Genomic DNA, 144179 nt, shown 5'->3' with positions numbered 1-144179 from the left:
CACAGTGTTATGTCTGGCAAAGAGTGGGCCGGTCTTTGCGTCAAGAAGATGCCAGATAAAGATGCCTTGATAAAGAAACCTGTGTTGGAAATTTTCAGAATTCCCAGCTCCCACGTGCCATTGTCAGGACGGCAGCAACAGTAATCCAGCATCCGCCACCCATCCAACCGCCACTGCAGGTCTGGTTTTCGATGAATTCCAAGATCCACCTGGAAGCTCTAGTTGACTTGGGGGCCTCGGACAACTTTCATGAACTGGGACTTTACTATCCTGTGCGAGAACTCTCTGGATCTAGTGGAAACTATTGGTGGTTTGCTCCTGTCCTTAGGCCTGGTAACCCACCAGACCATTCCCCTGACAGTTGTTTCTCTCCGGGGACATCAGGAAACCCATCAGTTTGGGTTAATTTTGTTCCCCCATTCTGTGGTTATCAGGTCTGCCCTGACTCGCTGCACATGACCCCCACATCCGCTGGTGGAAAGTGACAATAATTTTCTGCTCCAGTATCGCCAGCAAGCCGGCCTCCTAGAAGACAGCAAGAGGACTGGTACTCTCTGCAGCTCGTGTCACAATCCAGGAAATCCCTGCCCTAAGGAAATGAGTTCACAGCACTTGAGCCTGCGTGCCACAATCCTGTCTGCCACTGTCAAGACACCGCTCAAATATCACCGCCTTGCTGATGAATTCAACAAAGAAAACGCAGACGCCCTGCCCACGCACCAGACAAATGATTGTCCTACCAACCTCCAGTCCGGAGCTGAGCTTCCCTTTACCTATATTTTCCCCTCTCTGAACCAGAGATGCAGGCTCTTCACACATATCTTCAAGAGAACTTCAGTGCCTTATTTTCCCATCCGTCAATGGGGGCTAATCATACAAATATCTCCTATCAACATCCTACCCACTCACCCAGACGCACTGTCCTCGACAGGCACCAGGACGCACCTGGCCAGGTACAAGTGTTAGTTCCACAAACCGCTCAGAGTATTTGTTATCACAGGCCAAATGACCAAAGTCAGTCTCCAGGTGGGGGCACCTTAAAGAGCAGGGAGCAGTAAGGGTTAAAAAAGATGTGCATGGTGAGATCCTGAAAACCTGACAGACTGTGTGTTTGGTGATTCCATTCTTCCTAACTCAGTATGTGACCCTCTGTAGCATGTATTACCGTGGCAATGGAACTGGTAGATGTACTGGCTGATTCCAATACCAGGTCATGGCTAGGACTTTTCATACAAAGTGATCAACACAGTGAAGACAAGGCAGAAAATAGTTGAGTCTAAGTCCCCTGATCACAATGCCATTAATATTGAATCTGGAGATTTGAACTGTCACCTCTGTGATGTCCTGAACGTACCAGATTCACAGAGTCTGAACACGGAGGGAAGGGATTGTGGAGAAATGGGAGTCGGCTCCCAATTAAATGACCCCAGTCTGAAAGAGGCAGACCACTGTAAATCAGAAACATGGGTATTAAAAAAACTATATGCCCAGCTTGACTAAATGACAGCTAAGGAGGGGCAAGGAAGAACAAGATAATTTAGACTGATTGACAGGAGCCTTCCTAACTCTAAGATTTCTGCACTCGTTGACCAGTCTGTGGCTGAAGCCCCATCCCTTGAGACAATGAAGAAGGGACTGGGCAATGTCTCGGGAAGTAGGAGCACCCCAGCTGACTGGGGGGTGGCTGGGCTAGGATCTTCTCCATCTGTGATGTTTCCTTTCTGGGATCCTCTAAGTGCTGGACTCATACAAGGCCGGGGGAAGGAAGGAGAAGTGTCTTTAGTCAACGCTTTGTGTTCAGATGCTTTTATGGGTCATTCCTCTCTCCTTGTCAGATAATCAAGATGGGGTAACAGTAAGAGAAGGCTGAGAAGACGTGGGGCCCGATTTCCCATTGCCTCATGCCTTGGGTCGCTAATCACCATATGCAAAGTGAGGGTAAAATGTTACCTGGTCAGAGCATTAGCATTTTACCTTCCTCTTGCACAGGTGTCAAGCAGTGAAGAATCAAGTTTTGGGGGCAGGGCCTGTCTTTTTGTTCTGTGTTTGTACAGCACCTAGCACCATGAGGTCCTAGTCTGTGGCTGGGGCTCCAAGGTGCTATAATAATACAAATAATCATTGATAATAATAAAGGAAAGAAGCTCGGCAGCTGCAAGCACCATGAAATAATGGGCGTAGAAGGAGAAGCCTTGAAACAGGCAGGGAGAGGCCACACACAGTTGCAGAATGTTTTGTTAGCACTTGGAAGTGAGACCTCAAGTGAAGGAAGAAGCTGGAGAGATAAGAGAGATTTCTAGAGGCAAGGGTAGTTGGACGGTGCTACAATGTGCTGTCTGGCCGTGCAAGCTGCCTGCCAACTTGAGGAGCAATGAAGCAAGATTGGAAAGTGGAAGGAGCCAGTGCATCTAAGTTCAGAGAGGTCCAGGATCACTGATCGCTCACATGTTCCTCATGGACTCCTGGTCCTTGGATCTTCCCATGATCTAGTTTTGTCAACAGACCTGTAGCCTCCTCTGACCAGTGACAGAAAAGCAGGCGAAAGTTTTCCCTTTCCAAGCCCATATTGGTTATTGCTGCAGACAATAGGGTTACGGGCCTTCTCGCACTTAATCTCACGTCATTTCAATGGCACTGTGCAGTGCACAGGGCAAATGAGCCGTGGCTTCCTGGAACAGAATCCTGCCTGCCCAGAACAGCGCTATTAAGCTCTTGTGCTTGCTGCTGCCTGGAGAGCCATGCGAATATAATAGATTCCTCACACTCTCCCTCAGCCTGCAACATCTTGGGCAAGAGTCCAGTGTCAACCACGTGAGTCGCTAAGAACTGGCTCAGAATGGGAGCCACCAGGACCTCTGGCCTTACTTCCCCACCCTACCTGCATTGTTATTCTTTATAGTTCTTTACATAGTCCCCCAGAGCATGGGAGGTGCCTCATAAAAACACCTCTGTGATCTGAATTCACCTCCACCCTCCATATGTTCATCCTGAACCTGTGGTCTCCAATCAACCTCCTTCCCCAGGCTATCTACCTGCAAATCTTTCTTCTGGTGAGGAACTTAGTTTGAATCTCCCCTTGAAACCTTTTGCCTTTGCCACTATCTGTCTAGAGCCCCCATCACATCACAGCACCCTCATGAGGAGGGCAGTGCAATTATTCCCATTTTACAGATGGGGATCTGAGACAGAAAGAGGCTAAGAAACTGGCCCAAGAGCACCCAGAAAATCAGTGGTAGAGTAGAGATTTGAACCCCCATCTCCTAAAGCCAAGGTTAGTACTCAAACCACTGGTCCATCCTTCCTGCTGCTCAGGGAGGTGCTTTGTGACTATGTGTTAAGGATGCTGATTATATGATATGCTCATGGGAGGGGGGGGGATGCCACCCCTGCTCCAAGGAGGGGAGGGATGAAGGGGGAGCAGAAAGAGCCCTGCAGCTCAGAGGGGCTCCACTTCTCCTTCCCCCCTCTTCTCCTGTGAGCACGGCTAGCTCCTTCGTTCCCCACCTTCCTCCACGTAACACTCACTTGGGAAGGGGCAGGGGGGTGAAGAACCCCTGGACCTGCCCCCCACAGCCCTGCCTTAAGGGGAAGGGCATTCTGCAGCAGCCCCCTAATGGGGGCTGGGGAGCTGAATTGAGGGGACTGGGCAGATGGGGGGGGCTACAAGTCAGAATTGATGGGGGCTGGGGAGCTGAATTGAGGGGAGCTGGGCAGATGGGGGGGCTGGAGGTCTGAACTGATGGGGGCTGGGGAGCTGAATTGTTGGGGGCTGGGCAGATGAGGGTCTAGAGGGCAGAACTGAGTGGGGTGGAGGCTGGGCAGATGCGGGGCTAGAGGTCAGAACTCATGGGGTTTGGGAGGCTGAATTGAAGGCGGCTGGGCAGATGCACTTCAGTTTATTTCCCCTCACTTTTCTGTTGTGCCATGTATTGAAACTTTTCATTTACATTTAAACACGTTGGAGCTAGACTGCGTTGGTACATTTTGGCTTACAGTGGCACTCTTTTAATTAGGCACATAGACGGACATTCATGCACTACAGACGAGAAGCTGGATATGAGTCAGCAGGGCGCCCTTGTTGCCAAGAAGGCCAATGGCATATTGGGCTGTATTAGTAGAAGCGTTGCAAGCAGGTCGAGGGAAGTGATTATTCCCCTTTATTCAAGACTGGTGAGACCACGTCTGGAGTATTGTGTCCAGTTTGGTCCCCCCGCTAGAGAAGGGATGTGGACAAATTGGAGAGAGTCCAGCGGAGGGTGATGAAAACGATTAGGGGGCTGGGGCACATGATTTATAAGGAGAGGCTGAGGGAACAGGGGTTATTTAGCCTGCAGAAGAGAAAGGTGAGGGGGGATTTGATAGCAGCCTTCAACTACCTGAAGTGGGGTTCCAAAGAGGATGGAGTTGGGCTGTTCTCAGTGGTGGCAGATGATGGTACAAGAAGCAATGGTCTCAAGTTGCAGTGAGGGAGGTTTAGGTTGGATATTAGGAAAAACTTTTTCACTAGGAGGGTGGGGAAGCCCTGGAATGGGTTACCTAGGGAGGTGGTGGAATCTCCTTCCTTAGATAATGACAGGTTTCAGAGTAGCAGCCGTGTTAAACTGTATTCGCAAAAAATCCGATGAAGTGGGCTGTAGCTCACGAAAGCTTATGCTCAAATAAATTTGTTAGTCTCAAAGGTACCACAAGTCCTCCTTTTCTTTCTCCATCCTTAAAGGTTTTTAAGGTCAGGCTTGACAAAGCCCTGGATGGGATGATTTAGTTGGGGGTTGGTCCTGCTTGGAGCAGGGGCTGGGACTAGAACCTCCTGCGGTCTCTTCCAACCCCGATGTTCTATGATTCTATAAAGCGATCAGGAAGGGACGTGCTTTCATTAGTTAATATGATTGCATGTTGCACAGTACTTTTCCGGGGGGAAAAGACGGTGCGAGCGAATGTCAGAATTACAGGCACCAAGAAAGGGAAATGAGATGTCTATTAACCTCTGTGAGATTAACCTCTCATTTTAAGTTCATCATTTTAATAGAAGTGATATTAACATGCTGTTTTAATAGCATTACAGTGTATTTGTATAATTATTCGTTTGCAAGATTTGGTTGGAATAGTGTCTACTGGCACACCTAATCTTGTATTTTGAAATTATTAAATACAATCCAGCACTTCAGCCTTGGAAGGCTGTGATCACTGGCTGGTAGCAGGTTCACTAGAGAGCAAACACCTGAAGAGCCTTTTGGCTCTAGAGAGTGCCCTTTGAGCCACTGAAATTTGGGCATTGCCTTATCCGGACACCAGCAAATATAATTGAATTCCACTGCTGTAGGTAATGCAGTAATTAAAGCCATAGCATCACTATGTGTATTACTCTGTTATGTGCTGAGAGTTTGTTTTATCTTTCATTCGGCTTTATAACTGGTATATCACATTTAAAAACCAGAACTGAAATAATCAAGATAATTAAAAAATACTATTGGACATAGGTGGTAGTAAAACAGTAAAGGGAAGGAATTGAATAAGCAAAGAGGGGCCCCCATCAAACTTAATCCAGCCCTGCATAGGAGGTAGGAAGGGAATGGCTTTTTAGAGACAGAAGATCTAGGGTGTGAGCTGAGCAGGCCTGAAGAAGGAACTCTAGGAACAGTTCAGCCTGGGGAGAAGGTTTGAGCTGAACTTTGTGATCCTACTGATGATTTCTTAGTTAATAAACCAAACTCCAGGAAGGAGAAGTTTGGTCTCTACTCTGTATGGTCACCACCATTTGCAGTGTAGGTTGTGGAAAGTGCTTGCTCACAAAACATCACATGGAAATCTCAGTTTTTATGATTGCACTTAGGTGTCTGAATTACACTAACTGCATCAGAAATGTCTTGCACCTGCAAAACTGTGAATATAAAGATAAAGACATAGATCAAGGCCTGGATGCAAGTTCGTCCCCAGAGCCCTCTGGAGAAAGCAACTGTAAAATCCAACAAATCCAAGAACTGAGAAGTGTAAAAATGGGTATAGAAGCCTCTGAACTCACCCAGTCTCCAGTGTCCTGAACAACTCAGGTTCCCTTCTCTACCTTCAATGAAAATCGAGGCCTTGGTAGGGAGCAGGGCAGGCCCCTATGGAGGATGCAAGAGCGAAATTGTCACTGTATGAAAATTTGAACGCAAAACATCCACATGGTCCGAGAAAAGAAAAGGCAAGGGAGTGTGAGGTCAACAGTTGCCCATGGGCAAATTCCAGCCAAGCCAGAGAGATGATATTGGAAGCAATAAAAAGAGAGGAAGAAAGAGGAAGAGACATCCGGAAGAGTGACACCTTGTGTCCTCTAAACAATGGAGTCTTCTCTGGCTGGTAATAATCTGCTCTAGTTGGGCTTGGCAGCAAAAAAGCCAAAACAATCGTGTGTGTATTGTGTTTGGGAGGTGAGGTTACTTTTCCCTTTGAAACATGAAAGGCAGCTGGAAGGGTCTCAGCAGTAATGGAAAGTAGATGGGCGCAGGTCAGACTAAATTAGAGTCTCCATCTGAAATGAAAACCAGCTTGGCTGAAAAGACTTCCATTCTCCAGCTCTCTCCCACTCAAGTCCCTAATGAAGAGGACAGGCAATTTATCCTTTGGAAAATGAAAGTGTTAAGAAAGTGCAGTCTGCTGTGATTTTCTGCTTTCATTCCTAAGGCAAAGGGTAAATCTGCATAGAAGCAGCTCTCTCTTGGCTGGCTGCTTCATGCCATTTCAGCTTCTGCTCTCTGTTCAGGGATACTCTGTATTGGAACACATAGTGATCTGGCTGGATCCTAGGGAAAGAAAAACCAATGCCACAACAGAGTCCAGAGGGGATCTAAGGAGCAATCCACCCCATTTCACTACCATAAATTAGACTGTTTGGGGCAGGGGCTATCTCTTATTCTCCGTCTGTGTTGGGCCCAGACAGTGGGGCCATGATCCCAATTGTGGCCTCTGAGCACCACTGCAAAGGAAATAAATAAACTCAGGATAATAATAGAGCCCTGTGGTTATTGGTAATGTGTGTGTGGAGTATGTGTCCCAAGAGTGGTGTCTTCCCATGGCCAGTTCCAGCCCTAGTCCAGGAGGGGCCGAGGTATACACAATTTGAAGTTTACCATCCTTTAAAGCATGACTTTACGCATCAAAAAGTATTGGGGCTAGAACCATAGAATTCCAGCCCTATTGACTCTGACCTTGGCCTGGGGCAGGGCTGGTGTCTTGGCCAGCAGGGCAACCTTTCTAAAAGTGCTAAATGCCCTCGGAGCCTGAGTCCCTAGGAAAGCCCATGGGATTCAGGCTCCTAAATTGCTTGAATGCTTTTGAAAATTTTACCCACAAATCCCAGGGTGGAAATCAGGACACCCGGGTTCTTTTCTGAGCTCTGCTGTTGACTTGGATCATCCTTAGCAGAGCACATCACCTCCCCCTGCCTCAGCTTCCCCATCGGTGAAACTGGGACAATAAAGCTCATCTGTCATGCTGGGCGGGCGGGGTGAGGCTTTGTTACCATTTGTGAAATAGATTTGAGATCCGTGGGTGAAAGACACCACAAGCGTACTGTTTATTCATTGATCACTGATTATTATCTAGTCTGTTTCTTCCATCCTTGGCCTGTAGCTGGACTAATCTCCAGTGGATTGTCTAAACAGCTCTTTGCTCTCACTCTGTCATTCCTGGCCCTGCCCTGCACTGATCACAGTGTGGGAGAGACCTCTGTGTTCCATTAGGGGAAGGAGCTAATTGAGAGTGCTTCTGCCATCCCCTTGCCTGCCTGATTTATGGCTGCTGCGTGGATCAGGGCTAGCAGCCCGTAAATCTTCTTGTTGGCCTGCGGCCTTTCTCAACACCTTCCCCCAGAGAGCAGCGCTACTTTCAGGCATGCACCTGGCTCTGATTTGGGGTCTCAGCTGGGAGCCTTCTGCTCACGGAACTGAAGGGCAAAGTGCTTCATGGATGAGAGAAACAGAATCGCGCAATGTCCAGATTGTACGAAAGGTTGATACAGAGAAAATAGCCCATCTGGCTGCCAGCCGTGACGTTCTCCCCGCGCTCTGGAGTTCCTGGCCAAATGTTACATCTGAGGTGAATGGTGATTAGTGTACAGGTTCACTCTGCCTCTTTCCCTTCTAGGCAATCACGAGCTCAGATAGTTTCTAATCCAAGTGACACACTCCAGGTGCTTGCTCCCCAGAACTGATGTGTCCTATTAACTTTGTGTCACTCTGCTGCTAGTCAGGACAAAATTCTCCCCTCTGACCCACGGTCCTCATTGCTGTTGTGTACTCTGAAGGCCTGATTTTGCTCTCACACCATTTGTGAGTCCACTGCAATCCCTTCTGATTGACACCACATCAGAACTAGGCTCTCCATTCATCCCCTGGGCAGAATCCAGCTGACGTCCAGGTGAATTGTTTGCGTGGAACGCACAATGGAAATCTGCAGCTCTGAGCAGAGGCATGTAGCTCACCTGGCAAGATGTGAAGCGGTTTAAAGGACAGAATTCTCAGGAGAGCACCCTGCTCCTTAGCTGGGATACCTCTCTCATCAAAGTTACCTTAACAGAGAAACTTTGCCCTTTCAGTGTTATTCAGCCCTCTGCAAGTGGGCCCAGCTCTGCTGAAATCAGTGGGGCAAATTCTGCATTGTGGAACTCCCCTAACTTCAATAGCGCTGGGTACAACTCAGTGCAGAATTTGGGCTCGCAGAGTTGCAACCTCTTCCACCAGGGCTGGATTTGGACAGCAGTGGATCTCAGTTTGAGTAGAGGATGTGTCTATCTGATGGGTGTTAACAGCTTGTCTCTCTATATAGTGGTATTTGGGCTTCCAGACCTGGAGACTTGTGTCCATTTCTTCTAACTGCATGCCTGGAACGGAGTCCGGGTGTGTCATTCTGCAGCACTGTTTTACTATAGAATCAAACCTCCTGATGTAAACAGCAAAAAGTCCCATCCCTTTGCCATGTTGCGCCAGCATCTGAGCAAGTGAGGCTCAATCTGACAGGAGCCGGTTGCCCAAAGCTACCAGCAACTTGGCAACAAAATGTGGGGGTTTGTGGATCATAGTCTTCCTGTCTCAATGAGGCTGTTTATTAAATCACCACCAAACAAAGCGACCAGTCTTACTCTGGAGTCCAATTTAGCCATTTGCATCTTTGTAAAAAGGATTAGAAGCAGCCCTGTTGTTTGGGTGTCATTTTGTGCCTTTGAAACCCTATGACTTCATCCACTTTCATGGCCCTGCTCCCTTCCAGTAATTAGATTTACTTCTGATTTGTTACTACCGCCTTGGGTTGTTGGAGGGGGTGAGACGCATTCCTCGGAGTGAACATTATTTAAACAAATATGGCAAAGTCTCACTTTCTTCCCTCCTCCCACCCCTCCTCATCCCCACCCCCAGATGGTTTACAGCATCTTTAATTAACTAAATCTGCCAGAATTTACACAAGCTTCCATTTTTCATGACTTACCAAAAATAACCCCCATGCTAAAAATAGGTCACAAAATCAGGTGAGCTACAAGAGTGCAAACAAAGGTCCTGCTCTCGCTTAAACTGGTGTAAATGAACAGGATTTCCATTCAGGTCCCTACAGTTACACCAGTGTAACATCAGTGTAGGCGAGAGGTAAATCAAGCCCTTGTCACATCAACAGCAGGTTACTGTTTGGGGTTTCTGCAAGTAACTGGGTGGTACTCGGTGTGTGCACTCCTCAGCAAAGGAAAGGGCCAGATTCTGCTCTCTGGTACAGCAGTACAAACTCAGAGTAACCCTTCTGAAGTCATGGGAGTTACTTGGATTCCCACTGGTGTAACAGAGATCAGAGTCTGGCATCCCACACTCAGCAGTTAGGCTTAACAAAAGGCAGCAGCCAGAAGCTGAAGTCAGACAAATTGAGGCTAGAAATAAGGCACAATTTTTTAGCCGTGAAGGTAATTAACCATTGGAACAACTTGCCTAGGGAGGGGGTAAATTCGGCATCACCTGAAGCTTTTATATCACAACTGTTTCAGAGAGTTTGGCTCTAGCTCAACCAGAAGTTATGGGCTGATGCACTGGATGGGATTCTCTGGCCTGTGCTCTCCAGGGGCCAGAGCAGATGAATTTCTATTTGGGGAAGATGAGAGTGTCCAGGTGCCTTCTCTCTTTGATCCCCTTTCTGACTAGAGTTAGCGCCGTCAAATATCTCTCAGCAACCTAGATCTCCTCACCCCTAGCCCTGTGCTGTGCACACAAGACTATCCTCTCTTCTCCCTACACAGCAGACAAGACCTTCGTTCATAAGGTCCCCTCTGAATGATCCCACCTGGTAATTGCATGGGACTTAGCCACCTGCCTCAGACCAAGGAAAGGCTGAATGACCCTGCTGCAATTCAGACCTATCGTTCTAGGCCATCTAGGTATTTCCCACTGGTGCTCGTTGCACTAAGCTGCCCCTAGCTGCTTGTCCCCCCTTTCCAGGTCTCTGTAATCCCGCACGCTACTGCCCTATTCACCAGCTGGCCCTCCATGCGGAAGCTGCTGCTAACCAGCGGAGTCAAAGCTCCGAGATCCTCGTTTCAAAGGGGCTGCCTTGTGCGGTGGAGCACAGCTGGAGGGAGACAAAAGCGGAGCACTTGAGGCGTTCCAAAAGCCCCTGGTGCCAGGCCAGCTCCCGCTGGCCTGAGCTACCCCTGCACTCCCAGAGCTGCGGAGTGTGCTTTCCCTCTTCCTGCTGGCTGGCATCTGACGCCGGCATTGTTCCTGGTGTCACCTCGCTGATAAAACATGAGCACTTTGCTGTTCGGGCTGGCAGTGAGAGAGCCAGGCAAGACAAGCAAAGAAAAGGGGATATTTAAAGGGCCTTTCAAGGATGTTTCTGAACTCTCTTTATAAATTGCTCCATGCTCAGTCCATCAGCTTCCCCCCAGGTGGGAGCCTACCTTCACATTGCTTTCTCGCAACACACAATCTCTGAATTGTGATTGGCTGGGTGACGTCAGGCAGGACATAGTTAAGGGACATGTCCCAGCAGGGCATTGGATGGGTCTCAGGTGTGATGGGGTGAGATGGAGCTTTGCCTCTTGACTTCAGCCCAACTCCGCAGCAAAGAGAAGCTCTGATTAGATGTTTTGCCATGAGGTCACCCTGCCAGCCCTGTTCCCTCTACGCTGTGTGCGTGTGTGCACGCACACAGATCCTAAACCCCATGCACATGGCGAAACGCCGCACGCCCAAAAATTTGCACAGAAGCACAACAATTTGCACAGAAGAAATTTTTTGCACCCACGGTCTGTCAAAAATTAGAGGGAACATGGCCCGCCAGTCACAATTCATCCGTTACTTATTTTCATGGATGGGTGCATGGATTACACTGAACTGAGCCTCGGAAAGGCAGCCGGTTCCCACTGGACAGCTGGATCTAATGCTCAGTATTTCTGTGGATCTCAGGTATAGCACAGATCCTCGGAGTGGAGCAGCAATCTAAGCTCCCACCCCACTAGGGAGTTCTGGCCAGGCAGCCGTGCCACCTTGGGCTATGAATTCACTCAGCTAAACAGAGGCAAGGCTGATTAGTAGTTGGCAGAGAGAGCTCCACAGAAAATCATGGTGGTGCTGCTCTGTAATCTGTATCAGCGCTGCTAGAAGATCATAGAATCATAGAATATGACCCCAGAAGGTCATCTAGTCCAACCCCCTAAAGATGCAGCTCTGCTTTGGGATAAGCAGAGTTCCTGTGGGCTTGACGTATCCCATAGAAGTTTTACAAGATTCTGGGCTCCATTACATCCTGCCCAATTAAACTCCCCCTGTGCTTCCCCTGGAATCAGTTATTCTTCACTTCGCACCCTCAGCTAGTGCAGTGTGATGAGGCTGCAGACCTCAGAGATGGCTGCATTTCAGGGATGGGTGAATAATTCCTGCTTTGTAAATAACATTGAGTATTTTATTTTGAAATGTCACTTATTAAGTTTTACTTCCTGGCTCCCTTTTTGCTGGTTCTCAGTGGACCTCCAGTCAAGCGTGCAAGGTGGGAATAGTAAAGCTTATGACCTTTTGAAGGGCTCTTAGGTGAACAGTACGCTGCAGCCTTAGTTGTTCTGCCCTTTTAAAGTGACGGAGGAACAAGCTAGCAGCAGCTATATGCAAACAAAAGGAAAGGCTTTCATTGAAACACAGGGCAGGGCCTTGTCCATTGCTAAAGTTTGAACAGGTCTCCATATGTTTGCAAAGAATGGGGAATGGACTTCATCTGTCACATCCTTATCTCCTGCTAGCGGCTCAAATGTTGCTCTTTGGTTTGCCCTGAGTTATAGCACTGCCATGGCAGGTGAAGTCAAGCGGGAATGCTGGTTCTCACCTTGCACGTCAGATTCTAATCGTAGCTGCAGCAAGCACTTTGGGCATAACTGGGATTAAAATCTGGCCTGTTTACTGTCTATGTTTAGTGTCAGGACACGTGGCCAAATCCCCCCATCATCCATGCTGGTGAGACCCTACTGACCACACTGCAGTAGCTGAGAGGAGAATTTGGCTTCATCTTCAGACGGGCTGACCCATGTGCTAACCCAAATTCAGCCACTGCACTTTGGCATGTGCATGCTGCTTCAAAGCCCCGCGTTCTCTTCATTAGAAAACAAGTGCCCCTCTGGCAGTGAACTATCTCCCATGGAAATTGCCTTTGCTGAGACACACAGAGACAAGCTGTCTGTCATTCCCTCTGATGCATGAAGTACTTTGTCTTCCTTATGTTAATTTAGTTAGATTCCAGCTAAAGGGCGTAGCTTGTATTAATGCCAGTGCCTAATGAGCAACTCATTTGAATCCATGCAAAGTACTAGGGAGCATGGAGGCATGCTAATTAAAGTGACTGCTGTTCTTTAATTAAGCAGTAATTCCCCCCAAAGAGGGCATTATCATGCAAATAATGCCCACTTAGGTGAAGTAAGGGCTTTAGGCAACAGCTGAGCCTCTCTAATAGGCTTGGAGAGTGGGGGGCATTAATCCAGAATGCATTTACTGGTGTTATAAACCAGGGGGAGAAAGTGATTCTCTGCTCACTTATTGAAATCTTTGCCTCTCAGAACTTTGATATGGGACAATGGGGCCAAATGAGTGGGCGCTGCTCGCGTTCATAACTTATGGATGAGCCCAAGCCATGAAGTTCAGAGCTGATTTAGGGCCATCCTAAATGTACTGTGATGGACATGTGAGTGAGAGAATGGATTGGGAGCCCTGATTTAGTGTGTGTTAGGGAGCAGTGGAGTGTGGGTGTTTTCTGGGAGCTGTGTGATGGGTGCATGTGTTTTAGGAAGCAGTTCATTCACTGTGTATATCAGAGGGAGAAGTGTGGGAATCACACATTAAGTGTCTTCAGCCATTCCCTCTCCAGGCAACATCTCAAGAGGGTGATAAGGCTCACCAGATGGCATGCAGACATCCTTTCTAAAGAATCTTATCAAAATCCTCCATCAGCTCTGGCCCAGTGGATGCAGACAGAATAGTAGAAAAGATGGGAGAATATAATAGTGCTTAGAAACACATATGAGATGAGATCCCAAACTCTGGACTAGCCTTCTAGTCGATGTTCCACAGCCTTCACCGTGCTGTCAGTGGGATTCCAAATGACCATTTCTTTTTCTGCTGCCACTGGGTGATGTTGTAATAGAATATTGTCACCCTATTTTCCAGGGTCTTATTATCACAAATGAAATCAATGTCCCCACAAGCTGAGGACAGTACAACCAGCCTCATTTTTCCATCTGCCACGCTGGTACTGTCATCAGATAAAATTAACCTATGTTCTTATCTATCAGATTTCCTTGCCCATTCCTGCTGGTTTCCTAGCATCCTGCATTTTAAGTGTGGAGATCCCAGACCTAGCTATTGTGCTGGGACAGTCATTTGAATACTAAGGTTGATATCCCTAATGATGAGAACATGATGCCCCATGGATGGCTGGAAGTCATAAATCATTTACCTTGGAAGCTGTGACATTAACCTCCTTTATCAGAGAAGCTATCACACCTCACGCTATGTCACATTCTGTGCCAATAGGAGTAGGCATTGAAGTGGCCTAAGAAACCGGTGTATTGGAAACCCTAGAAGTCAATGTCCCGAGTGAGATCTATGGCAAAACTCCTATTGAGTTTAGTGGGACCAGGATTTTACCCCCAATGTTCAAAAATAATACAGGAGCAAGCAAATCATCCGGGCTCTTTAGAAATAACAACATTATTAGAGTGAATGTTATAGCTGGTGAAAGACATTAGGTTAAGAGCCCTGGAATCCTCTGTCCTCAGAACAGCTCCCCTTCTGCCCCACCTTGTTGCCTCAGCTCTGCCCTGTGGGACCCCCTCTAGCTTTAGATGGGAGCCTAGTCTCTGTGGATTGTTCACTCGCTGGCATCCCTGAGAGATGGTCAACACAGGTGGCCTCGAGGCTTTGTTGCGCTGATGGTTTTGTGATTTAAAACCTGCCTGCTGGGAAGGGCACTGAGACCATCAGCTTGTTTCTCTCACAGCAAACAGCCAGCGAATGGCTAGCCAACAGTCTGGGCTACCAGCCACTGCTAATGTACACACACAACAGTGCAGGTGAATGGAGAGGCCTGGATACGATTGGGCTGACAATCAGACCCTTGTGGGATGCAAGTGAGAGGCCACCTGCCAGATGCATCCTTTCATATGGTTACTTCCTGCCCCATATGTAACCGAACTGGTATTTGCATAGGTCTTACCAAAATGTTTTCATCAAAAGATTTCACAGTCTGGGGCATCAGTAGGAATATGGCAGATGGAATGATTGAATAGCATGAAGTACACCTCTGCCTAAACCTCCTCTCTAACAGTGACAACACAGGAAACTGATCACACCAGGGACAATACAGACTGGAGGTTTGACTGTGTGCATTGACCCTGTCACCAGAGGGAGCTACGACTGGCACATAGATAAACCATGGACATGCTCACTTGGATAAGCAGGAGTCAGTAGGTGCATAGCTGTTGCATTTTGCTGTTTTGTAGACATTATTATTGCTATTGTTTTTAGGTATAGCTGTATAATATGCTCTCTCATGCACAAGACATAGATCGAGTCCCAGCCCCAAAGTGCTTACAATCGACCGTAGATGGATGCAGAGAAGAGAGGACAAGCTGCATTGGAGGCAGAATGGATGAAGGTTTGAAGAGTGGGGTGGGAGAAGGAAATGGATGAGATAGTGAGGCCAATGTTGGTAGAATGAAGGGAGTTCAATCTTTATTACACTAGCTGCCTTCCTTTACATGGAGTACAGGACAGGATGATAAAAAAAGATCTGAGATGTAGGCCAGGGTATAGGCATGCAGGGCCCTCAAGTGAAGACAAGAAGTTCCATCTCACTATAGTGGGCAAGGGGGAGCCAGTGGATGGGGTGCAAAGTGGGGAGAGATATAGTCTGATTGACTGGTGAGGAACATAATTTAAGCATTTGTATTTTGGATGGGCTGGAGCGGAGCAGTGTAGGAACCAGGGAGGTCAGAAAGGAGGAGGTTGCAGTCATCAAGGAAGGAAATGATTAGGCCATGGACATGAATTTTAATCATCGGGACAGAAAACATTAAAACACTTACTTGCATTGCTGAGAACGGAATTGTGATTCTGTCACATAGTGTAGCCTGAAGCCACAGACCACCTGGGATCCTAGCTGTCAGCTAAGCAGGGTCAGGACAAGATACCGTTTGGTGGGAGAGCTTTAAAGGACACACCTCAGGAAATGTAACTGGCAATTCAGTACTGGTCAACTTGTGTCTCTTTTTCCTCTGAGTCACTGCTGATCTCATGGGTCTATGGGGCTGCTGTTCTGTGTTAGGTGCTGTCAAATGAGATGTAAAACTGAAGTCCTGACTACTTGTCATCATTACAGATCATGGGCCCTTTTGGCAAGAGAGCTGTTAACCCAGATGTCCTGGCCAAATTCTCACTCAGGCACTGCATTGTCTGTTCTTAAATTCCCACTGCATTGTCAACTGGAAATGGGATTCTTCTTCACTTTCTCCCCCAAATTGTACGTAGTGTTGCTGTGTTTCCTTGCAGAGGTGAGAGCATTGCAGTGGTGGGTGAAGCGTGCCCTGTGTGTCATGTGCATGTTGGTTTGTAAATTGCCTCCAAATGAGAAGCAGGATGGTATGTAACAGTCAAAAAAAAAAAACAAAAAAAACTTTGGATGGAGCCATGTCCCCATCATCCAACCCAGTGACAGCATCTGTTCCAGGGAATCGTGGTTTGGTAGTTTCCATGGCGATACAGAATCTTTGAGGGTACTAGTGTGCACCAAAAGATGGCAAATATTTCAACTTTTGCCCATTTTCCCGGCAGAACTCAGCCTGAGACACATTCATTTGGGCTCTGCTGTCTATCACCTTGTCTGTATTAGAAAGCTGTCTGGCTTTAGCTATGCCAATCTAGTGAAAGCAGTACAGCCCCCTTAGTGCAGACACAGTTACATTGAGATAAAGGTGCTTTATCCTGGTGCAGCCGTTCCTGTCGAGGAAGGGGAATAAGCTATATTGCTGGAAGGCAGCTTTGTACCATTATAAGTCTAGTTTTACTAGGGCTTGTCCCAGGATAACGATACTGTATCGGTAAAATATCACGTCCCTAACCAAAACAGTTATCCTGGTACAACTTTTACATATAGACCAGGCCTATGGCCCTCTCCAAACTACAAAAATCACTATCTTTAAAGATGTCTGTGGCCAAATCATAGTCTATTTTTGCCCATGTGGAAAGGAAAGGGCATTGTGTGCGAGGGAAGGCGTCTACACATGGTTCTCTAACCATGCTCATCACAAGCGTCTTCCACCCACACATGAAAAAAAAAGACCTATTAGGGCACAGAACCTATTCCTGCAACCCCTCAATGAACCCTGCAATCCCATTGCAGTCTATGGGATCACTCCCGTGAATAAGAACTACTCACCCGAAAAGCTGAAGACTCAGGCCGAAGGGTTGGCCACATCCATGTTTCACAATCATAGATTCATCGATTCCAAGGCCAGACGGGACCACTGTGATCATCTCGTCTGACCTGTTGCACAGTACAGGCCAGAGAAGGTCCCTGAAAAAATCTCTACAGCAGATCTGTTTAACCACGAGTTATTTCGGTAGACTAGCCCTTTGTTTTGCTGTTATTTTTTCCCCCATGGAGAATCATTATTCCCATTGGGTGGTTAGCATTTATTAGATGGATGCTTTTTAAAATCCTTAAGCGAGTCAAGCATGACCAAATGCATCTGTTTTTTATAAGAGTTGAAAATGCTTTCTAATAATCCAAACGCTGAATAGAATAACGGGCAGTAGGAATCTGGAGTAGTCCCAGAAGGCAAGAGAACCCAAGCACTGTCTAAAGGAGAAAATAAAACCATGAGGCCTGAAGCCATGGCTGTGTTTATTTTATTCTTGGCCCATGGAATCCTTTCACAGGAAAAAATTTAAACCAGCAGTAGCTATTTATATAGCCACGCGCAGAGTAAACACACATGGATGGGGTTGTCTCCATTCACAACACGGCAGCCATTTTCTTGGGATTCCTGCCACTTCCGGTTTCCATGGAAACATTGTTTACCCTCTTTCCCTCTTATCGGTGTCTAGACCCGAAAGAATTCTAGTTCGGTGAACTTTGCTGAATAATAAAAGAAACATGAGTTGAAAATCAGACAAAGCTGGAGGAGGCTTCTCCCCCCCCCCCCTCATACTGTATGAAGTCACGGAGTTGTACTGGGAAGCTCAAAATGCCAGCAGTCTTATCTTGACTGGAGAGCCGTGTTTGCTTTAGAACGGGAGCCCCTATGGCTGCTGGGAAACGCACGGCACCAGGCACTTGGTAAACATGTGAATCTGTGGTATGTGTAATACTGTGCAGAGCTCCATGGCTGACAAGTGGTGACAAAGTGGGAATTTTTTGTAATTTTTATGATGGCTACGTATGCCTCAGTTTCCCCTGTAGTTTGCTTGGCTACCCATGGGCGGGGGGGAAGGACTGCATTTGCTCTTGGGACCAGCTAAGAGACCCAGGTGTGTATGTGCGTCACCTAGCTGTCCAAGTGGACTGAATGGATCATTAATAATGATTGGCCATGGCCGACCCATCTCAGTGGAAGATCTAAGAATGGAAAGTGCACTCACCAGGACATTGACATCTAGCAAGCAATGGCCCATATGGAGAAGGATTTCCCCACCTCTGAGCAGGAAAACTGAGCACAAATCCCAGCTTGAGAACAAAGGTGGGGGTATGAGGTGGGGGAATAAGGGTTGGCTTCTGGAAGAGGCTGGGGGATCTCTCACCTGGAACTGACTAAGAAAGGAAGTCAGAGGGCGAGACAAAGAGTCTGAAAACGGAGCTCACCACATCTTTACTGGTGAATTGCTCTAGGCTGACCAGAATGGACTACGCTTTAATCTTCGTTTCTTTCTGCTAACCTAAGCACTTCCTATGCCATGTTCCATTTGACTAACAAACCCGACTATTTTGAAACACTGCTTGATTGTCAGTGCAAATACTGGGTGCAGTGCATTCGTCCCTGAAGAGCGGATAAGTCTCTGCCAGGAGCCTTGCCGGACTCGCTGAGCAGAGCTCACAGTGTGAAGCAGGAGTGCTGAAGCCCTAGAGGTTCAGACTCATGAGGCGGTGATGCTGCGTGACCCACCCCAAAGGAAGAGTGAGATCCCTTGGGGGTCTGGTGCAGCAAAGGGGTTCCTACAAGAGACTGTTCCGAAGTTGGGGGTGTAGCACCAAGCCTGTGAATCCATGACACAAGTACATGAATCATAGAATCCTAGAATATCAGGGTTGGAAGGGACCTCAGGAGGTCATATAGTCCCACCCCCCTGCTCAAAGCAGGACCAACACCAACTAAATCATCCCAGCCAGGGCTTTGTCAAGCCGGACCTTAAAAATATCTAAGGAAGGAGATTCCACCACCTCCCTAGGTAACGCATTCCAGTGTTTCACCACCCTCCTCGTGAAAAAGTTTTTCCTTATATCCAACCTAAACCTCCCCCACGACAACTTGAGACCATTACTCCTCGTTCTGTCATCTGCTACCACTGAGAACAGTCTAGATCCATCCTCTTTGGAACCCCCTTTCAGGTAGTTGAAAGCAGCTATTAAATCCCCCCTTATTCTTCTCTTCCACAGATTAAACAATCCCAGTTCCCTCAGCCCCTCCTCGTAAGTCATGTGTTCCAGTCCCCTAATCATTTTTGTTGCCCTCTGCCGGATGTTTTCCAATTTTTCCACATCCTTCTTGTAGTGTGGGGCCCAAAACTGGACACAGTACTCCAGATGAGGCCTCACCAATGTCGAATAGAGGGGAACGATCACGTCCCTCGATCTGCTGGCAATGCCCCTACTTATACATCCCAAAATGCCATTGGCCTTCTTGGCAACAAGGGCACACTGTTGACTCATATCCAGCTTCTCCCCTAGGAGAACCCTTAGGTCCTTTTCTGCAGAAGTGCTGCCTAGCCATTCGGTCCTTAGTCTGTAGCGGTGCATGGGATTCTTCCGTCCTAAGTGCAGGACTCTGCACTTGTCTTTGTTGAACCTCATCAGATTTCTTTTGGCCCAATCCTCTAATTTGTCTAGGTCCCTCTGTATCCTATCCCTACCCTCCAGTGTATCTACCTCTCCTCCCAGTTCAGTGTCATGGTTGAGTAGAAGCTCCTCTTGATTTGCTGGCTCAGAGGTTCTTTAAGCTAATTCATCCATCTCTCTTCTTTTCTTTTAACTCTGCTGACAGCAGCTCCCACCTTGAAGAAACTTGATGTCTTAAAGTCCCTGTTTACCTCCTATCATTTTTCAAACATGTATAATCAGAGCCCGGCTGGAGTCAGTAACCCAATCTGCTAGTGCTTTTGAAGGGCACCGCTATCCTTGTGCAGATAGTACATATAGATGTTGACTTGCCACATAGCTTTGTTTTGTTTTTCAACATAGAAGGCAAATGAAATGGGACGGCACTCAACCGCCAGGGGCAATTGCTGTGCCAAGATTATTGATTGTAAATATTATGCCTTGAGATTCTAGGCTATTCAAGTTAACCATCATCCTCCCTGTAGAGTTATCCTTGGAATTTGAGCTGCTAAAAAAAGGGCTGAGGACGTTAAGGATGAACGCACAGGCTGCTGCAGGCAGAGCTCATTTTTAACTCCACAGAACAGGCAGTGTCATTCCTAGAGCCATAAACCGTTTGCAGGCTGGATTTCTTTGGAGAGTCAAAGGGGAATCCACAGGGTCCTTCATGGAACTCATGCAAATGGGCCTGAACCAGGTCCCCGATGCAAATACCCCCAGACTGTGATGCCATTTGGCCGTGGATCTAAATGGTGTGGCCTGGTCCCATCTCTGCTGAAAATAAACACTTTGATTGATCCTGTTGTTGCCTGATTTGCACAAAGTGGAGGAGATTTCAGCAGCCACATCTTTTCAAATGGAGACAACACCTGCAGAGGCTGGAGACTACAGGTCTAAGCTGGTCAGATAACGATGGAGCATTATGTGATGTGATGTATAATCTTAAAGAGCCAAAGCTCAGTATTGAAGATGAAGGTCGTGCAATGATGTGGGCTGCAGTTGGCTGTATTTTGACTACCTTTGTCCAAAGGAAAGAATTTTCAACTTTTGAGGCACCTAAATCCATATTTTAGGCACCTTAATAAAAGTAGCTATTACCAGCAGGAGAGTGGGGTGTGGGGGGAAAGAAAACCTTTTGTAGTGGTAAACACCCATTTTTTCATGGTTTGTGTGTATAAAAAGATCTTCTATACTTTCCACAGTATGCATCCAATGAAGTGAGCTGTAGCTCATGAAAGCTTATGCTCAGATAAATTGGTTAGTCTTTAAGGTGCCACAAGTACTCCTTTTCTTTTTGCGAATAGAGACTAACACAGCTGTTATTCTGAAACCCATATATTTAGGCACCTAACTTTAAGGCAACCAAGTCTGATCATTGGGAGTGGGGTTTTCTAAAGCATGCAAGTGGTTTAGGAGCACCAGATCTACTGAAAGTGCTCCTAAGTTAGTGAGGCACTTCTGACAGCCCCATCCTTTTTCATAAACCATTTGTAACCATCGCAGCTTAGCTGCAAGAAACAAAAATGCTCATTGTGTTAGCCCATTAAACAATCCCTTTCTTAAAACACAATAATAGCAAGATGTGGGTGATACTTTTATATTGGAAGAGCTTTTATAGCCTCAGGAAGGGAAAGTAACATGATTCTGCAATACCTTGCAATAGGCCCTTTATTTCTCTAGCTGGCAGCCAGAGAGAGACTCTTATTGTTTTATGGATGATGGATAAGCTTCTTTTACCCTCTGGACATTTCTTTTCACCTTTCCTGCTCCTCTTTATGAAATGTCTCTCTAATGGTAAATTACCAGGTAGGTTTTTGAAAGCCCCAATGGTGAATATGAAAAATCAACATCCTGGATGTTTGGACCTTTTTGTTTAGTTCGATAATCAATCTTGAAAGAGAAAATTAAATCAACCAACAAAAAATCCAGAGCCCAGACCTATGAGAAATCATGGACACCTAACAATATCATCTTCACCTGCTGCAGAATAAATGTCTTGGGTGACAGCAGGTACAAGATGCCATCTCCATAAGTCCTGCCAGTTTTGTATTCACTGTGCCAATCCACAGTCTGTAATTGGCACGGGGAGCAGACCAAAGAAAAATATCACCAGGTTTGGTTAGCAAATCATTTTCATCTGTCACAGGACTACCGCGGTTGGAAGTGCCTAAAGACATCAAACAAACCCAGTGACTTATTCTGTACATACTTTTACCTTGTTTGATTTTTCCGATGTATTCTATAACTTGTACTGTTCCAGTAAAATAAAGCCTGTCATAATGTTCTGGAGATTTTTTTGAATTCCTACATGAGGTTTTGTTAGCAGTTGAGAAAACTTTCCCTTGGTTGTGTTTCAAAATGAAAACAATGTTCTTTGGATTGACTAAAACCAAAGATGGAAATCAAATTTTGGTACGGGAGATATGTCAAGGCAACAGCCATGTAGACTTTATTACTTCTCTGGGTTTCTCATCAGTAGCAGAACATCTGGGACTCAGAATACACTTGGTCTCTTTATCCCATGCAGCCATATCACCTCAAGCCATGCTCTTGTTAGCTAGGTGGGATTGGGCTTGATCTACTTAAACTAATCTATCTAGGTATTTGTAAAAAGAAAAGGAGTACTTGTGGCACCTTAGAGACTAACCAATTTATTTGAGCATGAGCTCAAATTTGTAGTGTACTCCAACCATAGTATATGAGCAACTGGCTTGAGTCAACACCTGGCATGGGAGATTCTCCCTAGGAAAGCACAAGGTGGTACAGGAAGATACATTGGTATTTCAGGTTTCAGAGTAGCAGCCGTGTTAGTCTGTATCCGCAAAAAGAACAGGAGGACTTGTGGCACCTTAGAGACTAACACATTTATTTGAGCATAAGCTTTCGTAAGCTACAGCTCACTTCATCTGTAGCTCACGAAAGCTCATGCTCAAATAAATTGGTTAGTCTCTAAGGTGCCACAAGTCCTCCTGTTCTTTTTATTGGTATTTCAGTAGGTGCTGTTAATCTGCTTTGAATCAATGCCCCAGCAGGGTGTTAAGGGCTCACTGGGGAGCTGGAGATTCTAGAGCTCACCCTAACTGATCACTCTCGTTATAGTGTGTATGATAACACCCATTGTTTCATGTTCTCTGTGTATATATATATATATCTTCCTACTGTATTTTCCACTGCATGCATCCGATGAAGCGGGTTTTAGCCAATGAAAGCTTATGCTCAAATAAATTTGTTAGTCTCTAAGGTGCCACAAGTCCTCCTGTTCTTTTTATGAAACAGAGAGCCTGTGTTGAAGATCTGATGGCATAGTTTACGAGTTAGCCTTGGTCAAATCTGAGCTTGGATAATTCTGTTCTGCTGACCTACCCCTCTGCTCCTCACCTCCACCACCCCTTGAGATTCTTCTCTGTAGCTCCTGGAATGCGTTCGGGATTCCTGTGATGCCAGTGGATCCAGGGCTTTTTCAGTGAGAGCGTCTACTCTGGTTGCATTTGTCCTGATTTAAACCCAGAAGCACCCTTCAATGACTGGACTTATTTACCTCAGAATGTGGTGAATGGCTGGAAGCCCTGCTGAAGCACCAAGGCGTGGCTGCACACTCCTCAGGCCAGCTAGACAAGAGCATGCTGGGGATGAACCTCTCAAGGGTCATGGCAAATTCCGAGTTGCTGCTGCATATCTCTAAGAGATAAGGACAGGGCCCTTACTGACGTTGTCATGTCAGCAGCCTACAGCCGCTGCAATCATAGGACGCTGAGAAGGGTGATATTTATTAGTAGATATTTAGAAATCATTTGCCGGGTGACGTGTAGTAAGCTGTTAGCAGCTGGTGGTGACTAATTTTTGACATCAGTTTATTCCAGGAGAATTGCTTTAACCATTAGAAAATATATTTGATCATTGTGCAACAATCATCTGTTTCATCAGATGTGTGGTGCATTTTTTTTTTTATTTTCCTGTAAATTGTGGTCCTATGCTAATATTTATAAATTGTAAAACATTGTCCTAAGTAGGGTGGCTCACTGCTGAATGAATAATAGATTTTACAGTTGGAAAAGTCTATTTAGCCTATCCCTTGGGGACCAGCACATGATTCTTCCCTAAGGGAGATTCTCCAGTACTTTGTCCAGTCTAGTTTTAATGTGTTCATTTGAACCCAAAGCATGCACAGTATTGCAGCCCCCACTACTAACACCAATTTCCTGTTCTTGCAATCTGCCCTTCTACCAGATGGTAGCAGATGTCCAGGGCCTGGCTGGTCAGCTTCCCAGTGGAGGAGAAATCAGTGACATGGAATCTCGATATAGTCTACTTGTAACTTGTTTTATTGACATGGATACACCAGCCCTGGAACAGAGGTGGTTGAACAGGACATAGGACAATCCCTTCTTCCACGAATTTCTGCCCAGTACCAATGCCCAGCTCTCGGAGAGCTACTCTGCCTCAAAAACTGACTCCAGTCAGTCCAAGGCAGAGAGCAAACTCTCCTGCTACTCACACAGCTCCCCCTCCAAGAACCAGTGTTTCTGTACAGAAACTAACAATAGAGCACGTCTTCCAAAACTGAACATTTGCTCATACTTTGTGAAAAAGAAGTTGGAAGACTATGTGTAACAGCACCACTTGATGTTGCCTGCCATAGCAATATGTTCTCTTTATATGGTACCTATTGTCCTTATGAAGAGAGCAAGTAGACCATGGGGCTCCTGGAAACAGAGGTTTTCCTTTTATAAGGAGTCACGGACAACAAAATGCATATATATTAAAGAACTTTTTTTTTCATTACATCAGCTACTTCAATTTCTGTCTCTCTCCCTCAAAGCCATTCCCTGAGATAGGCATCACTATATAATGGACCCTAAAAATCATAATAAAATTTACCACATTAGGGGTTTGGCTATGTTACAAGGAATCTGTTCATCTGACACTTGAACCCTTGCATCTGGAAGCAGCTGTTCTAGCACTTGAGAAAATGAAAATTTCCATTGGCTGTCACTAAAAACAGCACTTCTGTCCTCCACCTGCTAGGAGGTGAGACCATTAGTGTCACGGTACACATCTGATGAAGTGAGCTGTGGCTCACGAAAGCTCATGCTCAAATAAATTGGTTAGTCTCTAAGGTGCCACAAGTACTCCTTTTCTTCCTGTCTCTGTAACCAGTGTCTGTGGGTGCAATACAGACCATGACATATTGGCTACCCTGATGTCCCCAAGCCCCACATTTAGTAGTTTTCATAAAGCCAATTCCTATCCCAGGTGTCTCAGTGAAGGCTTATGAGTTAGCATGGAAATCGTAGCTATTCTCAGTGTCTATTTACCCTAACTAGGAGCTGAGTCTGATCTTGCTTACCCTAGGTTTATGGCACAGTCACACATCACGCTCCACTTCTGATGCCTATAGTGGGAGTGGGACTGGACCTGCACACAGGTGGAACACCATTGACTTCAATGGACTTCTTACCACTGATTTACACTGATCAGAATCAGGCCCTACATAGAATCATAGAATCATAGAATCATAGAATATAAGGGTTGGAAGGGACCCCAGAAGGTCATCTAGTCCAACCCCCTGCTCAAAGCAGGACCAATTCCCAGTTAAATCATCCCAGCCAGGGCTTTGTCAAGCCTGACCTTAAAAACCTCTAAGGAAGGAGATTCTACCACCTCCCTAGGTAACGCATTCCAGTGTTTCACCACCCTCTTAGTGAAAAAGTTTTTCCTAATATCCAATCTAAACCTCCCCCACTGCAGCTTGAGACCATTACTCCTCGTTCTGTCATCTGCTACCATTGAGAACAGTCTAGAGCCATCCTCTTTGGAACCCCCTTTCAGGTAGTTGAAAGCAGCTATCAAATCCCCCCTCATTCTTCTCTTCTGCAGGCTAAACAATCCCAGCTCCCTCAGCCTCTCCTCATAACTCATGTGTTCCAGACCCCTAATCATTTTCGTTGCCCTTCGCTGGACTCTCTCCAATTTATCCACATCCTTCTTGAAGTGTGGGGCCCAAAACTGGACACAGTACTCCAGATGAGGCCTCACCAATGTCGAATAGAGGGGAACGATCACGTCCCTCGATCTGCTCGCTATGCCCCTACTTATACATCCCAAAATGCCATTGGCCTTCTTGGCAACAAGGGCACACTGCTGACTCATATCCAGCTTCTCGTCCACTGTCACCCCTAGGTCCTTTTCCGCAGAACTGCTGCCTAGCCATTCGGTCCCTAGTCTGTAGCTGTGCATTGGGTTCTTCCGTCCTAAGTGCAGGACCCTGCACTTATCCTTATTGAGCCTCATCAGATTTCTTTTGGCCCAATCCTCCAATTTGTCTAGGTCCTTCTGTATCCTATCCCTCCCCTCCAGCGTATCTACCACTCCTCCCAGTTTAGTATCATCCGCAAATTTGCTGAGAGTGCAATCCACACCATCCTCCAGATCATTTATGAAGATATTGAACAAAACCGGCCCCAGGACCGACCCTTGGGGCACTCCACTTGATACCGGCTGCCAACTAGACATGGAGCCATTGATAACTACCCGTTGAGCCCGACAATCTAGCCAGCTTTCTACCCACCTTGTAGTGCATTCATCCAGCCCATACTTCCTTAACTTGCTGACAAGAATACTGTGGGAGACCGTGTCAAAAGCTTTGCTAAAGTCAAGAAACAATACATCCACTGCTTTCCCTTCATCCACAGAACCAGTAATCTCATCATAGAAGGCGATTAGATTAGTCAGGCATGACCTTCCCTTGGTGAATCCATGCTGGCTGTTCCTGATCACTTTCCTCTCATGCAAGTGCTTCAGGATTGATTCTTTGAGGACCTGCTCCATGATTTTTCCAGGGACTGAAGTGAGGCTGACTGGCCTGTAGTTCCCAGGATCCTCCTTCTTCCCTTTTTTAAAGATTGGCACTACATTAGCCTTTTTCCAGTCATCCGGGACTTCCCCGGTTCGCCACGAGTTTTCAAAGATAATGGCCAATGGCTCTGCAATCACAGCCGCCAGTTCCTTCAGCACTCTCGGATGCAACTCGTCCGGCCCCATGGACTTGTGCACGTCCAGCTTTTCTAAATATGACGGAGCTGCTTACACAAATCCTTCTTGTTTGTAAATTTCAGGAAACACTGCAAACTGTGCCATGTTCTCAGGTATATACCTTCTAAATAACAGCCTGAACTCCACTCATGTGGTTTCGTTTTCTACAACAGGCAGAAAACATATGATAATACTAAGCACTCTGTTTTCTTTAAAAAGAAAAGGAGTACTTGTGGCACCTTAGAGACTAACCAATTTATTTGAGCATGAGCTTTCGTGAGCTACAGCTCACTTCATCAGATGCATACCGTGGAAACTGCAGCAGACTTTATATACACACAGAGAATATGAAACAATACCTCCTCCCACCCCACTGTCCTGCTGGTAATAGCTTATCTAAAGTGATCAACAGGTGGGCCATTTCCAGCACAAATCCAGGTTTTCTCACCCTCCACCCCCCCACACAAATTTCTTTTTGCGAATACAGACTAACACGGCTGTTCCTCTGAAACCTGTTTTCTTTAAAGATGTTCATTAACATCCCAGTCCAACTGGCATGGAAGGCAATGGGAATCTTTTCATCACTGGCAATGACATGTGGTCTTGTAATTAAAGTAGCAGGTTCAGGACTCCTGGATTCTCTTTATTCAGCCTCTGACTCTGTCACCCTGGGTGCCTCAGTTTACCCTTCCATAATAACATTTATCTGCTGCACAAGGGTGCTGTGCAGCATAATTAATTATTGACTGTGAAGTGCTTATTAAAATCTTCAGCTGAAAGATGCAACTAGAAGAAAAGGATGCATAAGCTGGCAAGAGAGCCCCATATTAAACGTTTCCGAATGCTAAGAGAAAGCCTGCATTTTTTTTATTTTTAAACTCCCCAAATAAAAATCTGTTTTGTTTAGTGCTCTATGAAATGTAGAAAAGCAGAAAAGAAATGGCAATAAAGAGCAGTGAGGAGGCAGCCCCTTCTATCAAGTTTACTCTCTTCATATTGAGTGTGGAAAGGCTGAGAATCCACACCCTGGGGGCTGCTATCTTGGCGGAGCGGAGCTGTATTGACAGAACTGAGCGTTTCACCCTAAATAAAAACAGAGCAAAAAAGAAACAGATCTTTCAAGACCTGGATCTTGGAGGGAAACTCTATTAATCCTGCTTCCTTTCTCATAACAATAAGATGGGGTTAAGTGATTTAACTTTAGAAGTGAGTTAAAACGGCTTTCATTTTGTTCTTGTTTTTCTTCTTTTCTTTTTTTTAGGATTAAAAACCAAAAAAAACCCCAAAGTGTTTTTTCTCCCCCTTCTGGCTTAATTCCTCAAGAATGCCGAGGAACGCATTGAGCATGGCTGTCCTCAGGCACCTAACTTTAATCACATTGTAAATCTTTTGTGAAGGTACTGTAGAAAGGATAGGCCAGATAGGGTGCTAATTAGCTCTGAGTTAAGCTTCTGAGAAATCCAATTGAAATTAATACTGGGCGGGAGAGGGGGACACATCCAGGAATGCAGGTAGCAGAATGAGAATGGAGGTGAATGAATAGCCTTTGCTGCTTGTATACCCTCACCACGGTGCTAGCCAGACAGGTACCGGGATAAGGAAAGTTTAATCTGAGACCATAGAAAATTGCATTGTGGCCTGTCTTTAGGGCCCCAGCCTGGGTTTTAGCTGCTGCTGTCAGCAGGACTATCTTTCCTTTAGGGAACAGAAGGAGAGACAGAGAAACACCATGCTGGGATATAGAGTCCATCCTGGTAGGGGAGTGGATTAGGATCATTCTCCTGGCTTTGCTACTCTCTACAGGCCAGAGCAAAAAATAAACAAAAAAAAAAAAAAATACCAAACCTGGGGACGGGAAAAAAAGCTAAAGCCAGACAGGAAGAACATGCTAGCCTCATCTATTTGATTTCTTATGATTAGCTTGCCAGTTTGTTATTTCCAGGAGTACTTTTGTAGCTGTTTTGGTTGCAGAGATTTTGGATACAATGTTTATTTTACACCCCTCCCAGCTCTGTTCTAACCTGGGAAATATGCCATATGTTGTTTTTTTAAATAATGGCTGCTTTGGGGATCTGAAAATTAACATGATGTTTTACAATTCACCAGAGCTGTTTCCAGCCACTTAGCAAGAGGGTTTCTTTTTAGCTGTGTCACAGAGTTGGCTAGTAGCAATAAGCAGATAACACCCAGAAAACATCTAGATTTTTATCAGAAAAACATAACAGCAAAAAAGAAAACAAAAGGAATTTTCAAAAACAAGGTTCTAGCTCTGAAAACCTCACATTGACTTCTCCACAGGCCCTAGGCCCAGATCCTCAAAGGTATATAGGCATCAGAAGTTAGGTGTCGAAATATTGTTGAGGATCTGGGCCCTAGGCCCTCAGTCAGCTGGGAATTCAACCTCGTCTCTAGGAGAGACTTCTTCTTGATGACCATTGAACTTTCTACTGTGGTTTTATAACAGAATGAATCATCCTGTCTCTAACTGATATATTAGGCCAAATTCTGAGCTGCCTGTGGCCCATTCTGTCAGATAGCCTGGTAATGTTTTTATTACTGATATGTTATGTCTTGGGTTTTTTCCTTAGTGATGCTTTAAAGTTTTCCCAAATAAATCTGATTTTCAACCATGGAAGTTGCTAGTAGTTGACAAGGATAGACGTAACCCTGCTCCCAATTCTCTGCCTCTTATTATAAATTAGAATAGATTTGCTTGCTTGGAACAGGATCCACCTCATCAAGCATGAGACAGGGACTTTTTGTGCTGTGTTTGTCCAGCACCTAGCACTTCATGCTCCCATGTGCTACTAAAATACAATAATAGACAATTGCACTGATTCCTGTGACACCTCCGTCAACGCATCTGAACACAAAAAATTCTGGGCAACATCTGAAGCAAACAGGTTGCAAGTGTTTGAATGGAATATAGAGCCATGGAAGGAAAAGAAGGTCGAGAACCCCTGAAAGTGAAGATGACATTGATACCAATTTATTATGAAAAGTGGTTTTCTGTTGAATAGCAACACAAAGGACTGCCATCTCAGAGATGCTACAGTCCTGGTTTGGTGTGGTGCTGGTATGCTCTCGCTCCTTTTTATTTTGTTCAGAAACATGCTAGGACTTTTTTTATTCTCCCACTACTGCAGTGGCTGCATATTTATAGATTTCAGAGGAGCAGCTGTGTTAGTCTGTATCTGCAAAAAGAACAGGAGGACTCGTGGCACCTTAGAGACTAACCAATTTATTTGACTATCAGCTTTCGTGAGCTATGTTAGTCTCTAAGGTGCCGCAAGTCCTCCTGTTCTTTTTGCATATTTATAGAGACTGCTGAACTGGAGAATTGTCCATAAAGTGCTTAAGAATCTTCCTTTGCGGTCAGTAGCATGTAAACAGGTGCTAACCATCATCTTTATGCTTCCTTAAAGAAATGGGTAAAAATACAGTTAACATTTCATAATGACTCAAGCCAAGAAAACAAACAGCTTGTCAGGAGAGATCATCCTTTGATTGTTACCCTTGTGGACTGAAGTCTGAGTCGGCATCCTACATTCTTGGATCATTTGGTTAGCATGCAACACATTATTGGAGTGATGTAGAATGCAGGCATTTATTTCCCCAAGTCTAGGCATGCACAGCTTGGCTAAGAACTGGACCTGCTGTCAGAACAAAGGTTGTCTGCCCATTGATCGCTGACAGGTGCTAAGTTCCAGCTGCTGCACTGATCTGTATCTGAATAGAGGTGTTTCTTTAAAAAATGGGTGGATGGTAGGTTAAGTCTGGTCCACACTAGAAAATTAGATCAGTTTAACTACATTGGTCCGGGGTGTGAAAAATCCACACCCTTCAGCGGCAGAGATGACCTAAGTCCCTGTGTAGACAGCGGTAGGTCGGTAGAAAAACGCTACCACCTCCCGGGGAGGTGGATCACCGATGCAGCTGGGAGAATTCCTCTCTTTGGTGTAGGCAGTGTCTCTACCTTGAAGCGCTACAGTGGCCAGCTCTGCTGTTGTAGCTTTTTAAATAGAGACAAGCCCCCAACTCCTTATGTTATTTCCATTTGTATTTTATGGGTTACAACCCAAGATCTCAAAGTTTCGCTTGTTTCATTTAGGGTTGGGCTTCACTGCAAACGCTTCAATGGTACAGCTGCCCTGCTGCAGTGCTTCAGTGAAGATGCTACCAATGCCAGTGGGAGGGGTTCTCCTGTCGGCACAGGTAACCTGCTTCCTGGAGAGGCAGTAGCTAGGTCGATGGGAGAATTTTAAAAACCCGTAGACTTTTGCTTGTGGGTCTTTGTAAATCATGGTGAGAGGACATCATTCTGGACAGCCCTGGAGACTCATGTCTTCTGTTTACCCATGGGACTAGAGGAAGAATCCCATGCTATCCTCAGCCATTTCACCCTGACCTGGAGGGATCACCTCCAGCAAGAAGAGAGGACCCCAACCTCCAGGACCTATTCAATCCTTGGTTCCTCTGCTGACTCTAACAAGGGTGGCAACTGTGGTGATGCGTTTATGATCTGGCCATCTGCTATTGGGAGCTGGACTGAGATTAGCAACTTGTTTCACGTAAGGCACCAAAACCTGCTGTAGCCCAATCTACAGATTGTGAATTAATTGTATTGATTACTTAAGAATTCTCAGTTATGACTTGGAGGGTTGACAAGTTCTTGTCCCAAGATCAGGCCCAGAATTATTAAAGTTACTGTTCAGTGGGAAACCCGGTTGTGCACAATTGCAACACTCACACTTCAGGAATCCTTCTGCAGTTGTAATAGTTTATAAATATGTGGGCAAAGTCACAAACACGCTAACCCATCAAGGTGGATAGAGATAATACAGAATGTCCATATTCACATCCATATGTGCACACCATCCCTTGCAGAACAACCTGAAATGTTATCTTCCTCATCACTATCACCTTCCTCATTATTGCCACTGGCCATCATCCTGGCACCTCACAAGGGCTACATCGCTCTCTCCTCCTGCACACCAGCTGGGATACAACTTTTGTATGTTACGCTGATGCCACTATGCCTAATGCCTATTCAGTAGGGGTTTCTCCCCTCTTCCTTATTTGTATTTTCTCACCCTACTAATGCTGTGGTGCCCTTCTCCTATAGGTTAGTATATTAATGATCTCAATTTATCAATTAGTTGCCATGGCACTCTTATGGTGAGACATCTGCAGATGTTCCTATTCTAAAATATCCAAAAGCTGGTGTTAGCTCATGTTCCTGTAGCTGGCTGGTGTCATCATGGACAAACTGCCCTAAAGCACTCTATTCCCAGTTCCCCAAAATGACCATTAGGTCATTTATCTGTGCCAAAGTCATAGGCCTCAAGCCTAATGCTAACTGCTGAAGCCAATGTCGCAGAAGATATAGCCCTATAGGTTCTTTGGGTTACTGCTACATAAACTAAATGCTAAAGCTAGCTCTATGGGGTCCACTGCACTGGAGTCAAACTGGTGATTTGGAATGAATGGCACTGTAAATCATTAATGATCCCATGACCCCCTCTCTTTTCATTGAGGGCAGGCCTTACCTGAAGTGCACTGTGGTGCTATAATATCTGATGAACTATGAGAGTAATCTGAATATAAACAACTCTTCTGTTGAAAAGGTGACTGGGTAAAACTTCGGTGGTATGGGTTTCCATTTTCACTGGAAATCTTCAGTGAAGTCTATTTGCAAGGAAACCTCTTCCATCCTGGTTACCAGACAATTTCTGCAATGCTGGTGTGTCAAAGGAGACACCTGAAATAATCCATAAAGAAACTTGTAGACTGAGTGTGCTCCCCTACAATCCACTTAGCTCCTGTGGCCCAGAGACAGTAGCTTAGGCAGTGGACTAGGATTCTGACCTGGGTTCTATTCCAGCAGTGTCGTGGACCTGCTGTATAACCTTGGGCAAGTCATTTGAGCTCTGTGTGTCTCTGATTTCACTCCCACTCTTTGTCTTGTCTGTTTAGACTGAAAACTTTTATAGGTAGGGACTGACTCTTATCCTGTGTTTGTTCAGTGTCCTGTACAAAGCCTTGATCTTGGTCAGAGTCTCTTGGTGCGAATTTAATACAAATAATAAAGGTGGTAGCCCGTTACAATAACATCAGATTGCCAAACTGTCTAGTACTGTGGAACCTCAGTTACTTGAAGGTCTCAGGGAACACGAAACCTCCAGAGGTTTGGATACCTGGGGAAGTGATCTTTATATATGTAAATATATGCATCTAAGAAGACGTTTGCAGCTTCAAATGACAGTTTGAGTTGGGTGGTGATTAGACTTGCAAGATTCTGCTGTATATGCTGCTTTATTAAAGTCAAACTTTCTTGTTTAGATGAAAAAAAGTATCCCAAAAGCATAGCCTTCATTCTGATCTCACACCAGTGAGATGCAACCCAGTTGACATCAGTGGAATTACTCCTGATTTACACCAGTGTGAGATCTGAATGAGGCTCACTGTATTCAAGGCTTTGGGACTCCCTGGGGGCAGGAAGTCTAGTTATATAACTCCCCTTCATTTACAAGAGTATAGTTTATACTTTGGAATTTATCATGTACTCCATCACCATGGCCTCTGGGAACATCACACTTGAAACCAAGCCACAAACGACATACCACATAGTTGGTGGTACCTATATTAACTACAATTGTATTATTAACGTGTTTCTATTACAAGTTTACTTCTTCCAGTCATACTTGATTAACCTGCCTTAATAAAAAAAAAAAGACTTTAGAATCTGCACCTTTAAAGTTGACAACCTTTATAAGTCATTTTTGCCTTTCTTTCCCTGAAGTATCTTCCTTTTCGTTTGCCACTTATATTTGTGCTGTTTTGCCAGAGCACAAAAGCCATCTTCTTACTAATCACAGGACTGGTCGCCTCTTCCCATGAGGCCATATCATTTTCCATCATGCAAATGAAATGTGTAAAATAGTTTTCTTTTAATCTGTTCTACTGGTAAATTAATCCAGCATTACAAACTCAGCAATAGAGTTAGATGATCTGTATATAATAGGTTTAGTCAATTGAATCAGTAAAGCCTAGCCTGTTCACCATATAAAAGGCTATAGAAATCTATGAAATCCACTTGCATATGTTTCCATAAGTAAACAATGCTGCAACTTCCTCTGGTTCCTTTTTGAAAACCAAAAATTATTATATGAGGCAAATGACATTTAATTTCATTACCTTGATGTTTTTGCTGCATGATTGTCAGGGCTATGAAGAATAATAAGAGTTTTGGGACAAAGCAGGAGATAGTTAAGTGTTGTAATGCAATCATTCAACATGTAATTCCAAAGATTATGTCTAATGCTCTGCAATTTAACAGGTTGTCGATATTGAATTTCATCGCATATGAGCAGAACTTCACAAATATTTAGTGTGATCTTTTGTGGTTAAATCTGGACACAATCCAAGTTCAACCCAACCCATTTTTGTTGTTTAGTACTGTCTTTCCAACTTTGGGTTTTTTAAAATGCTATCTGGTAAATTTTCATAAAATGGCCAACAGGCATGAATAAAGCAGAACCCAGCTTCTCAGCATGGGGGTTGTGAACAGGTGTAAGAGGGTTGTGACCACCCTATTTTTGCCACATTGCTACATGGAGGTGGGGGGCCAGCAAGGCGGGAGGGGAATTTGGGGGGATGGATTGAGACCCACAGAAGCAGAGGAATATGAGAAGCAGCAGAAGCAGTTGCTGGACCCTTGGGTGATTGCATATGCAATGCGCCATTGCAGTTGGCCTAGTCTGCTCATGGTGGGGTTGGATCAGCTACTCCAGATGCCAAGGTGGAAGCCCCTGCAACCCTGCGAAACACTCTGGGAGCCATAAAGCTCCCTCCTCCCCTCCCAGGGTCAGTGCCTTGACTGGCTCCACCCTTCTGTGGGCCTTGATGTTGCCTCCATCCAGACTACTCTGCGGTGTGGCCAGGGTGTCCTGTGAGACAAGGTTATTACCTGTACTGCCACCCAGCCAGGGGAGCACTGTGGAGGGGGAGATGGGCCTGCAAGCTGAGCTCTGGGGGCAGAGCCTCCAAACACCTCCTGGTCACAGGCCCATCCCAGCAGAGGGGCATCCCCAGCGGAGAGTCATGTGAGGTAGCGGGGCACGGGGACTATGTCAGGCAGGGCTTCGGCAGTGGCATTGGAACAATTTCTATCGTGGGGTTGCTGAAAACCGTTGAACAAAACTGTAAACCACTCAAGCCAGGAGATGCTGCCGAACCTCCAGCATCTTTGGGAGAGAAAAAGGGTGCCCTGTGGAGAGCCCAGAGGCCCTGTCTTTGTGTGCGGAGGGGACTGTGAGCTGTAGGGCAGGGGGGCCCTGTGCTGGGGGGTTGTGCCAAGCACGGCTCTGGGAGGGCAGGGGCTGTGCCAGGCAGGCTGCAGGGGGGCGCTGTGCGGGGGGGCTGTACTAGGCAGGCTGAGGGAGGGGCCCTGTGTGTGTGGGGGGGAGCTGTGCCAGGCAGGCTGTGGGAGGGCAGGGTGGGGCTGTGCCAGGCAGGATGCGGGAGGGCGGGGGGGGCGCTGTGCGGGGGGGCTGTACTAGGCAGGCTGCGGGGGGGCGGGGGAAACCCTGTGCGGGGGGGGCTGTACCAGGCAGGCTGCGGGGGGCGCTGTGCGGGGGGGCTGTACCAGGCAGGCTGCGGGGGGGCCCTGTGCGGGGGGGAGGGGCTGTACTAGGCAGGCTGAGGGAGGGGCCCTGTGTGTGGGGGGGGAGCTGTGCCAGGCAGGCTGTGGGAGGGCAGGGTGGGGCTGTGCCAGGCAGGATGCGGGAGGGCGGGGGGGGCCCTGTGCGGGGGGGCTGTACCAGGCAGGCTGCGGGGGGGCCCTGTGCGGGGGGGGCTGTACTAGGCAGGCTGCGGGGGGGCAGGAGGGGGCCGGGGGGGCGCTATACCAGGCAGGCTGCGGGGGGGCGGGGGGAACCCTGTGCGGGGGGGGCTGTACCAGGCAGGCTGCGGGGGGCCCTGTGCGGGGGGGCTGTACTAGGCAGGCTGCGGGGGGGCAGGAGGGGGCCGGGGGGGCGCTATACCAGGCAGGCTGCGGGGGGGCGGGGGGAACCCTGTGTGGGGGGGCTGTACCAGGCAGGCTGCGAGGGGCGCTGTGCGGGGGGGGGCTGTACCAGGCAGGCTGCGGGGGGGCCCTGTGCGGGGGGGCTGTACTAGGCAGGCTGCGGGGGGGCAGGAGGGGGCCGGGGGGGCGCTATACCAGGCAGGCTGCGGGGGGGCGGGGGGAACCCTGTGTGGGGGGGCTGTACCAGGCAGGCTGCGAGGGGCGCTGTGCGGGGGGGCTGTACTAGGCAGGCTGCGGGGGGGCCCTGTGCGGGGGGGCCCTGTGCGGGGGGGCTGTACTAGGCAGGCTGCGGGGGGGCAGGAGGGGGCCGGGGGGGCGCTATACCAGGCAGGCTGCGGGGGGGCGGGGGGAACCCTGTGCGGGGGGGCTGTACCAGGCAGGCTGCGGGGGGGGGAACCCTGTGCGGGGGGGCTGTACCAGGCAGGCTGCGGGGGGGGGGAACCCTGTGCGGGGGGGCTGTACTAGGCAGGCTGCGGGGGGGCGGGGGGGCCCTGTGCGGGGGGGCTGTGCCAGGCAGGCTGCGGGGGGGCGGGGGGGGCCCTGTGCGGGGGGGCTGTACCAGGCAGGCTGCGGGGGGCGCTGTGCGGGGGGGCTGTACCAGGCAGGCTGCGGGGGGGGGGAACCCTGTGCGGGGGGGCTGTACTAGGCAGGCTGCGGGGGGGCGGGGGGGGCCCTGTGCGGGGGGGCTGTGCCAGGCAGGCTGCGGCGGGGCGGGGGGGGCCCTGTGCGGGGGGGCTGTACCAGGCAGGCTGCGGGGGGCGCTGTGCGGGGGGGCTGTACCAGGCAGGCTGCGGGGGGGCCCTGTGCGGGGGGGGGGGGTAGCCCGGGCGGTGCGGGGCGATAGTGCCGCGGCAGCCCGCGGGCGGCGGGGGACGGGAGCCCCACGGGGCGGCCGGGCTGGGGGCAGCGCTCTCGGGGCCGGCCGTGGGGCCGCACCGCCGTCCCGCCACAGCGCCGGCAGCCCCGCGTCCCGCCGGGCGGGCCCTCCCGCGCCTCCGGCCCGTCCCCAGGGCGGGGAGTGAGGGGAGGCGCGCGCGGGTCGGGCCACCGGCTTCCACCCCGGCCCCCCCCCCCCCATCCGCAATGTTGGTACGATCCGAGCGGAGCGGAGCGGGCGGGGGCGAGCGGCAGTTGGCTGAGAACGGGCGGAGTGGAGGGAGGGGGGCGTGGCCTGCGCGCGCCCTCCGGCGCTGGGCGGTGGGGGCGGGGTCCGCGCGCGCCCGGGGGAGGGGCCGCCCGGGGCCCCGCCGCCGAGTGCGGCCAGTGTGCGCGAGGCGGCGGCCGGGGCGGGCGGCGGTGGATGGAGGGTCCGGTCCGGATCGCCCGCGCGCTCTGGAATGTGCTGGGGGCGGCTGCCGAGCGGGGGCGGGGGCTCTCGGGGCACGGCCAGCCCGGCTGCTGAGAGGTACCGGGCGGGGCTGCGGGCGCCGGCTGGGCTGGGCTGGCCTGGCCGGGGGGAGCGCGGGGCGGGGCGGGGCAGGTTACCTGGCGGGGCGCCGGGCGCCAGGCTGGGGGAGCGGACTCAGGGGTGCTGGGTGCCAGGCGGGGGGGGGGAGGAATCGGGGGTGCGGGGTGCTAGGCGGGGGGAGCGTACTCAGGGGTGCTGGGTGCCAGGCGGGGGGGAGGAATAGGGGGTGCTGGGTGCCAGGCGGGGGGAGCGGACTCAGGGGTGCTGGGTACTAGGTGCTGAGTGCCAGGCGGTGGGGGGAATCGGGGGTGTTGGGTGCCAGGCGGGGGGAGCGGACTCAGGGGTGCTGGGTGCCAGGCGGGGGGGGGGAGGAATCGGGGGTGCTGGGTGCCAGGCGGGGGGGGGGAGGAATAGGGGGTGCTGGGTGCCAGGCGGGGGGAGCGGACTCAGGGGTGCTGGGTGCCAGGCGGGGGGGGGGGGAGGAATAGGGGGTGCGGGGTGCTAGGCGGGGGGAGCGTACTCAGGGGTGCTGGGTGCCAGGCGGGGGGGAGGAATAGGGGGTGCTGGGTGCCAGGCGCCAGGCGGGGGGGAGGAATAGGGGGTGCTGGGTGCCAGGCGGGGGGAGCGGACTCAGGGGTGCTGGGTACTAGGTGCTGAGTGCCAGGCGGTGGGGGGAATCGGGGGTGTTGGGTGCCAGGCGGGGGGAGCGGACTCAGGGGTGCTGGGTGCCAGGCGGGGGGGGGGAGGAATCGGGGGTGCTGGGTGCCAGGCGGGGGGGGGGAGGAATAGGGGGTGCTGGGTGCCAGGCGGGGGGAGCGGACTCAGGGGTGCTGGGTACTAGGTGCTGAGTGCCAGGCGGTGGGGGGAATCGGGGGTGTTGGGTGCCAGGCGGGGGGAGCGGACTCAGGGGTGCTGGGTACTAGGTGGGGGGGGAATGCTGGGTGCCAGGCAGGGGGAGCGGACTCAGGGGTGCTGGGTACTAGGTGCTGAGTGCCAGGCGGTGGGGGGAATCGGGGGTGCTGGCTAGTAGTGCCTGTTGGGGGTGCTAATGGGGGGTGCTGGGTGTCAGGCAGCGGGGTCAGGGATGCCGGCTGCTAGGCGGGAAGTGTTGGGTTCTGGTTCAGGGGATCTGGGGTTCTGGGTGCCAGGCAGTCGGATTGGGGAGTGCTGGGTGCTAGGTGGAGGGTGCTGGGTGCCAGGTGGCAGGAGCGAGGTCGGGGATGCTGGCTGCTAGGCAGGGGGTGCTGGGTGCCAGGTGGAAGGATCGGGGTTGGGGGGTGCTGGATGGTGGATCAGGGTTGGAGAGTGGATGGCAGAGCTAAGCTCTTGCCTTCTCCAATACTCCCAACTCATGAGTGAGCGAGTGGCAGTAGGGGGCAATCCCTGGGTGCTGTGGAGCCAGGTCCCCAGCCAGGACTCCAGGGAAGTTGCCTTCAGGGACCGTGCATAGGGCTGTGATGCAGTAGGTAGGGCCAGCCAGTTTGATCCCCCCTCTGTAGGTTCCAGGAAAGGTGCTAAGCTGTCCCTGGCTGGTGTTAGCATTGAAGGGTGTTATATTGGGCTATTTACCTTCCTGTGATGCTTAAAGACCTTGGTGTGACTTCCCACCCCATATGTACCATAGCATTTCCTGGCAATGTAGGCAGGTGGGGGGTTGCGAGGAAGGGTCATTTCTGGAGACAAGAGATCACCAGATACCAGCTGCTCCACCTTGGGACTATTGTGGGCTTGTTTTTGATAAACACCACCTCACATCCTCCAGTTGAAGCCTAGGAGGAGACATAGGAGTGATTGCCTTCCTGAGTTGCCTGGATTAGGTATGAGAGGAGAGGGCTACTCTGGAAGCAACTCTGACATTGCCTCTTTAAAATTTGATGTTGATAGCTTAATGCTGCAAACGTTCCCTGAGCAAAACCAAGGGCAGCAGACTACCTGGCCTTCAGTCTTTCTGCTGCTAAGTACAATAATAATACTCAGATACCTCGTAGACAAAAAGGTATACTCAGCAGAACTAAAGGCAGTGCCTGGCATGTGGTTGGGAAATGTGATGGAGAGAGACAGCTGTCAACTTCAGATTGTCAAATTAACATTCAACACAGCTCCTTTTAAACATTAAATTGCAAGTTGCTTCTTGTTTTTTCTTAAGACTATTTGTAGCAGCCGATGTTGGGAAGTTATCTTCATTTGGGACAGGATGAAAGATCAGAATTTGTTTGGAAATTTTAAATTAGCTGTTTGTTTTCTAGCTGAGTAGCAGTTAATCATTCTTACTGTCGAGGAGCAGCACAGACTGCCACTATCTGTTAAGCACATGTTGAAATTGTACAGTGCACAAATGAGCAGCTTGGAAAATCAGAGAAACACTGTCAAATGGGAAACCTTTGCACTTCCTTGAAGTTGAATTCAGCCAGTGTTTTGACTATTTGGCATCCGAAATGTACTTCGTTGTTTTTAATGTTGTGTAACTGCATTCAGAATCTTGGTTAATTGATAGTCTTGAGAGGAAGATATAATTTCATGAGCAAAGCGTAGATTCCCAAGATCATTATTTATGAGAGGTGACGATTCATGTGCAACTCATTTTTGTCTAATAAAACTCTTCTTGGGTTGTTCAAACTCTTGAGTATGAAATGCTTGAGCACATCTCAAGCTTCAAGATCAAAAAGTACAAAGGATCATAGAGTTGGACCTCATTGATCCAGCCTGTGTAGGTTTGCATCAGTCCTTGCCTGCTGTTGCAGGTGGCTTGACTTTGAAGTGAGCTAATTAAATTGATGTTGTTTAGATGGACTGCTTTATGCAGGTCAGCAAGGCAGAGTTAAATGAGATTTGTGTACTGGAGTGGGGGCTCTTGTCGCTAAAAGTGAAAGGTAAACCTAATTTAATTGTTCTTCTATTGTCTCATCAGACATGGTTTGTTTGCAGTTTGACAAAACATTTTCATGACTTTCTTCACTCATATTAAGTTAGGTAATCTGGGCTCTTTATTTAACTTAAAGTGTAAATGGAGCAAAAAAATCTTATTCACTAGAAATGTTTTCCCTCAAACTGTATATATAAACTGAAATATGAATATATATTTGTGGATTCCATTTGTTTGTTTTTAAACAGAACTTTGAGGGGAAAACCCCAAAATTATTTACTATATTGATATAATAGGAATAAAGTGGGATATATATTTTTTATTTTCTCTAAATTCCCCCAGTGCATCCTATCATCCGTCTCTTTATTGGAATCTCTTTGAGGCAGGGATTTTTTTTCGTATCTTTCTGTCTTGTAACAGACATTGTACTTTGGGATGTAAACAAAATTACAATTAAAGGAGAAAGTTATTTTGTAATTGTGGTAATGTAATGCCTGGAGAATGTAAAAGACTCATAAAATTATAATATTTAATGGCCCTTTTTGTGGCATTTATTCTAAAATAAGGAGATGAGTTGGTACCTGTTTGAATATAAATGCTAACTTGTATTAAAGTGGACTCAGTAAAGGAGATAACCTTGTTTTTTTGTTAATAGTAAGGAATCCTGCCATATGGAATGTCACTTTCAAAATCTTAACTTACAGGAAAATAAACCACTTTTCTATGATTCTTTTTTCATTTCCTACAGTATCACTGGCGTGATCTGAATAATAGTACTGAGGTGATATTATTAATGTGGCTTTTTAAAATCAAACTAATTATATTTGCCTGAAAGAGCCACATTAGTGTGATTCTAGCTCCCTGGTGCCTTTTTGGAGCCCTGGAGACAGCCTAGTGAATAGGGCTGAAAATTCATTCTGTATTTGATTAAATGGAACAGACTCGTTGCTCCTTACCCCAGCAGGGGCTATGAGATCTCTTGATCCTCGAAGCGGCTCAGAGACCCTGGGAATTCCATTAGTGAGCACCTGAGGAATTTCTGCCCTGCAGTGCCTTTTTTTTTGGTGGTAGTGGGGGGAGAGAGCGAGTAGTATGGCAGTGTTGATGGTGGGCGGAGGAGGCGGCATTAGAAGAATTCATATGTTGGCAGATCTAAAATCAAGGCATGACTTAACAGCTTATCTTGTAAGAGAAAAGCCCAACCCAAAGGCATACTATTAGCCAAGACTTCTTATATTTAAAGTGGAACTGTGGTGTGTATTGGGCACTGAGATGAACTCGTCCACACAATTTATTGAACCCGTCTGACTCTTTAGTTCTCAAACTGTAGACACAAATTGGAGGAAAACAAATATAAAAACACACTTGCAAGCCTGGTGAGTTTCTCCAAACAGTTTACAGTATGTCAGCTGTTTTGCCTTGATGCTAATTGTTAATGATTTGGGGTTTTATTGCAGTTTTCCAAAGAAAGTAAATCTGTATGATTGACTTCTGTGATGACAAGTTAAAAGAAAACAATTAAAATAATTATATAGATATAGATATTTTTTGTCCCAGGTCATTGTAGATATAAAATTATAATGCTAGAAGAACCTGAACTCACTTTTAATACCCTCTTTATTGTCTTAAAACTTTAAAATCGATACCTCATTATTATTTTTGCCTAATATGTTACTTTCTCTGAAGTTAGTCTGGAGGAAAAAAGTATAGTTCTTAAAGAACCCTCTTCTGAACATTTTAAAACGACTTGAGATTTCAAATAACTTGTATTATTTTTCAGATTTTCTTGATGCAATTATGTGTATTTTTATTAAAATAAAATCTTAGTAACTGGTCTTGAATTTGAAATTAAAGTTAGTTAATTGGTTGTTTTAGTTTTCTTGTGAGTGAGGTTATATGGCTAATGACTTAATGGAAGAACTTTCAGCCAGCCTTGAGCTAATACAGGATGTTGTAGTATATTTGAGAGTTTATTTTTTTGTCATTTTGATTAAGAGTAGAAATCCGAATTTAAGTGCAGACTTACAGTGCTTCCTGTAATTATCTCACTAAGTACATTTACATTATCACTAAAGAAATTTGTAAAGAGTTGTTTTAACTTAACAAAAAAATTTATTGACATAAATTAAAACAAATACTTTTTTTTTCCATATTCTGTTACATTGTCTTAACTTGAAAGGATTGGGAAGTTGTTAAATCTGACCACATGTAGGACGCCTTGTATTTCAGTTACCTACTTGAATTGTTCTGTGCCAGCAATCATATAGCTACTTCATTACATTTTATATACTGGCAGGTTTCAGAGGAGCTGCCGTGTTAGTCTGTATCCGCAAAAAGAACAGGAGAACTTGTGGCCCTTGAGAGACTAACCCATTTATTTGAGCATAAGCTTTCATGAGCTACAGCTCACTTCGTCGGATGCATCTTATGCATCTTATATGAAAGCTTATGCTCAAATAAATGGGTTAGTCTCTAAGGTGCCCCGAGTTCTCCTTTTCATTTTACATAATGAAGTTCCTAGAAACTAGTTGTACAAGAGTATGCATTCAGTATGTTAGTCTTAAGATATCAGTTTGGTTAGAATTTTGACTAGGTGTCTAATTTTGTAAACGCACAATTCTGATATGTATACAGGTTAAAGACTGCAAAACTCACTATTATATGTAAAGATTTTATTTGCTTTAAAGCCATCTGTAATTAGGATTACCTGGTAGCTAGATGCACTTTTTTTTCCACATTTGGTGGTTTATTCACAGATGTTTTCATTTCATGATCTTGAACAAAATAGGTCATTCTGTGACATCTATACCTCTTAAAATAAAGTTGCACTTTGGAGAGCTTAGCTGACAGTTTGACAGAGTCATTTTGTGTGAAGTAAACTGAACAACAAAGTGGTGCCATGTTGTCTATTAAAAAAAGAGAAAAGTCTTTAGGAAGAGGGTGTGCTTTTGTATTAGACAACTTAGTTGCTGATGGCAACAATCCTTTTCTTAACATTGCTGTAGTATTCTAAAGATGTTCAGATCTTGAATATCATTATTTAAACATTTCATGGCATGAATTTATTTCAGGTTGCTAAACTTAATATTACATGTCATAACTGTGAAAAGGGTGTTTTTGTTGTACCAAGCTAAAATTGTGCTACAGTTTGACTGCATACGTACTCTTCGGTAATCTAATGACTTAAAATCCAGTTTTAGTGGGTTTTTAGTTATAAGAATTAGCTGTAGTTACCACCTGGACAGGTTCAAGACAAGAACACACCCACAAACTTTCACATCACTAGAAGTCTGCTTTTCCACATGGGAGAGGAAATGAAAAAGGAGATTGCCACCTGGTTGAGTCCATAGCATTTCAGTAACCCCCTCCCCCCCCCTTAAAATTGTGAAGTGACATAACTAACAGAAGTTTGTGTCATTAATGTTTAAAATTGTTTGTTTAGTAATTTAAAGCTGGAGTTGGAAGTGGCAATACCAAGATAAGGCTCATTGGCTTAAACAGTAGAGGAATAAAAATAAGAAATGGTAGAGTAAAATTGAAATGGGTTTTCAAAAGGGGAACAGTCTCAGAAAATAAGAAACTGTAGGTCTAGCTAAGATAAATACCGTTTTAGATATTTGGATTACCATATGATCTGAATTTTTATAAGCACATATTTAACCACTTATTTACTATTAAATGTGCCGGCACTAGAGGCAAAATACATGTTGTGCATTGTTGCTGAACCAGGTACATCATATTGAAATGCTGATGCTGGAATTTCCCGTGTTGGCGGGGGGGACAACAGCAGAACTCAGTTTTTTAACATCTTACAGATGCTGAAAAGTAACTAATAGTTTGCAGTTCTTACTTTTGTTGGGAGTTCCCCCTGGAAAGCAGGAAAATAAAACTTGCTTTCTCATATTTTTGTTCTCATTTTGCAGACATTGGCTTTTTTGCCATTTCTCCTTTTATGTTTCTTGTAGAAGCTAAGATGCCTCGATTTTGTTTACTATTTTGTTTGCGTACCAGCAGTTTTGATGCTTATCATGCAGTTCTGGGAACAGTGTAATAGCTGCTGTGTACTCCCTCTGCTGGCCAGCTGTCAAGCTCTGCACAGTGCTGAATGAAGTATGATGGAGGATGCTATAGAAACAGTAGCTGCTGGTTTATATTTCTTTATACATTTTTGTCTAGGTCTGGTTATTAAAAAACAAACAAAACACCACTGGATTTTCTGGAATGAAAATGATTGTAAAGGTCTCATCTTGGGCCTAAACTGTTTGCCATTATCTCAAGGTTTGTTTTACAACAAGACATAATTGCCATACAAGTTCAAGTAATGTCATCGTCCAAAGATTTTAGCTGTTGAGCCTCAAAACACCCCTACACATGATGATCCCCATTTCACAGACAAGGAAAAAGGCAGGGCAAAAAGATTGTGATTCATCTGCATTAATGCAGCAAGAGTAGCAGGACTTGGAGTAGAACTCACCAAGTCTGGCTCTTAAACCCTGCTCTGTCTAGATACCTCTAACTATTAGACTAGAACTCCCTTGTCTAATATGATCATTTGTTCTACTAAGACCCATGAAATGACTGGAACAGCCACTTGAGAGTTTCTGAATTTTCTTTTGAATCTTTTCTGACCTGTAATATGGTTCTAGCAGTCCGTTTTTTAATGGTAGCATCTAAAAGTACGGAAAAAAGCTAACTGGGAAGTGTAGAGAATTAGTGTAATCCGTGAATAGAACTGTCCTCTCCTAAGGTAACAGCTGATGCAAGTAAAGTCTGTGAGTTCAAGAAAAGTCATGTGACCCTGGTTAAACTAATTGAAAATGAATTGTTAAAATCTCTTCTCTCATTGCTCAATTATATTTTTAGATCCTCTAAAGAGAACCAGTAGTTGTTAGTCTGTAGATATATTCACAATCATATCAGCACTTGCTGCTTTTATACTCTCCAATGTTCCATTCTTTTTACTGGAAAGCTACTTTAAATGGCCAGTATGGAGAGCAACGAATCAAAACAGGCACTGACATTTCTAAATGATGAGTTTCTGGATATGATTGATATATATATATATATATCTCAATATCAATCACACATACATAAATGTGTATATTCTTTCAGGCAAGTTCACTGGTTCTGACCGTGGTTTTCTGGCCTACACTGCTGCAAGACACATTTGTTGGTCCCAGATGCAAGCTCAGCATTTCCCACTGAAGAGCCCATCAGTTCTGTCTGCCTCCAAGTCATCAAGGAGCTACAGAAACTGGTTCTGAAGAGCACAGGACTTAATTTAAAAATAAAAATTGAAAAAGGCCTTTCAATTGATCTGTCTAAATTATTGGAGGATGCACTCCAAAAAAAAATCCTATTTGAGACAAGGCAGGTTTTCTGCAGTGGGCTTCCCATCATGCATGGTTATACCCCATTTTGTTGTTATAGACCTAATGCCCAAGAAGCCCAGGAGGAAAACATGTTCCTATGCTATAACCAGCAGAGGGGGAACTATGCCTGTCCCATTACTAATAGCTGGGTTCCATAGTGGAGAATAAAACATCTGTTCAAGTGTGCACCCTCACCCTGGTCAATCAGTCAACAAAGGACAGGTGAGCAGCAGTCTGTCTCTCTTGAAAAGTGAAAACATGGCATCCAGCTGCCTGTAGGCAGGCTGAATGTAGCCCTAGCCAAAGCTCCCCAAATGGCTTGGCAGCTGCAGGAGTTATTCATCAAAGGCCATTTACATCCTCCTGAATTAGCCCAGACAACTAGAGCCTTTGCTGGCTCTTTCGATAGGAGATCTTGCAGACAAGTCTCAGACAGGGCCTCCAGCCTCAGTTCTCTGATACTCAGTGCTAGGACTGGCAGTGGGAAAAGTTTGCAATATTTCATCTGTATAGAGTCAGAGAAGCTGTAAGAGAGGAGGAACAGGACTCATGTCTATATGCTCTGCTACTTTGGTTCCAGATAGGTCCAGAGGGTAACCAGAAGTTTCTTCAATTTTGAAAAGGTTTGGGTTCAACAGGGAGACCCTACAATCTACTGTGGTTACAACAGTGCCTGGCTGCACAAACTCATCATGCCTGTTCAACTTCTCCTATGGCACGTGACACAGCCAATACTGGTTCTGATCTTCTCTGTCTTTCAACAGCAGTTATGGTGTTCACAAAAACATTAGAAGTACTGGTAGTAAGCTTTAAGCCTTTAGGTAAAGAGGAATCCAAACACATCCATTTCTTGCCAACCTCCTAATCTGAATCCCAGCCTTCACAAATCAGAAACACATGACTGGAACACTAAATTTTATATAGCAACATAGTTTATTAATCAAGAGAAGTCAAGATGATGTCCTCTCCAAAGGTGATTTACTTATGGGTATGGGTATACACTGAGTTTCACAAGGAATTCACCTCAGGAATGGCAGTAGCAGATTTTCAGCCATTAAGGAAGTGAACAATTCAAACACAGTCAGGATATGTAGTTTAAGCTTCCTAGGCATTACTGTGGCATGCATAGATATTTTAACTTGAGAAGGATTAATCTTGAGGCCTTATTCAGAGATTTATGGTATACCTCCCTAATGACACTCTTTCATTCCTTATTAAACAGAAATGTTCCCCTGTAGTTATCAGATCTCTGCAGTGGTTGTGAATGAGGGACAGAGTCACAGCATGACAGAACCAAATAGAACAATGGTTCTTCAAGGTGGTTTCTCCCTCCCCCTCTACCCCCCCTTGTGGATTGCAGGTCTTCAATGCTGCTGTACTTCGGGAACCTTTTAGAATAGGGAGTACCCAGTGAACTGCTAGAAAGTTCCCTCACGCAACAAACATTTGGCAGGAATAAAGGTAAAAGGAAGTGGAGTTCAGAGGGGCGTTGTACCTGAGAACTCAGTGCTATCACAGAGGAGGAGGAAGAAACACCACTAAAAATTAATCAAATGTGCGCAGATTTGGATGTCTGTCCTAATTTCTTGATTTTGTTAGGCTTTTTTGGCCCTCTGGGAATGGTTTGGATGAAAGGAAATGCAGAGAAAGGAGGGGACACCAAGACAGAAAAGGGAGAGGTACAGAGAGACGGGAGTATGAAGAAGGAAGAGAAACAGGGAGCAAAAATAGTAGTGGCCCTTAGGATGAGCAACTTTTCTATTAAACAGTGCTGAATGCACAACCTAGTACACAGATAATAAATACCATTCTGTGCTTAATCTTTGTGCAAGACTCCTGTTGACATCAGTAGGGTGTCACTGTAGATGGAGGGTAATACATAGTCCTAAATGTTACACTCTGGCTCACATTTTAAAATGGAAATAAGCTCATTCTCTGAAGAATCCAGCACCCCTGGCATAGATAAGGGTGAGAAAGGTCATCATCTCATTTTTAAACTCAATCTCTCTTCCTAGTCTAGACATAACCGGGGAGACTTTTTTTTTCTTATAAGAGCAGAACAATAATTTTAGTGCAAAACCAATATCTAGGCAGACTGGCTGCCATGTTTTAGACCAGTGAAGTGGCATGTACACCTCTTAAGTAACAGAATGATGAGTGCAACTCATGGTAGAACATTACCCCCCCCCCCCTTTACAAAAGAACATCGGGGCAAAGGTAGGAGATGTTCTCTCCCAACGATGCCCTGAACAGCTGTTACTACACATTTTCCACCATTACTGACGTTATCGTGGGCCATCCAAAAAACAGAGGGAAGACCCAGTTATTTTCATTGCTCCCTGATGACCAAGAAACTCAGAGTTCTCATTCTCTGATCTTCTAGCATTGCCAGAAAAAGACACATTCATGTGGTCCAGAATAGTTTGTTTATATAATTGTTTTGTTTATTAAATTAAGTTAGTAAAATGCATTGTAACTAATCGTTAGATCTCAATCTGTGCACTTTTTAAAAGGAAGTCACTTACTGAAGGTGAATGGGCATGGTATAGAAACTTAGAAATATAGCATTTTTATTAATATCACTGAGCAATATATATAAATACTCTGCTTTTATATCTTTGTGGTAAGTTGTAGCTAAACAAGTGAATTTTTAATATGCTTTAAGAATATGCAGTTTATTGTTTCTGGTAATGCCCTCCTACTGGCTCTCTTATTAGCATGTCCCCACATAAAGATCACAGAGCTGCCAGGGAAAGAAAACAGTGGCATTATCCATATGATGCTGTAATTGAACAGAATCGCTACTTGACTGGAATATTATCTGCTGCCACACCAGAGATGATGTTGACATGAGCAAGCCACCTTATTACCAAAGTTTTGCTGTGACTATAGAATGATGCTGTAATTGAATAAGGCACTTTCTTGAAACAATCTTAGATTTCAGATCTTATATGCGTTTGCATCTGATCTTGAAGTTATCTATTCTGCTAGAAATGACTGTTTTTTTCTTTGCATGTATGCTAATTTATTTTTATAGCATCTACAAGTGTATTGGGCATTTTAAAGTAGAAATAGGAAAGTGATCCCTGCACAGAAGAGCTTAAGGTCTTATTTTAGACATGGTTCAAGGGGTGTAGTTAGACTGAGTGTGGATGAGAGATAGCAATAAGATCATGTGACTGTTCATTTATGGTTTATGCACATCTTGATGGTTCAATTAAAAGTAATTTAGAAATTAACTCTTATGGGCATCACAGAAGGAGGGGTTTGAATGAAGAGAGGGAACTGTCTTGGTCAGTGGTTCTCAAAGCCGGTCTGCTGCTTGTTCAGGGAAAGCTCCTGACGGGCCGGACCGGTTTGTTTACCTGCCGTGTCCGCAGGTTCGGCCGATCGCGGCTCCCACTGGCCACAGTTCGCCGCTCCAGGCCAGTGGGGCTGCGGGAAGGGCAGCCAGCATGTCCCTTGGCCCGCGTCGCTTCCTGCAGCCCCCATTGGCCTGGAGCCGCGATCCGCTGAATCTGTGGATGCGGCAGGTAAACAAACCAGTCCGGCCCGTCAGGGGCTTTCCCTGAACAAGCGGCGGACCGGCTTTGAGAACCACTGGTCTAGGTGGACTGGAACTGGAAGGGCATTCCAGATGTAGCAAGTTGTGGGAGAAGTGGTATGGTCAGATTTCCATTAATGTTGGAATTCAACAATACAAGGTTTTATTTATCATGTATCAGATTTTCCAGGAGACACCTTCATGGTTTCTTCTATGCCTTCCCTTTTACATAGAAGCACGTCCCCACACAAATCTACAAAGGTAGCTCATTGTTCTCCTTCGGATTCCTTCTTAGTCATCTTTGCCATGACACTTATACAAATCTTTACAAATGGTTGTGCAGCTGGTGTGCTGTGTGTCACTGCTATTTATCGTTCCAGTTGTAATATTGTTGCCTTCTGCTTCTCCTCCCCGGTCTCTGGTATCCACCTATTTCAGATCTTACATTTTAGGTTGCAAGCCCTCTTCGGGGCATAACCATCTTTTGGTTATGTCGGTACAATGTTTAGCATAATGGATATAGGGCCTGTAGGTTTTACTGCAGTAAAATCAGTTGCATCCAGGCTGATATTGCTGCAATGGGGAGGCAATGCAACAAGAGACCTGGTACTACATATTGGCAGGAAAAGTTTTGTGTAGAGCCTTGAAAGTGAGCTTGAGAAGAATAAACTTTGTGCTGAGAAGAAGGAGACAAGACAGTGGGAGATTTTTAAAGGTGGGATGGTCAGTAGGACATATTAGATTAGGAAAATGGTTTTTACTCACTGGATTGCGGATGGACTAGAATAGCGATTTGGATACCAAGTAGGCCGGATCTGTCCATCCAGCCCCCTGATACTTAGATCCCTTCCACACAGTGACTGTTTGTTTGTCATCACAGCACATGTAGTGTTCTTCATCAATACGATGCAGAGTAGGATATATTCAGTTTCGAGCTGTAGCTCATGAAAGCTTATGCTCAAATAAATTGGTTAGTCTCTAAGGTGCCACAAGTACTCCTTTTTTCTTTTTGCGAATACAGACTAACACGGCTGCTACTCTGAGTTCTACAATGGAATTAATATAGCTAATTTTACTGTCCTATACTGAAGTTAACTGTTTGGGGCACTCTTAAAGCGGCGTGATTTTTTGTGACATCCCTCAGTGCAACAAGGATGGGGACTCTTGATTCTCCAAACAAGGACTGCAGCATTTTACAATCCTAGGCCCTCAGCTGTGTGCCCAGTCGACTCAACACACTAAGCGTGTCTACACTTCAGCTAAAAACCCATAGGTGACCCATGCCAAGAGGCTTGGGCAAAGGGGCTGTTTAATTGCGGCATAGATGCTTGGGCTGGAGCCGGGCTCTAGGACCCAGTGAGGTGAGAGGGTCCCCAATCATGAAAGTCTGCACCACAGTTAAACAGCCCCTTAGCGGGAACCCAAGTCAGCTGGCATGAGCCAGCCATGCGTGTCTAATTGCTGTGTAGAAATACCCTAACTTTGTTGTGATATGCTAGCTGGCAAGAACACATACAAGAGTACTGACTTCTCAATCCCCCTTGAAGAGCAGGGAGTTTTGTCAGTTTTAATTTCTCCAGGCTCATAAGAATCTGCGTTTTTAACTGAGCCACTTAGGTGAGCAGCTAAAATGTTAAGTGTTAATTACAAGTTTTGTTTTGGAGGATATTACCCTCTTTCCCCCAAGTGACAAATATGAGACCTTTTAAACACACAGTGCTCATTTCTGGGTGAGAAGGTCATATTTTGGTCCTATAGGGACAAAGTAGGTGAGGTAATATCTTTGATTGGACCATCTTCTGTTGGTGAGAGAGAGAAGCTTTTGAGCTTTCTTCAGGCCTGACAAAGAACTCTGTGTAAGATCAGAAGCTTATCTCTCTCACCAACAGAAGTTAGTCCAAAGATATTACCTCGCTCACCTTGTCTCTTTAATGTTCTGGAACCAGCATGGCTACAACAACCCTGTGTACGGTATTTTGGTCCTGTCAAATGTGTGTAATCCCTCAATTGTGTGTTTATGGAACTTTTTTTTTTTTAATGGTACACAGCACTGCAGATTAAGTTTAATTACCTAATCACACCATTGTAGCCAAACTAAGATAAATTGCTTTTTTTCCTCTCCTGAAGATGCACATCTCAGAGGCTTCCGATACTCTTTCATTTTGCATAGGATAATATTGCTGTATGTTTACAATGTAAAATATAAGCCCAACTTCTCATAAGGTTTGTTAGAGGCTATTACTGCTATATGATTATTTTACTATTGCTGTAGCTTCAGGGAACCTGTTTCTCAATAACCTCTTCAAAATATCGTTATAGCACTTTAGATATTTGCTGCCAAAAAGTTCTAAAATGATAGTGTATCACAGCTTGATTAGATCTGAGTTGCCTCTAATAAAATGCAAGCTAAGAGAGAGAGAAACAACAACCACCAAAACTTTCTTGGAACAAAAGATGTTTTCTGTTCTTGCTAGTAATCTGTGTTGCAGAATAAAATAGGAATGTATACTTTAAATCTTTGTAATGATGTGTAAGGAGCCTGGTAATGAATGGAGTGAAACTCTAAAACTCACTATTAATATATTGCAGTTTTATGCTTAATTAAATCTTTCTAAATTTGGATTTACAAAGTGATGCAATCTGAGGCTAACATTGTGTTGCACTTTCTATTTGCTATACATTCAAAATTAATAAGAGAGGATTTTTGGGACCATCTGATGGTAGAGTTTACTTGACTCGGCTGTGTCTAGTGCCCAGAGTTAAGTGTCTTTGAACTTCTTTAGCATTATAAACCAGTGATATTCAGACCTCAGTGGTTCAGGAGCAAATTAGGGACCAGCATTACCCAAAAGAGCCACAGTAGTGGGAATTCATTCTCTCTCTCTCATCTCAGAACAAAATAATTGACCAAGTATTCTGCAATTGGTTAATAATATAGTAAAAGCATCCTGATTGGTGGTTAACTTAGATTGGTTAATAATTAAATCACACTGTTTTAATATCTTGCTTCAAAGAGCCGCAGGAGACACATTAAAGAGCCACTTTTGGCTCCCAAGCCACAGTCTGAGTATCACTGTTATAAAGACAAACTTGGATTGAAGGAGCTGAATCAATGAATTTTGCAAGTACTGGAAGGTTTTGATATTAACTTTCTAAATTCAGGACATCTGATTTGTATTTTTAAAAAAAGCGAACAGGTTTTGGATTTATTTTCTGTTCTTTGAAGTTACCTTGTATCCGATCTTGTACATTTATCATTACAGTTTAAGCTGGGTGTGTCAGAAGGAAATAGTGTGAAATAAGTTTATTTAATAAACATAAACAATGTATCTGCATTTGAAATTCCAAACTAAAAGTAATTTGTCATTGTTTATATTAAAAGCATACACAATAGTACAAAATCCTAAAATTGCTATGGAAACAATTCTAATAAGCGAAATAAGTTCAGCTTTTTGAAAGTTTTCAGGTTTATACTTTGCTTAAAAAGTCTGAGATAGGGAACTAATGTGTAAATGCACAATTTAGGGCCCCTACTACTCAACAAGATGGGTTGCAGAAAACTATAACAGGCAGAGTTCTTCTCCCAGACAGAGGTATTTTTACTCTAGAGTTCATTTTTACTCTAGAGATGTATACATTGCAGAAGGACAGGTTTCAGAGTAGCAGCCGTGATAGTCTGTATTCGCAAAAAGAAAAGGACTTGTGGCACCTTAGAGACTAACAAATTTATTTGAGCATAAGCTTTCGTGAGCTACAGCTCACTTCGTCGGATCCGAAAGCTTATGCTCAAATAAATTTTTTAGTCTCTAAGGTGCCACAAGTACTCCTTTTCACATTGCAGAAAGCAAATATTGCTTATCTGGGTTTGGGGAAGTGTTCAATTAGGGTGGACAACACTAATATCAGGTCAGGCACCTCTGTGTGACTGACTGAGTCTTGTCTGTAAGCTTTCTTTAAAAGTGAAAATAAACACTAACAAAAGTGAACATTCACTGTCTTTGATTGGCAAGTTTAAACACAGACCAGAATAGTGATGCTACTTAATCTTGTTATTCACAGTAGCTGATTGATATGCATGTAGGATGGAATTCACCCCCAGTAGAGGGCCTGTGTAAGGCCCTCTGTGCCATTTGAGCCCTGTATTAAATGATTAAGTGGAGCTTAAATGATGTGAAGGGTCTTTGGACCCTTTACCCTATTGTGTGATCATGTTCTGACAATATTTAAAGAGCTCTCTTGCAACAAAATGTAACCTTCAACTGAGGACTCTTTTAACACATTTCAATGGTTTGTGTAAGCATTTCTAAAGCATAGCATTGTAGGAGAAGACCTGTGCATAAATCATAGAAACAGTGAGAAGTGTGTGGAGGGACAGTTAATATATCTTGCTCTTGATTTCATTCTGCCTTTAGTATGTTACTAAATTTTCTTCTGCTCTGGTACTTCGGGCAACGCAGTGGCAAATAAGTAAGTGTGTAGTGCAACCTGAAGATGGTGCAGATGAGATTTATCCCAGTCTGCTTTGGGAAAGGGTCTTTCAGCCCCATGGGCCTGCTGTTCTTGTTTTGGTTCTCTCTAGTTCTATACCTGGACTCTGTTAAACATTGTCCATGTCTGTATGGATAAAAGAGGTGCACTTTTCAATCAGGTAGCTTGGTCATGTTGTGGTTGTGTTTGAACTTGTTTTGTAGGTCGTGACAAGTTTCATGGCTCATGTGAGTCATTGAAGGAAATTTAGTCTGAGAGATAGTGCATCTATTCTATTGAGGGCTTTACGGATCAGTTCTGCACTCTTGGCTGGGTGGCTGTTATGAATTACCTTTATTTTTCTTATGACTCTTATCTAGGCCCTAGTAGAGTGAGTTTAATATTTCTGTCACAGTCAGGATTGGGGCCCATTGAATTAGGTGTTGTACAAGGAAATAGTCCCTTCACCAAAATGCTTAGAATCTGATTTTGAAACCAGGCACAGGAGGGAATGGGAAGAATGAGAGTAACGAGAACAAAATCACAGTTACCTGTTGTACAGCTTGATGGTAATCATTGGAACGTTATAAAAGTCAGTAAAATCTGCTGTTCCCAACTGCCACTCCTCCTGGCCATCATTGGTTAGCTGACTTCTTGCCAATATGACAGCAGAAGTAGGTCTTGAGGATGGATTTGCAGAAGGACAATATATTGGCCTTACAGATTACAATAGATGAGCAAGGAGACCAGCGTGTGGACTGCTGTGACCAGGTGATTGTCTGAGAGGGCAGACAATGGAAGATGGCACTTTTGGTGACCAGTGCTATTAAGTTTTCTAGGACCAGAAAGAGCCCAGCAAAATCTCTAACTACGTGCTATCTTAACTGCCTTTGGGATTTAATCTTAGTTTTCTAAGTGTTCATCTTTAATAATTTTCTAGTTAATGCATTACAAAGAGAACATATGCTTTTGTACAAAGGTATGGCTCCATCTGGAACACGGTGTTCAGTTTTGGTTGCCTCATCTAGAATTAGGTTGAAAATGTTAAAGGCACACCAAGACTCAGTGCATGTGCCAAGAAATTAAAAAAAGGAAGATTGTTTAGCCCGCTAAGGAGAGTTGATTGACGTGTTCAGAATTATGAAGGGAGTCGTCAAAACTGATCAGATGTTCCTTTTTTGATATAGCATTTAGTCAGCTTGTGGAATCCACTGCTATTGTATGTAAACTGAAATCCTATATAGACTACAGCACACAAGCTTTGCTCTCTGGTTCAAGGGAGCCTCCCATACCCTGCAGCCATGAGTTTACATGTTCCTAATTGCCCACGATGTAAGACAGCAATAGATTGGGTTGCTGTAAATTCTGGCTGCAGGTATAGATTTAATAGACTAGTTGTACTTCCCTTTAAGGGATCACAGATAGAATGGATCACTACAAGTTGCAACAGAATGAATCAGACTTGATGATAAACTGGTTTAAAACACCTTTTGCCTACATTTTACAGAACTGCAGGAGTTGTTGGAGGATGCCAGTGGAAGTGTGGGATTACTTTCTGAAGTTGTTGCGAATTAACTGAATTTCTTTCTTTAATAGCTCTTTTGTAGCGGGTTCAGCCACAGAGGGGTGTATTTTTTTTCATTAAATTCAAACTTGAGGTAGATGGCTTCCAAGTGCAGAAAGTGAAACTGGTGGAGCCAGATCCTCAGCTAATATAAGTTAGCATAGCTCCATTGGCTGAGGGTCTATTCTTAACATTTTTCCTGATACTTACAGCAAACGGATCATTCAAATCTTTTTCCTTACTTCATTAGTCCAGGTAAGTGATCTGCCAAGGTATAAACAAGTGTGAACCATCTTGGTGTGTTAAATAGGTACGTTGCATTGAAAACACTATACTTACAGGTAGGTTTGAAAAGTTTACCATACAGTGTGTGTATTTAGTCTGCATAGTTAAGTTTGTGTGTGTTAGCTACTTTGGAGTATCTAGCTGAGCTGTGAAAATAAGTATTATTGCTCTTGTCTGGATCTTCTTGTGTCAATTGAGAACTTTGTGTGTTACTAGCATGAAATTAAACTAAGTTCACCTCAAAATTGCAATAGTTTGGGGCGCTTGGGAGACTATGTATTATTAAATACGTCCTCATAAATGTACGATGCTTTGCAGATGGATATGACCCCAGCTCCAAAGAGGTGCCAATGTAAGGGTCTGGTCAGTAGCCCAAGAATGGGAAGGGGAGGAGATTGCTGATGTGGAAACGAAAGCATTCCTAGAAATAATATTTGAAGGAGTGATTAAGAGAAGGGGTGGCAGGCAAGAAGTCTGCCCCAAGCCTAGGGCCAGCATTATAGGTACAAAAGCAAGAATGGAGAACCCTTAAGGTTATATTAACGGACAGGCACGTGAGATCAACATTATGTAAGAGTCTGAAGAAGGGAAAGCAAAGAGCTAGAACTTTGAATTTACTCACTCTACAATTATTCTGATGGAGCCATTAGTCTGTAGTCTGCTTAGTCTGATGGCTTCATCAGAACCATTGTGGTCTGAATAAGTCATTTTTTTTGCACATTTCTGTTTTATAAACCACATTTAAATAAATAGGCTTAGTTCAGGGATTTAAGAAATACTTGCAACCCAGAAATACTGTACGTTAACACTAGTGGTTAATCCCCAACTTTCTCTTGAGGCTGGAAAGTTGGGAAATCTGAGATCAGTTCATGATGCTGTGAACCACATATGCTGCTTTAGCAGGGCACAAGGGGACTTGGTGTTACAGTTGCAATCAAAACTAGCCTAAGTTGTGCATATTGCATGTTACTTATGAAAAATCCTGTGGTGCTCTTGTAATTTCTTGGATTTTATACTTTCCATATATAATGCTGATATTCTAGAGTAGCTACTTGAATGTAGAAATCTAGTGTGAATGCTTCTAGGCAGGAGGGCATATGCATGGGTCAGTAGAGGAATATATTCTTTCAGTTACAGGCTCAGAGATAACTTATCTAACTTTGGATAATGTAGAATTCTTCAGAGTGGTAAGATTAATATGTTAGTAAGAGTCCAGAGGAAATTCCAGCAGCGTGGGTCTCACAACTTAATTCTGCCTGTTATGTGAGTGAATGGCAGTTGAGTCTTTGATTACCCAACATGTAATGCTGCACAGATGCACCTGAAATACAAAAATCTGTGGTCTCCTTAATGTGTTACATGACGGTGTTGTTCTGCTCTGTGGCGTTTACTGAGTGATAGAAAGGTCTCTCTAGGTGTAAGCTCAGACCTTGCCCCATTGTAACGTCATTAAGTTTGACTGAACTATGAGCCCATATTGGTGTGTGTTCACATCAGGAAGAAGGAAAGCAATATCCTGCACATGCACAGTGCACAGACTGTTAAATGTTCATAACTCTGTTTCAGAACCAGTTTCTGCAGACAAGGCCAAGCATGCATTTTTCAATCAAGACCATATGTGTGCCAAATTTGAAGTTGAAACAAAGATGTTTTTGAGTTATCAGAGTGCAAAATAAACATCTGAATAACTTTAACAGCTGAAAAAATCCTGCTGCCCTCCAACGATATAACTCAAACAGATGAATGGCTTTGATTCAGGCTTTATAACCGAACTCACCTATGAGCTGACACTCAGCGTGAGAAGCTTCATGCCTAAATGTGAAATTTAAGGGATGTCTGATAAGCAATTGGAAATGAGTGTCCTGGGGAAAGATACGGTCTCAGGGAACCAGGCCCCAAAACATTAATTTCATCAGACAAAAGAGCACCTCTTTGTAACTCTAGATTTCTTGACATTGATTAAATGCTCATACAACATTGTACGGTATAAGAAAATTGCCCAGTCAGTTTTCGCCTCATAACAAATTCTGTCCATAAACATTAATACAATAAACCGACTAAACAGATGACTCTTGCAGTGTGCTCTGAAGGCCAAGAGATTCAGGCTCTATTGGAGTAAGTTGAGGAGCGAATTCTGAAGTTGAGCAGCCCTTTGGAAGCTCTCTCCGGCTTAAACCAAGTTTAAGTGCTGCCATGGTCAGCAATGGTATGGGGTTTCTCATGTTACGTAGCTCTTCTTTGGTCAAAAACGCCACCTTAAGTTCTAATCAAGCCAACTGGTAGCCAATGCTGGCAGTATGCAACTTCACTTAAGTGCACAGTCACATTTTGTGCCAACTTCAGTTTCTAGTGGTTTCATGTCTAGCCCCATGTAGAGTTTAAGTAATCCGAGTCTAACGTGACAAGCGGTGAGTCAGTGTGGCATAGTCTGAATTGGATAAAAAAGGCTGCATCCTTTTCATGAGAGGTGAAGATAATCCAAAAAGTTTTTTGTAACATAACAAATACAAATTTAGCTGTGGTGGGAGTTTATCCACTGGTAAAAGCATAAGAAAGTGTGGTGGAGGATATTTATTTTCTCTTTACTAATCTTAGAGTAGCAGAGAGTCTCATATTCCAGGGTGCAATCAATACATGATGTGACAGTTGTGTATTCTAAATGTCAAGTGCTATTTCTGTTTCTAAATTGTTAGTTTGAGTATTCATCCCTTTCCACCTCCTTAGCACCACTGTAAAAGTTATCCTCTGCTTATAATTGCAAAAATTAAATCCTGCATCCTCTTGTCAAATGGAAATTGAATGAAGGAACAACTTGCTGCCATCTGTGGTTTTACTAAAGAAACGTTAGCTTTAATCAAGTGTTCTCTGGGCAAATGCCATTCCCTGCAGAATCAAGCTCAAGTACCACCCCCCCACTGCTGTGGTAGCCTCTTCCACTTCCTCTTGTTAGAGTAGCTGTGTTTGGGGGATACAGGGGCCCCCGGAAGAGGGTTCTGGTTTTAGACACTCTCCTGCCATCCCAGCAGAGTCCTCTGTGTATGAGTTAGTATAAGCTGATTTTGGTGGGAGTATTGTCCAATATTAACTTATTGTGGTGGGGTATTGGCCTATAGTTGATTTTGATGAGTGTGACAGGGCAACATAAATTGATATATTTGTTGTTGGTGGCAGCATTGGTGGGGGGTGGGAGGGGGATGCATAGTTCAGCCAGAAGTAGATAAGTCTTTGGACCCAAGCACTGGTCCACAAACAGCACCACCTGTCAGAAGGCAGTATGCTTGGGGATGAGAGGGGATGGGAAAGAGAAAGGAGGTGTGCCTTGTGGCCTGTTGCATTTCATCCCGTTGAGTAGACTATCCTTATGCTTCCAGATGTTCAGTAATGATTTTTGTAAACGAAGAAATGTAAAAATCTTTGTCATTTGGATTTTTCAAATCTTTCATATGGAAATGAAACTTTTTTTTTTAACATCTACACCTTAATCTTCAATAGAGAGGACTTTCACTGGACAGCTAGATTAATAACAAAACTGTGAGGGAACTTTTAAATTTTAATAGAAGCTTTCTTCATTACAGCTTCACTTTCTAGGAAATGCATTAATTTGGTTTCTCATTAGTTCCCACAAAAATTATCAGAGTCTCAGAGATTCAACATTATCATTTCTCAGAGCAGGACTAAATGGGAGTTGTTGTTTTTTTCAAAAGATATGCTGTAGTTCAAAAGGAGTTATTTAGGGGAATTCTCTGGTCTGTGTTACACAGGAAGTTAGACTAGATGATCACTATGGTCTCTTCTGGTTTTGGAATCTGAGTCTAGGAGTTGTTTAATTAGGGTTACAGCTTTAGTAACAAATATGATGGGCTTTATTGACAAACATGACAAGCACAAGATGATCTATTTGAAGGTGTGCCCAAAGAAGAACATTACTTTTTGTATTACATTACGGCCTAGAGGCCACAACAGAGATCAGGGCACCATTTTGCTAGTGACTGTACAAGCATAGTGGGAGGTAGTCCTGCCCCAAAGGGTAGGGGAAAGTAACATGCAAATATTGCGAACTATGTGCTGGTTTGCAAATGTCCTGTTCCACAACTTTTTGTGGGTTTTTTAGGGTGGGAGGGAGGTTTTGTAAGGAGGGGATATTTAAGGGAAGAAGGTAAAGATTATAGGGGAGGGAGAAGAGATGTAGGGAAGAAGCCAAAAATCGTGACCTGAAGTATTTTTGAGGAAATAAAAATTGTTCTCAGTTTATTGCAGACACTTTATTATTTAATCTGAAATAGAGTATAATCATCAGCCCATAGCATGTATGTGAATTCAATAGAAGAGGTGAGAGAGAACTGAATTGGCATTTATGCCATTGATTTTTTTGAAGCTGCCGTCAGTAAACATTCTAACTTAATGTTCGCAGTTTAAAGTCCGAAACGCAGTCCTTAGAACTGATATACTGATTACTAGATGGAAATGGTAGAATTATCAATGATACAAAAAAGACAGAAGTGTTCAATAAATATTTCTGTTTGGGGGGGAAAAAAACATGATGTAGTAATATATAACACTCTTTCCATTCCACTAACCTCTCTAGAGGATGTTAAACAGCAGATATTTTTAAATCAGCTGGTCCAGATAACTTGCATCTAAGAGTTTTAAAAGAGCTGGCGGAGGAGGTTGCTGGACCAATAATGTTGCTTTTCAGTATGAGTTGGAACATTGGGGAAGCTCCAGAAGACTGGAAGAAAGCTGATGATGTGACAATATTTAAAAAGAGTAAATGGGGTGTGTGAGGTAAACCGGGGCTCCAGGGGAGCCAACTGAGGTCACTCAATTAGGGTGAACTGCAAAGAATGGGGCAGACAATCTGCAAAACTGGTAGATATTGTAATACTTAGATTTATCAAACCAGCATAAAACAGCTTCTATAATACCTTACTGGTTACCCAGAAACCAACAACACAGTTCCTTAAAGCAACCCAGCCTTCGGCCTCCACCCAGATACTCAAGTTAAATATGATGAGGATTACTGAAAATCTTATTCATCATATAAAAAAGTTATAACAATCCCAAAGGATTGGACATATTACCTCCCAGGTTAATGAATATTCCAGATCTTACCCAAATACATGCTTACAGCCAATCCTTATTAACTAAACTAAAAATTTATTTAAAAAGAAAAGAAAGAATTGGTTAAAAGATCAGTATACATACAGACGTGAGTATAATTATCGAGATTCAGATTCATAGCAGAGATGGTGAGCTTTGTAGTTGCAAAGAGTTCTTTCAGAATTAGTTTATAGGTTATAGTCGAATGTTTATATTTGGGGTGATTCCAGATTGGGACTGGAGATCTCCGCCTTTTGGCTTAAGCTTCCCCTGCATGAAGCATCAAGCAGATTTGAGATAAAAAGGATCAGGACCCACGGGTCTTTTAAACAGTACCAGGCCTTCTTTGACAGGTCGGAGTCCTTAGGGGAACAATAGGCAATCAGGGTGACTTTGAAGTAGGTCTGTTTCCTAAGCATTGCTGGTAATTAGCTGCACAAATTAACATAAGGCAATTTACCCATTAGGCAGTCTATCACAAACTTTAAAGAGATACATAGACAATGACATTATTTCACCCAAGATTCATCTATCTGTTAATATTCCCTTTTGACCTTTGAATCAACAGCTATAGTGACAGACAGGAACTGTCTGTTTGTATAGCTAACATTTAACAAGATATGAGTACACACTATAAGTTTGCATTTTGAAGTTCTAGCCTATCTACCATTGAATGATCCTAATTACCATTATATACTTTTCTAACATGTCTCTAATGGTTGACTCTGGTCATTTATCCTGCAGGATGCTTAACCCCTTTTGGCCATGCATCACACTTTGTATAAGATTTGTTGCAATTATAGAACAGTGGTAGCAACAATGATTTTGCATCGTCATACTCTAATCAGATAACGTCACAGGGTGACCTGGGTAATTATAGACCTGTCACTCTGACATCAATTTCAGGCAAGATAATGGAGCAGTTCCTGTGGGATTGCTCAATAAAGAATTAAAGGAGGGTAATATAATTAATGCAAATCAAATATGTTTTTGGAAAACAGGTGTCAAACTAACCTGATATTTTTTTTTAAATGAGATTAAATTTGGTTGATAAAGGTACTAGATATGAAAGGTGGTAATATGCATCCAGTGAAGTGGGCTGTAGCCCATGAAAGCTTATGCTCTAATAAATTTGTTGGTCTCTAAGGTGCCACAAGTACTCCTGTTCTTTTTGCAGATACAGACGAACGCAGCTGCTACTCTGAAAGATAATAGTGTTGATGTAATATACTTAAACTTCTGTAAGGCATTTGACTTGGTACCCGCATGACATTTTGATTAGAAAACTAAAGAGAGATAAACTTAACATGGCACACATCAAGTGGATTAAAAGCTGGCTAACAGATAGGTCTCAAAATGTAACTATCAAGAGTCGTTCATCCCACATATATAACTTATTTGGCTTTCTCAACTTCATCTACCATGTGCAGTCATTATATCTACTCTTTTGTCCTGAGCAAATATACGATTGTAACCAATTTGTGTATATCTATATCTGTCTATATAAATGAACCAATACAAACACTGGAGAGTTTTGTTCTACACAAAAATTGCTACCAAATTTAGAACAATCACTAGCAACATGTTGCCCGTTCACAAGAATCTTCCTAAACTTTCCAGAAAAATGTATCTGGCTGCCACCGTTTGCAAACTGACGTTATCCCTCACTTATACACACCAATACAAAACCATGTGCAGACCTACATACAATGTTTATGAAAGTCAGATCATCCCTATATTAATAATGAAAACACAAACCTAATAAAAAAACCTGGTTTGAGTTATGGCTCAGTATTTTTTTGGATAAGGGAATAGTTGGGGGGAAGGGAATTAGTTAAGGTCAAGAAGGAGAACTTGGGATGTCTTAGGGATTTAATGCCTTAACTGCTTGCTGCTTTTATTCCCCCCCCCCTTTTTGTTTTGTTTTGTTTAGAAAAGTGTTGGAATATATATATTAGTTTCAAATATAAACACATTCTTTCAGAATGAAATGACTTATAAATTGAAATAATTTTTCACTTATCTGTGTTATAGTGAGGTTGTCTACCAGGCAAGATTACTGAAAAAACTATTTTCAGTTGATTCTCAGGTCTGTTTACTGCTTTCATTCTTGGTTGGGAGGGTTACATGTGATCTTTCATAAAGCCACCCTTGAAAATCTAACTAGAACAAATGTTGGATCTGCAAGACTGTTGGGCTGAGTTTGACTTCCAAAACAAACAAAAATACACACACACGGACAAAATAAAAATCCAGACCCTTGACGTGGTTTTATTATGCGTAATCTCAAAATCCTGTTTTTCAGAACTGCATAATTCTAATACAAATGTTTATATTTCTTTAAAACACATACACAAAGCCCTCGCTCCACATGTATGTAGATGCATGATTTCTCACCTACTCCGTCTGGTTTCTTGTAATCTAACCTCACACAGAAATGGTAGTTGTGGTGCCTGTTTTGAAGGGAGTAGAACAGAAGCCCTTTAATTTTTTATGCAAGTTGTGACTTCAGCAAAACTTCTCCTTTGAGCTCAAGCCCCTCTTCTGAGTGTAATTAGGAACACATTGATTCTTATTGCAGCTGGCAGCCACACTATTGCCTTTTTCTGCTTGTGACCCCCATGGTCCTGATGACCTTTCCTGGGGTTAGTCGTGGGCCCTTTTCATTGTGATGGGCTAGAAGTGGCTCATGTGGAGTTGATTATTTCCTTGCTCGTCTGGCCTTTTTGGTGCCATAACTCCAAGTCACTTCCATTTTCTTCCTCTGCTTTTGGCTGACCACAGTGAAAGGAAATGCTTTTGCTGGCGACAGGATCAGTTTGCATGCATGGCTGACTCGATTGAGACCCTGAAGGACGAAGGGGGGGAGGGTTATGAACACTGTAGGTGCTACGTTGTCTTGTTAGAAGTTGGTGTGAATTTTTGAACGATTAAGCATTCATAAATATGTTGCTTAAATAAGATTACATTTCCCTTTAAACAATCTCAGCCCTTTCTATCGGCGCTATACCTATCAACTGTGTTCTTAATGCACAGCAGTGCTGTTTTTACAGATGTATACTGTATGCTTCCGTAGTGAAGGTATGAGTTATGTGGTATGTGTGAGACTGCATCAGTGTCAATTGCACATGACTGCTTCAAGAGATTTCATAACTACCAAAAGAACCAAGAATAAACACCAGGGCCCAGTAGTTAAAACTGATGGGCAGTATGCCAGTTGCTACTGGGCTTTTCAGTGCTCCCTCCCAAGAAACAAACCAAAACTAGCAAAGTATATGTGCCCGCTGCTATGCGCATTTTTGCCAGATCCCAGGAGGACTGCATGAAGACAGTCAATGATCAAAGGCTTTGGTGATGACTGAGGAGTCAAAAGTTAAAGGAATGTCTGATTACTTTCTTTTGGAAAACTATAGGCTTCGGTACCTTTCTTTTTTTTTTTTAAAGGTGTCTTGGTGTGAACTTTAATGATCCAACTTAGCTAGTGTTCCCTTTTACCATGGTATGTTAGTTAATTCTGGAGATTTTATTTGCCTTATTTTAAGATCTTAAATTCAGTTTCTCTTTGAAATCTTCAGTTTACTGCATTGCTACAGTGAAGACTGTAGAGAACAAATTAAAATTAAAAAGTCTTTAAAAAATACTGAAACTTATGTGTGGTCTAGGAAAAACACAGTACTTGACATGCTTCGGTGTCAGAGCATATAAAATATTTATGATATGGTAACATACTGAACTAAACATTTTTCAGAATGTGAAATGCCTTTGTTGGCAAAGATGTGAAATCCCTGGAATCTCAAAGCCAATGTATTCATAGAGAAAATAGTTTCTGCTGTCATTTTTTCTCCCTTTAGCACAGCTGAGTAATGTCCCCAAAGATCAAGGCTTTCCTTTGGCCATAGGACAACACAGGGCACCGTTATCTTTACAGAAAAGGCTATTTGTCAATTTTTAGAGATGGGATGAATAATCAGGAGAGTTTTAACTTCTTAACTCTCAGAGGGGAAGTGAAGTGATGTAACCCTATACTGTGGGTGTCCCTAAATGTCTGACCGTGAGAAGATGGGGCTGGATGACAGGGGATGGATCACTTGATAAACTGCCCTATTCTGTTCACTCCCTCTGAAGCATCTGGCACTGGCCACTGTCAGAAGAGAATATACTGGGCAAGATGGACCCTTGATAACTTTGGAGAAGAAAATAGGAACTTCTTCATAGTGAATATACTTTCCTTTTTCCTGCTCTCTCAGCACAGCTGGAAGGGTAGGTACAAAGCAGCACTTAAATGGGGAAGTACTTGTGTATACAATGGCTAAGCAGCGGAAGCTGTCTATTATTTAATGTTTATATTAATTTAAAGCCTCAATGGTTTTGGACTTTGTGCTAGTTACAGTACAAATGACAGTCCCTGCCCCAAAGAGCTTTACAGTCTGAAAGACAAGACGTAAGAGTGGATGAGGCCAACAAGGACAGGGAGAAGAGGATAAAAAAAAAAGATGTTTTAGAACAGCAGGCTGTTACCATCAGGTACACTGTTATGCTGTTTAGAAGTAGGATAATAAGGCCTTAACTACCTAATGGGGGGGAAAGATGTTTAATCCTATCTGAAGGAATGTTTGTTACCCTTGGAAAGCTTGAAAGATTCCCATGGGACTCATGAAATACCTCATAACTACTTATATGCACTTAAAAGAGCCTAAATCCTGTCTTCTGAGGCTGCACACCAGTGCTGAGAATTCATCACCATTGCTGGGTTAAACTTTTCTCACTGGCCAAGACTAGAAAACAGCTTTGGCTTCCATTTCAAAGTTAAATTACTATCTGAAATAATTCACGTAGAGGAGCAAGACAGAAAGACAGCAGGCCGGTCAGCAGAATTTACAACAAAAATTTGCCCAAAATTACTTGACGTGTCATTTGTGCCGCAAAAGTGACTTTTTTCTCTTCTTGGCTCAAAAGGCAATAAAACGTGGAAGAAATTCCACATTAGCCTCAAGCCCATTCAGATCCTATTATAAGATACTTCTTTGCAATGAAGAGGAATATTCACTGTCTTAGGCCTGGGCTGTGCTCGGGGGGAGGGGAGGGTTTTGAACTAAGATACTCAACTTCAGCTACACTATTCGCGTAGCTGAAGCCAAAGTATCTTAGTTTGACTTACCTGGCCGTCCTCACAGCGGCGAGTCGACCGCAGCAGCTCCCCCGTCGACTCCGCTTACTCCTCCTGCTGAGGTGGAGCACAGGTGTTGATTTGGGGATTGATTTATCATGTCTAAATGAGACGCGATAAATCGATCCCTGATAGATCGATCACTACCCGCTGATCCGGCGAGTAGTGAAGATGTACCCTAAGTTCACTTCTGGTTTTCTTGTTGGATACTCTTTAAATTCAGGTGAAATAGTAAAATACTTGTAAGCGTGACGTTTGTAGCAAGGTAGGTGGATTAGAGCAGCTGCCAGCACTAACCTGTTTTTATGCAGCTAATATCAATGGTGCTTCATTTAGTGGGTGTTCCTTTGGTACCATGAATAGCAGTATTGGACCATGAGAAGTGGTACAGCAGCTGTTAGGTCAGGCCAAATAAGCTGCTTGGGCTTTTTACCCTTGTGTTCGGATCTGCATTTGTTCCGATTCTAGTCTCGATCCCACTTCTTGAGCCTGGGCAGTCTCTGCATTGCACTATACCAGTCTTAGGCATTCCATTCCTTTGCCAGCAGATGGCACCACGTAGATAATGCTTCCAAAACTCTGATATGATTGGCATTGAACCTCCTGGAATTCTCCTTGGCACGGTGTCTCTTTAGAACGGTGAGGGAGCTCCTCAGGATGTTCATACCTTCAACTCATGACAAGTGAGGCTGTGTAACTGGAATGATCTCTTTGTTCAGTATTATGAATTCGATTAAATATCAGAGTGCTTCTCATTAGTATATCTCAAAGCTTTATACTGTATCTTACTCAGCTGCAAAACTTTAAGCACAGTTCAGTAAACTCCTGTTATTCAGACCAATACCAGTGTTTCAACACTGAACAGAATTAACAAAGTTCTTTCTGACGCTACTCATTACCAAGAAATTCTCCATTTTCCTTCATTGATGTACCAGTAGTACAGCCACTTTAGAGCTGGGAAGGTCAGATGCTGGACTGAAAACACTGGAAAACAAACTCTTCCATCCAGAGAAGAGGTGTTTCATAGACTGTGGAAGTCTAGGCCTCCCCAATACCACCTCTTTCTAGTACACCTCACCCCTGTCCTGGAGGGAGCACCACTAAGGGTGAAAAGGAAGTTCATTCTCTCTGCTCATTAAATCCTTGACCATCTCTTCTGAGACTTTCAGCAAATCTGCCAGTTGTAAATTGGACACCTGTCTGTGACAGACTGACAATATCCACTAATTAGAGAGACAAATTTGGGGGAGGTAATATATTTTATAGGACCAACTTCTGTTGGTGAAAGACAAGCTCTTGAGCTATACAGAGTCCATCTTCAGGTCTGGAAAATGTACTCAGAGTGTTACAGCTAAATACAGAGTGGAAGAGATTGTTTCGCATAAGCAGTTAACACACATTCTAAGGGACCATTCAAGGTGCAGTAGCCTGTCATAAGACATACGGGGGGTGGGGGGGTGTTAGTGGGTTACAGATTGTTGTAGTCAGCCATAAATCCAGTATTTTTATTAAGACCATGGTTTTTACTGTCGAGCAAAGTTATGAGTTTAAGCTCTGGGCTCATCTTTGGAAGCTGTTGTGCAGGTGTCCTTTGAGGACGAGAACTGAGAGGTCAGATGTGGCATGATCACTTTGTGAAAAGTGTTTGCTCATGGGTGATATAGTATTTTTGTATTTTATCACTTTTTCTGGGTGAGTTCATTTGTGACCATTTGGGTCCAACACAGGCTACAATACCACTGCAAATATCCTGAGCAGACTTTATGGAGTGAAGATAAACTTTACTGAATTAAGTTATGCCTTATAATTTACGGTTCATACCTTTTGGGGTGCATCACATTAAAAATGCAGTTGTGTACATGTTGTTGTGGCATTGTTTGTATCTTCTGAAGTAGTACTTCCTCCGTTATCAGACCCCTGGAAAGGTCTGATTACTGGAATCTCCAGGAGCCCACATACAAAGAAAGGACATTTGGGTAAATAGCCTGGTTTTAAACTAGCTCAGGGTCTTCTTCCTGATCCAGTGGGCAGACAGGACCCCTGGTCCACAGAGGGCCCCAGTCTTTAGAGCAGGGTTGGAAGGACTGGGCTTTTTCTGAGGCCTCATAAGCCTGGGTACTTGTTCAGGGCTGAAGCTGTGGTGAGTTTAATCCCCTTGGGTGGGGATTTGAAGGACTGCTTCTGCCACAGCCCGTGTTAGGATTGGGGTGAGCCCTGGTAAGCTTATTAGCACGTCCTCTCCATGGATCACCTCCACCACTACAAGGTGAGGCTTGGGTGTCTCAGTGACCCCAAGAGGGATGGTACCTGGAGTCACGTACTCCCTTAGGGTCACCCATGTCAGAATGGTCAAGGGCAGTGGATTTCCAGACAAAGTGTGATCCAAGAAGTCCCTAACGGCAGAGCTGATGGAGGATAACTGCACAATGGAGGTGAAACTGTTGTGTGGACGGGTGCAGGGTTAAATCGATCTAACGCTGCTAAATTCGACCTAAACTCATAGTGTAGACCAGGGCTAAGAGAGGTGACGGATTGGGGAGTGGGAAGTCTGAAAGTGGGTGCCCTTGCATGGCCACTGAGGGCAAATACATGTGCTGCTGCCCTGACCATTTCATGTAGGCCAGGGGTTCTCCACCTTTTTCTTTCTGAGCTCCCCTGCTCCCCCCACAGGCTATAAAAACTCCATGGCCCATCTGTGCCAGAACAACTAGTTTTCTGCATATAAGAGCCAGGACTGGCGATAAAGGGTAGCAAGCAGGGCAAATCTGTGGGGCCGCATGCCACAGGGGGCCCCGCAAAACTAAGCTGCTCAGGCTCCACTTTCAGCCCCAGGTGGCAAGGCTCAGGGCCCTGGGCTTCAGCCCCATGAGGTGGGGCTTTGGCTTTCTACCCTGGGCTCCAGCAAGTCTTGGCCCTGCTTGGCGGCCCCCCTGAAACCTGCTCGCAGGCCCCCAGGAAGCCCCGGACTCCTGGTTGAGAACCACTGATGTAGGCCATTGATAGGTCATCAGCTGGAAAGTAATTAACCTAATACATTATTAAATCATTTTTCTTTGTTGATATTTATGAGACATAAGTACAGTAAAAGGAAAGCTTTAATATATGGTACTGCAGCCTTTATTCTCCAGACATTGTTCAGCTTAAATGTTCCACTTACTTAGGTGCTCCTTGATAACAAAGTATAAAAATGACAAAAGGGCTGAGCAGATGCCAATATTTAGATACCAATTTTTGCAACATCAGTGTCTTGTCTTAAAATTGAATTTGAAACAAGTGCCTAAACACTAATATTGCTTTTACAGCTGATTACTTCAGATTCGTTAAAGTTTTTTATATCACACTTGTGGTATTTTTCCGTCGCAGGATACTTAGGCACATGCATGAATTCTTGTGCAGTTTTTTCTGTATACATAATACACTGTAATTGGTTGCACTGTCATTCAAGCCTACTAAAAGATCAAAAGAGCAGAATAGCTGTTGACACTGGCAATAAGGAACATGTAAAAAAGATAAACAGAAGGAAATCAGAGAATGGATAAAGGAGAGATTTCATATGATAAGGTTTAGTTGAAGATAATGAGCTTTGCCTTGGTTAAAGACAGCTGCAGTGTAACCCAGTAGCCTCGTGCACTGGGGTTAAAGTTGACCTAGAATTTACGTTTCATTGCTTTTTATAAATAAATAGTTGAGGAAAGATTTGGCAAAAAGAAACACCACCCCCCACCCTTTTCGGAAAAGTGGTTCGTGTTAACAAGTTCTCTGAATGTTTACTTTGTCCTGTGTGCTTGCTAGTGGGGTAGCTATCCTGCCCTTGAACCAAGTGAATATTCAAATAAACCAAGCACTTTCTACACAGCTAGTTTTTTCTGCCATCTGTGTTACCAAAAATATCCTTGAGTGCTCGCTAAAGGAATTAGCAATTGTTGGACTCTTTAAGAGTGAGGCACCTAGAACTACTGAACGGTCTCGCAGGCCGATCAAACCTTAATTTGGTGCATTTCCTAACTTAATTTAGTAGGATCCCCTTGAACCATTTTTTAAATTTAAATGTAATATGCATGAAAAAACAGCAATAAGTAAGTAGCCTCTAGGAAACATGAAGTGTTCTTGTACTCCTGTTAAGATCTAATACTTTTTTGCATTTTTATCATGCTACTTTGAGCTTCAAGCTTTGAGAATGTGAAAGTTACAGTACTGCTTTCCATTTTTCAAATTGAAACATTTGTATCCTGTACCACATTTTGGCTCTCATCCTTTTCTGAGCAGTGTACATTAGACCAGCAGAGCCCATGATCCAACCTGTACATCAGATGTATGTTTTCATAGAAATTGCTGACATGAAGCACTTAAAGAATGCAGTGAATGTTATCAACAGATACTTCCTTGTATAGCCTAGGTTAATAAATGCGGTAACTGTGAAGCAGTGTATTTAAATATCAGGGGAGGCATTTAGATGAATGTTTACAGATTTTTTCTCCTTTTTTGAATTTGTGTAAATACCATATGCAGATATTAGGGGTTTTGGAAAGGAACATGAACTTGTCTCCATTAATGGGTGGGACACAAGTGTCAGAAATGTACGATCTGAGAGTTCGGTGTATATAACAGCTGACAGCAGGATAGGTTGATTGTTTCATGGTGTGGTTGATATTATGAAATGCAAAATTGAGATCTGGTGTGGACTATTTTGTGGATAAATCATTTGGCTTTCTGTACAACTTTTCTGGTTATGGTTCCATTGTGAGCTTCTTCAATATTTAGTGACAGTATTTAAAGTCCTTCTGTGGAATTAAATTGCACTCTGTGTGTGTGTGTTTTAAAATTCTTGGAAAAGAGGTGCTGAGGTTTTTTTAATCTACATAGTGTAACTGAATGCATAATTATCTATCTGGAGAAATACAAAAGATGTAGCTTATAAGCCTGTGTAATTAATGTCCAATAATCTATGATTTGAGGGATGAGAGGGTAGAAGAAGACCACATGTGTGATGAAGAAAATAATTTGAGATAGATATTGGTAATTTTTGACAATTAAATATTTAAATTGCTATTTGACTTTTATAAAAGTCAGCAGATACATACTCTGCATGATGTTCCAGTGAAGCAATAACAAAAGAATGAAAACCACTTGTGTATTTCAGTAGGTCGGCTAAGTTTATTTCTCTGTTATGAACAATGGCTGAGTTACATAATAATTACTATGTCAAACATAGCCAACTTTGGGTCACATTCCTGGCGACTGTTGATCAGATTTTTTACAAACAATATTTTTCTGGCTAGATTTCAGTATTTTGGGGTATACGCTCTGAAGATCGTTGCCTAGTAACCGGATTAGCAAGCTTAAGTTGGAAAATGTAAAGTATTTTAACTAAATTGTCAAGACTCACGGTAAACGGTACATGTCACATACACCGGTACCATGCGTGGATCCCAGATCCCGTGTTCTAGTGAGGTTCCAGTGTACTTCCTTCTTAAGGAAAGTTTTATATTAGAAATAGCCTAAACCAGTGGTCCCCAAACTTTTGAGGGTCATGCCCCCCATTACCCCTGTCTGTGCCCCTCCTGCTCCCACCCACCCCCCCGAGGCCAGGAGCGGGACTGCAGCTTGGGGGAGGTGCAGGGGAAGGAAGAGGACATGGACAGGGGTAAGGGGGGCAAGGCTGGGGCTGGGGCCACAGGCATCCAGGATTGCAACCAGGCGCGGCTCCACTTCTGGGCTTGCCAGTGGCCTAGGCTGGGGACAGAAGCCGGGGATGCTGCTAGGGTGGGAGCAGAGCAGAACTGGGGGTGGGTAGAGGCTGGGTGACGCTCCCTCCCCGTCCCCATGAGGGATGGACTGGGCCCTGCCGGGCACCCGAATGGTCCTCCATGCTGGGCCCCACACTTTGGGGACCTCTGGCCTAAACTCTAGCCTAAAATATATAGGGAGACATAGAAGTTGAATCTTTAATTTATTTTGGAACGAGGGGTTTCCTCAGACGGTTTCTGCTTTGTGAAGGATATTGGTTGCTTTGAGAGTGCCTCTTCTTTCCAAGGTGAAGGCTTCAATAATGAGCTTTGGTTTTGACATTCTGGGTTGGAAGGAAAAGTTTAAGATGGTCAATTCTGATTTTTAATCAAATTCCACTCAAAGCTCTTTGAGATGTACTCTGAAAAACGCTATATAAGAGCTAACCATTATTATTTTTTAAAATCCTTTCAGTGCCAGTAAGGTCTGAAATATTAATCCTCCCCCACCCCCATTTATTTAGAATGGAGTTTTACAGAGCACAAAGGGACACAAAATATTTGGTAAATTAGGACTCTTCTTATGTGCACTTGATAAATTCAAAAAATCTGAAATTCCAGAATCTGAGCACTTTGAGGTTTAGATCAGTGAATGTAAAATTGAGGTAAGTAGTGGGTAAATAATGGCTGGTGCTCGATAAACACAGGCCCATAATCTGCAAGTTGCTCCATCCAGGGAGACCTTTTATGTCTGAGCAGAATCCCATTAAAGTCAAATCCAGATTGGATTTCTATGCATAATACATATTTTGTATCTGTATCTAGTATTCTAGTATGTCAGAATTCATAAGTGCTCTCACATATCTGTGATAAAATAACAATGCTGGCTGATTGATAAATCAGTACAAGAACCATGATTTTTTCCTCTGGATCTATAATTTCTCAATCTTTGGCAGATACAATTTTTAAAACATCTACAAACTTCTGATTTGTCTCTACTTCATCTGGAGTATTGTCATGTGCTTATATAACCCACAGACCACTGGCGAATTAACCCAAGATGTAGCCACTCATGTTCTTAGCTCTGAGGGTCTATGATTCAGTCTCTGGTGTGTTGGCCAAGAGGGAAGTGTCACATTTAGATATGGAAAATCTCTAGTTCTTAAAGGTTTGAATTTCCTTGAATCAAATGTCAGACTGCATTTCTGCCAACGGTATGCAAAGAAGGAAAGAGTATCTGAAATTTACTGTAGACTTTTTTTTTCTCGTTTATAGTTTTTTCAGTACCTTGTCTTAGTCTGGAACTCTTTCAATTTCTGTAATCTGGCGCTATGCATCCGGATCCCAGACCCTTACAGGCACTGCTTTTCATCACTGCTACAGTTCTCTTCTCCGCTGCAAGTTCAGGTAAGGCTTCATCTTGACCTAGGTAACTTGCTTGGGTATTAGAAGCCTATATTTTCAAAATGACTAAGGATTACAGGTGCTTCAATTTTGGGGCACCCAGTTAGGGACATCTTAAAGGTGTCTGAGTTTCAGAAAGTATTGAGCGCTCACTGAAAATCAAGTGTTGTTTGTAAGGTTTAAGTTGAGCACCTAAATCACTAGTCACTTCTGAAAATGTAGGACTGAGTGAATATTTCACATTAAGTATCATGTTTACTTATTTTCTTTGAAAAATGTAAAGAATTCGAACTAAACTGTCATGGCACTGTGTGTACAGTTCGGGTGTTACCTCCTGCTCATGGAAAGTGCTGTTTTAGGGATGGTTTAAAGTATGCAAAAAGACATAGGTAGAAGAACAAATTAAAGCCTTAAAGCCTGGCTCTAATCTGAAAAGGTCTTATGTAAAAATAGCCTGGTTTTAATAGCAGAGCTCCTCCATGAGTGCTGTGAGCTTGTCTTAATTTAGCCAAAAGCTTTTACAAGTGTTAGCCCTCCCCAGGCAATGCAGGAGAGTGAGATGAATCTTGTTCTTCAATCATCCTAAAACTCATTAAGTAAATTCCATGTTCAGGGTCACTTTTTGTCCACAGTATATCCTGTGCGTCCACACTGAAAACAAAGTGGTTTCGCAATTATAGCCGAGGGCAGAATTTGAAGACCGTGGAGTGACAAAGATGTAACTAGTGCCACTAGTTTTACTGATGCTGATGTACAAACTAGAAAGACCACTGCTTTTCTCCGAGATCCCAGTTCACATTTGTAGCACTAGCATCAAAAAGTATCAAAGCTGAAAAAAATAGATCTGGCATCTTTATGAAACCCCAGGATTCCATTTTTATGGAGTTGATTTTTCTGAGTAGAACCACACTTTAATTTCCAGGGTTTTTTCTGTTTGTGCATGTTTTTTATGGCTCAGTTAAAAATCGTTAAACAATCCCGCATCTGAAACTGATCAGTGTAACTAGTGGAAGAGTGGACTGATTTTAGAAGAAAATATTAATTGAGCAGAACCATTCACAGGAAACTTCATAGATCGCTGTGAAACACACACTATCTAGTTTTTAAAAAAAAATATTTCAGTGTTTACAACATATTCACAAACTAGAAACGGCTTTTCCACTACCATTTTTTTCCATTTGACAAACACAGATTTTCTCCCCCACCCCTTTCTGTTTCTAACATAACAGAAGTCGCCAGGATTGCCTTTTGTTTGCTGCCTCTGTGCACCAGTTTCTGTTATTAGCAGGAATGTGCACAACTGCGGAAATTGTTTCCAACTGCTTTCTGCAGTGTTTCAGTGGGTAGGGCTGGAAAAACCCTGATGTCTGATGAGCATGAAATTTGCCCTGGTGAAGGACTTGCGTAACCCAAGTTGAGCAGAACTCAAGTTTTAATTTACCAAATAAAGTTTTTATCCCTTATGGTGGTGAAGGTATTTTTTGAAATGTGAATGGTGAGCTGATACAGACAGCTTCACAGTGCTGTTTTGGCTCCTCACAGCCTTACAAATGTGATGATGCAGTTCCATCTTCATCAGGCTCTATCTGGTGTAGTCCAATTGTTTGGAGCACGTGAAAATCTTAAGTAAACTTTAGAAAGACAAGGTGACTTGAAGAGCTTTCTTTGGCTTAAAAGTGTGTCTCTTTCACCAGCAGAAGTTGGTCCAATAAAAGATGTTACCTCACCCACCATGTCTCTCTAATATCTTGGGACTGACACAGCTACACTACATATAACTTAGATAGACTTTAACGTTTTATTTCATCCTAATTTAATAAGTTCCACAGTCTCGTAGATAAATATGCCTAAATAGCAGGCTGATTGAGGCTACTTTGACAGCATAGTAGGTCTAGAACTTTGAAAGTCATGTCATAGTACATTTTATACAGGGCAAATTAGCTACATCTTCAAATTACCATTCTGTATCCCGTCAGAAGACTTGCAAAGGAGCCATGTGGTCTTCTGAACATGTGCTTACAAGGTGAGAGTGGTCTTATCAGGACACCAAGTTTAGATTTATTCTGTCATTGTAACAAAATCTTTCTGGACACCCAGACTCTCCTGTCCATGGTAATCTTATTTTGGAGAAGACTCTCTTCTCACTGGTATAATTTTGGATGTATCTTATCCCTTCATTAATATTAAGATGGGTTCAATTAGTTTATTGTTGCCTATTCCAGGCTATCTGCTTTTGTCATAATGACCTCCCAGTGACATGTTAGTCTCTAGTAGTGGAAATCTGTCAAGATGAATATCTTTTAAAAAGAGATAATTGCCTGTTCGCCAAAGATTTCCGTTTTGACAGATTACCACTGACGCACCATCTCCTCAAAGAATTTGGAGGTTCTGTAAATAGTTTAATGTTGCATTGTCCTGCCCTTTATTATTTTGCCAATACTCATACTCCTGCTGTGAAAGAAACTGTCCACCCTCTGCTGGGACCTATCACTCAGGACTTTGATGTAAGAGAATTTTTGCCACATCTGTGTACAATGGCCCGAAACTCTAGGGGTAATCATTTGCCAAGATATGTTTTTGGAGAACAGTTGTAGGGAAATACTTTTTATGTTTGCACACTAATAAATAAATCTGCTCTATTCTTCCGTACAAGTCAAAGTATAACTGATCTAGACAGAAAGATTTCAGCGAGCATTCAAATGTCGTACTGCTAAGTATTGTTCAGCCATTTAATGTCTTTTTTTCTTTCCTTTTAGATTTGATTCCTCATTTTATTTCTGAACCCGTATCTACTATCCAGAAGCCTGGTGGGCCTGTAAACCTTCATTGCTCTGCTGATCCCTCCACAGCTCGCATTTCTTGGTTGTTTAACGGACAGAGGTTGGACAGCAGGGTGGACCAAGTGGAGGTGCAGCCAGGATCTTTGACAATCTTCTCTCTCAGCCCCTCAAATTCGGGTCACTATCAGTGCATTGCCAATTACAGTGCTGGTGCAATTGTGAGCAGGCCTGCTATAGTATCCGTAGGCCGTAAGTTGTTTTCTACTTTTATTCCTAACTCCATGACCAAACATAGTGGCCATCAACTAGTTGTATGAAATGTTGTTTCCTCCATGGTAGAGATGAAAGAAACCTGACACATTTTGACTTTCAGAAAATGTATATTGCAACTTTTTTGAAAATATTTTGAGTTTTCAAAGAAAAACACTCTAGAACTTTATTGGAAAACAGTGCTTGTTAAAATCACTTTATATGTATTTAATATAGCACCCATTAGTGCTTTAGAGATGCAGAAAGATAGCCTCTGCCCCAAAGACCTTGTGTATAATTTAAAATTGATGATGTAATAAGATTACAGGAAAGTCGCTCTTTGTGTCACTCTAAAACCTAAAATGTCTGAGATGGGTTGAGGGCTCTTTTTGTTCAAAATATCACAAGATTGAAGCATCGCTGGGTTTTGTCATCTGTTGCTGTCCAATTTTAAGTTCTCAGCCATTTTCACTTTACAAATTACATCTGTGCGGTGTACAGCTACAGTAAGGCATGTATCTATGCCAGGTGACAAATCCTAGACCACTATATTCATTACCACCCTCACTCTACAGCCAATTTGCATGCAACAGTTTCATTGGTTGTATGTGGGAGACTGCATGGCATACACAATAACCCCAAACCCACACAACCCCTCATGGCAGCACTCAGCCCTTATTCGCTACCTGCACAAATCAACACAGTCACCTACACAACACCACAATCAGCATACACAATAACTTTAAATGTCACTCTGAAGCGGAGAATTTTGAGAGTTCTTTTTGTTTAGAATATCACCAGCCTCAGTCGTCACTGGGATACATGATCTGTTACCATCTAATTTGTAAGGTGGCAGCCAGTTTCAGGTTTTTTTTTACACACACGACTTTACGAATTACACCTGTACACCAGCACAATCTTTCAGCTACTAGTTCAAATTGTAATAAGTGAGGATAGCAAACCGCGTGGGGCGAGAAAGGGGTTAGCGATAAAATCATGCAATTTCTCAGGTGGGGTATGAGCACAGTTTGGTGATCCAGTGGGGTTTTTATTTATATAAAAAATAGGGTAGGCGGTGACTATGAATGACTCTTGTTTAAGGTATCCCTGAGTTTTCAGGAGGGAATGATACTTTTTGCTGTGGTGAAAAACATTACAAAAATTAGATTGAAATGAGGAGAGTGTAGTAGTTTGAAGACCATTCCATGCATAGAAGGCAGCATATCCCAATGGCCTATGACCCTTTACATGGTATGAAAAAGGGACAGACATGCTTGTGGGAGGCAATTAATGGGTGGGCTAGTAGTAAATAGTAAATATTTATATTATGGTCATCCCAAAGGGATTGGCCCCCTGGGCGCTGTACAGATAGACAGTGCCTGCCGTTGAAGATCTTACAGGTTAAACACACACACACATGAGTAGAGGATACAACTTAGAAGCAAAAAATATAGTGAAGAATTGACACTACTTTGTTGGTTTATGTGCAGTGTAGTTTGTGGAGGTTTTTAATTGGGAGGGGATGAGGCAGGGAGGCAAAGGAAAGAAGGGGACGAGGAATAGTTGCATGTAACCATGATCAGCAGGCGGGGTTCTGTAGACATCATGGCAGAGGTGAGTCTTAAGTGGGATCTGAAGGAAGATAAGGTTCATGGCTGTTCAGGTTTTATCCAAAGAGCTTTTCCCATGTGTGAGGAGCATCATGGGAGGAAGCATCCCGGTGTTTAAAGGAGAAGTTGACTGATGTGGGTGGTAAAGGCTGGGAACGGTGGAGGTCAATGTGCTAGGTTACTAATCAGCCACCGAGCCTGGGGCTAAGTTTTATGAATGGCCTTCTAAGCAAAGACGAAGTTTGTATTTGCTCCAGAGGTGAAGAAGGAATTAGCTGAGGGACTTCAAGGTGGGGTTGATATGGTCAGAGTGATGTGCAAAGAAGATGACTTTAGCAGCAGCATTCTGAAGAGGTTGAAATTAAAGATGGCTTTGTTAGCAAGGCATTGAGAGTGTTGGGAATAATGCTATGGCTAGGACAGATAGAGAGGGATAGAGTTATCTAAGGCCTTACTTTCTAGCTAAGAGATCACACCTTACTTTGCAGGCTTTTCTAATGGGAAACAGCAAAGGATACCATCTTTCCAGAAAGAGTGTGCTCTTCCTGTCTCCTTTCTCAGTAAAGCTTCCAGTTAGCAAACGCAAAGGAGGGAACTCTAACAAACTCCCCATGCCACAAGTTAGTGCCCCCAGATGCAGTAGTGTTGAAGAGAGAAAAGGCAAAAGAAGGTAACAGAGGTGCCAAAATGATATCGCTTAGGCTAATAACTTACGAAGTGCCTCACACAACAATGAGGGAGGGTACTGTTTGTAACACTTTAAGAACAAAAATGACAGCTCCACAGTAGTTAGCATTAAACAGAACTACAGCTGCTAGCCAGATCAGAGCTAGATTGATAGCCAGAATGTTGGAGAAAAATACCCAAAATCCACATGCCCTGAGCGATTTCCTGAAAACAGTCACACTCTTGGCAGGGACATCGGTGACTCTCTGGCTCCCTCTTTTTGCTACTCTCAAAAAAGCCCCCGTACCCTTCCTAATGCAACTAATGCCCCATATGTCCCTGGAACCATAGAAGGGCTTTTGTTCACATGCTGACCATTGCCTTCCTCCCAAACTCTCTTTGATTTTTATTAAAGGTAAACCTTCCGAAGTTCTGAGGATGAATTTTAAAACCACAGCGTTAATGGGAAATAAGTGTTCCATTTCCGAAAGTATTTGAAAACACATACAAAATCTGACTGTGTGCTTAGAGGAAAAGGGAAGCATGCTCATAGATTGCTTTCTGCAACTATAGTCTTAATTTCCAGAAGCAAAAATCCTTTTGCCTTTTTTTTTTCTGTCACTCTCAGTAAAGCAGAGAGTTAATATCTTGCGAATCTTCTTTCCGTAAGCTGTTTACCGGATAAGGAATAAACAGATACTCTAACTCGTACTAATAGTGGTTCCTACTATATGTAGCCACACTGAGACCTAGAAATGTTTCTGTTTCTAGTTACAGCTTTTATAATACAAGGATCCCACAAGCTTCTCCTCCAGGCAAAAGAATTTTCTAGTGTAAACTCTCTTGTTGATCTGCCATGTCATTACAAAACCGTACGCTCCTGGCTGCACTTCTTGCTTTCGAATTTTCTGCATTGAGATGTGTTTTATCAAGCGCTAACAAAAAGCCCTTTGCAATCTCTCTATATTTTGAACAATTCACAGCAATATTTGCCTTAAACACAGCAACTGCCAGCAGTAAATACAAATGAAGTTCCCAAATGTGGTTTGTCAGTTCTGTGAAATCCTTTTGCTGTATTAAATGGGATTTTTTTTCTCAAGTACTTGGACATTAGAACTGATTGGAAAACTAGGAGGGAGGGGAAGAAAGAAGACGAATTCATGATTTCTCTCTCCCCCCCTCACCCCCCCCCCCCCAAAAAAAAAAAAGTCCTTTCCATTTTTTATCAATTTAGTTTGGTCAAAATCATCTCTCTCTCTCTGTTTTAAATTCCTTTTTTCTTGGTTGTTTTTCTTCTTTTCTCTTACTTTCTGTCATCTAATCCATCTGTGCCTTGGTGGTTGTTCTGTAAATTGCTTGAAAATTAAAAAAGAAACATGAAGTAGAGGGGTCATGGGCCAAGTTCATAAGAAAAAGATTATGTACCGTTGAAGACAGTTTCCTCCGAGTATGATTTGGCTGTCCTGCATCAGAGTTATGTCTGAATTGGGCCTTTGTCAGCCAAGATATGAGTAACCTCTTCTTAAGGATGCCCCATCTATGGAGCATGTCCAGAATCCCTGTGAGAGGAGAGTTTCTCGTAATTGAGAAGACTAAGTGTTTTGGTAAAGTGCTGACCCATAGCAGAATCCCCTCAAGAGACCTGTAGGGTAATCAGCATAGACAAACTTTACAGGCTATAAGCTTTGAACATGGAAGCTAGCAGGAAAAGAGCAACTTGCATACTGTACTGCACTACATGAGGGACGTAGGGAATGGCCACATTACAAGCTCTACAGCTGCCACTGTGGTGTAGACACTTGCTACAGCAATAGAAGGGGTTTTCCCATTGCCGTAGTAAATCCACACGCTCGAGAGGTGGTAGTGAGGTCAATAGAAGAATTGTTCTGTCAACCTAGCGGTGCCTACACAGGGACTTAAGTAGTCTTAATTAAGTCTCTTAGGATTGTGAATTTTTCACACCCCATAAGCAATAGCTAGTTTGACTTACTCTTTAGGTGTAGACCAGGCCTAAGACAACCTGTTTCTGGGTTTTTAGCAGCATTAAAAACAAAGTTGGGAGATGCTGTAACTTGTAGGTTGAGGTTTTATATTTGACTCATATTGTACAGGCAGTGAATGGCAGATGCTGCATTCCTCACTGATGTATTCACTGTCAAGTTATGTTTCTCCCAGAGTAATTAACTCCTTTTTGTATGCATAGAGTTTACAACGTACCTGTTGTCCATATACTATAAATTGCCTCCTGCATTAAGTTCAAAACTGGTTATTGACACACTTAGTTCCTGGGTTGAGAGCCTCTCTGTTCCCTTATTTTTCATGAAGTAGTTCTGTGGAACTTAAAAGAGGGCTACATTTTCAGTTTTTTCCATCCTTCAAGTGAAAACTCTGTCTTTTCATGCAGCAGAAGTTCAGATATCTATATCCTAGCTCTGGTATTGAGAACTACATGAAGTTAGCACTGTCGATTAATCACAGTTAACTAACGCGATTAATTTTTTTGAGTTAATCATGTGAGTTAATTGCGATTAATTGCACTGTTAAACAATAGAATACCCAACTGCAATTTATTAACTATTTTTGATGTTTTTTCTACATTTTCAAATATATTGATTTCAATTACGACACAGAATACAAAATGTACAGTGCTCGCTTTATATTATTATTGATTACAAATATTTGCGCTGTAAAAATGATAAAGAAAAAAATAGTATTTTTCAATTCTCCTCATATAAGTACTGAAGTGCAATCTCTTTATTGTGAAAGTGCAATTACAAATGTCAGGTTTTTTTGTTTTGTTGCATAACTGTGCTCAAAAAACAAAACAATGTAAAACTTTGGAACCTACAAGTCTACTCAGTCCTACTTCTTGTTCAGCCAATTGCTAAGACAAACAAGTCTGTTTACATTTACGGAACATAATGCTGCCCACTTCTTATTCACATTTTTACTTGAAAGTGAGAACAGGTGTTTGCACGGCACTTTGTAGCTGGTATTGCAAGGTATTTACATGCCAGATATGCTAAACATTTGTATGCCCCTTCATGCTTCGGCCACCATTCCAGAGGACATACTTCTATGCTGATGACTCTCGTTTAAAAAAAAAATGTATGTCAATTAAATTGTGATTGAACTCCTTGGGGGAGAATTGTAGGTCTCCTGCTCTGTATTTTACGTGTATTCTGCCATATATTTCATGTTATAGCAGTCTCGGATGATGACCCAGTACATGTTGTTCGTTTTAAGAACACGTTCACTGCAGATTTGACAAAATGAAAAGAATATACAAATGTGAGATTTCTAAAGATAGCTATAGCACTTGACCCAAGGTTTAAGAATCTGAAGTGCCTTCCAAAATCTGAGAGGGACGAGGTGTGGAGTGTGCTTTCAGAAGTCTTAAAAGAGCAACACTCCGATGCGGAAACTATAGAATCCAACCACCAAAAAAGAAAATCAAGCTGCTGCTGGTGGCATCTGACTCAGATGATGAAAATGAATGTGCGTCAGTCCGCACTGGTTTGGATCGTTATCGAGCAGAAACCGTCATCAATATGGATGCATGTCCTCTGGAATGGTGCTTGAAGCATGAAGGGACAGATGAATCTTTAGTACATCTGGCACATAAATATCTCGTGACGCTGGCTACAACAATGCCATGAGAATGTCTGTTGTCGCTTTCAGGTGACATTGTAAACAAGACGCGGGCAGCATTATCGCCTGCAAATGTAAACAAACTTGTCTGAGCTATTGACTGAACAAAAAGTAGGACTGAGTGGACTTGTAGGCTCTAAAGTTTTACACTGTTTTATTTTTGAATGCAGTTTTTTTGTACATAATTCTACATTTCAGAGGAACAGCCGTGTTAGTCTGTATTCGCAAAAAGAAAAGGAGGACTTGTGGCACCTTAGAGACTAACCAATTTATTTGAGCATGAGCTTTCTTGAGCTACATCGTGAAAGCTTATGCTCAAATAAATTGGTTAGTCTCTAAGGTGCCACAAGTACTCCTTTTCTTTTTGCGAATTCTACATTTGTAAGTTCAACTTTCATGATAAAAAGATTGCGCTACATCAGTGGTTCTCAAACTTCATTGCACCGTGACCCCTTCTGACAACAAAAATTACTACGTTACCCCAGGAGTGGGGGACCAAAGACTGAGCCCGCCTGAGTCCTGTCACCCTGGGTGGGGGGGCCAAAGCTGAAGCCCAAGGGCTTCTGCCTTGGGAGGGGGGCATGTAACCTTAGCCCGGGACAGTGAGGCTTGGGCGTAGGCTTCAGACTTGCTGGGGCCCAGGGCCAACACCAGCCTTGGCAACCCCATTAAAATCGGGTCCTGACCCACAGTTTGAGAACCCCTGCACTACATTATTTGTATGAGGTGAATTGAAAAATACTCTTTTGTTTTTTACTGTGCAAATATTTGCAATAAAAAATAATAAAATGAGCAATGTACACTTTGTATTCTGTGTGGTAATTTAAAATCAATATATTTGAAAATGTAGAAAACATCCAAAAATATTAAAGAATAATGGAATACCATTTATTTAAATCGTGATTAATTTTTTTTAATCATGCGATTAATTGTGATTAATTTTTTTTTAATCGTTTGACAGCCCTACATGAAATGTCACTTCTTTACAGAGGAGTTCAGAGAGGCTGTCAAAAACAGCATTCATTTGGATCAAAACCTGCTGTATTTGCAGTCAGGAATTACTGTTTAACCCCACCTCCTCCAAAATCTACAATTTCCCTTACCTTTGTAAACTATCTTCCAGATCTTGATGATTTTGATACTTCGGTGAAACACATAGTTACAGCAGAAGAAGGAAGTGCGGCTTTCATTGGCTGTAAGGTACCAGAAAGTAACCCTAAAGCACAAGTTCGCTTTCGAGTACGGGGAAAATGGTTGGAACAATCAACAGGTGAGAGATTTTATTACACTAGTAACTAATATAAATGACCTGCTGCAAAAATACTGGTTGAAATCAGAACTGAGTGATATCCTAAAAAGTCGAAAACTCATTATGCAATTCATTTTAGATACATCTATCTTAGTAAAGACATCCATTACAGGAATGAATTTTTGTTGGCAGAGTTATTAGTTCACTTAATAGAACAGGGTGCTAGATAAATTGACTAAAGAAATTTTTAAAACTGTTTATTTGAAACTAATTTTAAACAAGCCTTTTTCCCTTCCTCAGATAACTACCTAATTCTTCCATCTGGAAATCTGCAGATTTTGAATGTCTCTTTAGAGGATAAAGGCTCCTATAAATGTGCAGCATACAACCCAGTCACTCATGATCTCAAATTAGAACCCACTGGACATAAGCTCGTAGTCAGCCGTGAGTATTTAATATATCTAGGAGGGTGGTTTGAAAGGATAAAAGCTCTGAACTAAATTGATCCACCTTAAATTAGTATTTTTAATAAACTCTGCTAGATTTTAATGTCTTGCTATTCTGATGGGTGAAACTCTGGTCCTATACAATATGTAATCTGGCTAGCAAATGTCTGCAGAATACTTTTCATCTGCTGTAACTGACTTTGATTTTGTGACTTTATGAAAAAATCAACCTAAAAAGATTCCTAGCATGAATATCAAGTAGTCTAAAAATATCTGGGTCTGCAAAGTCGTTCCTGTTTTGCGTGTGTGTTTTAATGTATTTCATTAGTACGGTATGTGATAGGTCCATTTTATAGAAATAGTCACCTATATTATCAATTTCATGCTCCCTTTTAACATGAGTTATCAAGTATGTGATCTGTGGTGAAATGCTCACTTCCCGCTCTTTTTGTAAAAGGAGTAATTTGTTTCTGCTTATGGTTTGTTCTCTTATTGGCATAAATGGCAGTGAAGGGAACATTGATGGAGGGGTAATGAACTCCTGAAAGAGTAATGCAGAGTTTATAGTAGTGGCATAGTGGGTGTGCACCGCTGTGTGGGAGATGTAGGCTCAAATGCCAAAAAGACTCTGCACTTAGCTGCTGGAAGGGGAATGCCCCGTGTCCAATAACCACCACTCCAACTGATTTTGAGAGGGTGCCAATGCAAGAGTCCATTATGCTGTGCTCAGCCATAGTGAAAATTTGTCCGCCATGTGAGTGAGTAAATTTGGTTACACCCAGAACCTCAGGGCTTTGATAGAAATGAGAGGGAGCCACTAGAGGAAAAAGTATTTAATAATCCAATTTAAAAATTGGATTGTTAAGGAGTTTTATCTTTTGCATATCCCTTTACTCTACTTCCAGGCACTTCTGCAGAAGGTTTTCGCATTCTTCACCCCACCGTTTCTCAGGCTTTGGCAGTACCTCAGCACAGTCCCCTAACTCTAGAGTGTGTTGTTAGCGGGCTGCCTGCATCTCATGTCCACTGGTTTAAGGATGGTCAGGATGCACTGACTGGAAGCAGGTGGAGACTACTGCACTCCCATCTTGTGACAGACAGACTTGATACATTGGATGCTGGAAACTACTCCTGTGTGGTGGCAAATGAGTCTGGAGTAGTGAAATATATAAATTACACAGTAACTATACTTGGTAAGAAATAGGGGAAGGAACTGAATTGTTTTTTATTTGTTGAAGACCATTTCTGTTTTTGGTGTATAGTAGCTCTTGACCCTAAGTTTCCTCATGCTCTTTTAACCCAGACAAGGGCTGATGCATTTTAAAATTAATTTTACATCATCAAAGAATTAAGATATGTACTTAATAAGTATATCATGATCTCTCCCTGCTTGCATCCCTTATGACTCATTATCCTCTCTCCAAATCCTTTGTCCTCCTTTATTGTGTTCATCTATTTTGGTTTGTAAACTCCTCAGGACAAAACTAGTAGCCTTGTTTGTCTGCAAAAAGGCCATGCACGCCTCCTAGTACTGGATGAATCATGTGCCAAAGTAGGATGCTTCTCCTTTCCCCGTTCATGGTAGTAACTAAACAAAAAGTTTGCTGCAAGGGGTGAGCATACTAAAAAGGTTTTTTTCCCCCTATCAGTATGTAGCTGGCTACTGCTGTACCTCTCTATTTCATTGCTATTCCACTTTTCTTTTGTAGCAGTTCTTTCTGGGCACTGCATAACTTTAAGGTAGAATCAGTCTTGCAGCATCATTAAATCACATTGAAGGAATCACCCTTTCATCTTTTTCACCCCCAACGTTCTTACTGTTACCTAAAATAGAACGTAGCTGAGGATGATCCCAACGCTCATCTCCTGGAGATTAGCAACTTTCCTGTACCTCTTGAGAGTGAAATAGAATTCTAGCAAAAAGCTAGAGTCTGGGCTTACTTGTGTGTGGTTAATGAACAGTGTACCTCTGGCTGCAAGTCCTCTGGCTGTTTGTCATAGACATTAATTTGTAAATAAAAATATTAACGTTTGTTTCTCCATGCTAGTTCTGTGTGGGATTTTCAAAACCACAGTGATTGCCTGTCTGCTCCCATTTATGTCAATGGGGGCTTTACCACTGATCAGGGGTAAATATGGTAGGGCTCAGATATGTGTGTATTCTGGCCAAAGAGTCTGAATGGTTAAAAAAAGTTTGTTTCATAAAGTAGAGATGCTGAAACAGGAAATAGTTTTGTCAAAAAAAGTTTTCCATTAAAGGAATCCTTTACTTTTGTAGAGTAAGCACGACTTTTCTGCACTGAAGGAAAAAGCCATTATAATGAGTGTTGAGCAAATGCCTTAGAAGCAAGTATTCATCTTTCACTGAGCTTGAGACATGACTAAGCTCAGCCTCCATATGTGTGATAAGTTTGTACAATTTCATATTATTGTTAAACGTGTGGTCTAGTAATTAGTTTCTACATGATTCCTGAAAGAGCAGCCTGCAGGGTTTCACATTCTATTTATTTGCTTTATAGAATCTGCCTCAATTTCTAAAGGACTGCAGGATCAAACAGTGGCTGTGGGTGCAACTATACATTTCTCATGTGACATTCATGGAAACCCTGCTCCTAATCTTACCTGGTTCCATAATACAGCTTCCATCCATCTCTCTCCACGACATCTGGTCACAGGAAACAGGTTGAGAATCAGTGGCATCACCAAGGAGGATTCTGGGTTGTATCAGTGTGTGGCAAACAATGGGATTGGTTTTATGCAATCCACTGGGAGACTTCAAGTCCAGACAGGTATAGGAACATTTTTAACTATCCAAGAACTTAAACTAAAACCTTTGCTTTTTCTGACACATTTTAGTTTTCTTGCCAAAAGATTTGGTTTATGTATCGACTAAGTCCATTTCTGACCACGGTAAGCAGCAAATTGTATGATTTTTCCATCACTTGTTGAAGTATTTCATGGGGGAGTGGGAGATATGACCCAGCTGCTTTATTTCAAGGATCCAGAATTTAAAAGAAGGCAAAAAATATCTTGCCTCAAATATAGTTTTGCATGGTTCTCTCCTAGACAGTGTTGGCTTTTATGACATTTTAGCCGTGTTTTGATAGGAGGAGTGTTTGGAGAGCTGGAGGTATTTGGTGACTCAGTTGTATTGATTCTTAAACTTTTAAACCTAAATTTCAGGGTTAAATCCAACTGTAACGAAACCTCTTCTGAGTCTCATGATTGACTCAGATGAGTTGAACTGGTTTCAGGTTCTATTGGAATTTGTCTTTGTAACTGACGAATTCCAGACTTAAAGTTTGAGATTTTTGTTCTTGTGCACCCCAAGTGCAGATTGAAGTTTAATATTGCATCTGCCTGCTCCAAACAAAAGTTTCAATAGTGTTAATGGTTTTCAGTCCCTTGTTCAGTAAGGCAGTGAACTGGGGAATTACTAGCAACCAGAAAACTAGAGAACGGTATAAATGAAAAATATTTGAATGTGTTCATTTTTGTACCATATTAACAGCTCATCTGTGCATTAGACAATAGATTCCATAGTACAGTGAATTAATTTTATGTATGAATTGTGGTTTTTTTTAATAGGCAAAGGTTCCAAGCCAGTTATAGTTTCTTCACCAGCCAGTGCCAATGTGGTAGATGGTGGAGATGTTACATTGTCGTGCAATGCCACTGGACTGCCTATTCCTGTAATCCGTTGGTACAGCAGCCGTGGACTTATTACCAGCCACCCTTCTCAGGTCCTACATTCAAAACCACGAAAATCTCCACAAACAAGGAGAGGCAACGCCATTTTAGAGCCCATCTACTTAACCATGTCTCGAGCTGGATCAAGCTCCCTATACATTCAGGCAGTTACTCCAGAGCATGCTGGGAAATACTCCTGCGAAGCAACAAATGAACACGGCTCAGCACTGTCAGAAGCATTTCTTACAGTTGGTAAGCTAGAATCAGCGTTGCTGTGAGCCTTTTTAACATTTTAAGTAATCTGGCATGCGCCTTATGTGGTGAAACATCTTTTTAGTGTCAAGAGGGTCAGTTTAGCAAAATCTGAATTAGAAATTAAGTGGCTATTTCATGATGCATTGAAATGAGTTGGCCGGGTTCCTAGTGAGCAGATATTCACCTTGTAGATTTTGGCCATCTCACCTGAGGCTAGAGCTTGTACCAGGGTCTCACCTGGCACATCTTTGGGAAGGGAGATGGCCATGTGGGGAAGCCCCATTTTGGAGTTAGAGAATTTAGTTCTCCAGTCTGATCCAATAAGGGACTTTTGACAAGCACTAAATTCAGGTTAAAATCTCTACAGGCTTTAAAAAAAAAAAAAGAAAGAAAAGAAAAAAAGCGTGTTTAGAATCACCTGCTAAAGCATTGTGTGGTTGCAGCCCGGCTTTCAGCCGTAAAAACTATGGTTCAGCGGTGCTTCCAAAGTTACTGAGGAATTGGTGCACAGCAAAACCAGTCTTTGAAGAGTGAAGTAAAGCAGGGGAATCCTCAACTGTTCTCCGTAATGCACGCGCACACCGCCGCCATCATCACCACCACCACCTTGGGTAGATGAGTAATGTAAACATAAATAGACAATATAAAAGGCTTGATCTTGCAAAGAAAATACTGACTGTTCACTATTCTCTGAGGTTGCTACTAGAAAGAGATTGTTCTTAAGCTGAAGGCACGTTATAAAAAGAAATCATCTTTATTTTTATTATTTTATGTTCTGTCCATGATCCCAGAAATATTAAAAATAATTTTTAAAAAGTTACCCTAACAAGAACAAGGGCAAAATTTTAAAAAGCACCCAAATGATTTAGGCTTATGCTCATTTTCAAAAGAGACTTGCATTTAGGAGCTGAAGTTTTATTAAAAATCAGTGGGATTTAGCCTTCTAAGTGCCTTTTAACATGGGACTGAAGAGCCTAAATCCTGTAGGTGGTTTTGAAAAATTTACACTTAGTCTTGCTGTATAATCGTCAAAACACGTCCTAGGGAAAACAGGAAACCTCATTAAAATGTGCTGAGCCAGAAAGCAAGTTAAACTCTATACCTAATTTTTTTCCCCAAAAAATAAAGATAGAAAATATATTGAATGCACAATTCACACAGAAAAACATTAATTTTATTTTTTTAATTGTCTAATTTTTAAATATTCTGGCTTCTGATACAACACTGGTAAATATGTCCTGAAATACATTAAAATCCTTTTTTTAAAGATATTTTTCTACTTCCATCTTGATGTTTAGAAGGTTCTGTTTAGCAAGGGAGAAACTGACTGTATAGGGTACTATATAAAAATTGACTACACTCAAAGTGCTATCAAATATATAATATAAACTGAGATTTTTTTTTCTAAATTTTTCATTTAGACTTTAGTATATTTTTTCCCCTCTTGAAATAAATATATACCTCTAAATGGGGCAAAAAGATGTTTTCTTTAATAATAAAAAAAAAAATTGCTGAGAAAATGATCTCTGTGTCCTTTTAATATTAAAAAACTCACATTAACTTCATTAATGGACCTCATAAAACCAAAATCAAACACAATTCCCAGAACTCAACCTGAATTGGAATAAAAATCCTGATGCCATGTCTCAACCTGGTGGCCGTGAGTTCTACAAGTTAAATGTCATATTTGCTTTTATCAGTTTCAAATTTGTTGCACTAGCTTCTGATTGGCATTCAAGTGACAGTAAAGGCACTGGGGTTGATCTGTAAATCTTTAAATGGGTTTGGAAGCTGGCTATCTGAGAGCCATCAGGATTCAAAGGATTATTAACTTAAATGCCAAAAGATATTTATATCCCATACGACTTTAATAAACCAGTTCTAACAGCAGAAGTATCAAACCGATGTAGCTCTGCAGTCAGTTCAGTCTACAATAGGCTCAAGTGAATATGTCAGGTCAAGTTTTCAGAAGCGCCTGAGTGATTTAGGAATCTAACTCCGTGGCACTTAGTGTCTTAAGTCATTTAGATGCTTCAGAAAATGTTACCCGTCTTGAGTAGTAACTCCCGTCTTGCAGTGCTGGTTGTAGGAGGCTGTCATTGGGTATGTTGTAGAACACTGACCACAAATCTCCCTGCTAACTTCCATTAAACACGAGCCTATTTTGTGGGATTGCTAAGGAATTTTTTCAAAGGGTGCAGTGACTATGAAGCTGAGGGGGAATAGTTAATCTGAATAGGGAGGTAGCGGAAGTACCCCACATTACATACTGAAATAAAGGATACAGAAACCTTGACAAATCCTCTGGTGTAGGTACATAAATCTGAACAGCCTTAATAAACATTACTGTCCTGTGGTGTCTGTCTATAAGTTAAATACAAATTGTTTGCCAATAGTTTACTAGCCTTCAGGGCTAGTAAAAGCAATAATGCCAGTAGGTCTACCCACACCAACCAAAACCACAGCTCATTCCCTGCATACTGCAGTCCAATTCCCTGCTCCAGCAGTCACCGAGTCATATTGTGTACATCCAGAAATCCTTACTAGGCCATCACAGGAAAGTACGCGTTCCAACTCTTCAGACAGAACGTTGGGTTTTGATGCTAATATGCAGCATGTATCACTTTCTCATGGGTTAATTTAGTGTACTAGATACACTTTAAGGGTGAGAACATTATCAGGCATTTCTTCTGTTGTCTTGAACAAGCTGATGTTTGGCCTTGAAGACTTCCTCTTTGTATTGCTTATGACTCCCATCCCCAAACCCTGCAGCATTCCTAAATAAACCAATGCTTGCTGAGAACATGGGCTTCTGTTTGAAAAAAAAAAAAAAACAAAAAAAAAAAACCACCTTTCCCTTCCCCTCCAGCTTCCAAGAAGTGGCCAAAAATAGCAGCCACATTTGTTGTTGGTATTTTAATGGAGGTTTGACGGAATCTGAGGTGGCCAGGCCAACCCAGCTTATGCTTTACATTACCAAGGAATGTCTGTTTATTTTGTAAACTAAGTTCCCCTTATTCCCCTCTACTTTCTGGACCCCAACATATAACGGAAACCTACACAGATCTATGAAAGAATGGGCAGGACTAAGAACATCTGGCAGTCTAACATTTCAGTGTGCAACCTCAGGAGCTGCGTCATTTCCCTCAGAGTTCTCACTTTAAATATTGAAGTTTGATGCTTGTCTTGATGCTAAACCTCAGATGTCCAACCTGCCAGCCCATTGCTGCCTGGAATGTTGACAAGCTGTGTATCAATTCCAGGATTCCCTAAGAGTATTTTTGTCTGTTATGCTTTCCAGTACTACTGACCTCATTGCAGTTAAAGCTGCGGGATGGAAGGAGGAGGCACATAGAGGGCTTTCAGAAATAGATGTTAATATCACCAATAGCACTTTAGATCTGACTCTAAGCTTACCTCATTCTTAGCAATATATTTTCAAATGAGTTGGCTGGGTTTCAGCTATATAGTGTTCAATATTAACAGAAATTACTCACAGCTAAAACTTCACAAAGTGAGCTAAGAAAATGCCCTTAATGTAATTTTGTACATACAGTAAATTGTAATTGTACAGACATGGTTTAATGCCTTTGAGTCACTTCAAATTACTCTGTTTATGCTGGTAGAAATGTAGTTCTTTACTTTTCAATGTAAGTACATTGCTGCTACCTAATGTACCTGATACATCAATTATAACACACCCTCTGCTGCCGATCTGCCAGGTACTACACCTTTACAATGCATGCGTTCCAATGAGATGTTGCCGTGCTCTTGTTACTGCATAGAAGATCAGTAGACTCTAGGAGAGAAGGACAGTAGTTCATTAATTGTTTCTAGCGCATGAAGCAAATAGGCTTTGTCTTGTAGATATAACCAGAATTTTTCTTCTGCAGTTCCTTTTGAGTCTAGTACAAAAATTGAAGAAGTCACTCCTACAGAGGTTGCCCAAAGCGATGAAGGAGATGGAGATTACGATACAGAAGTGGGGTTCTCAAATTTGTCTCCAACGAAGTTGCATCTTGATGCAGTTGCTACAGAAAAGACACTCAATGGTGCTTTGCCGCCCGAAGCCCCAATCATCCTCAGCCCTCCACAGACACTCAAGCCAGATATGTATAACCTAGTGTGGCGCTCTGGAAAGGATGGCGGCTTGCCCATCAATGCTTACTTCGTGAAATATCGCAAGGTACTGCTTCTTTGCAGGAGATAGGAATAACTCCACAGCAGATAGTTTTAGGCTTCTCAAGGAACCTATCTTTGTTACAGCAACGTGGGTGTTAACAAGAGCTATGGTATCAGCCCAGTTTTGCTGTGGACACACAGGCAGTCTGTTTAGGGATGATTGAAATTAGTTGCTGTTTTTTCTGGGTTTAACTGGGCCTGGTTCAACAGAACTCAAGTTTTTATTTCCATTGTAGTACCATTATTGTATGTGTGGAATTGGACTCTGGTGAGCATTATTCATACAACATTAGCAATCAAAACAATGCGTTTACAGTCAGTATGTCTGGTTCTGATCTCACTCGCACTGTGTAGTTTGAATAGAACTTTTGCAAGCCGTGAACGTCTTTGATTAGAATTAGAACCAGGCATCACATAAGACTAAATCTTAAATCAGACTTTTTCTCTGAAGGACTAAGTTACTCAGTTCATATTTTTATAAGTTTAAAGCCTTGTTCATCCTGGTCTTATCCCAACCTGAAGCAGAAATACCGCAAGATATTTTGACCAGCCAAATCCAGGAAATCTCATGACAGAGCCTGTTTAATTTATGAACCAAAGATACTTGGTTCAGATAAGTATTCAAAACTTTTGGTGCTTATCTGGCCCTTCAAATTAGTCCATCACTAGCAATTATATTTTCTGTATTAAATGCTTGTTTGTTTATGTAATTTTAGTAGACAGTTTATCGTGGTTTTAAAAGCATCTATCTCTTCTATCATAAAAATTATTTAATTGATTTCCTCCTCTTCCAAGATTTCTTTTTATAAAGCATTAGAAAGAAATGTCTCTCTTTTGAAGAAAGAATTTGAATCAAGGCCATCAGTATAAACTTTAGTAATCCATAGCATTTGGAGCTGCCTTCCATGTTTTTATTAAAGTCTTATGTTGTTTAGTACTTTATTTTTGGTAGAGTCTCTGCCTTTTCCTTTGGGATTTGGGGTAATGCTTTTCTCAAAGGTCAGCTATTAAGAGAAATCTTTCCTTTGCCTAATGGAACTGGTGAATTCACTGCAAAACAGAAAAACAACAACAACAATGAAAAATTGTAAAAAGGGAAATATGTACTCTAATAAAAACAAATCTCCAATCTTCCTGCTGATGTTTTCCAGTCTCTGGAGGTAACCAAGCAGATAAAACACAGACACACGCTCTCTTTTTTGTGTTACTCATTTTAACTAATAAACATGTAAAGAAGCTTAAATTCATGGAAGGCTGGGATAGGTTAGGGTAATTGACTGTCCCCTTTCTCCTCTTGGGTTCTGCTTTAATCCAGACATGCACACCACCATAATGGCAGCTAGGTATTCTGCTTGAAATCGTTTGTCCTCATTCTAGTTCCTCAGACATAAGCACTCGCAGTAAATATCCATTGTAATATGTACTAATTAGCATTGTTAGCTGTCTCAGCTGAGTGGCCAGGGGCCAACTTAATATGGAGACAGAAGTCTCTCAAACCTTGATATGGGGGATCCTGTAGGTCAGGGTTCAGATCTATTGCAGGAACATTGTGTAGAAGCTCACAGAGCTGCCACTTGTGCTTTACCTGCTGTGTGGATAAAAGACTTGGATTTCCAGGGCTGTCACTGGCCCTGAGTAAAACTAATTGAACATAATTAGACATTTTGGCATTTTTATACAATAAAATGTCCGGAAGACCAGCTCAGCTGGAGAAGTATTGATATTTTCCCACATGTAAAGTTGAAGTCATGGTTTGTCTTGCTCTTAGCATCTTGTGATTTCCTCTGGTACAGCTGGACGATGGCATCAATGTCATGGGAAGCTGGCATACGGTCCGTGTTCCTGGAAGTGAAAATGAGCTTCATCTCACAGAACTGGAGCCCTCCAGCCTCTATGAGGTTCTGATGGTAGCAAGGAGTGCTGCTGGTGAAGGCCAGCCTGCCATGCTTACGTTTCGCACCAGCAAAGGTAGGTGCAGTGTTTCCTATATGCAAAGTTATCGCCAAAACATTCCTATAATTTAAGTTGACCGTGGCTTGTCTCTACAGCTATTTGTGGAAACAGTTGTTTAGTGTAGTATCAAAGGAAGCGCCTATCACAACTAAGGCTGTTGGTAAATGGGATCCAGCATAGCTGTAAGTCAGATTCTGATGGTGCATTGCCATAGCAGTACGCTGAGAGGTAACTGCGCTATGTATGGACTGTAGCGCATCTGGTGAAGACACTTTGTGCTGCTGGGAGAGAGCTCTCCCATAGCTACTGTCGCTCACAGAGGTGGCAATGTCAGCCTGAGACGCTCTCCTGCGGACACAACACTGTCCACACAGGTGTTTAGGTAGGTGTAATTTACGTTGTTCGGGGGGTGGCTTATTCACGCCCCTGAGCAACATAACTTCTACCAGCGTAAGTGGTAGTGCATAGAGGCCCTTACTGAAAGTAGCCAAGCTAAAGTCAGAAGGCAGCCAGGTCCTGGTCAGCCTTTTCCACGTAACACTTAAAAAGAAGTTCAAGCTTGACTGGTCTTTCCATTCTGAGTGTCCTCACACAGATTAATAAAGCTTCTTCAGTCTTGACCTGTGTAAAAGGGTCTTGGCCTTTCCTGTGCAGAAACTTCCGGTGCACGTTATGTTAGTTTTGTAGTGCACTACACTGTATTGAGAGCGCTAACCCAGTTCTCATTTCCAACTTCAGTGATTTTTTTGAATTCAGGTTTAAACTGAGCGGCTAGATCATGAAATGTTTTAATTACCATATATTAGCCACTCTGCTTAAAATGTTATTAATGCAAAGAATTCAACAATTGGTCATGTAATACAGGAACCAGCTGTATTAAAAATCATTAGACATGCTAGTGATTTATTTCCAGGAGGAGGCAGCCATATGCTATGAAAACTGGTATGCGTTTTTAATTGCCAGTTTGGGGGCTTCATTAGACCTATTGCCACATTGTTGCTAGGGTGCTTTCATCATGATTCCTTTACCAGTGTTGGTGGTTTCAGTGTACTGAGGGGCATGATTTGGGGGAACGTAACAGGTGTTAAACTCACAGCAGAAATCTAGGGTGGGACTAGTGCATATCATGCTGTATAGATGTGCAGTTATTATGGAGGTTACTCCAGCCTGAGACTTTTGTGCAGTGATTCTGCGGATTGACGTGGAGAATTCTCTTCTCCTTCAGCCCCTGAGGACAGCAAGCCTGGCTGGGAATTGGAGCCAGGTTTAGTGCCAACTGCACCACAGTTAAAGCTGCTATCTTGTGTAAAAGCAGCGGGAGGGGGTGTACTGTAAGGATGCAGTGAACGGATCTTTTTCCGGCACTGCCTTCTCAGTCACTGAGTTTATGTATCATATCTCAAACTTTTTTTAGAAAGAACATCATCCTCAAAAAATACTCAGGCCCCATTTCCCCCACTTGGCATTCCTAAACATCCTATCATTCAAGAAGGGACAAATAACTTTGGGGTGATCCTTCCAGACCTGTCTCGACACAGTGGAGGTAGGTGAATGGATTGTCTCCGATTTGCGTATGAGATGAGATGCATTTAAGCTAATTTCTCAAGTGCTTATAATTATTTGTATTTCTATGTCTTGTGTCCATTTTTATTCCCTGTTTATTCCTTAGGTCTGTCTTTCTGTTGCAGGTCTCTTTCTCTTGTGAATGATCTGTTAGCAAGGCTCAGATATAAGTGACTTCAAACTAGTAGATTTTCTATGCTTGCATGCATTTTTAGAGAAAATGATCAGATTGTTCATGCTTTTAAGAGTGTTAATTAAAAGGTTAGTTCATCCCAGTCAGTGAGGCAGTGTATTAAGTAACCACTTTGATTCATCCCGTCATTTGTTGTGACTTGCAATAATTATTTATGAATCCTCAAAATGCAGTGCCTATCTTGCATTAGAGTGTAGTTGTCATCAAATAGATTTCTCATCCAGTGAATTTGATATTTAAAGGGACACTTACTTTGAAATGTAGTCAGTTTCTAATAATGAGTTAAGTAGTTTGCCACACTTGACCCCTAATCTCACTGCCAATTTTGATAATTTACAAGGACTTTTTCTTATGTTTGTGGTTTCTCTCCTCTCTGACTTTGTGAAAGACCCGCAAGAACAGGAGAGGAAACTGAAGGTGACAATATGCAAAGTGCTATCAGATGCATAAAGTCAGTGTCTTTTTTCCGTAGTTTATCACTGATAGTCAAATTGGATATTGTAACAATAAGTAATTCATTTTCAAACAGGTGTGATTTTTAAGTTGAAAATGTCCCTTTAAATATCTTACGGCTAAATATGTGTCAGTCTTCCTGAAGTACACCAAGTCTTGATTGCAGAGATCACTGTCAAAGTGAGGGTAAATAACATGAGCAAAAAAGGTAAAATTTTCAAAGGCACCCATGTCCAATTTTCAAAAGTGACTAAAGCTCCTAAGTGCATATGTCAATTTTGTAAATGGGATTTAGCCTCCTAATTCCCGTCAGCGCTTTTGAAAATGTTACCCAAATAGACTGAAAATGAGTTTAAGAATTTAAAATCCAATTAGTGCCAGATAACCTATTGCCTTTCTGTTCCTTATTAAATACCTTCCTCCCTCTATGGCATTTGTGGTTTAACAATGTGTATAAACCAGTGCAGTGAAGACTTAACCATTCTGACTGATGAGACTTCTTATAACCAGATTGCTAACACCACCTCTTTCCATTTCCTCTGTTCCCACTGCTGTCTGTAACGTCAAGTGAGTTCAGTAAGTATTGATATAATTTGTTACATGCTTGGTTTGCTCTTGTTTCTTCTAAATTATGCTTAAGCGATTCAGTGCTTAGTAGTATTTGCGGATCCATTTTTTTCATGGTTCTGGGAATTTCAGTTCAAATTTTTTATTCTCACCAAACCAACCTGCTGCTGTTGTATGTGCTCCCTTTGTGTAGTGCCAAGGAAGAGATAGAGTTTAGTGTACTAGCATGTCTCTTTCAGTTCTGTTGAATAAAGTATGTAGCTCCACTATTTTCTCGTAGTGTGTTGCTTGTTGTTTAAGAACACTTTTGCGCTCCCATAATTTAGTTGCATTGGTCTGATGCAGCGCAATGTTCACATCCACAACTAAGTTTTCATACACAGTTTAAGACTTTTTAGTACTAGGGCTCTTCCCAACTCTGAAGGATAAAAGGAAAACTTCTAAAAGTACCTCTCATTTTATATACTGGAGTGCCTGTGGGAGGAGGATTTAAGAATCTCCATGTTTGAAACATTTGGTCTAACTTAATTGATTAAACTAATCATAGGTGTGCTCTGTAGAGAACGGAGTTCCATGTTTCTCATCTAACTCCTATGTTCATCTTCCTCAATTTCCCATTTCAGTTCCAGAGGCTCCAGATCGCCCTGCTATCTCAACAGCTTCAGAGACCTCTGTCTATGTCACATGGATCCCACGCGCAAATGGCGGCTCCCCCATCACTGCCTTTAAAGTAGAGTACAAGCGCATGAGCCGAAACAGCGACTGGCTAATTGCAGCCGATAGCATCTCTCCTTCTAAACTGTCAGTGGAAGTTCGCAACTTAGAGCCAGGTATTAAAACTCTTTCACTGCCCTTAGGAGTTTTAGTTCTAAATCCTTTTTCTTTTAGATGACCACTTTCTTGTGAGGAGAAGTATTTCTTTCTGGTCATGCACTTCAGAAGATAAAATAATTACAGATTCATTAAGAATACTAAACATGATTAAAAAGGCCCATTTTATCTGTAGTTTGTCTCGGGTTAGGAATTTGTTTCTTTCATTGAAGTTGGCTTTTAGCTGTCTAAGAATGAAACAGTCCCCCCTGCCCTCCCAAGTTCAATTTTTATTGATGTTTGTTAGTTTTGTGCACGTTTTCTTTCAACCTCTCCCTACTTAATTGTCATTTCTGGTAAATACCAAATCTAGGTTACGATTGTTATGTGCTTCTCTGCAGCCATTCCATTTGTTTTTCATTGGTTAGTATTATTGGGCTGGGAAACAAGAGAACAAATATACTAACATCAACCAATTACTCTGAGACAGAAGTTCAGGGGAACTTCAGAAATAGACAAAGGAGGACCATTGTCCATGACTTCTAGAAATGCATGCAGCTGGTCTTGTGGGATACAATCTCATAATCTTAATTGGACATCCTTGCTCTAGGAGGGGAAAAATAGCATTTCCTTGCCTTTCCCATGGATGAAAATTTCTTTCCAGCCCAATTATTTGACTAGCTTTTCACCACTGTATGAGCAGGTTCTGTCACAGTTAAGCATCTAAAACCACTAAAGAGACATCTTTCATTGCAAGTGATTTTCTTTTTGAATCTCAAGAAATCAATTTAGAACTAATTCCACTATGACAGTGTCTTATCTCAGATTTTTTTTTAATTATTTGAGCCCTTTTTCTAGTGCTTGGGTATTTTTATCTTAATCCCTAATTTTATCTTTTGCCTTTGAAAGGAGCAACATACAAATTCCGTGTGATTGCTGTTAACAATTACGGGGATAGTCCACGAAGCTCACCATCTCGACCATATCAAGTTGCTGGCTTTACCAACCGTTTTTCCAACCGTCCGATCACAGGACCTCACATTGCCTACACTGAGGCAGTCAGCGACACTCAGATCATGTTAAAATGGACTGTGAGTACACTTTTCTGCTCTCTTCCCCTTCTATAGACTAATTCTTACTGATTTGGCAGTTAGAAATCTTTTAAAAGTGAAGGATCAAGGATCAAGAACAACACACTCAAGTTAGCAATGTAGTTGTTTTCCTCAGTAGTGAGTGGTATTCTTAAGAGATTCATGGTTGATATCCCATGAACCATATCAATCTACTAATTCTTTTCCTGTATTGTAATATTTAAAATCTAGAAACCTGAATTGTTGCTGTACTTCTGGTACTGTCTTGTAGTGGATGTTGAATAACAGCAACTTTAACTCCTCCAAACAGCTCAAAAGTGTTATTTGATAATAAATCCTGTTTTAGTTTACATGAGTCCTTGAAAAGAATCCACTGTTGTATTATTCACACGCTAAAAAGTCTTAACCAAGCCTCAAAATCATATTCTCTGTTGAGAATTTTCAATAGGCTACATCTGAAGAGGAAGTGTATCCAATAAAAATTCCATATTGCAAAAACATTCCCCTCCTTTCCCCTGTAACTCTGTCTTTCATAAGCAAATACTTTGAAGTCCTTATTGAAATCCACTGTATCATTAGTTTTTGCTTTTGCACACTTATGTATGCAATCGTGGTGCACCATGAGGGTAATTTCTAAACACCACAGAATTCCCAGTTCTGCAGTTTGCCTGAACAATTCAACCTTGAAAGAGGAAAATATCAGTAATAAACTGAAGAAACTTAGTCTAAAATGTCTTAGGACTACATAAGAGTAAGTTTGAACTCAAAGGTTAGGAAATACCAACTGCGTCTGCACTACAGGATCAGTGCCGGCATAGCTTCCTAGTGTAGAGGCAGCCTACACGATAGAAGGAGTTTTTCTGCTGGTATAGGAAGAGCATTAGCTATGTCGACAGAAGCACTCTTTTATTGCCATAGCTGCATCTGCACTGGGGTTTTTGTCACCATAGCCATGCTGGTTGGACGTGGGTTTTTTCACACCTCTGATTGACGTAGCTATGCTGATACCAGTTTTAAGCGTAGCCCAAGCCAGTCAATTTAACCCAAGTTAAAGTTGCATAGACAACCTTAACTCTGCCCCCTGTGCCTTACAGCAGCCTTCAGCTGCATGACTAACATACTATGTCTGAAATTATATAATTCTTGTAATTGTTTTTCTTTTTTCTTTTTTTGGTCATAATGGTCCAGTATATCTTTGACTTAAAATAAAATCTTCAAATGAGAGTAATATCCCTTTTTCAAAATGGGACTAGGAAGGTGTCCAGAGCTCCCTGCTGTGGACCCCTTCTGGGCTCTTCAGAACTGCAGGAGTCCGTCCTCAGCCCTTCAGCGGGGCTTTCCCCAGTCCCATGTCTGCATTCACCGCAGTATGTTTGACTAGATTTTTCACAGTGCCGTTAATTTAGCTCCATATACATGCAAAGTAGATCCTTCAGTTCTCACCATGAAACCTGATTAAAAAAATCTGTGCCACTCAGTTTGATTTTGAAAGGCTTATTGCTTTGTCAAATCAAATATAATTTTCTTAAGCATAGGTGCCAACTCCATGGGTGCTCTGGGGCTGGAGCACTCACAGGGGGGAAAAAAAAAAGAGGGTGCTCAGCACCACTGGCAGCCCCCACTGATCACCCAGTGCCTCCCGCCTACCGGTGGTCCCCACCAATCAGCTCCTACCCCCCAGCACGTCCAGCATGCCAAGGACTTGGCCGTTCAGAAAAAGATTGCAAGATTTTTTTTTTCTTCTTTCTTCAATGGGAAGGGTGTGTATTTTTCATTCTCCTTGTGAACCGCTAGGGCAAAAACACTAAGAACTTCGCCTTTGTGCAGAGACCACCATTCAAAAATTCTCAGCCAAAATGGAAGTTTCAGACAGCAACTGGTGACTGACCGCACGGGATTAGAATGGAAACTGTTACATCATCTGAACTACAGTGGTTTCTTCTACTTCTATCTTATTTAAGACCACTCTTTCTTGAAAATACTTCTGGTCTCTTCCTGAATGAAGTAAATTTATTTCTGTCATGACTTGAAACGTAATCAAATATTTTAATTTTAAATGGGTTTATCCTTTAATGTATTATTTGTATTCTCTTTTCCAGTATATTACTTCAAGCAACAATAATACCCCCATCCAAGGATTTTATATCTATTACCGGCCAACTGACAGTGACAATGATAGTGATTACAAGAGAGAGATTGTGGAAGGTATGATGTGGCGTATGCATTATCAGAGGCAGTATGCCAGATATTTGTTGGGGAAGACCATTATGTAACCGTAATGGCTGTGTTTACACAAATCTGAACTACTTTACTGAAACGAATTCAGTCTAAATAATATCAGGTTTCAGAGTAGCAGCCGTGTTAGTCTGTATTCGCAAAAAGAAAAGGAGGACTTGTGGCACCTTAGAGACTAACAAATTTATTTGAGCATAAGCTTTCGTGAGCTACAGCTCACTTCATTGGATCCAGTGAAGTGAGCTGTAGCTCACGAAAGCTTATGCTCAAATAAATTTGTTAGTCTCTAAGGTGCCACAAGTCCTCCTTTTCTTTTTTCTAAATAATATATTCACCAGCAGTAGAGATCTTAACTTTTTAGCTCCAAATTCTGCTCCCGCATGAACTTGTTTCTTCCATCCATAGTTCAAACTTAGTAAATTTAAATTCCACTTTTAAATTGTTCCGGCTGCATCATTGCAAGCCCTAAATGCAGATGCGTTTAAACCAGTTTATCTTAATCCACTAATTTACTAAAATAAAATAAACTGGCAAAAATGAGATTTTAAACCAGTTTACATGCATCTAACAGTTAGGGGTTTTCACTCGTGTAATTAAATGGATTTTAGATTTAGTTTCACTGGTGCAAGTTTTCTAAGATAAATAAACCCGCAGTTCTTCTTCGAATGATGGTCCCGATGTGTATTTCACATGTGGGTGCGTATGCACACCTTGCACCCAAGTCTGGAATTCCTTCAAAGCAGTGCCCGTTGGCCTGCATGTGCCCAGTAACTTTCTTTGTGCTCCCGACCAAGGGTATAATCGGCAATGCAGGTGAATGCCTCTCCAGTTCCTTCTTACCACTGCATGGCCCGAGTCAGAATCGTGTCCTCCTTTGCTGTTGCAGAACCTGTAAAAATTTAGTTATAAATAGTTTATCTCTTAGCTTAGAAATTCTATTTTAGTGTTTCATATAGAATAGAATACTCCCCTGCCACCCCGCCCTGGTTACGGGACTAGGTGCAGGGTCCATGGATTCAAGAACGGCATCTTCTGCCCTCGCTCCTTCTCCATCAGCGATGAGTATCACTGGCCTGCACTGCCTGGATGATGCATGTTTCTGCGAAGTGCAGTATCTGTAAATCCTTCCTACCCAGACCTAGAGAGCCCCATAAGCTCTGACTGAAAATGTTCTTGCTGGAAGAAGTTATGAGGCTCCACTCCGACCTGGGCCCAGGAGCCCCCACTATACATTGGCCTCCACCAACCAGCAAAGGCCCTCCAAACATGACCCTCGGAGCAGAGCCCTTAACATCGAAGCCCAAGGACTCGTCACACAGGGCTCCCCGTGAGAGTAAGAGACACTCGCATGGGCATAAGGATAGATCCCTGCAGCAGACTGTCCAGAAAAAATGTGTTTCCTCCCCGAACTGGTCAAGGTCAGGAGAAGTGTTGCATATGGAACCCACGGAACCAGCTCAACCCGCAGGTTGGAGAGTAAGGTGCAGAAAAAGAGTGATCTGGCAGTGACAGCAGTAGCGGGGGTAGAAAGATAATCACTCGCCAGTCCCGTCTGTGAGTTCAAGTCCCAGATTCGTCGTTGCTACCGCCTTGTCTATCCAAAGACCATCTGGCTGCATCAGATTAAATGGGTCCTTCAGGTGTCTTGTACTGGAACTCCTCGGACTCTGGGCCGTACGGAGACTTTTAACACTGGAGGATATCTTCCTCCCCTGACCACAATCTCCACTCCTTTCGGGCCCTGCCCGCCTGACAGATATCCTTATCCCAGTGGAGGAGCCGTTACCATTGTCTCAGGAGAGGTCCCATCTCCATCCATCGGGCAGGAGCACATCGGTACTGATGGTACCATCAGAGACCAACAGAACCATGCTTGAAATCGGAGGAGTCAGAGGATATAGCTGCACCAGTATCTCTGTGAGGGTACGGGAGACATGACGCAGCTGAGGCATTATTATCCCTCCAGTTATGACTCCTCCCCCTCCAAGGGACCCCGATATTGATTCCCATAGGTGCCAATGCATTTAGGGACCGCTATGGCAGGTGCCCTAGACACCTCTCAGGAGTCATTCCGCTTCTCTGCCTCCCATCAGCCGGTCCCCTCAATGTATGAGGAGGAAGAACCAGAAATGCTTCCGATGGGGGGCCTCCTCATTATCCCTGGAGGAGGCCAGCACCCCTTCATTGCCCTCTCTGCCAGATGACTATCAGCAACATCAGGAGTTGTGGCAAAGGATCACTAATGATCTCCAAATCCTGCTAGACGAGGTCCAGGGATCCTTAACGTTGGCTCCTGGACATTTTTGCAACCACAGGAACCAACCAGGATGGCCCTTCCAATCAATGAAGCCATATTAGAACTGGCCAGAGCAGTCTAGCACACACCAGTAATTTGTGCCCCTATGCCAAAAAGAGCGAAAAGATGTTCTGTGCCAGCCAAAGGGTGGTGATTTCATGTTTTCCCATCCTGCGCCTAATTCATTGGTGGTACAGACAGCTACAGAGAGAGTTCAGCCACGCTAACAAAAAATCTATTTCAGCAGATAAAGGGTCAAAGAGATTGGACCTCCTGGGTAGGAAGGTTTTCTCCTCTGCAGGCCTCCAATTTTGTATAGCTAATTACCAAGCTTTGTTAGCCAAATATGATTTTAACACCTATACCAGGCTCACAGAATTTAAAGATAAAGTCCCCATGGAACACCAAGCCCAGTCCCAGTCTTCTCTGGGCAAGGGGAGGTTGGTAGGAAAGGTGGCTTCCCAGGGTGCGGTAAATGCCACTGGTATAGCATCCAGATCTTTGGCCACAGGACTGGTCATGCGAAAGGACTCGTGGCTCCGTTCTTTGGGATTCCCAAGGGAGGGCCAAAATACTATCCAAGACTTCCCTGTTCAGGAAATCCTGACCCAAAGCAGGAAGGATTCTACTAGGCTCTGATACCTGGCTAAATGGCAGCGATTTTTGGCCTGGGCACATCACCACCAGCATTCACTTGATACTGTAGGCATTTCAGTTATCCTAGACTGTCTTCTCTTCTTAAAGCCCTCAGTTCACTGCGAGTACACCTACCAGCAGTTAATGCCTTCCTCCCACTGGTGCAAGGATGGTCTATCTTCACACACCTGACCACAGTTTGATTTATGGAGGTCTTGATCAGGACCTTCTCACCAGACATTAAACCTACGCCTCAATGATACCTTAACCGTATCCTTTCAACATTCACAGGCCCACCCTTCTAACCTCTGGTGACATGTGCCATGACTTATCTGTCCATGAAGCCATCTTCATAGCCATTACTTTGACAAGAAGGTTTAGTAAGCTGGGAGCCGTGATGGCAGACCCTCCTTATACAGTATTGCACATGGAGAAGGTTTCCCTTTGGTTACATCCCAAATTCCTCCCCAAGGTTGTGTCCGAGTTGCACATCAGTCAAACGATACTTATGTTTCCTGCCCGAAATCCTACGCTTCTTCCAAGGAGAAGAGATTTCACTCCGTTGACATCAGGCGCAGCCTGGCATTCCACGTGCTGAAAACCAAACCTGTTGGAAAATCTGAGACTCTCTTTTGTCTTGGCAGAAAGGTCATGGGGACAAGCCATATCCTCACAAAGGATTTCTAAATGGGTTTCGGGAAGCATCTTAGACTGCTACAAAATAGCAAAGCTTCCGTCTCCTGGGCATATCGCAGCTCGCTCCATAGAGCGCAACCTGCCTGCACAGCATCCTTATTGGGCAGTCCGCTGCAGCACCTCTGGAGTTCCAGCCCTACTTTCGCATCACACTATGCTCTAACTCAAGCAGCAATGGCAGATGCCGCCGTAGGAACGGCAGCACTACCGACATCTCTTCTACCAGTTTCCTTGCACCTTCCTCCAGTCGACGCTGCTTGACAGTCACCCATGTGTGGAATACACGTCGGGACCATCACTCAAAGAAGAAATGGAGCTTGCGCATTGTAACTGGAGGCTCTTTGAGATGTGTGGTCCCTATCTGTGTTCCACTACCTACCCTCCATCCCCTCTGCTTCGGATCCAGCTGGAGTGCAGTAAGAGGAGGAACTGGAGAGGTGTTGTCCCGCAGTGCCTTTTACATGCTTGGTTAGGAGCACGAGGAGAGTTACTGCGTGTGTTTGGATCAACGGACACGGCTTCAAAGACATTCTGGACTCCGGTGCATGGCACCCCTGCATACCCATGTGTGGAATACAGATAGGGACCATGCATCTCAAAGAACCTCCAGCTACAGTAAGTAACAACCATTTGCTGTTGCAAATTGGGAAGCCCTCTCCAGTTACTTGTTAGTAGGTGCTTAATTTTTTACCCTTTGTTTATAGGGGAGCTTCTCTGAGCCCAAGATATTGCCACATTCAGTAAATGTTAGCTAATTTGACAGTTTAGCGTAATTCCCGCTTTGCTTTTTGAACACATTGATAACAGATATTGTAAGCCAGTGGGTTGTTTTGCTGGGAACTTTTAGATCATCATTTTCATGGAAGAAGTAGTCACATTTTACATTTTTTAACACCCTCTCAATCATCTGGCCTAAATAAATGTAGCGGCCTCATCTTGCCCCATTGAAGGTAATGGGTTTTTTTGCAATTGACTTCAGTTGAGGCAGGATCGGGCCCTTGTTTTGCAAATTCTTCCTTCTTTGACTATAGCCTGCACAATACTGTAAGGTGTGATGTACGCTTTTTCAGACAGTAGGACTGTTAAATATCTAGTTTTTGTGCTCAGAGGGTTGCTTCAAAGCTTATGCAGTCAGTATCTTTGTCTGTAAACATATTTTAGCATTCTGTGATGCAGAACTTGTGTGTTTATGAACGTTGCACACAGGGCAGTTGTTTAAGTGTGCCTCCACTGTGCTGTGAAATTTGCTTATTCCTGATTTTCAAGTTTATGCATACTGAAATGTTTGTGGCAGTCTGAAACCACTAGCAGCTGCTCAGCTGTCCCAGAGCCTGCAACTGAAATTCACATGGTGGCAACTTGAAACATTAAAGCTTTCTTACCACGTTTCTGTAAAATAGTGAAAGCTATTTTCAATTCAAATGTGACTGGATTCTTTTTTACATTGAAGTATAGAGAAACATGTGATCCTTAACTTAGGTGCCAGGCCTTTTGGTTAACCCGTACAGATGGCTACATTGGCCTAATCACAGTCTTCCCTCTGTTACTCTTAAATCAGTGTTTTGACAGCAGATTTTATCTTGCAAAGACTCTTTTACTAGTGTGGAAAAGCTGTTGTGATGGTTGTGTTAGTTAACGAGTTGTCTTAAGTTTTCATGAACATTTCCTGCTAAGTCTTGTCTTCTGAGACAGAGTCCAAAGCTTACAGAAGGTTTTTCCTCTATAAAAGTCGCCACAAGCAATTTTATAAAAATGTTTGTGTGTTTGCATCATATGGCTCTCCAGTATTTGTATCCTTCAGCAAAAGCAAAATTAAACCTGCCCTTTCCTGCTTATATGGGCTGAATTTTTCCCTGTTGCTTCGATCTTGGAGATTGAATGTTAACCCTAAATGTAGTCTGATGTCTTGTTTAAATGTTTTCGCTTCCTAATGGTGCAGGGAGAGCACAGTTAAAGTGTCTGTACAGATTCCAGTTCCTCTAATGGTTTGAAGCAGAAACCTAAAACCTGGTACAGTAATTACTGAAAGGAATGTTTGGGGGTGGAGGGAGAGGAGACAGAAGTAAAAAGCTTTGGAAAAATGTGCTTTAGGAATAAGCCAACTCCAGCATCAACCAATATTTAAATACAAGTTATTATTTGGGGCATCTATTCATTTTAGTGTGTGTGAAGTGAAAGTTGTGTTTCATAGTAGTTCACCACTTAGAGCACTGAAAGAAAGCAGTTTAAAAGAGCCTTCCTCATGTAGTAGAGTGAAAACCATCGTCCTTTACAGGGTATTTTTAGTGCCACACAGTGGGAATTGGACTGCAGCTTTAATTCTGTTGAGTTAGAATGGAATCTTGATGGCACAGCCCTTCCAGCCAAGTGGGCTTTATTTTTTTAATTAATACTTAAATCAGTAGGTGGTATGACAGTTTCTTAGAAACAGTGGAAACAGTTCAAGGTGGTATTTTCCAAGAGGGATTAGAAGTGCTCAAACAGTTAATTAAACTCTCAAAAAAGGGTCCCTGTTTATTAAAATTTGTCACAAGTCCGTGAAAATAGAAACGGAGAGTGATTTATACTGAAGTGCTCTGTACTTCAGGAGGGTGTCTAAATGAAAGGTTGGCTAGCAGCCAGAGTTAACAAAATCATTCTATTAGGAAAGCTTGCTTGGATTGGAGTCCATGCCCCCAGAGACTGGGAGAGTGAGAAAGACAGGCCTGTTATCTGAGAGTGTTCCCTAGTATGTTTCACGAGGTATAAGTTAAATTATTTGTGGCTTCTACTAACTGAGATAGGAGAGGTCATAACATCGACTTTAGATGACTCCTTCCTGTGAAAATATTGGGTGACTTGAATTTTAACTGGGACCTTGCATTTATGGTTACTGAAGATCCCATGGTACTCTTGAAAGAGTCAGGGTATTATCACAGCACTCTGGCCAAATTCTAATGTGAGAATAATTACATTCTGTCTACCTAAATTTCTCCTGTTTCAGTTTGATACAGTAGTCTGCCTCACTACTTGCCCTGAACATTGTACGTTGTTAAACAGCTGGCACATTCCACCCTAAAGGCATGCATGTGAATGATGGATGAAGAGATTCCTGTGTATATGTAGGTAGCTTGCAAAGTGCTTAAGAGTCTTTCAGGATGGAAAGAGTAATTCCAAGTGAAAGAAATCAAGATTAGTTTGTCTTTAAAATTAGAATTGTGTGTCAACCAGAATTTCCATTTCATAGGAAATGCCATGATTTTTAGATTTATTTCATTCAGAAGCAGAACAAAACCAAAGGATTCTGACATTTCCAACAGAAAAACGTTGCCTGAAGATTTTCCACCTGCTCTGTTTAAAAGTACAAGATATAATCTTTTAAAGATAATGCTTTCTGTGCTCACCAAGCAAGCCTGTGACACCCCAGCATTGTACTTTTGCCTAGTGAAAAGGGCATGACGCTATATTTTCTTCCATGACTCAGACATTTTCTCTCCCACGCACACTCTCGCATCTGTCTCATATCAAACAAAACAAATCTCGTTTCATTTTTCTTTCTAGGTACAAAGCAGTGGCACTTGATAAGCCACCTGCAGCCAGAAACCTCTTACGATATTAAAATGCAGTGCTATAATGAGGGAGGTGAAAGTGAGTACAGCAACGTCATGATGTGCGAGACAAAAGGTGAGTGAGGACACTTTTGCTTGTCTGAGAGCTAATGTCAAATGTAAAGCCTGAGAAGAAAATTACTCGCTGACCCTTTCATTTAATTATTTTTAAAAATTGATGCCATCTGCTATAATTATGTTTGGAGGATTGTTTTTATTTACTATTGCTGAGGTTTTCTGACTGGAGAGACCAACGTGTTTGTCTCCAGGAAAGATAGTTTGCAAAGATGTGTAGACCTTTTGGATATATTGACAGTCCCAGTTCATCCGACGTTGGTGGTCTTTCCTTAGCCGGACACCATCTTGCTGTAGCTTAGTTGGTTACTGGAGATAATGTACTTCTGCCTACACTGTCTCTTCAGGACTTGTTCAAATTCTTAATTCATGATGAATAAGTTGGCTGCCACTCACATCAATTCTACCTGCCTCTGGCAAGAAGATAGGAATACTGTTCTCTGAAAATGTCAGAGTAATTATTTGCAAAAGAAATTAACGATCACAGTTACTTTGGTTTCTTAAGCAAATTAATCTTTAAAATCAAGTTATGTTGCAGAGGGAATATGCTGACACTAAAAGTAAAATACGGCTTCAAATGCACTACTTCTGAGAAGAGTCTACAAGCATGCACGTCAAACTTACCGTGCAATACCTATTACCTTACAGGGCAGGGCTGGGAGCTGCAATCTCTCAGACCACCTACATCTGGTGGAATATATCCTACCCAGAGTCTGTCTTAGTTATCAACAGCTCTGTAATTCCTCAAGATTTTAAGACTATACCGGGGGGACAACCTGCTGTCAAATATTCATATTGACATTTCCTTTAAGTGATTGCAGAACCATGCTCTGAAGTATCCCTAGCCTCTGTTTGCCAGAAACTGGGAATGGGCGACGGAATGGATCACTTGATGATTATCTGTTCTGTTCGTTCCCTCTGGGGCACCTGGCATTGGCCACTGTGGGAAGACGGGATACTGGGCTAGATGGACCTTTGGTCTGACCCAGTATGGCCGTTCTTGTGTTCTTATGACCTCTTTTAGGACCAAATCAAGGCAATCTGGGGCCGTAAGCAATAACCTCAAATGAGAGCAAGCATTGCCTCTGCCCCCGTGCTCTAGCCTTGATCCTTCTTGACTTGGCTCTGGAAGGGGTCACCCACACAAGCAGCCTTTTGGGCCCCTTCTTTTTGGTGAATGTTGACGAGACTCTAGACACTGAATGGGGCTTGTTTTGGTCATTTCGGTTCAAAGAGGTAGTTAACACTCAAAAGCTAACTTGGTCTTACTGTTCTCTATTAGATTCCCTAAGCATGAGCTAACCTTTAGCAAAACAAATTCTAATGCTATAAATACAATATTGAAAATGTTCAGTACAAACCCCCATTTAAAATCTTGGTTGTAACATTCACTGATGGAAAAATTTAGTCCTGCAAAATTAATTACCAATAATTCTTTACATTGTTTTGGGGAGCACAGAGTGGCTACAATTCAGTATGTATTTACTTAGCAGCCAGCAAATATATAATTGTTGAAATGGTGCCTTTCACTGTAGTGCAGGTGTCATATTGACGTCGTCTTGAATTTTGTAAGATTTCTACCTGGTGGTTCATTTCCAGAAGAATGCAGTTTTGAAAACAGTAAAGGTTAGCAGGGTTCACATCAGATAGAAGTAAGGCGTCTGGCAATGGTTAGTTGACAGAAATGCATATTGTGGTTTTTCCTGACCTCAGAAGTGGAAAGATTTGTGTTCTTTCTGGTTGGAAGCTAGTGCCGTCTCGAGCAATGCTTACATTCAATTGCTTGTTGAAGTATAACCTGGCTTAGATACATGGGTTATGAGTAGGTAGATAATAGGCATGTTCTAAGACAAACAGTTATCATCCAGTGTTAGTTGACCTCATCAGCTAATGTAAAAATCTTGAGCTGAAAATTTGTCTACAAATCATTGGGATACTAAATTCAATGGTAGATATTTCCACTTCATAACTGTACAGTTGAATAACAGATAAATAAACACATGTAGAATAACATTTCTGCAGACTTCTCATTCCAAGTTGGGTTCACAAGACCATGTGTGTCTCCTGTATTTCAACCAGTGAAACGCACACCTGGAGCATCGGAATATCCAGTGAAGGACCTGAGTACACCACCTAATTCTCCTGATCGTGGGGGTGGAGGCAATGCTGGCCCATCAAATGGCCCTGTTCGGAGCAGTGACATGCTATATCTGATTGTGGGCTGTGTCCTTGGAGTGATGGTCCTTATTCTGATAGTTTTCATTGCCATGTGTCTGTGGAAGAATCGCCAGCAAAACGCCATGCAGAGTAAGTTATTCTTGGTTTCCTCTCCTCCCAGTCCAAGTTTAATATGAAAAAATATGATGGTAATGAAAGTTAGACAATAAATATGGAGCTTTATATTGAATGCTCCAAATGCATACTCTCTGTTATGGTCAAACTGGTATTTGGTTAGTCATAGAAACTCTTCACTTACGTGTTACTAAAGGAACATGGCGTGATGAAGGAATTTGTGAAAGTAGTAATGTGTCTGTTTCTCTGCATTGAGTCCCATTAGAGGATTGAGCCATGTATAGATTGCTGCAGTGTTCTGCTGCACTGTTGAAGATGCCATTCTTTGGATAAGTTATTGAGGCCCTGATCTGGCAACATGTTTAGACATGTGCCTAACTTGAAGCATATTAATAGTCCCTTTGTCTTCAGTGGCAGTACTCCCATGCTTAGACTTAAGCATGTGCGTAAGTGGTTTTCTAGGTAGCCGTATAAAGCCAACATTCTTTTTGCTTCGCTCTAATTTTTCCAGATAAAGGGAAAGATCTTGTGGCACTTTTTTTGAGGCTCATTGTAGTACTGGCGACAGGCTGTGGAGCAGCTGTTAATAAGCAGAAACCTGCCAGTTTCTGACTAGAAACGCACTGTGAAGTACTATGGAATACTAGTTTATAGCACCGTACAAAAGCTATCCGCTTCTATTCCCAGCAAATACTCTGAGCAAGCTGAGTCTTATGTGACATTTTAAATAGCTCCCTCTGTTTCTGGTACTTTAATTAGCTTTATCTGTACCGTCTGTGGTGCTTTAAATATGATCCATACTCCCCACCAGCAAACCCAAATTATGCAAAACTTCCTTTGAAACTGAGCAGGACCAAAATAAGTTAAATTGTCTCTGCCATAGAGTTGATCATGCAAATGATCCTGTTTTAAAATCCTATTTTTACAGAGCAACATCTTCTGCTAAATTCTTTCCAGACCAAGAGGATTAGTGTGTGGACATAGCTATTGTAGAGATGGAAAACATTTGCATATTAAGCACTTAGATGTTACAATTTGTGGCTACTATAAAAACCCTGAAAAGGGTTAGATGAGTCACTTCTGTATCTCTGAAACACTCATCTGACTTTGGTTTTAGAAGTATGATGAAAAATAAAATATTCTTTAATCATACATTGAATACTTAGCAAAATTATGCTAACAAAGTGTTCTAATTTTTTCCCTGTGGGTCTCTCTTTGCAGAGTATGACCCTCCTGGTTACCTCTATCAAGGTGCAGATATCAATGGGCAAATGGTCGAATACGCTACTTTACCAGGCACAAGCCGCGTCAATGGCAGCATACATGGAAACTTCATCAGCAATGGTAGTCTCAGTAATGGCTGTCCACACCTCCATCACAAGGTTCCCAATGGAGTTAATGGGATCATGAATGGTGGCTTGACTGGAGGGACTGGCCTTTACCCAGGGCACACCAACTCTCTATCCAGGACACACATGGATTATGAACATCCCCATCATTTAGTGAATGTAAGAGTGCTTTGACTCACATATGATGTAAGGGTCCTGATCTTGACTTTGGAATTTTATTCACGGTGTGAAAGGAAGCTCCAGCAAGTCAAGTCAGTTGTGGAAATACTAAAGTCTTTGTGCTGGAGCTAACAACTACCAGTTACCCCATCTTTGTTCCAGTGGAAGTAGCTGGGCATGGTGTTTCTCATACTTTCATCTTCAGGGCTTTCCTGTGGAGATTAGGATTAGAGGCACCAATAACTGTATTTAGTCTGGGGAGTCTCCTCTTACCCTTGTTTTTAGTCTGAGAGTTTTGAGACTCGTGCAATGCTGGATTGAGATACTGTACTGTATATATGGTATTTCTCAGTCTTTCTATCAGATTTAATGATGGTTCCTGAGTTTTCAGCTTCACAAATTGACTGTTCCCCACAAACACACACACACCTGTTTCAGATCTGTGATTTGTAAGCTGTGCTATTAAGTTTACCACAGCATGCACATAGCTGGGGTCTCATAAAAGAAAAAGTCCCTCCGGTCTTGAAATACAACAACATAATAAATAAGTCTGCCTTACTGAGTCCCTTATTTGCAACTTTTGAGACTAATTTCTTGAAGTAACAAAAACTGGTCTTAACCTGTGATCCAGCCTTTGTGTGCTGTGGAAAAATATTTAATTTTCTGAAACGTGTTCCATTTCCAAGAGAGAATAATGATTTCATTATTGTCTGTGGAAACAGGTGGGTTACTTTCAGACTTACTCCACTTTTATCACTGGTTCTACTCAAAACTGTGAACGTTGCCCAGGAAAAGTTCAAAAAGTCTATGTAATGAATGCTGTTTCCAAAGGGGAAAAAATGGAACGATTGTTTGCTTTAGTAATTGAACACAAGTACTTCATTTTATTCAACAGCAAATTGCCACTTACACAGTAGTTGCCACTTCAGATAACTCCAGGTTGGAACGTGGACTATTCATCTCATCACATGGTCTCCTTTTTGCGCCACAGTTTAAGTACCAAAGGTGCAGTTTTTCCTTTACCTAAAAGAACAACCATGGCCAAAAGATTTCTTATGTTGTAAAGCTATCTAACCAACATTAGCAATGGGGATCCTCAAAAGCTTTGGTATTTTGGTTTAGACAAGCACACAGATGTGGTTCTCCAGATATCTGGATGCTGCATGGACTGTAGATACTATACAGACAGGCTTTCTTATGAACTCTGTGGCTAATATTTTGGGGTCCCTTCTTCCAGGTAGAAATCACAGAGCAAGGCTTGCCCTAAGCTTATGTACATGGTGTACAACCACATAGGACCCTGTGTTCCAGGTGCACGTATGTGGGGCTGATCTGCAGATCCCTGCGCTGTTCTGGGTGGAGTAGGCCCATGAGAGCACCACAGGACGTAATGTTTCTAGAGGACTGTCCCTTGTAAATACCTGCCTTTCTTTTCATCTCCCCATTTGGAATGGTGTGGAAGGTTGTTGAGACAAGGATGTCCGCAGCTGACCACTCCTGCACAGAACAAGTGAGACTTACATAATCACAATACAGAGCAAAGGAACTTTATATCCCCATTCTTACTGGCATCCCTCTTAATGCTCCAGTGTTTGGGGAAAATGAAGAAAAGAGGCCTGGGGAAGAGACATGGTGTGAGTGGTCCCACAGGTCCCACACATATAAGTGCACAGGTCTGCAAAATGTAGGACCAGACCCGGTCCAGAGACATACGAAAATAAGAAATACTGGAGAAGAAGCAGTTATGCAACTTAACTCAAACTCAGAGGTTGAATTAGTTTTCCCAAACTCGCGCCCCTTAAGAAAATGCAGAATTGTAACACAACAGCACAGTACCATTTTCAAATGACTCACATCAGTGTCCGCCTAGTATTTAACAATGAGGTATGTGTTAATCTGGCCATTTTACTTGCTTGCAATGGGCCTGTTCAGCCAAAACCAACAACACAAAATCCCTCGCACCCCAGAGTCATTGCTGCCGAAGGAATTACCCCATCTGTAAAAATATAAAATGTTTCAAAAGTCTGTTTAGTGAAGTAAACTGATCTAATCGGAGTAATTACAGGAAAGTGGGATGGGTTTATGTTGTGACATCAGCCCTGAATATTTAACACCCTGTCACCCCAAACGGGGCACAGTTCTCTAATGAATAGGAATTTGCTTTCATGTCTGTCATCAGCGTTAAAAATAAACATATTTACAGTGTGTTTATTAAATTAAACCTGGACATATTAGACTGAAAATAAGCCAGGGAAATTACTACATACTTGTCTAAGGTACAGTTATTTACTTTTCTCTGACACAAATGCTGGCAGAAAACTCAGCTAGACTTTGTATAATAGAAGCTCAGTATTCCCATGCCACATTACAAAACACAGATCTGAAGATTGATAAGGTGATTAAGATTCAAAATTAAATGAGAAGTCCTGGGGGTTAACGTACATTGTGCCCATTTATCATAGACTACATCTTGTATGCCTATGTTGCCATTCATTTTGGGTTGTTTCTTTCCCCTTCTTCCTCCAGGGTGGTGGAATGTACACAGCAGTGCCTCAGACCGATCCCTCGGAGTGCATCAATTGCCGGAACTGTCGGAACAATAACAGGTAAGTTAGAACAAAATTTTTGTTTCTGTACCTAACATGTACATATTACACAAACAATACAAACTGTCTCACTCTCGGCTTTAAAATAAAAGGTTAAGTAGGTTTAACTGACTTGAAATGGTGTGATTCCCCCCCCTCGGAAGAAAAAAAATTATAATTGCTACACCAAATTTTGAAACATAAAACAAAATTTTTGTTTCTGTACCTAACATGTACATATTACACAAACAATACAAACTGTCTCACTCTCGGCTTTAAAATAAAAGGTTAAGTAGGTTTAACTGACTTGAAATGGTGTGATTCCCCCCCCTCGGAAGACAGTTTGTATTGTTTGTGTAATATGTACATGTTAGGTACAGAAACAAAAATTTTGTTTTATGTTTCAAAATTTGGTGTAGCAATTATAATTTTTTTTCTTCCGAGGGGGGGGAATCACACCATTTCAAGTCAGTTAAACCTACTTAACCTTTTATTTTAAAGCCGAGAGTGAGACAGTTTGTATTGTTACACCTCTACTTCTTGGTATCACCTTCAGTGAGCTTTACAAACCACAATCTCTGCAGCACTGTTATGAGTGTAAATGCTGATGATCCCGTTTTACATATTGGAAGCAGAAGCTGAGAGGTGGTGACTATAGCTGGTGAAAATTTTCCAACAAAACTTAGTTTCATCAGAAAATGTCGCTTTGGTGAGTGAAATGTTTCACTGTAGCTGCTACATATTTAGCTAAACTTCCATTGAAACAGCAGTGTGCCCTAACGCTCTGCCTCCTCGCCTTCCTTTAGCTCCAGGGTGTGGAAAAGCAGATCAGCAAGCACACTGCCTCAATCTATTTCTTGTGCACAGAGAGACAAAGTCCCAGGGCAACCTTAGCTCTGGGGGACTCGCAGTGCCTTTCTGGCTCCCAGAGCTGGGGGGTTGGTGAGGAGGCAGCGCTGCTGGTCTCAGCCTGCTGGAAGGTTGTCAATTTTACTCATGAAGCCATGTCTCTGTGGCTGGCAGGCACCCTGCAGTGGAACAACTTATTGAAATTCATGTTCTTGTCAGTTTCACATTTCCTTTCAAGAGCACAGCATTTCAGTGTTTCTGAAATGAACGTTTTGGGCATCTCTGGTTTGTCAGAAAATTTTAGTAAATTTGTTTTTGTTCTGAATTTGGATGAAAACAATCAAAACCCCCAAACTTTCCAATTTCAGCCAACTGTGGTTGTGATTTAGCCAAGGACACAGTGGAAGTCAGTGTGAATGTGTTTGACAGATGAGTCTCAAAGTTGATCAGCTGATGAACAAAGTATACGAACCTAGATAGGATTGAATAAAGCCAGTATTAGACCCCTGGAGTTGCTGTTGCTCCAATCATTAACTAACCCTTGCTGGGTTTTATTGGGTTTGGGGTTAATGGGGAGGGTTGACCTTTGGTCTCAGTTGTATGTTTCTTTCCTTCAGTTTCATGCGATAGACAATTCTAAATTGAGCATAAAAAGGTTAGTTTGTCAGCTACCATTCACGTTCTTACTGTCTGTTCTGTATTATGAATTTATTATGCCAGCAGATCGAGGGACGTGATCGTTCCCCTCTATTCAACATTGGTGAGGCCTCATCTGGAGTACTGTGTCCAGTTTTGGCCCCACACTACAAGAAGGATGTGGATAAATTGGAGAGAGTCCAGCGAAGGGCAACAAAAATGATTAGGGGTCTGGAACACATGACTTATGAGGAGAGGCTGAGGGAACTGGGATTGTTTAGTCTGCGGAAGAGAAGAATGAGGGGGGATTTGATAGCTGCTTTCAACTACCTGAAAGGGGGTTCCAGAGAGGATGGCTCTAGACTATTCTCAGTGGTAGCAGATGACAGAACAAGGAGTAATGGTCTCAAGTTGCAGTGGGGGAGATTTAGGTTGGATATTAGGAAAAACTTTTTCACTAGGAGGGTGGTGAAACACTGGAATGCGTTACCTAGGGAGGTGGTGGAATCTCCTTCCTTAGAAGTTTTTAAGGTCAGGCTTGACAAAGCCCTGGCTGGGATGATTTAGTTGGGGTTGGTCCTGCTTTGAGTAGGGGGTTGGACTAGATGACCTCCTGAGGTCTCTTCCAACCCTGATATTCTATGATTCTATGATGATTTTCTGCCATCTTCTGAAATCCCCTGAGACCATTTATAAAACCAGAGCAAGTGTGTTGGGGGGCACAGCATTCCGTCTTTATGGAATGCAGAATTTGAGGCTCTTGTGGCATGTGGTAGAGGTTTGGCCAGCCTCATGCTCTGGGCATGTCACAGCTGGAGAAAGGAGATTCCTTTATAGAATTCAAGGGCCAGTATACCTCCTGTATTAAGGTTAGGTTGTGTTTTTCACTTAAAGTAGGGATTTTGGCCTTTTTTCTCTGAAGAATGTGTCTTTTCCAAACTAACCTTGCACTGGTGAGTAAAGATTATTTGTTTTCAGGATTTTTGACTAAATCTTGATTTAGTTTGCTAAAATTAATTTAAAAATGGAACCTTAGAATTCAGTATCTCACTTTTTTGAACCCGTTCTGCTAGGAAATGCCTGATTTGTTGTCATTCAAACTCCCCATATTCTTAAAACTCATTACCATCTACCTTCCCCTAGTAAAGATGGCCACTGTTGGCCATTGTTAACTGGACTGAAGCCATAAATCCTCCTCAAGGAGGATGCTACCATCTCACTAAGGCTATATCTGCACTGCAGCTTTGAGGTGTAATTCCCAGCTAGGGTAGACATACACACGCTAGCTCTGCCCGAGCTACAGTGCTCAAAACACAAGTGTGGCTGTGGTGGACAGGCAGCAGCTCAGGCTAGCCACCTGAATACAGCCCCATTCAAGATCCTAGGTATGTATTAGCCCACACCACTGCAACCCTACTATTTTTAGCATGCTGGCTGCAGAGATCTAGTCATGTACGTCTCCCTGAGCTGAGAATTGCACCTCCCAACTGCAGTGCAGAGATACCCTAAAGCTATCAAATTTCTTACCTTTCAAGTCTGCCTGGGTGTGACACAAGCCATTGACATGTGACAGATGGCCATAGTGAGGAACATATTTTTGTGCAAGGCACTTTAATTGACTAATTCTTTTTTTTCTTGCTTTTGAGCACATTGTCTCATATTGTGAGAATTCTTTTCACATTTTTTAAAAAGAAAACTGGAAAATTAGGAATTCTGTCATGTGTAACCAAAGGGTCACCTCACATGTTATCAGCAACATTTGAACCCTAGGCCTTCAGATCTCTAGCTGATACGTGACTCTGTGAGATCATAGAATATCAGGGTTGGAAGGGACCTCAGGAGGTCATGTAGTCCAACCCCCTGCTCAAAGCAGGACCAACCCCCAATTAAATCATCCCAGCCAGGGCTTTGTCAAGCCTGACCTTAAAAACTTCTAAGGAAGGAGATTCCACCACCTCCCTAGGTAACGCATTCCAGTGTTTCACCACCCTCCTAGTGAAAAAGTTTTTCCTAATATCCAACCTAAATCTCCCCCACTGCAACTTGAGACCATTACTCCTTGTTCTGTCATCTGCTACCACTGAGAACAGTCTAGAGCCATCCTCTTTGGAACCCCCTTTCAGATAGTTGAAAGCAGCTATCAAATCCCCCCTCATTCTTCTCTTCCGCAGACTAAACAATCCCAGTTCCCTCAGCCTCTCCTCGTAAGTCATGTGTTCCAGTCCCCTAATCATTTTTGTTGCCCTCCGCTGGACTCTTTCCAATTTTTCCACATCCTTCTTGTAGTGTGGGGCCCAAAACTGGACACAGTACTCCAGATGAGGCCTCACCAATGTTGAATAGAGGGGAACGATCACATCGATCTGCTGGCAATGCCCCTACATATATATCCCAAAATGCCATTGGCCTTCTTGGCAACAAGGGCACACTGTTGACTCATATCCAGCTTCTTGTCCACTGTAACCCCTAGCTCCTTTTCTGCAGAACTGCTGCCTAGCCATTCGGTCCCTAGTCTGTAGCGGTGCATGGGATTCTTCCGTCCTAAGTGCAGGACCCTGCACTTATCCTTGTTGAATCTCATCAGATTTCTTTTGGCCCAATCCTCTAATTTGTCTAGGTCCCTCTGTATCCTATCCCTACCCTCCAGTGTATTTACCTCTCCTCCCAGTTTAGTGTCATCTGCAAACTTGCTGAGGGTGCAATCCACACCATCCTCCAGATCATTTATGAAGATATTGAACAAAACCGGCCCCAGGACCGACCCCTGGGGCACTCCACTTGATACCGGCTGCCAACTAGACATGAAGCCATTGATCACTACGCGTTGAGCCCGACAATCTAGCCAACTTTCTATCCACCTTATAGTCCATTTATCCAGCCCGTACTTCTTTAACTTGCTGGCAAAAATACTGTGGGAGACTGTGTCAAAAGCTTTGCTAAAGTCAAGGAACAACACGTCCACCGCTTTCCCCCCATCCACAGAGCCAGTTATCTCGTCATAAAAGGCAATTAGATTAGTCAGGCACGACTTGACCTTGGTGAATCCATGCTGACTGTTCCTGATCACTTTCCTCTCCTCTAAGTGCTTCAGAATTGATTCCTTGAGGACCTGCTCCATGATTTTTCCAGGGACCGAGGTGAGGCTGACTGGCCTGTAGTTCCCAGGATCCTCCTTCTTCCCTTTTTTAAAGATGAGCACTACATTAGCCTTTTTTCAGTCGTCCGGGACTTCCCCCGATCGCCACGAGTTTTCAAAGATAATGGCCAATGGCTCTGCAATCACATCCGCCAACTCCTTTAGCACTCTCGGATGCAACGCATCTGGCCCCATAGACTTGTGCACGTCCAGCTTTTCTAAATAGTCCCGAACCACTTCTTGCTTCACAGAGGGCTGGTCACCTCCTTCCCATGCTGTGCTGCCCAGGGCAGTAGTCTGGGAGCTGACCTTGTTCGTGAAGACAGAGGCAAAAAAAGCATTGAGTACATTAGTTTTTTCCACATCCTCTGTCATTACGTTGCCTCCCTCATTCAGTAAGGGAGATACATGAGTAACCATGTGTGGACCTTCTGCTCGAGAGGAAAGTGACCTGCATTTGACCAGCAGGTGACTCAACAATTTGCTAGACAGCAGTAAAATGCTAGGAATTGGGATTGCCTCATTTCTAATTATTAGACGTTAGTAATTGTATTCCTGGCTCTGGCATGGAAGAATGGTCTAGTAGTTACAGACCACATCGTCAAGTACATCAGATTGGGCAGGTTGTTTCTGAGCAGCAGGGTGGCTGAGATGGGGTCTGCCATATCAGAGATCTCAGTTCTGTTCCTAGCTCTGCTACAAGTGATTTTGTGCAACTTCTGTTCCCTGATTTGTAAAATGGGGTGGCTAATACTAGCCTCCTCAGTATTAAGGGCTGTGAAGTGCAGAAGTGTATAAGCAACAGGGAGTGGAAGAGATGAGATTTAAATTCAGGTTTTCTCAGTTCCCAGCTCAGTGTACTTACTGCTAAGCTAAGGTGTATTTTGATGGGATTCTGTCTTCCCTCTCCAAGACCGAGAGCCTGGTTCAGTTGTAATTCAATTGAGAGCTGTGCTTGCCGTGTGAAAAGTGAGGCTACCCCCTAGTAAAGGTGGTCATCTCTTGGTTCTTGTTCCAATGGGATTGAAGCCCATCACAGGTCAAGGCATCTCCACTTGTATTCCTTCTCCATGGTCCCTGAAAGGCACCGCCTCTAGCCTCCCAGCTCCTCAACAGTCACCTCTCTTGGGTAGAGACCTATGTCTCTCTCCATCCTGACTGAAGTTTTTTCCAGCCTGCACAGATCTCTGCCAACATTGTGATATCCACAGCAAGCTAGACTGCCTAAACAGGACAGAGTCTGTGCTTTGCTTTAAATGCAAAAGCTTACAAACAGCATGATTGCCATAACACTTCCTGGGTTCACATCCTTTTCCCCCCTGAGAGATGTTACATAAAATTCTGGCCCACAATACTGCATAGACTTTAAGGCCAGAAGGGACCACCATGATCATCTAGTCAACGTCCTGCGCACTGCAGGCCACAGAACCTCCCCCACCCACTCCTGTAATAGACCCATCACTTCTGGCTGAGATACTGACATCCTCAAATCTTGGTTTAAAGTCTTCAAGTTACGAAGAATCCACCATTTACTCTAGCTCAAACCAGCAAGTGACCTGTGTCCCATGCTGCAGAGGAAGCCAAAGCCCTCAGGGTCTTTGCCAGTGTTACCTGGGGGAAAAGTCCTTCCAACCCCAACCCCAAATGATCAGTTAGACCCAGAGCATGTGGGCAAGACCCCACCCTTCCCCTCCCCCCCACCAGACACCTGGGAAAGAATCTTCTGTAATAACTCGGAGCCCTCCCCATCTAGTGTCCCATCTCTGGCTATTGGGGATATTTGCTAATAGCAGCTATGTATTGTTTTCATTTCATACTATGGACTCCACAGATACCTAAATTTAATTCAGTTAGGTTTTTTCAAGGATATTGCAGGAAATTGCCATATCTGTCACAAAGCCAAAAGCTGTCCTCAGGAAAGAGAACTGCCCCTTAGACTGTGTGGTTAGAAATTGATTAAAGATCTTTTGCCATCAACCTTGTCCCCAGCAAAATCATGTAGCAGGTCCTCAAGGAATCCATTTTGAAGCACTTGGAGGAGAAGTAGGTGATCGGCAACGGTCAACATGGATTCACCAAGGGCAAGTCATGCCTGACCAACCTGATTGCCTTCTATGATGAGAGAACTGGCTCTGTGGATACAGGGAAAGCAGTGGATGTGATATATCTTGCCTTTAGCAAAGCTTTTTATACAGTCTCCCACACTATCCTTGCCAGCAAGTTAAAGAAGTATGGATTGGATGAATGGACTATATGGTAGAGAGAAAGCTGGCTAGATTGTCGGGCTCAAGGGGTAGTGATCAATGGCTCGATGTCTAGTTGGCAGCCAGCCAACGGCATATTGGCTGCATTAGTAGGAGCATTGCCAGCAAATCAAGGGACGTGATTATTCCCCTCTGTTCGGCACTGGTGAGGCCACACCTGGAGTATTGTGTCCAGTTTTGGTCCCCCCGCTACAGAATGGATGTGGACAAATTGGAGAGAGACCAGCGGAGGGCAACGAAAATGATTCGGGGGCTGGGGCACATGTCTTACAAGGAGAGGCTGAGGGAACTGGGGTTATTTAGTATGCAGAAGAGAAGAGTGAGGGAGGATTTGATAGCAGCCTTCAACTACCTGAAGGGGGGTTCCAAAGAGGATGGATCTAGGCTGTTCTCAGTGGTGGCAGATGACAGAACAAGGAGCAATGGTCTCAAGTTGTGGTGGGGGAGGTGTAGGTTGGATATTAGGAAACACTGTTTCACTAGGAGGGTGGTGAAGCACCAGAATGGGTTACCTAGGGAGGTGGTGGGATCTCCCGTGCTTAGGGCTTTTTAAGGCCCGGCTTGACAAAGCCCTGGCTGGGATGATTTAGATGGGGTTGGTCCTGCTTTGAGCAGAGGGTTGGACTAGATGACCTCCTGAAGCCTCTTCCAACCCTAATATTCCATGATTCAATCAGGGAGTAGAGGTGGAGGTTTCTTGGGGTGAGAAGTTCCAGAGACTGGAGCTTATGGCTCTCTAGCATCTGTTTGAAGCTCTTCGGTTTGACAAAGCTCTTCCAGTTCTCCATGCTGAGAAGCAGTGACTGGCCTGGCTGAGCAGTTGTGACACTTCATGGGATCTGCCTTGCCCCATCAATACAGGCATTGTCCTTCTGGACTTTTAGGCAGGACTGATAGCTCCTGCTGCCTCTCCTTCTCCAAACATCCCTGCTCCCTCCATCCCCACATGCCATAGGGGATGTTGGGTGCATCCCTGCTGCCTTCCTTGCACCGCCAAAACACTCCAACAGTAGCTGTATGAAAAACACAGAAAATTTCCTCTATAAAAACTTTGTTTAAAAGGGATTAATGTGGGTTAAGGATGACCTCAACCTTGAATGCTTAATCCACCAGTTGCATTGCTATTGGGCTGTACCTGGCCTCATTGCATGAATCGCTTCAATGCTGCTGATCCTGGAATTTATCCACCAACTTTGGCTGATATTACTGATAATCTTAGTAGGGATGTAAATATTAAACGGTTAACCGCTAAGTATTAGTCTTACCATTAATATATTGCAGTTAACGTTTAAAACAGATTGCCCCCTACCCCCACATCCAAGCACACCATGGGCATTAACAAATCCACCTCTTCCCTATCAGCATCCTGCTCCCCGCTCAGGGCCAGCAGCAAGGGGCACATGAGCGGAATTAGTCAAAGTCCCCTGATATACCAAGGGAGACTGGGTCACGTGATGGGGAGACTGGTGTCACCATGACAGGTTCTCCCTGCTGCCATAACCCTCCTGGATCACATGATAGTCTCTCCCTTCCCTTCCCTTCCCCCCACCCCACCTCCCGTCGCCATGACAGTGCACAGGAGGGAGTTCTGATGGGGTACCAACTAGGGATGTAAAATATTAAACGGTTAACTGATACCCATTTAAACTATTGCAATTGTATTTTTAAGTGATATTTACATCTCTAGATCTTATGAGTTTAAATTCTGCATTTAAATTCAAACCAAATATAAATGAATGGTTTTTCATTATTTAGCACAGTGGTTTTCAACCTTTTTTGATTTGCAGGCCCCTAAAAAATTTCAAATGGAGGTGTGGACCCCTTTGGAAATCTTAAACAGTCTGTGGACCCCCACAGGTCCATGAACCACAGGTTGAAAACAATTTAGCATATTTAATGGCAGGCAGCTAATATGGAATGGTTCTTAGCAGTGGTGAGCTGGAGCCGGTTCGCACCAACCGGTTGTTACATTTTGAAGCCGTTTTAGAACCGGTTGTTAACCCGCTTCCCTGCAGGGGGCGCTGAGCCTTTGATGGGCTCTGGCCGGGAAGTGATGTAATTCCTCCTCCGGCCGCCGGGGGCGCTGTGCTGCGGGAGCCACGTGGGCTGCCGCCTCGCCCTGGGCACGAGCCCTGGGGCTGCTGCTGCTCCTCCCCTGGCCCTGGGGCTCCCGCTGCTGCCTGGGGGGTCCCCGGCCGCTCTGCTGGGCCTGGGCTGCGTCCTGCTGCTCTCCCCATGAGCACCCACCACCCTGCCCGCAGCAGCCCCTGTCTCCAGCCACCCCCGCACCCCCTGCCCTGCCTGCAGCCAGCCCCTGTGCACCCCCTGCCTTGCCTCCAGCCACCCCTGCACCCCCTGCCACACCCCCTGCCCTGCCTCCAGTCACCCCCACACCCCCTGCCCTGCCTCCAGCCAACCCCTGCCACACGCATCCCCTGCCCTGCCCACAGCCAGCCCGTCGCCAGCCTCTGCCGCACCGGCTGCCCTGCCCGCAGCCAGCCCTGTCTCCAGCCAGCCCTGCACCGCCCTGCCCTGCCTGTAGCCAGCACCTACCTCCAAGCCAGCCCCACACCCTCCTGTCTCCAGCCAGCTCCACACGCCCTGCCCTGCCCGCAGCCAGCCCTGCAACCCCTGCCTCCAGCTAGCCCTGCCCCAGACTCCTGTCTGCAGCTGGCCCCACGTTTACTGGTGCCCTGCAGTTCCCAGGGCAGTAACCCTGCACACCTGCTTCAATGAGGGGGGCAGGGAGCAGCTGGGACCCACACATGTGCACACCCTAGGGTGACCAGACAGCAAGTGTGAAAAATCAGGATGGGGTGGGAGGTAATAGGAGCCTATATAAGAAAAAGACTCCAAAATCAGGACTGTCCCTAATAAAATCAGGACATCTGGTCCCCCTAGCACACCCCCAGGGCGTGGCAGGGCCCCACACATGTGAAACGGAGCTCATTTCTAGCTCAGGCTCATCTTTTTAAAAAAGAACTTTCGGCAGGGTTACCACACATCTGTGTTTTCCCGGACAGGTCAGGCTTTTTGGTTCTTAAATCGCCGTCCGGGAAAATACAGACGTATGGTAACCCTGTTGGTACCAAAAATACATACTGGGGCACACCCCTTAAATCAGAACTTTTTATAGGGAACCGGTTGTTAAGATTTTGGCAGCTCATCACTGGTTCTTAGCCACACTAATAGTGAGATTTGAAATTTGTGTCTTGGATCAGATTTGACCTCTGTTCTGCACTGTTCACCTGTAGATAAGCATAATTCTTCATGCTATAGTAAGGATTATAGTCCATTTGCATTTCTCCTTCACTAAAGAATCTGATGCACGTGCCTTCGAGTATAGAATCATAGAATATAAGGGTTGGAAGGGACCCCAGAAGGTCATCTAGTCCAACCCCCTGCTCGAAGCAGGACCAATTCCCAGTTAAATCATCCCAGCCAGGGCTTTGTCAAGCCTGACCTTAAAAACCTCTAAGGAAGGAGATTCTACCACCTCCCTAGGTAACGCATTCCAGTGTTTCACCACCCTCTTAGTGAAAAAGTTTTTCCTAATATCCAATCTAAACCTCCCCCACTGCAGCTTGAGACCATTACTCCTCGTTCTGTCATCTGCTACCATTGAGAACAGTCTAGAGCCATCCTCTTTGGAACCCCCTTTCAGGTAGTTGAAAGCAGCTATCAAATCCCCCCTCATTCTTCTCTTCTGCAGGCTAAACAATCCCAGCTCCCTCAGCCTCTCCTCATAACTCATGTGTTCCAGACCCCTAATCATTTTTGTTGCCCTTCGCTGGACTCTCTCCAATTTATCCACATCCTTCTTGAAGTGTGGGGCCCAAAACTGGACACAGTACTCCAGATGAGGCCTCACCAATGTCGAATAGAGGGGAACGATCACGTCCCTCGATCTGCTCGCTATGCCCCTACTTATACAGTACTCCTATCTGGTGGGTTTCTGTGTACTTAACTAAATGGCTGTTCAGTTTCTGCTTGTTTTTTTGATCAGTGCCAAAGTGTGTTGCTTGTGGTACGTCTGTATCAGTACCAGTATTTCCAGCAATGGCCCTCTCTAAGCAGGCTTTCATGGTACAGTGGTGAAAACACCTACATTTCTGTCTACACTGATGCTTACACTGCTGCTACGACTGCTGCAGTCGAACCACTGCTGATAGTTGAACTGTGAATACTCATTTTTCTAGTGTGGACAAGGCCAATGAGACTGCAATTTGTGTCAGTTTTCCCAGTAAAAGGCTCTCTGGTACTTTTAAAACGGGCACACTTTTTTTTTTAATGTTCTATATTTCTATTATATACAGCAAGCACATGTAGGCAAGATATTTTGTCTGCAGGTTCAACCCAGGTAGGGCTGCTTCTCTCTAACCCTTCTTTGTGTCCCACACCAGGGCAATATTTGTATTTTGTGGTCAGATTCATTAGCAGCACATAAACTCTAAATGGACCAGCAAAGCAGTATTCAGCCAATTTGTAATGTAAGTTAGTAAGAAGTCGGGTCTATAAATCAGGTCATGGGTTGGTTTTGGCTTTTTAGCATTGAGATTTGATTTGAAATGCATTTTCCACTGGACAGATTTTATACTATCATTCATATGTGCTCTGTGTTGGAGGTGTAATAACTAGTTTTAATCAGAGTTTTAGTATGGACCATTGGATTAAAATTTAATGAGCCAAATTAATTTACTAAAACTCCACTCCAGCCAATGCCATTATACCAGGAATGATGTTGAACACGTGTTTCAAAAGAAGAGCCCCTAAACATGCAAAAACAAACATTTAAAATGGGTTTCACTAAAGGAATTGTTTATTTTTAAAAAAAAGGGATTCTAGTCAAAACCTCTGTGGAAAGAAATGTCAACTAATGAATGGATTTGTTTGAAGACCAGATGTGTTGCATTTGAGTTCTGCAGTGGCTTTTGTGGTATTTCTTTAAGTATTTGGAGACTGTTTTAATGTGAGGTGATGGACAGAAAATGGAAGTTGCCGTGCCCTGGCACTTCGTGTTGCTATTGTCATAGGAACGTTTGGGAGGGGAGTTCATCCCATGGGGCTGCTTCACTCCACTTCCAGGGATACCTATGAGGACAGATAGATTCTTACTCCAAAGTCCATGTTTTGACCTGCTCCGAATTGTCCATTTCATCTCCCCATGACTGCTACATTCCTTGGTTTTTGGGCCCTGGAAGATTAATTATCTTGATTCTGGTTTTTTTCCAGCAAGTCTGGTCTTCGCTTTGGTTTCATGTGAGAGACCCGAGTAAGCACTGGAATAAAAAATTGCCCAGGGAGGTGGTGGAATTTCCATCATTGGAGATTTTTAAGAGCAGGTTAGATAAACACCTGTCAGGGATGGTCTAGATCAGTGGTCCCCAATGCGGTGCCCGTGGGTGCCATGGTGCCCGCTGGGGCATTTTTGTGCACCCACAAGACACCCTGCCGCCGAAATGCTGCCAAGGAGCATGGCCGCCTTAGAACCACCCGCCAAAATGCCACCGAGAAGCGTTGCCATTTTGGCGGTGATGCTTGGCATTTCGGCGTCCGGTTCTAAGGCGGCCGCGCTCGTCGGCGGCATTTCAGCGGCAGGGTGTCCGGCACCCACCACGGCAGTATGCTATTCCTACAGAAAGGTTGGGGACCACTGGTCTAGATAATGCTTAGTCCTGCCATGAGTGCAGGGGACAGGACTAGATGCCCTCTCAAGGTCCCTTCTAGTCCTACGAGTTTATGGTTCTGAGGTTTTGTACATAAGGTGACCATGTTTAAAACCAGAATTACAGTCCCCTAGAACCTCAGTCTCAATCTCTGAATTGTTTTAGATAGAATCCCTTTAAATATGATCTTTGTGCTAATCAGAATGACCTGATCGAAATACTTTGGGGGAACTAAATAGGAGCAACTTTAGCAGTTACCTTGCATAGAAGCTCTTCACATAGAAACTATGAATTTGAATATATTTTCTTCCCTTTAAATAGAAGGTGAATTCTGTTAACTTTCATGCTAAAGGATTAGTTACCTGTCAGTGGGGGGGCTTCTGAATGCAGATATGCTGTCATTGTCAGTGTCTCCCAAAATAGCTATGTAATAGTCTTCCATCTTCCCTTGCAGTCTAACAATCAAATGCTGGAGTGACCGACCCATTTAACTCTTCTGAATTGCATGCTCTTGAAAAACTAGAACAGCATGGGTTCTGTTAACGAGATGCAGATGTCTCAAAATAGGCATTGAACTTCCTAATGCACACAATCGGCTCTGAATACTGAAAGTTCAGCAGTTTATGGAATGCCAAATAACACACAAACCTGTAGCCAGTTCTCACAGGCAAGCTGTCCAGGCTGACACAGGCATTTAAGGAAAAAGGGTGAGAACATCTTGCATTTCCCAGTGCCAAAAGAAACTTGGTAATAAGACAGTTCTGACTTCAAATAACATACTGACTTCTCCCAATGGCACTCTCCTATACAATGCACTACACGATGGTGACTCTGCATACCCAGAAAAGCTTGTCCTCATAGAGGGACATAAAGAATACTTCACTCGTTAGAATGCGGCCTGAATAAACCTTGAGTAATTTTCCTGCTTTGCAGGTGGTAAAATGGGCCTCTTCTGTTATTTTGAGCACAGTGACGTGTAGTAAGTTCTCACACAAACCGTTCAGATTTGTGTGTGGCAGAATACACTAAGCCCTTAGTTTATTTATATTTTTAATTTAACACAAGTGGAAATAAATGATTTCGGTCTGAGGCACTCAAACTAAGCTTTTTTTCTTTTTTCTTTTTCGCTACCAAATAAGTAACACAGCAACTGAATGAGCGCGGTTTCACACAGCACAGCCTAGTGGTTCTCCAAATTGTATTTCATACACTCGTTTGTAAAGCGTTACCATCGCAGCAATTCCTTATTGAGCTCAGATGTGATTTGGTAGTCCAGCATTGCGAAACGCACTCTTCCACTTGCATATATGTGCTAGGTCTTTCAAATATGTATGAGTGGTTTATTTTGGTGGCATAAATATGCTCTCGTGTTTAGAAATAAGTACTCTAACTTTTTTCCGGATTGATTTCTTTCCATCAGCAAAAGGATATTTTATCATGTTAAATACATTGTGCTATAAATCTGATAAACGTGTTTCAGATCCTGTTGGAACTGTGTTTATTGACTGGTGCCAGCTCAGAATGGCGCTGTGTGATCAGCATGGTGACTGGTGCTATACAAGGAACTAAAATGAGATGGGATAGTTCTGTGCATGGTGCATATAGCAGGAAGGGTTGTGCATTTAGATTTGGCAGTAGAAATTGTTCTGAGCTGTATCCATTTGGCATATCACTGGATAATCTGTGTAATATTTGAGAACCCTGTCTGACTCTCATGAGCACTTCCAAACGTTGCTATGGCCAAGGTAATTGTGTGTAAACAGATATGCTCTTCTTTGTAATCAGCCTGCTCCTGCTGCTTGTTGATGAGTTGTGGTGTCGCAATCCAGGGTTTGTGTCCTTAATAAGTGAATCCTGCAGAATTAGTAAGTTTCTGTTGACTGCCAGAGTGTGGTGAAAGTGAATGACAGGTAGTGAGGTTCTGGTGAAATAATTGTTGTAATTTTTCTGCAATGTGGTAGATTTGCTGTATGTCACTCTCCATGCTAGATTTCGGAACAAAGGCTGCACTCTTCTTGCAGCTCATACAGCTTGTTTCAGAGAATTCCAATTCATCTGACTGTTCTAAATATGAAAGTTTGAGCTGTGTAAATATTCCTGGTACCTATGGAGTCATACTGGAGTGGTCTCTCCTGGGCTTTCCCATTTAACGTGGCTGTTACAAATGAAGCTGCTAGCACTGCTGTGCCCAGGACTTGAGGAACTACAATATACTTGGCATTTTCACTATTTAGGATGAGATAATGCTAGGCATATATCTATAAAGGGCTTTTGCTATCAACTTCTTTCTGTTTAAAGGTTAAGTAGCTCAGCTGTCAAGATTGATTTCCCAGCTTGCCTTCAGTTTCAGAGTCCAGAATGAGTGTCTTTGATATAGTAACTTTTCAATGTATACAAAAAATAGTAAGTTTTTACACTTAGAGTGCTGCAGTGGGTTGTATGTAGTTCCTCTGTTCACATTAACTAGCTTAGCAAAGCCTATTTTTAACATGAGCTGCTCGATTGGTTCGTTGGCTTCGTAACTTAAACTCTGTGTCGTGGCTTTTACAATCTGCATTACAAAGCTGACCAAATGAAGGAATGTGTTCGCAAGTCACTTAATTGACAATAGATGGAAAAAATGCTAAATAAATAATTCTCTGAACGTTTTTCAGCCATCTGGTGAGCTGGGCAAGCAAATATTTAATTGTGAGTATATTTTCCCCCAAAAAGTCTGAATTTATCTGACAGAATAATTGTAATTTAATCCACCAGCTCTACTATATTTACTGTATTCAGTAATTGAGATTTACTTGATGAAGTATTCAAAAACTTCTTCAATCCCTTGTAGTTGCTAGAACAAAGAATCTGGAGAGATCAGGACTCCGTGAGTGATTCTTCATTTTGGTTTAAATTCACAGGTGTTTCACCAAAACCAACGGCACTTTTAGCAGCAGCACGCTACCTGTTGTGCCCCTAGTGGCACCTTATCAGCAGGACAGTTTAGAGATGAAACCGCTGAATCATGTGACGGTAGCCATGTGTTTAGCCTCCACGGTCCTGGAACGCAGCATCGAGATGGAGGAAGACAGCAAGGAGAAAGTGGAGCAGCCGTCTACTCAGCATTCTTGCTGTCAGGAAAATATGAACCAGATTAACATAGATTACCCAGAAGGTATGCCAAAATTGGGGGAGAATAAATCTTGGCTTCCAAACTGCGTGCTTATTATACAACAGCTGTAGGGTGCTTAATCTGACTACACAGAAACTAGCAATTAGTCTCGGAAATGGAAAGCCAGAGTCTGCAAGGTGTTGATCAGCTTGCAGCTCCCCCTGAAGACAATGGAAGTGAAGATATTAAAATGCCTTCCAGATGCATGCCCTAAATAATGAGTGTTCTAAATGGAACCCCCCCCCAGTACACCTACTCCAGATGATGTGATGACTGATTTATTTTGAATGCTATTTTTTTTAATAATCTTGGCCAGTACCACCTTAGGCGTTGCTCTTATCAGATCTCATATTCTAAGAAGAATCAGACTGGGTAATTACGTATATGAGACCTCTAGGGAAAGCCCAGGTACCTGCAGGAAGTGGAGTTAATTCAGAGTTAGCTAGGGGATGCACCAAATGGGGAAACTGGAATTTAGGAATAAACTGTCTTGTTCTTTTGGGCGGCAAGAGCTGAAAGCATCACACATTCCTTTATAGCTCCTGGCTGGCCCCAAAGAGAGAGAGATTTTGAGCTTCCCAGCTGAAAAGACAGGTCGGATCAACATGGTGTTTAGAGGGGGTAAAGACACGGGATCAAGGGTCCTGGCAGTTCCTTCCCACCCCATCATTTTGCCTTTTCTTCTTCTATGAAACAATCTCCACTGGGCTATGGCAGCCCTTCCTTTTTTGTGCAGGTTAACAGTAAGTGCACCCCAGTCCCCAAGTCCCTTTGAAGCATTCTCCTGTAGTGTTCAGTACCTTAGACACTGAATGCTCACAGAATTATCAGGTTAGCTATCCCCATGGGAATGGTATATGCACCAGCTTGTATGATTCAAGTCAGGATCAGCTCATATGTAACATCAAAGCACTGAGATATATTTATAGTGAAAACAATCATAACTTTATTATCAAAGATTAAGATGTAAGAGACAGTGAGTAAGGATAATGGTAATAGAAGGGTTATATATAAAACAAAATCATAACACGCACAGGTGCGGCACCTAGGGGGGAGGAGGGATGCTGCAGCACCCCAAGGTTTTAGCTGGGGCTCTGCTGCCTGCCTGCTGGATCCCCAGGTCCCGGCCTACTGGCTCTGGGGGCAGGGGAGGAGGAGCGGACAGAGGTAAGGGGGCTGGCTTTCAGCACCCCCATTATTCAAAGTGTTCCCGCACCACTGATAAGTTTAATCTCTAGAAAGCGGGTTAGCAGTCTAACCTTCTGTCTAAGAACGTTTGTCTGACCCCAGATGTCTTTCGCAGTGTTTCGGCCAAGCCTGGTTGAGATTCCATTTGCATGAATGTAAACACGCTGTCCCTTTACTTCCTCAGGTGTAGGATAAAGGGGAGTCTCCTTGCCTTCTACTTACATCCCTATTGGTCACTGACCTTAGAGACAGCAGAATCTCCCCCCTCCCCGCCCCTATTACTTGGTTTTTTTCCTCTGTTCTTTTCCTGTTGATCCTGTATGCAAATGGATCTTTCATTGTGTTGCCTAACACTACTTAATTTACATTTGACAGAGAGATACACATCTTACTCCCTGTCTGGAAGAAACTTTTTTTTCTCTTTGGTTGGTGACAGACTTTAAAACCTATATTTTCAGTACATGTACACAGCTCCTTAAATATCCATGCGTACATCAGGTAACGATTATGAGGATCAGTATGACATAATATTTTTCTTAGAAACCTCACGACCTCATTTATGGATAAATATCATAAAAATGGTGTGCTAGGAGTGATGAGTTTGTCAGGCCTCTTATGAGTTCCTGTTACACAACTGTGAACCATTTGGCATTGAGAGGTTCTTAGGGTCATAATGTATTTGTATGTTTTAATTAGATCAGTGAGGCAGCTTGCCGTTTGAAACTAGGGCTTTCCCCATAATCTCCCAAGGAAGCAAAGCCGCTATCCACAATCTGATCACTAAATCTAGTGATAACTGGAAGTACATTATTAAAAGGCCAAGAGAACAGGGAAATGTATCATGAGAAATGCCCTAGGAAATTAGCAATTCCTGCTAGGGTTTAACACTGTACAGCGTCCAAACTAATTTTCACTATTAGTGGAAAGCAAAGGTTTCCCCAGTTCACGAGTCTGCATTTGGAGACTGGTGGGGCAAGTATGCTGAAATAGTGAAGGGGCGAGGAGAGATTTCATGCTAATATAAACTGCTCTTGGTTTGCAGGTGACATCTGTGCACATTCAGAAACATCAGATCATATTTTGAGCTGGAGTCCTCTTATTCTGCAGCCTGTTTCAAAGGACTGTAATGAAAAATCAGGATGGAATTCGCCTGGTGTCACTTTAAACAGCTCCGGGGACCTTCGGCCACTCCAGATGCAGGAAAGCTGAAGAAGCAGCAGCCATTTTCCCACTTAAAGCCAGTAACTGCACAGCAGAGTCACTGACAAGGACTGACAGAGGGGTGTTAATTCTAACAGAGAGAGTCACTATTTATTTTTTTGTAGTAGTGTCATGAATGTATCTTGTTTAAAATGGTTGCCTTTTTATATTATTTATGCCTTGAGAAATTCCTTTGTTTTTTCCACACCCTGTGGAATTAGCCTGGTTATGTATAAAGTTTTGTAATAATATAAAGAACAACGATGGGAAATATATAGTGTGTTTTCCATGGATATTGCCAGCATGAGAAGCACTTCTGCAGAGGAGCATAAATGTTTAGTATGCAGACTTATTAGAGTGGATCCGACCCGAGTGGTTCTGAAGTTCATAGCAGATTATAGCCACCCTATAGAGCTGCCGTGTCACTGGCATTTGTTGCAATATTTTTACAGCTAATTTCTCTGACTATGCTCAAATGCTGCTGTTTCAGGCTCTCTTAATGGAAAGAGATTTGATAATGGACCCCAGCCAATCTGTTTATACGAATGATCCAGCTGGTCGAATAGGTCTACATCTGATTTGGGAACCTGAGCCCAGCATTCAGCTGGATACTACTTATCATATTTTGAGTTATCTCCAAGTATTGGAAAATCCCTAGTGTTCAGAGAATTTCATAATTCCCAAAACTGTCATGCCTTCTAGCAGGAATGATTTATCTGAACATTCTTACTGGAAGGTCACTATTTGTTGTTTTTAAAAGTATTAGTCATCTAAATAGGGAACAGAAAGTATTCCATATAACTTGTGGGATCAGCTATATAATATACATAAGGAATAATCTACATGAATAATTTGTGAACAGCCTAGAGTCTGAGCATTGTTTATCCAAGCTCGTTAGCACATAGTGATTGCTCTGAACATATTCGTTATTGTTAAAGGCTCTCAACCAAAAAAGGCTGCTACATTCAGAAGAGTTATTGGCAGTGAGTATGTAACTGTCTCTTACTAGCTGATTGTTTTTCATTCTTGTGCATGTTTTAAATTTCGCTGCAGGTAAGTCGGGTTGAATTTTCTCAGTTTACATCTTAAACCTGCTCATGCATGCGCACCTTTCCTTCAGAGCAGGTGGGATTGATATACCAAGAGTAAATGCCGGCAGGGCAAAGTGAACTCACTCTGAAATGTCCAACTGCTTCAGTTTCTACAGCACATTAGTACATACTTGCCACTAATTCCACTAGCTTAATTTCCAGCTTAATTGCCTCAGATTGGACCTGTTCAATTTACAGCGGGACCTCCAGTGCTTGGTACTTTTCTAATCCCCCCACAAGCTAATATTCAGCAGTGCCAGTAGTTGCACTTCTCTAAACGTAACCCTGGTTGGCAGAAGTCACATTCCTAAAATATCATCGTCCAAGATGCACCGTTATCACAAATGATTCAAACTAAAGTATAACGAACGTTTTGTGATACTTTAGCCCGGCTTGCTTGCTGCGCTTACAAAGGCAAAGTTCAGTCCTTTGCCATGGATCTCCCAGGGCCTGAATGGTATTTTAACTCCATGGTTTGAGAAAAAGGGAAAACGTATCATTCGTGTAATAAGGCTCTCTTCGCCTGTTAAATAAGAGCACGGAGGTGTTGCTTTAGAAAATTGAGCCTGGTGCTGTCGTAGACGGTGTCCAACAAACCACAGCTCAGACAATGGCTGGGTACGAAGAAATCGGCCTGTATCTCAGACGTAGCAGCTGGAGTGTGACGTAGGTGTTGCAATGTTAACTGCTCTTTTTTTCCAAATTTAATCAGATTAAATAAAACAAACTTTCCCTTGTAAAACACCCTATCCAAAAATCAGAGCCTGTAAGCCAAGGAATGAGGCACATAACTCGCTGTTACTGCCACCCTCAGGCAAGGTGTGTGCAGTCTCCTTTTAATGGGATGAATGTTTCCCTAGCTAGAGCGAGAAACACCCCGAGGGGCGGGAGAGAGGCAAAGCTGCCCTATTTGAATCACAAACCCCTTGCAGGAGAAACCAGGAGGTGGCTACAGGTGCACTGTACAGTAGCATCTCAGAGTTACAAACACCCGAGTTACGAACTGACCGGTCAACCACACCCCTTATTTGGAACCGGAAGTACGTAATCAAGCAGCAGCAGGGACCCCAAAAAGCGAATACCGCACCGTACTGCATTAAACATACTCTCCTGAAAGACAGTAAGGGGAAAGCAGCATTTTTCTTCCGCCTACTAAAGCTTCAAAGCTGCATTAAGTCAATGTTCAGCTGTAAACTTTTGAAAACAACCAGAACGTTTTGTTCAGAGTTACGAACAACCTCCCTTCCTGAGGTGTTTGTAACTCGGAGGTCCTGTGGTACCACACTGAGTAAGATGTGTGTATCATAAAGACTGACTCTGTACTTTTCTAACTATTGCAACAAATGTCAAATGCGGCCTGCGTGTATACAGTGTGTGAAAATGTTATATATAATATAGGATGTATATTATATATTTTGTAAATTTAGCCCTTAAATGAGAACTTCCTGGGATTGATCTAGGTCACTATGCAAGAGTTTATTGCAGTGGGAAACTAGTTGATGCTGCTTTTGCTCGGTGGATGGGAGAGGGGGCTGCACCAGATGTGGACACGAGTTCTCTATTCCTGATGTCCAGGTGTACAGCGTGTGCTAATGGATTAGTCTGCATGTTTGTGAGACCTAATTAGCGTCCGAGGAAGGCAGACTCCTGTCGTAGTGTGATCTATTGAGTGCAATGGCCGATCTCGTGAGGTTACGAAAGTTGCCTGTTAGGAGAACTAGCATATTAAATGCTTTGACAGAGAGATCCAGGAAACTCTGCTGTAAGAGTTTGGTAGTTTGGAGCAGGAAACCAAGGCAGGTTCGTATGAGTCCTTGGGACATAAACTGCTTTGAAAGAGTCAGATTTTGCAGGTGGGGTTTCTACTCAAGGAAGAGTTTGTTGTAATCTGCCATGTTAGCAGAGTCTCATCATGGACTGCTTTATTTATAATGATTAACACTGTTTTAAGTGTTTTTCTTTTATTGTATTTTATTTATAAAAATATATATATGTTTGCCTTTCTTTTTAGGGGTCATGTGTTCTCCCAACTATAGGTGCATAATTATAAAACTCTACACAAATCCTGCATAGATGCTGTGATTCCCAGCTCATGCACATCAGTCCAGTCTCATCCTTAGACTTCAGCTAGTATCAGCTCCCCAGGAAATGCTGGAAGGCCTTTCCCCTCTGAAAACCTGCCTTGTTCTTTAAAGCTGGCTTGGTTTTGTGCTTTTAATGTTGTTTTCCTTTGAAATCTAGAGGGCACAGGGGCTTAGGGGGATGTGGGAAGTAGACAAACTCTAGAATCCTGGGTTCATTGGCAAGGGTTTTGGCACCAGGGGGATGAGATGCATTGGCAGAGCTGTGATGAGGAAACTTTTATATTAACTGCCTATGTTATGCTTGACTCTAGCCAGTGTTAAGTTCTTTGCTTCTGTGGGCACTACATAACCTAGGGGTGGGTTTGTTTGTTTTTAAGAAGGTTCACTGACATCAGACCTATGTGCATTTCCCTTTTTTACCCTGTTTTTTAAACACTGAGGCCCTCTGAAGCTTCCTGGTTTTACTAGCCAAATCTTGATCTCTCAGAAACAATCCATTTAAAAATCGTGTTTCAAACCTTTCCTCTTGGTACGTGCTCTAGTTACGTAATGGTGTGTCTCAATATGGGTCTATGATATAAAACAAACAAACCAACCCTCCCTGATCCTCCCGGTATCTGAGAGTGTCATTCCGCTGTCGTACTGCCCAAGGGAAATGTTTTTCTGTATTTCACCTGTGTGGTCTTTGAAAGCAATGACTTAAAGATGCATGGTTTTTGTATCATATAGAAAAATATACTATATTTTCCTAAAAAAAAAAAAAAAAAAAGAGTTGTAATATTCTTTTGAAATTGTACATATTTTTAAATGATGTAGTTTTTGGCAGAATTTTTTTGGTGGTTTGATTAATATTAAAGAGAATGCTGCTGCTTTGAGTGATGCTTATTAGATTATGTCTGCTCTTGAATCGACAAGTGGTGTGAATTCTCGTTAGCCGAAAGCTACTGATACTAGAGAAAAGGTCAGACTAGCTATATCACTACTTAATATAGGCCAAATTATTTACTACTTTCATATTTAATTGTGCTTCACCAAATTTACCCTACCCTAAAGAACTGTGAATTGCCAACAATATTTTAAGTCGTAGGCAAGGACTAGAAGAAGCCAATGGCCTTTTTAAAAAAGAGAGTGGATCGCTGATATGGCTTAGACATAAATGATCTGGAAAAAGGGGTAAACAGTGAGGTGGCAAAATTTGCAGATGATACAAAACTAGTCAAGATGGTTAAGTCCCAAACAGACTGTGAAGAGCTACACGGGGATCTCTCAAAACTGGGTGACTGGGCAACAAAATGGCAGATGACATTCAGTGTTGATAAATGCAAAGTAATGCACATTGGAAAACGTAATCCCAACTATACATATAAAATGATGGGGTCGAAATTGGCTGTTACCACTCAAGAAAGAGATCTTGGAGTCATTGTGGATCGTTCTCTGAAACCATCCACTCAGTGTGCAGTGACAATCAAAAAAGCGTACAGAATGTTGGGAATCATTAAGAAAGGGATCGATAATAAGACAGAAAATATCCTATTGCCTCTATATAAATCCCTGGCACACCCACATCTTGAATACTGCGTGCAGATGTGGTCGCCTCATCTCAGTTGGAATTGGGAAAGGTTCAGAAAAGGGCAACAATAATTAGGGGTATGGAACGGCTTCCATATGAGGAGAGATTAATAAGACTGGGACTTTTCAGCTTGGAAAAGAGACGACTAAGGGGGGTATGATCGAGTTCTATAAAATCATGACTGGTGTGGAGAAAGTACATAAGGAAGTGTTTTCTCCTAACACAAGAACTAGGGGTCACCAAATGAAATGAATAGGCAGCAGGTTTAAAACAAACAGAAGGAAGTATTTCTTCACACAACTCAGTCAACCTGTGGAACTCCTTGCCAGAGGATGTTGTGAAGGCCAAGACTATAACAGGATTCAAAAAATAACTAGATAAGTTCATGGAGGATAGGTCCATCAATGGCAATTAGCTAGGATGGGAAGGGATGGTGTCCCTAGCCTGTTTGCCAGAAGCTGGGAACAGGTGACGGGATGGATCACTTGATGATCACCTGTTCTGTTTATTCCCTCTGGGGCACCTGGCATTGGCCAGTGTCAGAAGACAGGATACTGGACTACGTGGACCTTTGGTCTGACTCAGACTGGCCGTTCTTATGTTCTTTCATGCAGCATAAGGAAGCCTCAGAGCTTTGACTATATATGGTTGTGGTGTTCCACAGTGGGGAATATTTCAATCCTTTCTTGTCAGTAATGTGGGAGTGGGACCTTCGTTTATTCATGGACAGGGTTATTTAAACTGAAGTTAATGTTACTAATGTCTCAGTTTTCTTACCCTTCAGACACACAGTGAGTGAGCTGTAGCTCACGAAAGCTTATGCTCAAATAAATTGGTTAGTCTCTAAGGTGCCACAAGTCCTCCTGTTCTTTTTGCAAATACAGACTAACACAGCTGCTACTCTGAAACCGTGAACACAGAAGCTTTTAAAAACCAGACTTTAAAATATTAGACATTGCTTTTTTTTATTCAGTACACTAACACCAAAGGTGAATCTTAAAGTGCCTCTCTCTTCCTCCAGGCTTGGAGAGAGCGGGATTCCCAGTCATGGTCTTCGCGGTGCTGCTTCTGGCCTACACAGTTGCAGTTTGGGTGAATTTTGCATAAAAGATGGGGAGTATTTACCAGTACTCAGGATCTGCTGGTGCTTTATAAACATACAAAATACGGTCTCTAAACTGAAGAATATTCAGCTTCGGTCTACAGCTTCAATGTGGCATTAGCTCCTTAAAGGCGATTGGCAAAGGGGGCTCGGAGTGTGGGTTTGGGTTTGTCCGATGGGTAAAGAGGGCCTACAAGTATGGGTTAATCTGGGGTTGGTTTGTTTTTTAACTCTAGAAATAACAAGAACCTAGTTTTGCTTGGAGGAGCCTTGTACAGAAGTCCCAGCTAGGGTTGCCAACTTTCTAATCGCATGAAACTGAACACCCTTGCCCTCTTCCATGCCCTGCCCCTTCTCTGAAACCCCGCCCCCACTCACTCCATGCCCCTCCCTCCATTGCTCACTCTCACCCTCACTCACTTTCACTGGGCTGGGTCATGGGGCTGAGGTGCAAGAGGGGGTAAGGGCTTGGGTGGGGCCAAAAATGGGGTTCAGGGTGTGGGAGGGGGCTCTGGCCTGGGAAGGGGGTAGTTGGGGTGTGGGAGGAGGTGATTCCAGCTTGGGGTGCAGGCTCTGGGATGGGGCTGGGAGTGAGGGATTTGGAGTGCAGGAGCGGGCTCAGCCCTGGGGAAGGGGGGTGGGGAGCAGAAGGGGGCTCTGGGCTGGGGCTGAGGGGTTTGGAGTGAGGGAGTGGGCTCAGGGCTGGGGCAGGGGGTTGAGATGTGGGAGGGGGTGTGGGTTCGGGGTAAATAATCCTAATCTTTTATGCAAAATTCACCAAAACTGCAACTGCAACTCTGGGAGGGGGGTCAGGGCTGAGACGGGGTTGGGGTGCAGGCTCCAGGAAGGAGTTTGGATGCAGGAGGGGGTTCCGACCTGGGGCAGAGGATTGGGGTGTGGGTGAGGATTCAGACTCCAGCCAGGCAACGCTTACCTCAGGCAGCTCCCAGTCGGCAGTGCAGCAGGGCTAAAGCAGACTCCCTGGCTCCTGGAAGCGGCCAGCATGTCCGGTTCCTAGGTGGAGGCGCGACCAGGCACCTGTGCGCACTGCCCGTGCCCGTAGGCACCGCCACCGCAGCTCCCATTGGCTGTGGTCCCCAGCCAATGGGAGCTGTGGAGCCGGAGCTTGGGGTGGAGGCAGCGCACGGAACTTTCCTGATCCCACCTGCGCCTAGGGGCTGCAGGGACATGCCGGCCACTTCTGGGAGCCATGCAGAGTCAGGGCAAGCAGGGAGCCTGCCTTAGCCCAGCTGTGCTGCTGACCAGACTTTTAACGGCCCAGTCAACGGCGCTGACCGGAGCCGCCACGGTCCCTTTTTGACCTGGCATGCCGGTTGAAAACCGCACACCTGGCAACCCTAGCGCCAGCCGCTGGGTATTGTGAGCTAGTATGCCTGTCTTCATTGAAGGGGTGGACATGCTGAATTTGTAACTTTTTCCCAAGTGTTCTTTAGGTATTGACGTTCGATAGGTTTTAACAAAAGCAGAGTTCTAAGCATTTGACTTCACATTCCTTCCCTCCCAGTTACTCAAAATTCACTCTCTTGTACCTTCGTATCATCATTTCACTAGTCCACCAGCCACCCTAGTCTTCCAGTGTGCACAAGCCCTGAATTTTTGTTGTAGACCAAGAAGAAAGCCCTTCCCCCGCCTTTTTACATAAATCTTCCAAACCATCTTTATCAGTCATAAAGACGCAAAGCCAGGCACAAACCCACTTGGCTGTAAATGTTCAAGTCATGTTTAAGCATATTAAAGCAGCCCAAGGAATGTACTCCTTGGCTACTTGCCAACAATCCTCTACCCTTACAACTAATCTGTCAACTGTGGCTAGAGTTGGCATTATGACAAGCCAGGATATTTGTGATGAGGGAACATGTATGTCCTTTAAGGCATCATAGAAGAGTTACAAGAATCAAAGCAAAGCCTAATTCAGACACTTGCAAATAAGGAATGGGAGGCAAATAACACAAAATTGTAACGACTCTGAGTTCAGTCCCCAAGAATATCAACTTTTTCTTATGAATAAAAGAGTATCCAGTTTATATCACATCATTCTTAAGCATATCTCCAGGGGGGAAGGGATGAGCTAAGATCAAGTGGGAAAGGCACTGGACCAGACAATCTCATGAATGGATCATCAAGTTAGTTCCATTTCCATTAATATAAGATACTAAATGTACACAGCTCATATTTTCCCTCGAACATTTGGCTCTAGAATGTATGTACAAAATAAAAAGGGCGATAATGGCAATCTAATGGGGCACCTCCCACCAGCTTGCCAGAGGTAAATGATTCTGGGCCAGGGCTGCAGAATTTCTGAAGATAGTTTAGGAACTTCTCATGCCTCGGGATTTATAGTGCATTCTAGCTCCATGCTCCCCTGCCTCATGCATCACAATTCATTCCTCCTTCAGGTTTACACCCTGTAGGTATTTGTAGGATCATCACATGCCTCCTTAGTCATTAGTTGGCCCAGCTAGGCCCATTTCACACTGCTGAGCCCCCATTTCCTGCTTCTGAGCTCTCCTCGTGAATTAACCCAGCTAAGACATTCTTTTCCCCCCCTTCTACCAGGTTCCTCTGTGTCAGTATCTTCCCGACTGTTGATGGGAACTGTGCAATACCCCACGTGTGGTCCCACCAGTGTCGCACAGAGAGGGGCTGCAGCCCCCCTGCTCGCTGATGTGGTGTCTGAAATTGCATTCCCCTTTTTTTCTCCAAAGGCATCTGATATTATGAACTTGCTGCTTCCCTGTGTGCCCATGATAATCCCTGGGTCTCTTCAGCCTCGCCACTGACGAAGCTCTGCCCTGCCATACACGGTGCAGCTCTTTGCCCTTGTCTCAGACCTCCACATGCCAGCCCCTCCCAAATTAGTAGCTTCAAACTTCATTCAAGTGTTTACTCCCCCATCCAAACCAGGAAGGAAAGTATGAAAGAGGCTGATCCTGATGCCAGACTAGTGGGGAACTTCAGAGTCATCTCTCCTCCGCTCATGTCATTCAGCCAGTTTCCAATCCCTATGGCTACTCCAGAGGCTGAGCCAATTAATGTCTGGTTACGAGTTTGTTCGAGGAAGACTGTCGGTGTGATTCAGGCGGGGCCTGGGGAGAGACGGAGAGCTGAAGGGACCGATTTTCTGAAGGCCTCAGCTCCAAACCTCTCAGCCAAATGTGGGACCCAAACGTATTCATGCAGGAAATTTCAAGTGCCATTGGATGGGTTTCCTTCAGGGGCTGTCTTCACTGCAGAGTTACTCCAGGTTCATACCCCAATCGTCCCACCGCCACTGCTGGCCGCCCCGTGGGAGTGACCCGTCCTTTGGGGTCAGGCATGAATAAATGTCAACAAAAGGGAGACACCAAGTCGGAGTGAAACTGCAGGTAATGCTGTCACCGAAACCAGGGGCACTGGGCCGGCGTTTCAACCTGTTCCACTGTCATTGTTTGCCCCTCAGCATCTTTACACACTTTGCAGTTCTGCTTTATTTGGACACTCAGCCTGCGGCTGCTGCCAACATTGGGCATTAGTGACTGGCACGCCCCAGGCACTCATACGGCAGCTCTGCCCACCAGGAGGGTTTGCCAGTATTTGCCAGGGCGTAAAGTCACCATCAGGTTTGGTCTCCTCCCAGCCAGGCTGGTGACTCCCCAAGGCCAGCGCTACGAACGTCGGCAGCTCACTGGCTTCTTGTGGAGCCCTGGAGTGGGACACCAGGAAAGAGCACCCCTCAGAGGCAGGCTCCCCTGCAGAAGCTAGTGAGCTGCCAATGCACGGGAGCCTTGATGTCTGACGCTTCAGTGTGGCCCCATGGCGTGGTTCCTCCAGGAGCGAGGCCAGGGGACGAGCAGCCCTCTCCCCGCAGCCCACAGCCTCGTGGCAGGCCAACGTCTTCCTGCAGCTTCCAGGGCCTGGGCAAGGGAGGTTACAGCTTGGTTCTGGGCTGGATTGGAAGCACCGTCCCTGAGCTGCCAAGTGTCCCGGCTGCACCCGCTGTTGGAGATCCAGCCTTCAGCCTAGGAGCCAGACCAGTCCTTTTTTTAATGGGTTAGATTTTCATTGAGAGAGCGCCCAGACCCCACTGCAGGACCCTCCAGCCAAACCGGGGAGCCCAGTGTCACCAGTCTGGGCTCCAAACTAAGCGTGTGCATCTTACCCAGGGCTTGGCTGAATGTGTCCATTAGAAAGGAGCGAACAGGAAACCATTACCACCTCTCTGGGGTTCCCCTCGCTTTTGTGGAAGTATCCCCGAGGCCGGTTCTGTGCAGGCCGCCCGTCTCCCTGCAGGGGGATGAGGAAAGGCTCCCAGCTGAAAGCCCTGGGAAATGTATCGCTGCTGAGCCTTAGGGCTGGCAAACAGAGGCCTTGCTCCTGGGGGAGGACTCTGCCTCCCCCATCCAATCTCCCAGCTGGCGGACAATAGAGATCCAGGCTTTGGCAAGGGTCTTGTTTGCTAAGGGGGCTCTTTGTTCCCGGTCCATACTCCCAGTGTTTTATCAGGCTGGCCTGTGTGTTGTTAACAAGGGCTGCAGCGGCCTGGGATTCCAGGCAGATGAGACAGGACCCGGATGGGTGTTGCTGGGGCAGTCGGTTCCCACAGCGCTGCAGTTTGGGCGCTCCAGAGACAAGGGCAGGAATGTCTCCTAGGGCAAGGTAGCTGCTGAAATCCTGTGTTCAGCGGCCAGTGGATTAGGAACATTTGATGGGCTGGAGTCGGCACTTCTGTTTGCATCTCTCCCACCTGTTCAAACAATGCACTGAGCAAACAACTCTTCAACCAGCCTCCCCCTCTCCTCTTGTCAGCTCACTCCAGCCCCTGCCTGCCCCTGGCTTTCATTAACCTGGGAACTGCCGCACCCCTGCCCGCTAAGGGCTGGGTTGGCGTGGCTCCTGCAGAAGACGGGGAATCAGGAGGGTGCATTGTGGGAGGGGCGCGCTGCCTCTGGCTGCCTCACGCACAGTGGCAGGGCCTGGGGGTGGCATGTCTGAATTAATGGAGGTCAAGCAGGGCCGGATTAACCTTTTGTGGGCCTGGAGCGAGGGGCCGGCCAGGGGCAATGGGGCATGGCGTGGCAGGGGAAGCCCCGCGCTGCCCCATGCGAGGACACTCCTTACAAACTGGCAGTTGCCAGACGCACAGTGGCCTGCCTGGCCCTATGCTGCCAGCTTGCCCCTTCCCCTCAGGGGCAGGCCCATGCCACACCACATAGCGCCCCCCCCCCCCGGCGCCTCATCCAACACCCCCCAACTCCCTGTGGCCAGAGGCCCCCTGGACCCACTATGCCCAGCGCCCCCCCAAACCCACCCACAAATGCACAGCCCCCTGCACACCACCACCCCTGCCCACAGCCCCACCACAACTGCCCAGCACCCCCCACACAGAACCCCCACTCGCCAGTGCCCCAACACACACACACATCTTCCCTGCCCAGCACCCCCCCCCAGGCTCCCCACAGACCCCCCTCCCCAAGCCCTGCCTCCTGGCCGTACTCACCGGCCCTGCTGGAAGGCGACTGTGTCCGCTGGGCTGAGCCGGCAGCGCAGCCAGGGCTGGTCCCGGGGCCGGGAATCGCTCCGGCCCCTCGGGGGTGGCGCGATCAGCTGGGCCAGGACCTGCCCCGGCCGGGGTCCCTCCAGACGCAGTTCCCTGGAGGGGCCCAGCCCAGCCCCCCACACTGTTCTCCCCACCACACACACCGGCCGAGAGGAGGAAGTGGTGGGGGGGGGGGAGCCAGCGGGATCTCGGGGCGCAGGGCAAGCGGAGCAGGCCGGGGCCCCTTCCGAGCATCGTCCCGGCCCCACGGAGCCATGGCGCCATGGTAAACCCGGCACTGAGGTCACGCGGGGTTGGACTCTCCTAGGGGGAGAACAGCCTTGGCGGCCCGAGTGCAGCTCGGAGTGGAAACTCGCCCAGCTGCAGCCTGAGCGCTTTTCCCGGTACCAACAACCCTCCTTGGCCCTGGGCTCGTTCCCATTTACAGCTGGGCTACCGTAGGGCTTGCAGACCTGAGTGACAAGTCCCCGCTGCAAACCCTAGTGCAGGCCGGACTCACCCCCCACCCCAGGAAGCAGAATAAACTGCCCCCATGCAAACCACAGCGTCGGCCGTCTGCGCTAGGGCCCTAGACGGGTTTGACTATGTGGGGCAGGGCTGTGACTGTTTTACTGCTTCAGTTATGCCAGCAGAAATGAGCTTTAACCAGCTACAGGTTATGCCCCCTCCTGTACTGGAATCGCCATTCCGCCGTTAGCCCAATAGACCTGCCTCCCCGGAAGGGAGTTTGAACACTGGGACTAGCCCAGGCTGCTTCCCCACGTGA

At 43.8% G+C, this 144179-nt stretch overlaps 1 protein-coding gene across 2 annotated transcripts; it reads left to right on the top strand.

The window, feature by feature from the left end:
- The first annotated feature begins 36979 nt into the window (after window positions 1–36979).
- CDON (cell adhesion associated, oncogene regulated) lies at window positions 36980–136059 on the top strand. 2 transcript variants are annotated; one of them, XM_048827653.2, is made up of 20 exons: window positions 36980–37106; window positions 72473–72604; window positions 75358–75630; window positions 82681–82827; window positions 83107–83250; window positions 84158–84445; window positions 85772–86041; window positions 86841–87194; window positions 91091–91383; window positions 93173–93347; window positions 94747–94875; window positions 96732–96938; window positions 97828–98009; window positions 100109–100214; window positions 107413–107535; window positions 109614–109841; window positions 111048–111334; window positions 113861–113940; window positions 129371–129624; window positions 131852–136059. In XM_048827653.2, exons 2-20 carry the CDS (start codon window positions 72529–72531, stop codon window positions 132016–132018), a joined length of 3783 nt encoding a protein of 1260 aa, XP_048683610.2. In that variant the 5' UTR covers window positions 36980–37106; window positions 72473–72528; the 3' UTR covers window positions 132019–136059. The 2 variants fall into 2 exon arrangements, with proteins under 2 accessions (XP_048683610.2, XP_048683611.2); XM_048827654.2 differs by lacking the exon at window positions 36980–37106 and adding an exon at window positions 41181–41348.
- The last annotated feature ends 8120 nt before the right edge of the window (window positions 136060–144179 follow it).

Source organism: Caretta caretta, chromosome 22 (genome assembly GCF_965140235.1).
Source record: "Caretta caretta isolate rCarCar2 chromosome 22, rCarCar1.hap1, whole genome shotgun sequence".
In the NCBI taxonomy this organism is placed as follows: domain Eukaryota; kingdom Metazoa; phylum Chordata; order Testudines; family Cheloniidae; genus Caretta; species Caretta caretta.
Note: the sequence above shows the minus strand (reverse complement) of the source record. Positions and strands in the feature narration are given on the sequence as shown.

What these genes read in the sequence shown, in the direction of transcription:
- CDON (XM_048827653.2), top strand. Translation starts at nt 72,529, where the DNA reads ATGCATCCGGATCCCAGACCCTTACAGGCACTGCTTTTCATCACTGCT. An exon ending in CTTCTCCGCTGCAAGTTCAG is followed by an intron (nt 72,605 to 75,357) that starts GTAAGGCTTCAT and finishes CTTTCCTTTTAG; the next exon opens with ATTTGATTCCTCATTTTATT. An exon ending in AGATCATGTTAAAATGGACT is followed by an intron (nt 98,010 to 100,108) that starts GTGAGTACACTT and finishes TCTCTTTTCCAG; the next exon opens with TATATTACTTCAAGCAACAA.